The sequence below is a fragment of the Kogia breviceps genome, chromosome 5 (genome assembly GCF_026419965.1).
Source record: "Kogia breviceps isolate mKogBre1 chromosome 5, mKogBre1 haplotype 1, whole genome shotgun sequence".
Lineage (NCBI taxonomy): Eukaryota > Metazoa > Chordata > Mammalia > Artiodactyla > Physeteridae > Kogia > Kogia breviceps.
This window is the reverse complement of record NC_081314.1, coordinates 116868019-117012197: the sequence shown is the minus strand read 5'-3', so window position 1 is coordinate 117012197 and position 144179 is coordinate 116868019.

Genomic DNA, 144179 nt, shown 5'->3' with positions numbered 1-144179 from the left:
TTCTATGCTGCTCTAGTGTACTGTTTTTATTTGAATTTCAAGATATTTTATTTTAACTTAAGCAGTTATCTTTTCCTGGTCTACAGTAGTAATTACAGCCAGACATACATATAATCACAAAGGTCAGTTGTGTGGATCACACTGCATTGGAAGTATTGTAAAAAATCATTCCACACACAAAAATCTTCCCAACTCTGGGACTATACATTATTAGCAAAATTCTTTTAAAAAGTCCATTTCACATAATTGATGGGTTTTTTTGTTTTGTTTTTCTGTTAACCTGTGTTATTTTAAGCTTTATTTGCATTGATAGTGCATTGTGCCATTAATCTCTTAGCACTAAAAAGTCACTCTCTTTTAACTTTTGTCATTGTAAAACAGGGGTAGCAATTACATCTGTCCCCATAAAATTGTTTTAAAAATTAATTTACTTTCTAGAAAAATGCCTGATATAAAATGTGTTCAATACATGTTAGTATTACCTTCTCATATATTCTATTTATTGAAACCTCTACATTTCAGGAGTATTTCAGTTAATCCAGACAATAATCTCATTAGTAGGTAATATTGCTGTCCACATTTTACATAAATTATACATTTACAAGAGATAAACTAGGATTTAAAAGCTCAACCACAGGCAGAGCTGTTAAATGTTGTAATCATTCTGCGAATTGTCTTTTAGTTAGTCTTCAATGTCCATACATACTGCATCTCAAATTATCTATAATTTTCTCATCCAAGCTGAAAGATCTTATAGAAGGAGAACTCAGGATGTTCAAAGAAAAAATACTTTGAAGAAACTGAAAAGATTGTTTAATATGAGGATTGAGAAATTTTCACTGAGTTTGTTAAGAAGCATTTATAATTATTAATGTAAATTTTTAGTAGAATACTTGAACAGAAGACAAATTTTAGGAATATCAGAAAAAAAATTATATGCCCAGTGGGTGGAAATAATGGGTATGCAATACACTTTGCTAATTCCCACCTTTACAGAGCATTTACTCTGGATTAGGAACAAGTTTAAGGAGTTTATCAAGAACACACACACAAAAAAACCCAATTAGGCTGCATTTGGAGTTAATACATTTACAGAGGATGTAGGCATGCAAACATGAGAAAATGTATATAATTGATTCTTTTAATCGTAAAGTTTTCCAATAGCTCTTTATTCAATCAGTTTATTTTAACACAAAAAATCCAAATCTAGATATGAATATTTGGCTATGGTCTATCTTGACTTAGAAAGCAGACATACCAAAGCTTTTATTTCAACATCAAAAATCTAAAATACCATAATGATTGAGAAATAATTTAAAACTTACAAGTTTTACATACTGCCTATCAAATATTTCTTTATAAATTGGAAATTTCAAGTTAAATTTCAATTAATGCTCTTTATCCCATTAAAAGATAATTTAGTTCTTTCTAAGTTTGATTCCAAGTTAGGTTTATTAAAATTCGAATTTATTTTTACTTTTTTATTGATTTCAAGGGTCTGACTTGATAAGAGCTTAAGAAAAATTATTTATTGTGCAGCATATATTACTCTAAAGAGTGCAAAATACATTTGCATGCCTTAAGTGTTCAACTTTGTAATTAAATATTTTAACATAGTAATTACCTGTTCTAATTATGATACATAATTAGTATAAGTGCATATAATTATGTAGTTACATGAAACATCCATGTGATAATAAAAATCTTACAGTATTATTAAAGATGAAAATGGAGAATTAAATAATAAAGTGAATCAAACTTAGAGGAAATACCCACGGCTCTCACAATAGGCTCTTTAATTCTCTTCCTTATTGGTTATTGTTTGTTTAGTATAGCTAAGTTAAATCTTACTGTTGTTTTTAACAGTTACAAATGAAAGAAAGGAGAAAATAAGTTCAAAATATTGGATTAAGTAATTTAGGATTTAGGTGACTATCTGAATCACTCAGAATAATTAGTTCCATAATAGAAAGGTATGAAGTTTCCTAATGTCAACAGTTCCCAACAAGACTTGTGATTTAACTGATTTCAGAAAGACAAACTAAGATGAACCATGCTAAGTTTAAAAGAATTATCTTTGATAGATGATTAATAGAATGAAAATATCTAGAGTTAAGTCAATTCATTTATTTACCTAGAAGTCTCTTTACTAGACTATTACCCTGCTTACTGTTAGATTTTTATGGGCAATGTCTAGTGTTGTTTTTTTTTAATAACTGTGGTGAGAAATTTGTAAAAGCTGCTTTAAACTTTCATTGAGGTAAAATTAGGAAGGCTATTGCTTATAGTGCTAACCATATAATAATAATCAGTTAATGTAAACATACAACCTGAAATGAAGCTAACATGATATTGTAAATCAAGTATACTTCAATAAAATAAATAAATATATTTCAATAATTAAAAAAATATATAAACATACATATTTATATAATTATATATGTTGCATAATTAAGTAATTTAATTAATTAACTCATAAATAAGTGAAACCATGTAGAAATAACCCTCGGCCATATTCATGTGCTCACTCCTGTGTTAGAGCAGACTTAGAATTGTCTCTTAAGGAAAATGTAAGATGCCCTTATAGTAAGTTATTCTGAATGGCCTAGTCCATGTTTTTAAGAAGATATGAACCCCAGCTTCTGGAAGTTATACAATCTGACTCTGTCCTTAATTGACAACACAGGATGTTAATACACCAACTGCTTGTCAGAAAAGTATAACCCTTTGACAAATTACCCCAAGCTTATTTGAATATTTATTGAGAATCACCCAAAGGAGACCCATCCATTCTGTTCTCTAGGAAGCCTACCTCCCACATTTAATCAAATCCTGAGGAAGCAGCATATTTAAACCATATCAAGTTAACCTGTCATAGAATTGCCTGTATTGAACTGTACTTTTGTTTTATGCCCGTGACATTGACCTTCATGTTGAGCTGTAAAGACTCAAACTGGAAATGTCAGAGAAAGATCCATAGGAGAAATTACCTGTGTCAGCTTGCACAGGCTATCAATGCACAAACAGTTCTGGAGTGTATTACGTTCAGGGGTCTGAAGAGAATGTAAGCAACAGTTGTCAACATTAAAGTATTTCCTAGGTTTGGCAAAAGCTCATTGTGAATGTAATGTCTTCTGAACATTGCAGAAAGGGTCTGAGTAGAATGTAAATATAAACCAAATGGGATCACTGCTTAATAAGAGCTTGTTACATAAGCAAGGGGGCAAACACATATTAAACACATACACATGAAAAATTAATCCACACTGAATGATAGGGCCTTCAATTTTCCAACTGAATTTCTTCATAGCTAGCATGTTGCTTTTTGAAGTTCCTTAGAAATGTAGTTATCATCTTTCACATTTTCAGCCTAACACCATACTGAATTGCTCATGTGTTTCTTGTTCCTTCTCATATAGGTGATCTTTTATTTAATACCGAGATTTATAAGTGAAGCACAGAAAGCTGCCAAGAATATGTGTGTGGTATCTGGTATCTATTAACATGCAAACAGAAAGTTACTCTCATGTTTAAAAATATTCAATGTGTCCTGAAATGTGAAATATTTTGCTCTATATTTTGTCTTTGAGTATTTCAAAGTGTAGGTCACACTCTTGAAATATTGTTTGCCATGTCCTTCTCAAACAAAATATGTTGCAGAGGTTGTAGGATTCAGAAGGAGCCTTTGGATGTGCGAAAGCAGCAATAATATTTTGCGGCTGTTAGGACTTTGCAAATTTGCGGAGTTAATGTTGTCAGCATTCTTCTGACATACTGTCAGTTCACAGCACACTTATACAGTTTCTCCAAAGCAGTTCCTCATATGTCAGCTTTGTAAAATAGTAATCAATAGTAATCATGCTAGAGTTTATGATCATGGAAAGTACTTTTGCTAATGTAGTTATTAAAATAAGAGCAGGTAACCAGTTAGTGTAATTCATATTATATCACAAATCTTTTAACCACTTATTTCATCTTCAAGCATGACCCAAACAGTGAAATACATTGAACTCAGAACAGTGAATATTACCAATGCGTCTGTTTGTTGTAATCAAAGAATCTTGACTTCATCTCATGCAAAATTCCTAATCATGTTATTCAGAAATAATAAGTATCCAATAATCTTTTAAAAATCAACAAATAATGTATATTTACCACAGTCCAGGCAGTTATAAACACTTGGCATAGTAACTCATCTGAAAATGACAATAACACTGTAGATTCTATTCTTATCATCTACATTGTACAGATGAAGAAATGGAGGAAATGGGAGATGAAGTAATTGATTCAAAGACATACATTAGCCAGTGGAAGTGGTAGAATTATAACCTGGTATAAGGTATGAAACCTAGACTATCTGAATCTAGGGCACCTGTGTTTAATTACCATGATACTTGGTCATTGAACACTATTTCTAGAAGTGTACTTTATACATATAAATTTTTAAGTAAGGTAAATTTTTTTCTTTATTTCTGGATTATACCAATTTCTATTTCATATATTTTAGTTCAAGCCCACATGCAGAGGTATTGTGACTTTCTTTTCTGTGCATAGGGAATATAGGGAATTAGTTTTTGCCTTTGGTAATTAATCATCCAAAAATGAGGCATAAACACACATATTCAATGTTCTCTGTCAACTAGTTTATCTTTAACCCATAAATCATAATTTATCCAGGCTTCTGTATTAGTGACTCATTGAAATCATGGTATTTTTACATTTATTTTTATAAAAGAGCTGCCACCATCCATTATTTGTCAAGAGGCCAAATATCAGTTTTGCACAGAAGAGAAATTCTATTACTTGTTAATGAATGCCCATTGCTTATTTTTGAATAGAGTTTTGGCAGATGTTTTTACCTTTATTCTTAGCTGATCCTTTTAAAATTTTCCCTTAGAAAGCAAGTTTATGTAAAATAAGTCTTATCTTCAAATAGATGTTACTAATTAGAAGAGATTCTTGCCATTCAAAATACATACATTCTCAAATAGGAGAAAACACTGAACACAATACAGACAGGAGAGTCTTATCCCTTTTGATGATTTCATTACTCTTTCAGTTCTATCACTAACTTTTTTTAAGGGTATGATGAAGGGTGTGGGTTAATATAGAAATGTTTTATTACAGAAAATGAAAAGTATGCAAAAGTTACAAAGCAAAGAATAATAATCAATACAAAACAAAATTATGGGGCACCCGTATATGCCAACAGTGACTGAGAACAAAAATTGTGAGAAAATTTTGTGTCAATTTCTCATGTTTGCAAGAAAATAAAGACTGACCCACTTACACTGGGATATTTCCCCCAAAGCTTTTGCCAGTCTTTTGATGGCATTTATAGTTAGGTTGCTAAGGGGATATGATATTGTCCAGTGGGCTTTCTCCAGTAACTTAGGAGGAAATAATGGGTTTCTGTTGCCCCTGGAAATCGCTATTTTCTTAAGTTCATATAATCTTTATTAGACCCCTCTGAAGTTACAATTTAACTATCATAGCAGGACATAAATGTTTTTAGTATTTCAATGCCTAAAACTGAAGTCAGTGTACACAGAAACATGTTTTTTTTTTCTGTATGATAAAGAGTTTTGCTTGTTATTTTTAAAATCAATGAAAATATAGTATATTACTTATTTCAATCTCAAATGATACTAATAGGCATGTCATTTCTATTATTTTTATTTGATTGGGGTGCTTTAAAATGTAACTTTCTTTAATTTTCTCTTATAAATATTTAAAACTTGACTTGAAGATTAACCACATATCAGCTGAGACAAAAATATGCTATACTACTCTCTGCTGATGCTCTTATAAAATCATGATACTTTGTTACAAATATAAAATCAAACTATTTTAACTGAATTTACATGCTCTTTGTAACAATCAGAATAGTTCTGCCAAGTGGAACAGAAATCTACAGGAGACTTAATGGTTTTATTCATGACCCAAGATTTCATCAAGACTGATTTTTTTCTATCACTCTCTTCTGCCATCCACAGCATTGTGTGTTTCTTCCTCAGGCTAGCTCCCCTCATGGTTGCAAGAAAACTATAGCAGCTCCAGAGCACATCAGAGGGTTTAGACTAAAATTTTTCTACCTTTTTTAAAACTGAAAAATCCATTTCCCAAAAGACTTCTTATCAGACCTTCCCTAATATCTCATTGGCCAGAATTGCCTCACTTACTCATGCCTAAACCAATAACTAGAGAGGGAAACTGGTGATTTCAGCACATCTTCCTTGCTATGGACTGCTTGTTTGTGTCCCCACCAAACTCATATGTTGAACCCTAATCCTCAGTGTGATGTTATTTGTAGGTAGATCTTTCAGGAGGTCATTAAGTTGGAGCCCTCATGATGGGATTAGTGCCCTTATAAGAAGAGATGCAAGAGAGCTTGTTTCTTGCTCTGCTTTCTGCCATGTGAGGAAACAGCAAAAAGGTGACTGTCTATATGCCAGGAAGAGAGCTCTCACCAGACCTCCTTTCTACCAGCACTTTGATCTTGGACTTCTTAGCCTTAAGAACTATAAGAAATAAATGTTTGCTGTTTAAGCCACCCAGTACACAGTATTTTTGTCATAGCAATCTGAATTAAGACAGTTATGCACTCTTTGGTACTTGGGATTAGAACTGTCTTCTCAAGCCGTGGCTGTGCAGAAAAGTGCAGATTAATAAAACTGTGGATCTCTTAAGCAGGGAATCATCTCAAAAATAGAATTTCTGTACAGCTGAGCAGAAAAATAGACTAAGCCTGAGTTTTTACAATTTTGCAAACCTCCAAACCAGTCCTGGAGTGCTCACCAAAGAATTATGTTGTATGCCAGAATAAACTGCTGAGTGTTTAAACATTATAATAACTCACAGCCCTAATCAATGCGTAACTGATACAATAACATGAGAAATTTATAAGCATACCTTGTTTTATTGCACTTTGCAGATATTGTAGTTTTTACAAATTGAAGGTTTTTGGCAACCTTACATGAACAAAGTCTGTTGGCACCATTTTCCCAAAAGGATTTGCTCACTTTGTGTCTCTGTGTCATATTTTGATAATTTTTGCCATATTTCAAATGTTTTCATTATTATAATATTTTTATGGTGATCTGTGATCAGTGATCTTTGATATTACTATCACAGAAATGTTATAAGATATGTACATTTTTTAGACATAATGCTGTTGTACACTTAACAGTTTACGGTATAGTGTAAACATAGCTTTTATATGCACTAGGAAACCAAAAAATTCATGTGATTCACTTTATTGCAATTTTTGCTTTATTGCAGTGGTCTGGAACCAAACCTGCAATATCTTGAAGGTATGCCTGTATAAATGCCTATATAAATATTGTGTTACTTAACCTGAAAGGTCACATAGATTTCTTAATAAAGTTTTATTTAAAAATGCAATAATTGGCAACCTTAAATCATTATTAGAATGAAAATGCTTGAAAATGTAGAATACTTTTCTCAATTAAGAAGAATTTTTCACTGTTATAGAATTGGGAATTTTCCGTTTTAATAACCACTGAAATGGATATTAATTAAGATTTACTCTGGAGTAATATAGTTCTAAAATACACTGAACCATTTCAGCATACATATTTATAACTTACTTAAATACAATTAGGTTTTCTGTTTCTCCTGCAGCTGATTATTTCTGTTTCAGGTCAGTTTATCAAGTCATTTTTCATTATGTAAAACTCCCTATATTAAACCTCACTCCAAATAATTGAATAAACCGAAGTTATTCCCTGTACTTCTCTTCAATACAACATACTCTGATGACTACCAAAAATAAATCCTTACCATATCTAATACTATGAACAGCAGTTTTTGTCATTTTAATTTAATTATCATTGCTTTTTCTTATTTTGGTGAAAGAAAAATTAGTCAGTGAATTGGGTGTTATGAAACTTAAATTTCGTTATTTTAATTCTTCCCAAATGAATTCTATATTTAGATAGTAATATTGACCTCAACCTTTTAAAAATCATGACTAATATATTTTGTAATAAAAGTGTAGTAACATTTTCAGTGAGTATCCTATCCCAGTTAATGTCTTCTTTGCTTAAAAGCACCATTTTTCTACCAAAAATGTCCTGAGTATATGAAGAATAGTGTGTCACTGGATATCCACTATCCTGATTGTAACAGTGATAGAATGTGTGCTATTAACATTAGAAGGGACTTTGAAAAAATTAAGATATAATTCATAATTCATATTAGCATATTACCTGTAATAAATTAATGGGAAGTGGGAGGTTTATAAACCCAAGTCTCGTAATGGCTAAATCATCTTGGTTCATATTCCCTATGGCCTAAAATTCATGAAATTTGCAATTAACTCTTTAATAGGTAAAGAGTAACATAACAGGTTCAAAATAAAAATTCATTACAAAACATTCAGTGAAAAACCTGTTAATCAGATACAAATATATTACTCTTTACCTTTCACCAGTAAGAAAATGCTTTTCCTAACATTTCTACAAAATATATAAACAGTAGAGTAATGTTGTATGATGGACCAGATTCAATGAATTATTGAGTTGCAACAAATCAAAGACTCCAGAAGACAATAACAAAGTAAAAGTGAAAAAACCTTGTGTAGTAAGGTAGTCCTAAGTCAGTTTTCACCTTGAAGATATATTTCAAAACTTAATGAATTTGACCTTAATCTTAATGGTGCACAGGATTAGTGATGAAGGAAACAAAGCCTAGAGCTAACACAATATAGAAAGTATAGTATCATAACCTACATAAAGGTAAGATCCTCAAATATTATACCTCATTGCAAGACTGAATAATAAATCAACCTACAAAGCAGAAATAAGCAGTAAATAAACTTTCCTGTTTTGACCTAGACATTGGGTAAACAAAGAAAAAAGAAAAAGAAATATTGATTGAAAATGAAGATCTGTAAGTCAGTTGTTATGTGGTTTCATGATATAAATTTGTAAAATTTATATGGAAAACACATGGATAATTTAATTTAAAGTAGTCTCCAGTTGATATTGATGTTATACAATTAATAAAAGATTGTGAAATCTATTTCAGGAGGAAAACAACTTCACATTAACCTTAAACAATTATTTGGATAAAGTTCCAAGGGACTTTACAGCCAAAATTCATACAGCATTCAATTGAAAACAGGCAACAAAGAAAGTGAGTTCGAAGAAAGAACAGGCATTAGAAACAAAAATGTGAAGATTTCAGATATTGACAATATGAGACATAATTTTGTTAGATATAGTTAAAAGATTTTAAGTAAAAGATAATATTGAAAATATACTGCATAACCTAGAAAATATATAAGAACAATTTTTAAAATGTGAGTTTGAAAAAAGCTCAACAGACTTTCTATATATATAAATATATATATATATTTATATATATATGAAAAAATTATCACAACCAAATTAAAGATTTAGTGGATTGAATAAACAGTACATTAGATGCAACTGAAGAGAAAAATCAGTTACCAAAATTTAAATTGAATTAAATTATTCAAAATGTAATATACATAGCAAAATAACTTAAAAATATGAAAGAGATAAAGCAAAGTGTCGGATAGGGTAAGTTGATTTAACATATATCTGATCAGAGTTCCTGAAGGACCTCAAAAATGAGAAATAAAAAAAGAAAACAATATTCACAGAATAGATATTAAAAACTTTTTCAGAATTGTTAAGAAAAACCCCTATGAATTTCAGATTAAGAAAATCCAATGAATCTCAAGATGGATAATAAAATAAACACACACCTCAATACATTTTAAAACATAGACAAAACTCAAAGAAAAATCTTAAAACAAAAAGCTGGGGAGAGTGGCCATGGGGGGAGGTTGAGCACTGTAAGATCTGTTAAATTAGATGAACCCCACACAGTGAGCTGAACAAAATGTGTCTTTGGATCCTGCAGTTGGACATGTATATTAGCTCATCATATCTTGCATAATATTCTTGATCTGGGGGATTTCTTCTTTCTTAACTATCTCCTCAGTAAGGAAAAGAGAAATTTAATTGCCATTAACTACGAATAAACAAATATAGATGCTACCAATCAGATGTACTCAGGCAGGACTATCATTTAGAAGAGAGAAATATGTGAAAAAACATTGTGAGAAATCTCTTTTTTCTTTTTTTTTTTCTTTTTCTTTTACTGAGGGGAAAGTGAAGGTTTTTTCTGGCTCTCAGAGGCAGCAGTTGATGTCTTTCTAGGACCTGGTTCCCAGAACAGTTCAAGCTGTTATGAGTTTGCCCACTGCAGTTTGGGCTTTGTTCTGAGTTTCTATTCCTCCAAGCCAGATTCTAGTTCACTTGGAGAGTCTGTAAACCAGCAAGTACTATTTAGTAAATAAAATTTATGGTTAAAATTTCAAAAGTGGGTTTCAGTGTTTACTGCTAAGAATACTGCTTATTACAGAAATTAATATTCATTTTGATTTCAGCTTTCAGACTCTAAGGAAATGAGAATCCAGGATAGGTGAACTGGCTTCACTTAAAGCACATCAACTATCCCTCTAGTACAGGACTCTAGCAACCTATGGCATACATTGATGACATGATTAATAGATAATTCCATTTGATCATCTGTAATGAATTGTAAATTGAGAGAGAGAGTTCTTGGGAGATCTCATTGGCTTTTGCCAAAAAAAGAAAAATCATAAAGTTCAAGACAAAAAAGAACTGGCTAACTGACTCTTCTAGGTATACTGGAGAACATACAGAATAAGACTTTTGTCAGTTTTAATTTCAACCAAAGAATGTTATGAGAAATAGGTACTTTCTATGATTATGCTAAAAAAAAGAAAACCCTAATATTTCTTCTAGTTTTAGGGCTAAAATAGCTGCAAATCACAAATAAATCAAACTGGAAATGTTTAACCCCTAACCTCACTGTATTTCTGATGTAACAGTTAAGACACTGTTATGGAGAGAGTGAGACCTTGAGAATTAAGAAAGGAACACATGTCAGAATATACAACATTGAATTGATAAATATCTTAAACTTCTAAATCCCTTTGAGCGTCATTTCCTTCATAAGCCTTTTCTCCTCTGTCCCACAGGTTTTCTTCCTGCTGTACTAGGAAAGCTTGAGACAATCTTCCCAAGGAGAAATTGATGCCGAAAGCTCAGCTTCTCTGTACACCTATGCCAAATCAAATGTAGAGTTTTGGGTGAAGTAGAAAAGGATAACTTTATTACTTTGCCAGGCAAAGAGAATACAGCAGGCTCCTATGTGTCCCACCTTGGAGAGGATAGTGAGAAGTTTTATAGTACTGGTTCAAAGAGGGCATGATCAGCTTGTGGACACTCATCTGATGGGTTGGTGGTAAGGTGAGTAGGAATCAGCATCATCAACTTTCAAATTCCAACTGGTATGGGGTCCACATGCTTGTGGGAATCATACCATCATTAATTGTTAATTTCTCCCACCTGGAGGGGTTTTAGTATCTGCAAAACAGCTCAAAGATATTATTGTGTGTGTCAGTTGATGGGGAACCAGGACCTTGCCTCAAGGCTGCACTATTGTTTCTGTTGACAGTTTGTTTCTCCCTGGTCTTGCACCTGCTCTCTTCCCTAATTAACAACTGTTTGAATCTGCCCTTGGAGCTCGGGGAAGGTCATGGAGGCTGAATGAAGGCTATTTATTGTAATCAAGGAAATGGGGGACACAGAAAGTGTTAGTGCCCAGGAGCCTCACAGGGCCCTACTCGGTATCAAAATCAATTCTCTTCACGCTCCATCCACAGTGCCAGTCACTGTTCTTAAATATAAATAGATTCCAGCATTTCCTCCATGTGAAATACAAGGTTTCAGTTCTGAGAGAAGGAGGCCCTAAGTGCCAAATAATTGCTATTTTTATATAAACCAAAATTCTGAAAATATGTATGGCTACTGATGGTACTAGAACAAAAAGAGAGGAACACATTCAATATTTTAGATGAGTTTAAATTTATTATTCCAAATAAAATTATCAAAAGTTCTGGAAGTAATGTGCTAGATTTTAAAAATTGTGAATAGCTTCTAATGGTTTCCTGGTAGGTTGACTAGAAGCTGAATTTTACAGCAGCTTACTATAGATAAAATTGAGATGTCAAAATTTCCTTGGTCTAATATGGAGACAGTAACGTAAGGATTTAGGGTGATAGGAATGTTGAACGAGTAGAATTACCATAAATCATCTTCTCATTTACCTCTCAATAATGCCCTAGTGGGAGGCACAGAATTCACTTCCTTTATCATGATTTAGATCATACCTTGTTGAAGGGGAGTACCAGCAACATTGAAAAGGTGCTAGTGTTCTCCTCTATGATCTAAGATGCTGACAAAGATGCCATTGGAATAGATCATCAGATTTCAACTGGGATGGTATTATGGGCTGTGTCGTGTCCTCCTCAAATCCACATGTTGAAGTCCTGACTCCCCAGTACCTCAGAATGCAATTGTACTTGGAGATGGGGACGTTAGAAAGATAATTAAGGTAAAATGAGGTATATAAGTGGGCCGTATTGAATACAACTGGTGTACTTATAGAAAGAGGAGATGTGAATACAGACACACACAGACCAAGGAATGACCATTTAAGAACACAGTAATAAGATGTCCTTCTGCAAGACAAGGAGAGAAGCCTCAGAAGAAATCAACCTGCTAACACATTGATCTTGGACTTCTAGCCTCCAGAATTATAAGAAAATTAATTTTTGTTGTTTAAGCCATCCAGTCTGTGGTGTTTTGTTTTGCTAGATGTAGAAAACTAATACAGATGGGTGGATGAATACTGGGCTGACAGAAACCAAGTAACTTCACTTACCTACCAGAGACAAGGGGAATATTTATTGTAATATTCAGCAGGAAGAGAGTGCAACCTGATTCGTTCGGATTTTGATAGTAGCAAAAAATACACCAGAGTCAGTCCTTAAGACTAAAATATATCAGATCCCACTGAATTCTCACTGGATGTGTGTAATTTTAAAAAAATTACATCTGCAGAAAAAAGACTTGACTGAGTTTCAAAGAATACATTAAGAATCCTCATATAATTCTTAAACATATGCCATCACATCACAGAGCTAAGACCCCTTGATTAAAGATTAGGATGGGAGCTATGAACAGGAACTGCCGTTCATTAATTTTTTTTTTACCTTTTATTTTATATTGGAGTATAGTTGATTAACAATGTTGTCTCAGTTTCAGGTATACAGAAAAGTGATTCAGTTATACATATACATGTATCTATTTTTTTTCAAATTATTTTCCCATTTACTTTATTACATAATATTGAGCAGAGTTCCTTGTGTTATACAGTAGGTCCTTGTTGGTTATACATTTTAAATAACCATGTGTACATGTGAATCCTAATCTCCCTAACTATCCCTTACCCCCACCCTTCCCCCAGTAACCACACGTTTGGTCTCTAATAATAAAATTTGTACCTGCTTTTACAAAAAAAAAAAAAAAAAAAAAAAAAAAGAAAAAAAGAAAGAAAAAAAAAGATTAGGATGGGAAACTTAAAAAGATTGTGGTAAAAACCTAAGATTGTGTGGTAATGTTTTTCTTATATTTTTTTTCCAAAGGTATATGTGGTTATTTACTACAGAGACTGTACTAGGGAAAGGGTAATAACCGTACATTTCAATAATCATATGGATCATTTTAGTTCTTTATCCCCAGTTATCCCAAAGCACACTCAAAATTGTTCAAAAATAAAAGTGTGGTCATGTGTCATGGTGTCAGATTTGGTGATTACACCTCAGAACAATAATACACATTTCCCTTCACCAAGGTTGACTTTGCTTGTGCCAGTGCTAAGTACCTAATCTGCCAGAAATTTGTACATTCAGTCCCTATGCTTTATCATATTCATGGGAGACCAGCCAGCCACGTGGTGACAGGTTGAAAGGATTGTAACATCCTGAAATCTTTGAAGGGCAGCAATTTTATGTCATTTAAATTATATTCTAGGTTTTATTTGACTTTCTTGAGTAGATGTCCCTGCCAGTAAAACGATCTGTGGAATTACCAAATACTCTAATCACTGTTACACTTATAAAACATTGCTTCTGACCATGTGCAGCAAAAGGATTAAGGCAATTAACTACAGCAACTGAACCTAATGAAATCTTTGGTATTACTGTCGAACTTATCCATGAGAATAATTAAAACCTTTGCTTAGTTACCGTTCCAGATGCTAACTTGCAAAGTTGGATTCCTATCTTACTGGCTGTGTTACAGTCTTTGAACCAGAAAACGATGCATGGCCATGTCTCACTTATAGCCCAGATACACGGTTTAGGAACTAAGAACATGGAATTGAAGTGGCATTTTTCAATATAAAGTTTAATATCTCATTTTCACATTTATTTTTTCTTGTTTCCATGACTTCAGGTTTGGGTGGTTTAGAGAACGGGATCTGCAACCTTTGAGCCAAGCCTGGTCCACCACTTGTTTTTGTAAATTTTATGAGAACATAGCTAAGCCTATTTGTTTCTGTGTTGTCTATGGCTGATTTTGCATAATAGCAGTAGAACTGAGTTTTTGTAAAAGATACTATATGGTCTACCAAGCATACAATATTTACTCTCCGGCCATTAAAGAAACAGTTTGCTTATCATTTGTTTAGGTTTCATAGTATCTAAGGTGGAAATGTATTAAAAGCATTTGCTAGGGAACTCAACAGTGACTTCATTGAAATAAAAACTGAAATATCATCTTCCAATTTGGGGTACTTGATGCCACTGTTTGAACGGGTTAAAGTGAGTTGATAGTGTTGAATTAGATAAGTAGGAAGGCAAATATGTCTGCTGCTACATAATGAAGGAATAGAGTACACTTGGAAGTGTTTGGAAGACTAAGTAAATCCTATGCGAAGGACTAGCATGAATTTGCATTCCTCAGGAATGGAGGTTTGGATCACCCCATCAGATAACAATATAACAAACTTCAATCACCTTAAGTGCCAGCTGATAACAGAAGAGATGTAGACAAGATGGTGGAGGAAAAAGGCATAAAAACCAATTGCAGTCATGTGACCAGTTATAAAGCTAAGTAGTGAATTATGTGCTCTTATACTTCCTTTGAGGTATCACATATTTATATATAAATCTTAGATACTTTTTCTTATCACATATTTATATATAAATCTTAGATACTTTTTCTTACCCTCAGTCTACTTCTGCAGCTATTTTAGGTACTTATTTTTGTTATGTAAGTGTTAAAATTTATACATAGAGTAAATTGAAGATAGAATTAGGGTGGAATGAGAGAAAAAATGGATATCACTCAGAAACCCTGAGAAATCAAAACCAACACTTGATTTTGGAATGGAAAATGAGGCTTTAGTTTGCCCCACTTTTGTAAAGTGAGTGATCAAAACCACTGCACTGGATAAACCTAGATGATATCCTTTATAGTTTATTAGATACAAATGTTACCACATAGAATAAAATATGACTAGAGCATCCTGTTTAAGACATATTCAACATGGTGGCCTGAAAACCCAACATTATTTTATTTTCATATTTATGAGTGATATTTATAATATGCAAGGGAGAAACATCTTTTGTTGTTGCTCTAGTTATTATTGTTTGGAAGTTTAAGTATAGAAGAAGACCATGAGTAGGGATGTTGGACTTTAGTGGATATTTGTTACAACTGGAGTTCCCTCACATCCTTTGAACATTCTTCCTTATGAAGGATCTCTCTACTTTGAATACAAGCTGGTGTTATTCCTTTCCAAAATCCTTTGAAAACAGGACACAGAAAGATAATTGAGGCACTCAATCAGATATACCCATGTATAGTTTCAATTCAGAGCAGAGTACTGTGAGAAAGCAAGGGCCAGTTGGAACTTATGATTTGGTGAGAGGCAGGGGCAGCAAGAACTGAAGATCTGCTCTGAGCTCTGGTGGCGGTGGGTTATAGGCAGCCTGAACACAAGGTCGCACAATGTTATCAGGAGCATATCCTTCAAGCAGGACTCTCTGTCTTCATGGAGAGTCTTGTAGTAGGGATCTGAACAGCACAGTTATAGAGTAACAAATGACTTTACCCATGATTTCTATTATATGAGTAATTATATTGACATTATTTATAAATAATTTCTATTATATTTGAAAGACTTATAAAGATTTTGATCAGTCTCAGTAAAATATTATGTTTTATTCATCACTATACATCTTATCTACCTCCTATGTAATACAAACACCATCACTACTGGCACATTATTTCACTCACATTAGAAATATGGTTTCTAGTCATTGAAGCAGAAAATTGACAGAAATCAGTAAAATGTTATCAAACTCATCCCACTGGCCCCATTCACCCCAAGACACATATTCATTTTATTTTACTCTCTAACTATTTTCCTTCTTTTAATTAAATTCTACTATTTACACTGTTTAATGGGTGAATATCTGTAGACAATTAACAACCATCTTTTTCTTTAACAACCATCTTTTATATGGTATTTTATTTATGTTTTACTTCGTGTGCATAAATCTAGCATTCTGATTTTTTGTACTTAGTCCTAGTGGATTGTTATTTTAAAATATGGTTTGTAAACAACATTTCAAAAATTGTAAACATAGATACACAATATTTGTGGCAGTTTTCCAAATTAATTAACTAATTAACACACCATATGTAGCAGTCTACCAGTATATGTATCTATCAATGAAATAGCATCTGTGTGTGTGTGTGTGTGTGTGTGTGTGTGTGTGTGTGTGTGTGTGTGTGAGGGAGAGGGAATGATCAGGAAAATACAATATAAATACCAATCCTTTTCTTTACATTTAAAATTTCACAATATTTATGGCTATGTAATAAACGGATAACATGTATTAAAAGCTAATATATTATATATCAAGAGGGTATATATGTCCATCCCCAACATATATATATATATATATATATATATATATATACTATTGATACTATGTATAAAATAGATAACTAATGAGAACCTACTCTATAGCTAAGGGAACTCTATTCAGTGCTCTGTGGTGACTTGAATGGGAAGGAAATCCAAAAAAGAGGGGATATATATATATACATATAACTGATTCACTTTGCTGTACAGTAGATACTAATGCAACATCACAAAGCAACTATACTCCAATAAAAAGTAATTTTAAAAAAGCTTTGTTATGCCTTTGAAATATTTCATTTAATGCCTCTCTAGGTTCTTATTATCGAGAGCAAACATAGCTAATTTGCATTAGCATATTCTTTGTATTTTATACAACTGTAATGCTATTAATGGTCTTTTATAATTAAATATGTTGCAATAATAAGACATTAAGCCAAAGATATAATCCAATTAGCGTTTAGTAGAAAAAAAACTATTTTAGATTAGAAAAGTATAATTTCAATATATGCTTATTCAGAATTATGGAAATTCAATTTTGCTTAATATTTTAAAATATATCAGCTTAGTTACTTATAAATTTTAATGAAATTATTCTCTTATTAAGGACATTAGGATTTGCTGCTGTCAGCCTTAAACACTTCTGGGTAGAGTAGTTTTGAAATATATAAATTAAATGTAAGAAGTTGTCCTTTCATTCCATGAAATGTAGGCATTCTGATTGATAAAACACTTATTCTACTATCTATAATGTACTTTTCTGCAGGCATCTGATAGCCAGTATATTATGAAAATAGAAATTCATGATAAGAATAAAGACCATAAAACTGTAATGAAAAATAAATAACTCCTCACTGCTTTGCTAATGGAAACAGAAAATAAGCTTTAAATGCCATAAGATGGTATAAAAGTATTTCAATTCTACTGCCCAGCCTGCCAATAAAACAAGATTCAATAAAGTAAGGTAGGCAAAGTACTGTTTACCAAACATACACCTCTGCCATCAATATATCACAGTGTATGTCTGCAGTGTCAACACAGACAAACCACAAAACAGAAGTGCAATAAGAAGTGCTATACTGTACTTTCTAAAATGTGGTGCAAACTCAATCTTTCAGAAATGTAATTTTAAGATAAATTTACTGGAGTCACTGATAAATTAGTTTACCTTTTGTTCAAGAAAAGAAAAATTAGAGATTATTATATTAGTTTCCTCTGTAACACAGAGACATATGTATTTTATATTTCAGAGTTATTATACCATTGTATAAAACTACAACTTATAGACAATAAGCATATAAGGCTTTCAGAGTTTAAAAATGGCATTCCGGAAGAAAACATTAAGTTTCTGAACTTCAAAAAATCTCAAGATAGAATAGGGACATTTACACATAATTTCATAAAAACAATGGTTGTAAGATACAGAAAAAGATAACTGAATATTCTGACCTTTTGTTTTACATTGTGAAATAAAAATGTATTATTTATTAAAACAATTAAATTTGAATAATACAATAGAATGTAACAGTGACAAACTCAAGTTTTATTGAAATCCTACTCTATGCATGGACTTGAGTTTAGATAAACCCTGAAATTTAAAGATAAGCTAAATATTTTGGCTAATATTGAATGATGATGATCATTAAACAAGGAAGAATGTTGTAAATACTAATTCTGCACAGTAACAATGGTCATCACTGTTGAACATTTATTATGAATCAGGCAATATCTAACTGTTGTCTCTAATGCTTCCAATCAGTGATTGCTATAGTTCTTTTTTATTGATTGTTTCTATCTGTAAAATGTTTGTGAGCATGCATACCCTATATGTGCCAATCTGTAGAGTAAGTATATATTTGTACAACTGTGATAATACGTTATATTTATTATAAAATATATTCAAATGTTGAGATTAGAAATGATGAGAAAATATAAAGAAAAAGCATCCAGTACTTCATAGATCATCTTTAGCATTTCCTGGGAGAAAGCTCTCACACTGGAGAATACAGCTAACTATGCTGTGTGGCAGAAACCACTGGTAGTCCCCAAATATTCAATATCTTTTCCTTCCATAGTGATTGGATCCCCAATTTTTACCTGCGTCCAAGTCAGCTCAGAATAAAGATTACATGTTTCGTCTTCCATTGCAGGTAGGTGTGCTTTGTGCCTAAGTTCTAACCCTTGGGATACAATGGGAAATTGTGTTTACAACTTCGCAGACGTGCTTTGAAAGGGAGGAACTGTGCATACCTCTCTGTAATTCTTCTCACCTGCTTCTTGGTAGGTCATCATGGTGCCTATGTGCACAGAGGTGACGTGCAAGGGTGGTAGAGCAAGAAGATAAGGTGTTTTAGTCTACTTAAGACCCTGTAGAGCAGAATAGACATTTCAGTTCTGGACAACTCACTCATGGACTGTTATATGTGGGAGAAATACATTTCTGTCTTGCAAAAGCACTGTTATTTTGGTCTCTGTTGAATGTATGCCACTCTGACCATATGAACTATTCATCTTCCTTTCTCTTGGCTACCATATCATTATTTTTACATTGTCACAGCAAAAATACATTTTATAGGTGAAATTGAACCTTCATTGATTTGATCTTAGGCTGATTTTAAACTTTGGAATCAACAGTGTCTACTAAAAGATTTTGACTTTAAAATTATTAAAGGCAAAGCCATGTAATGTTTGAGTTGATAGAATGTCATTCACGAATATTGGAAGGAGAAATGTACTAAGAAAACTAAAGGCAGAGAGTAGGATGGTGGGTTATAAAAGTGAACAGAGGCATGTTCAGTTACTAATTCACTTACATAATACATATTTATTAATGCAATAATTACACCATTTAACTGCACCCATACAGTTTAATAATACTACATTACAGTTTAATAATACTACGTTACAAATAATACTACATTTATATTTGTTGGCATTTATCTCTGAACTCTATGAATTACAGCTATAATATGATTTGCTGATTTGCTTGCTTTCTTACCTTGCTGTATACTTATTGATACAATCCTGAGCATTTCTATAGTCTTTTTTTTTTTTTTTTTTTTGCGGTATGCGGGCCTCTCACTGCTGTGGCCTCTCCCGTTGCGGGACGCGCAGGCCCAGCGGCCATGGCTCACGGGCCCAGCTGCTCCGCGGCATGTGGGATCCTCCCGGACCAGGGCACGAACCCGCGTCTCCTGCGTCGGCAGGCGGACTCTCAACCACTGCGCCACCAGGGAAGCCCTCTATAGTCTTTTGAGCCTGACTCTTTTAATACTTTTGTTGTTGTTGCTGCTGTTTTTGTTGTTGTTATTTTGGCCAGAGTCCATTTTGGAATACTTCTATTCAGGAAGACCCTATCTACTTGCAACCTGAAAGATATTTTTATGTTTCTCTTCACAATTGAATGATAACTACATATAGAAATCGATAATCAAAATATTTTCTCCTCAGAACTTTGTAGGCATGGCTTTACTGGTAGATATATGGTGTTTGATACCAATCTGGTTCTGGTTTTTATAATAAGCCATGTTTTTTCTCCGTTTGGATACTTTAACATTTATTTGTTTAATATTGGACTTTTGAGATATCTCACAAGAATGTGTCTGTTCATAGATTTTGTTTTTGTTTTTTATCACTCAGTGTAGATATTTCATTAGATTGTTACCTAAGTGTATCATCTTCCTTGGAGCATTTGTAAATGACATAGTGTTTTTAACTTTGATTTCCACAGTTCATTGTTAGTATATAGACATGCAATTGATTTTTGTTTGTTGATGTTATATACTTTGGTCTAGCCAAACGTGCGTTTTTTAGGAGCTTCTTGGTAGATTTCTTGGGATTTTCAATGTAGACAATCCTGTCATCTGCAAATAGGGAATTTTCTATCTTCTATTCAGTATCTGTAAATAGGGAATTTCCTATCTTCCATTCAATTTTTAGCATTTTATTGTTTCTTTTATTTGCTTTATTACAGAGGTGAGAATTTGCTGAACTATGTTGAGTAAGAGTGATGCGAGCAGAAATCCTTGCCTTGTTCCTGAGCTTATAGAAGAAGTGTTCAGTTTTCCACTAGTAAGTATGATATTAGCAGCTTTTCACAGATTTTCTTTATTAAGTTAAGGGTGTTTCTAGTTTTTGAAAGATTTGATCATAAATATGTGTTGGATTTTATCAAATGCTTTTTCTGGGCTAATCAATATGATGATATAATTTTTCTTCTTTATTATACTGATACAGTGGGTTGGTTGAATTTTGAATGTTGAACCAGCCTTGCATACCTGAAATAAACCCAATTTGGTTATGGTATATAGTTCTTTTCATTCATTGCTGGATTTAATTTACTAAAATTTGTTAAGGACTGTTTATTCTAAGTTCAGAAGACATGTTTGTCTGTAGATTTTTTTTCTTTCTTTTTTTGTGCTACTTCTTTTTTTCAAGTAAGGTAGAATTTTAACCTGAAGACATTTGAGTCCTATCTCAGTTTATTGTTTTTCTTAGTCTGGACCCCTTGAAAGCAGAAACCTTGGATGTCACTTTCTTATTCATGAGGTAAGTTAAGGAAGCTAGAGTGAGAGAGCTGGCAAAATGAGACAAAAGGTGGAAAACCAATAAATGCTGTGTTATCACACCAGTGTAGGCAGCAGACTGTAGACAATGGGGCTGAATCCCCTGGGGATGCTGTGAGGAACTAAGTGAATACATCTTGTTATGGATTGAATCATGTTCCCTCCAAATATATATATATATATTAGATTCCTAACTCCTGATACTTTAGAATGTAACTTTATTTGGAAATAGTGTTGTTACAGATGTAATTTGTTAAGATAAAGTCATACTTGGATAAGATGGATCTTACCAAAAAGGGGAAATTTTGACACAGAAACATAATCAAGGAGAAAGTCTTCTGAAGATGAAGGCAGAGAGCAAGATTATGTTTCTACAAACCAAGGAATGCCAAAGATAGCCGGCAAACTACCTGAAACCATGAGAGTCATGGAGATGATTCTCCCTCACAGCTCTCAGATGTAAACAACTCCTTGATCTTGAAATTCTAGCCTCCAGAACTATGAGGCATTACGTTTCTGTTAAGTCACTCAGTTTGTGGTACTTTGTATTGGCAGCCCTAGCACACTAATATATCTATGGGTCCCAGAGAACAGGACACTGGGCCATTTTATCTACTGATTCCTGTCCCCTGTTGCTTGAGGTTTGACCACAATGCCATTAATTCTTTCACACTTTGGGGCTGTGCTGTCCATGAATTGATAAAAATCCTACAACTTTGGAGGAAGCTTCCAAGGAAAAAAGAAGTCTGAGATAGATGCAGGTGCTTCTGGGAAGACATGAATGTGCACAGAAAACTCCCCTAACAGCTTCAGTGAAGTCAGAGGTGGGCTAACATGATATGACACCAGGGACAATTGTGTCTGCTACAGTAATAGTCCCTGTTCTTCTAACATCATTATTTCCTTCTTTCTCTTTTCTACATTCATTTTTTAAAGTTAGACAAATAAAAGCTTTCTGGATTTAATTAGTGATGTTGAGCATCTTTTCATATGCTTCATTTTCTTTCATATTTCTGTATTTTTAAAATATTTGCATTATATTCTATGAATCACTTATTTTTTCTGACAACCTTACATTAAAGTTTCTTTATGATTAAGGTGACTTTGTCATTGCTGCATCTAAAATTATATATTTTTCTGTGAAGCTTGAAAATTCTACCAATGTATGGTTAAATATCATTTCTTTGCACTGCATTATGCCAGATCACTATGTTTTAGAGTGTCTTTGAAAATTCTGTCTGCACTCTATATTTTGACTTCTCTATTTTAAAATCTAAATAACCAATTCAAAATAGCCTGGAAATTTCTTCACTACTTTAAATTTGATTTTAGAAGTTAATTCTAAATCCATATGAATGCATTTTTTGTGAATGAAATATCTATATCTATAGTTTCATTTACATTTATGACTATTCTTTAACCACTTATCACACTCTTTCCATTTTTTAACATATATATACAGAAAAGCACATAAAACATCTAATACACTTTAACAAATAATTATATAGCAAATATCCGAGTAATCTATAGAAGAAATGAGGTCGTAATAAACACAAAATCCCCCTGGGGTCCTTCCTAAACATCCCCCTTTTTGAGGTTGCCATTGTCATTACTTTGTAGTAATTATTGTCTTATCCTCCTTCATAGTTTAAAAAGATATATATCTGAACCTCAAAAATTATATGATCTAACTTTCCTATTTTTGATCTTTATATAAAATCATATTATATTTGTTATTTTAAACGTCTTGTTGTTCAACTCTACAATGGCATTTTTCCTGTGTAGGGGTTATAGTTTCTTATTTCTTTGCATGTCTCATATTTTTGTTGCTTTTGAAAACTGAATATATTTAAAATAATAACAATATGTGGCAACTCCTGTAATCAGATCCGTTTCTTCCCAAGTTTGTTTTTATTGCTCTTTGTTGTAATTATTTTTGTTGTTGTTCAGTTACTTTCCTGGACCAATTCTGTAAGGTCTGTATTCTTCTTTGTGTGTTGTCACTGAAGTATCTACTTAGCAATCTTACTAGCCATCTAATGATTAGATAGAGATTGACTTAAATGTCTGGAAGCAGTAAGTACTTATCTTTTCTTAGCTCTGTGTGTGTTGAGGTATACCTTTAGTGCTCTAGTGGGTAGTTTACAGCTCTGCCTTAGACTCCATTATCTGTCTATACAGAACCTGAGTATCAGTAAGAGATGAGATTAAGGCTTTCTTATTTCCCTTCTGGTCATGTGCACAACCCTTCAAATGTGCATGTCCTTCTATTTTTTAAATTAATTTTTTTGGGGTATAGTTGATTTAGAATGTTGTGTTAGTTTCCGATATACAGCAAAGTGAATCAGTTATACATACACATATATCCACTCTTTTTAAAATTCTATTCCCATATAGGTTATTACATAGTATTGAGTAGAGTTCCCTGTGCTATGCAGTAGGTTCTTATTAGTTATCTATTTTATATAGTGGTGTGTATATGTCAATCCCAATCTCCCAATTTATCCTTCCCATGCCCTTTCCCCCTTAGTAATCATAAGTAAGTTTGTTTTCTACATCTATGACTCTATTTCTGTTTTGTAAATAGGTTCATTTGTACCATTTTTTTAGATTCCACATACAAGCGGTATCATATGATATTTGTCTTTCTCTGTCTGACTTACTTCAGTCAGTATGACAATCTCTAGGTCCACCCATGTTGCTACAAATGGCATTATTTCATTCTTTTTTATGTCTGAGTAATATTCCACTGTATATATGTACCACATCTTCTTTATCCATTCCTCCATTGATGGACCTTTAGGTTGCCTTCATGTCCTGGCTATTGTAAATAGTGCTGTAATGAACATTGCGGTACATATATCTTTTCGAATTATGGTTTTCTCCGGATATATGCCCAGAAGTTGGATTGCTGACCTTCTAGCTTCCCAGGAATGTTTTGGAGCTTTTCAAACCCTATATGGATATCTCATTCCTCAGTTTTTCCTTTTAAGTTTTTTTGTCTGCCTCTTGTTTGCCCCACATGGCTTTGCCACTTCAGGGAACTGAAATGTTAAATAATTGTTTGATTGTTTAGACAAATGCCCTGGGGAAAGGGCTGTTCTGTACTAAGCAAGCTCCAAGTCAGGACAAGTTTTGTGAATTGGGCTTTTCCAAGCAGGTCAAATAGAGACAGTGTTCTGAGGATGGGGCTTTTGAGGGCATTACAAACTTGTTCTGTCCACGTTGCTAGTTTTCAGAATTATCTTGGTTGCAAAGCTGCTAGTTTTCAAGATTAGGAAGAGAGGGAAGATACCTGGCAGGTTAAAATACCACAAAACTTACTGATCTTACCAAGATGAATAAATATTCATGGGATCATTCCAAGACTGGTTTATTTTCAGAATTCTGAAAAGGTTGATTTTAACAATTTTGACTTGTTCTCCTTGCTTTTGGGGGGACTGGATTTTGCCATTTTGGAAATGCTTTACTCTCAGTATAACCTTAATTTCCAGTTCTTTGATTATTAATAAGGTTGGAAATCTTTTCATAAGTGTATTGGCCATCAAGATTTTCTTTTTCTATTGAGAACTGTATAATCAAAAATCATGTTGTTGTTTTTTTTCCTATCAAGTTGTTGGTCTTATTCTAATTTACCATTGTGTGTTTCTGCTCTACACAGGATATGATTCCTTAATTGGTTATATGAGTTGCAAATAACTTCTATTACACTGCGATTTGCCTATTTTCCTTCTCTTATAAAACATTCTGATGAAGAGAATGCCCCATTTTTATCATAATACAATACATCAATCTTTATTTTTAGAGTTAGTGTATTTTCTTTTCTTGCTTAAAAAAATATATTCTATATTGAAATTGTAAAAATATTATTTTGTATAACACTATAAAATATTATAACTGCATTTCACATTTAGGTATGTAATACCTTGAAAATAATTTTCTCATGTAGTCTGAGGTATTAAAACAATCAATTTCCATATGTATACACTACTTTCCAACACCATTTATTTAGAAACATTTACTTTACCCACTTATATGCAGCACTATCTCTGTCCTATATCCAATCTCAGTATACGGAAACATATATCAGCACTATTACATTCTATTTGTTTATTCATCTATTGATGTAACAGTACTAGATTGTCTTAATATATATTTATATTTGTTTAGTATTTCATATTTGTTTATACTGAAGAAAATAGAGAATAGAAACCTATAAGGTCAGACCATAGAAGACCATGTTTCTGTGGGAGAACTTGGAGACACATTGGAGATAGTAAATATAAGGACAATACACTATTACATTATATTAAAGATACTTTCATATAGAGGTTAGTTTCATTGCACAATCTGATAATTTTGTCAAATGAGATAATCTCAGAGTCCTGTTATCTTCATTGCCCTCATTATTCAAATAATTAAAGAAAAAATAATTACTATCAATAACCATAATTTTCTATAACTTCTTCATAAAAAGGTTTGTCTAATTCACTGTTATAAAGTGTATAATAATATATTTAGAATAATATATAATTATACAATATTAATACTCCATAACAATTTGTTCAACAAATGAAATGAGGATTATAATTTTCATTCATGAATTTAGAAAATAACACAAAATTTTGTTACACTCTTGGCTTGGTATTAAAGTGAATGTGACCTTTCCTATTTTCTTCAATAATTTTGATTTTTAGAATTTTCTTGACATTTTTCTTAATATTCAAATGCTATGTTTAAACCTGGAAGCAAAAATTTTAATGTAGTTTACTATTATGCATATTTGTCATTGACATTACTTAATCTCTTCAAAGATTTTATGAAATTTGGCTTTATTTGAATGAAAAATGAAAACTAACTTGTTAAATACAAATAAGACAAATATTAATATTAGATAAAACAACTTTGTTGGATAGAAGTATCGGTCCTCACTTTTAAGAAAGTTGCCTATTACAAAATAAGTATGGTTTCTAAAGTGCCTTTATTTAACAATGACTTCAAAATCTGGCCTCAAATATAATTAACAATTATCAGTGTTTGATAGATAAGTCAGCCTGACTAATGGTTTTTGCTTTAAGCTCCTTTTTATATGTTTATTTTATGTAGTTGTGCTTAAGTCATGTAAATGCTAGAGGCAATGTATATGAAATGGTAGAAAGTCAATATAGTCTCTGAGGTTAAAACATAGTGGGTGCATTATTAGTAATCACAGCTACTGCATGAAAAAATGTAGAAAAATTTAAACTTAATTATGACAGTAAATTTTTAAGCATTTTCAAATGTTCATAAGAATGTCTCAAGCATAGTAGTGAAAAGTGTGGCCTCTAAAATCAGACTGAATTCAAATCAAGCTATATTGTTTATTAACTATACAACATAGACAAGTTATTTAAACACATTTTGCCTCAGATTTTTCTTATAAAATTGGAATAATAACAATTCTTATTACATAGAATTGTAGTGATGATTGAATGATATAATACATGCAAAACACTAAGGTAAGGATTAAATAAAATGGTATTTATTTTAGTAGTAGTATATTTATGTGATAACACAAGTTTCAATAAACCAGGCATAGTTTTTAACTATTTATGATAAATTCATCAAGTAAACAGAATTATCACACTCGAAACCAGAGAACATTCTATTTTTTCTGTTAGTACAAGCAACATCATTCCTCAGGTGGTGTTTATTTTTCTGACTCACTGATTCACACGGAAGTGGTAGATATATGTAACTCTTAACTTTGAAGCAAATAAGCAAATATTAATGTCAATATTTACAGAATTTATCAATTCATAGGATTTCAGTTAATGTGACCTTATTTTTTACAATTATTTAACTGAAAATTATACTTCATTTATGTTTTACATATAGGTTTATGCATATATCTCCATCTATGTATATATATCTTTAATAATATTAAAATGAAAAAATCTCATTTTATCAATATTTATACATATTACTCAAAATTATACTACAAAAGGACCTTTTTATTCTCCCAAGCTTATAAATAATTTGAAAAAAATTAGCATAAAGAATATGAGAAAATACAAGAAGTCAGGAACAATAGTTTGGAGACAATTATATATCCATTAGTTTTCACATAGCAAATATTTAACTGAGGCAAATTAGAGCACAACAATTATGGTGATTTTTCTGGGTCAACGTGAAGTCTCTGTTATACATCTGACTACAAAGGGGCACAGAAAAAAATTCTGATGGGTGATGTAAATTTACCTTGATTGTATTTACATGATGCTATGGCTTATTACAGCACACAGAACTGTATACTAAAACAGTAAAATTTACTGTATGTAAATATATTACACTCTTTTAAATGCTCTGGGATATTAAAGGACGAAGATGAGATGACTTCTTATTGTGGGATTTCACCGTAAGTAATTCCCCCAAATAACTGAAATATTAATGAAAATCAATGGTCAACAAATGCTAAAGCAATGATTCTAGCCAAGATCATCTTTGAGTCCTCTGTTTCTGCTAAATTTTATGTTTATTTTTCCTGTCACGTGCTGGCATCCACTATTTTGATTAATATTTTGTATTAAAATGTTACTTCTCAATAACTGCTTCAGTGTATACTTTTGTTTTGAATTTTAATTATTCAGCATTTATCAGTGACATGCTATTCTATTTTTACTCTTATTTTCCTTTATATATTGGTGATTTAGAGAAAATAGTTCCATGGAAATGAGCTCTGCTAATGCCTTCTGGAACATACTCCTTGTAAAACTACAACCTACTGATAAAACACAGTGGATTTGATAACTTCCGGTGCTTCGGGACAAGATAAAGTGTGAGCTGAATGTTTTGGGAATTTCTACTCTATTCTCTATTCTTTAGGTGTCATCTCTTCACTGGTTATTTCCTTCCTTTTTCTTAAAAATTACACACAAAATTATAAACGCTCTAATCAACGAAGGTAATAAGGCTCTTTGCTTACAATTATCTGGAGTGTTTCTATGCAAGGGTGTTAGCAAATAATTGTGCACTGATTAAGAACCTATGAGTAGGACAGTAGTGAATATAAGAATGGATAAAATGGAGCCATTAGCATTCACAATATATGTCTACTAAGCAGGAATTTATACGCACAGCTATGACACAAAGATGACCCATAGAAATTGCACATGTCACTGAATAGATATGAATGAGCAGAAATATGAGTTGATCTCTTTTTTATTTTTGTAATCCCATCTGAACAGTTTTAGGATTTTAACTCTCCTTAAGTAATATTTATGCTCCTGTATCTGATACACATTTGTACACAATGTGTATCATGATACATTTCTGATATACAAACATAATTGCTGCCATTTTAGTAATCAAAGACAGTTATGTGCTTCCCTTTCATTTTACTTCAAAACTATCAACATAGGAGAGAAGATTTAGAGTAAATAACAGAATGTATTTCTATCACCCTAGAACATTATTTAGAGAGGAGAAACAACAGGCATTTATTTATAGTGAAGTCTCTGTTTTTTCTTTCTTTTTGAGCAAGAGTCTTTTGTGGTCTCACTTAAGATACATAATTTTGGATTAGATGTTATGTACTATTGCCTCACTTTATGAAAACAAAATAGAAATATTCCCTTTTATAATCATATAATAACCTACAGAAAAGGATGTGATACTTAAGCCAGCTCTTCTCTGTACCCACACAATTAATATAACATATTCTCTAAATTCATGCTACTATATCATGCGATTTGTACATTTACAAATGTAAATATATAATATATAAATATATTTGTATGCAAATATATAGATATTTATTATGATAGTGGAATTTTAGCAAAAAAGAATATCCCAAACTTTTTCACTTATATTCTAAATAGCTTTTCCCAGTTAAATACATGCATTAATTTTAATTACTGTAATATACAGAATATTAAAATCATTTAGACTGAAATACAAAGTTACATGTATCAATTAAAAACTGAATTAAAAATCATAAGAATGTATCACTTGCTTTTTTCCATTCTGCCTTCACCAAAACATGCGAATTCAGATGAATAATTACTGCTTCAAATTAGACACCTTAAGACCCATAGGCTTATTACAAAGATGAGGACACTGTTTAAGTCACTTGCCTAAAATCTGAGGCTGCCATCTGGACCTTCGTGTGTTCTTTCATATTTGCTAAGTGGTGGATATTTTCTTTATCAAAAACTATCCTGACCAGATGCTGTCCCTAAAGATACCTTCTAAAACTAAAGAATTTGGAATTGCCTGAGGATATCCATAAGTAAAAATAAAGAAATAAAAATAAACACACACAACACAAATTTTTGAAAGAATGTTGTGTGACAAAAAGTCACTTCTGATACAATCTCATGATGTAATTGAAAAATCTTCCTTTTCTCTAAAGAAATTGGTCTTCATATAGTGAAATAATGAAGCTTTGGCATTGCAATCACCTTGGTAAGGTTCAAGGTGATCTTTTCTAATCAATTCCTGATGAATATAATAGTGCAGCAAAAGGAAACTAAAATGTATAAAATTATCAACATGTCTTCAGCAAACAGACAGTAAATCAAGGTTGTGTTTTAGTGTATGAAACACTAGAGTGCCACAATGAATATACAGAAATAATTAAACAAAATTGATTTAATTAGTATGCAATTGTATATCTTCACTAGAATTTTAGATAAGATTATCTTTTAATTTAAATGTAATCTGCTATAAAATTGTTGGACATAAGGAAAAGAATAAATAAATCTAATAAAATTAATAATATTTTGAAAAATTCTCCAGTGGAAAAATAATTTTTCCTGAAAATGTATCATTTCTGAAATATCACTAAATTAACATATTTTAAAGAAATATTTGTCATCATATTAAAACAAATATTCTCTAGTGTGACAAGACCATCTTCCTCCAAATTTTAAGAAGTTCTGGATATTTAGTTTATGATTTCCTTAATACTAACTGTTAGAAAGACAGACAGTTCCAGAAAATAGTTACTCTGGACTGGAAGCGTAGCTACAGGCAGTAGAGTTAATATACAGTTTAAATATTATTTTAATAATTTATAACTAAGGTAAATATGTTCCAACAGGTATCATAAAATAGATTTTTAAGCATTAAGTTGAAAATAAAAATATTCTCCAAAGCTATTAATTTTAGTGGTAAATTTAATAAAATCATGTTTATTTTAAAAATATTTAAATACTTTCCTTAGATTAAAATGATTTAAATGTATGTTTACTGTTCTTCAAAATTTTCAGTATGTTTAGGTTTATAGAAACTAAATAAAACAGAAAGTTATCTAAGGAAAATATAAAACCATTTGTCTACTTAAATTGAATAGTTCAGTATTTCAATGAATATTTTATGATATTTTGATTTATTGCTTTAATTTTCCACTCAACTTTATACTCACAAATGCAATCTATATGACTGTATGGTAAATTTTTGAAAGAGATATATAATAGTTCTCTTATCCTATAATTTATTCCATATTATCATTCAACATTTTGAAATATACTGTGATGTATTTTATGGCCTAGCATATAGTCTACATTTTTAAAATATTGATTAATACTCCAAATGTTTGGGTGCAGAGTTTTATTAATATCAATCAGGTCCTGTTGTTCAATAGAGTTGTCTGGGTATTCTGTATCCTCACTGATTTTGTCTGCTAGCTATAGCATTTATTGAGGGAGGGATGCTAAACTCTTCAATACAATAGTGTGTGTTTTTAAATATTAAATTCTTATGCATTTCAGAAAGATAGTGTTTATATATACATACTTTTGTGTGTGTATATACACATATGTTTGCATATGTGTGTATATAAACATATGCATATAAATACACACATATATCATATATATATATACTACTTTCAGAAAGTCATTAGTTTTGACAAAATCGAAAGTGACCATACATTTCACCAACTTTAAGTCTCTCATATTTCAGATGATGCTTGAACCTGGAGAGTTTAAATATTTTTTCCAAAAATTAAAGAGATAATTTAAAAATAAAATTATGGTTTTCTGAAAGTCATTCCTTCATGTCATTCTTTGGATAAGCCTTTCATATATTATGTACCATATATATGTATATGTTTATATATATACCAATATTTTTATTTATATGTAGTTCATATTTTATATTTAATATATCAACATTTTAATATATTTTACACATATTTATCTTTGTTTATATGTATATTATTCATTTTTACATTTTACTTATACTGGACATATAAGTATATAGGGGGGTGTGTTTGGGGTTGTGTGTATAACTTGCCCCAAAGGATACATGTCATATGTTTTAGAGCAGAATGCAAGAGTTGAAATCATAGAGCAAAGTCTATTTTTAAACCAGTATTTTTATATTTGTCAAATCTTAGACTCTTTGGACTTTTGAGCTTCATCTGCATGATGATAGGATTGAAGTATGTTATTGTGTCAATTCTAAAACTCATAGCTTAGGAACATCTACTATGGTTTAAGGCCTGTTCCAAGTACTTTATATGGATTAACTCATTAGTATAAATGATTTATATATCCTCACCTAATATTTTATAGGGATCACCGTTATCATTTTCATTTTATAAATGAGGAAAATGAGCTCAGAGAGTTTGTGTAGTTATAGCTTGTAGGAAAGTAAGACGGAATTGACTACAAGCAATGGTCTCCCCAGTCTAGGCCCTTAACCCTTATGTGGTATTGTGTATACATTATAAAAATTTCTGAGGTTTGGTTCTTTGTTTAATTTTCCAGTATTCTCCTTCTGTTTATATCCACATTAAGACTGAAACATATATCAGACTTCCCTGGTGACACAGTGGTTAAGAATCCGCCTGCCAATGCAGGGGACACAGGTTCGATCCCTGGTCTGGGAAGATCCCACTTTCTGTGGAGCAACTAAAGCCTGTGGGCCACAACTACTGAACCTGTCCTCTAGAACCCACGTGCCACAACTACTGAAGCCTGTGTGCCTAGAGCCTGTGCTCTGCAAAAAGAGAAGCCACTGCAATGAGAAGCCCACGCACTGCAATGACGAACAGCCCCTGCTCGCTGCAACTAGAGAAAGCCCGCAGGCAGAAAAGAAGACCCAACACAGCCAAAAATAAATAAATTAATTAAATTTATAAAAAAAAGACTGAAACATATAAAAACTTCTAACATTGCTTTATATTTCTAAAAAGTCAGCATAATCTCAATCTTTTAACTGCAATTCACTCTCAAAAAATTGTTAATATAACCAAATAACTTAGTTACTCATTTTAATATGGGTGGATTAATGAGGCTTCTAAACCTACCTCTTTATTTGTTCATTGACTTGCCTCAGTAAGTGTCTTAGTAAATACTGAAATAATCATATTTGGATTATATTTCAGATAAAGGTTTTACCACCAATTTTTGAAAGTGTGTAATGTTCTTATCAAACTTTTGAGATTTCAAAAAATTTTATGAGATTCCTCAAATGCCCCAGTAATGCAAGTGAGTGTGTCATTGTTTGTTGTTGCCAGAATACAAAGTGGTAGGTTATTAAAAGGTCTAAAAGTAGAGTGGTTAATAAAAATGTACATGGTTTTGTCAAAATGTAATACTTTAATCAGAGATAATAATAGATAATAAGCAATTAAAATCATTTATATAATTTATCTACTAAATAGAAGCCAAATTTCTATATACTGTGAAACATTTTTAGTTTTGTTTTTATATAATTCAGTTCAAATGAAGATTAAATTTAATTTAGTAAATATATATTAGCATATTTTTGTGTTTTTACAACTCAAGTACATCTTTGTGCCATTTTAATTCATTTTTATTTTGATTCAAGGCCAAAATTTAGCTATTCTGAGGCTTTATGAGAATTGTTAGCTTGTTTTTACGATATCCATCACTATGAATAGCTCTTCTCAATTAGTAAGCTCTTATCTAAGATAATTCAGAAGCAATTTCTAAATCAATATTGGGACTACTCTAGAAAAAAAAATCTACTTTTTCATAGCAACTTGGGCTGTCATATTGCTCTTTAGACTACTTCTGCCACTTGGGACATGTGAAAGTCCTTTGTGGATCTCCATTTATAATTGTGTATGTATGTGTGTACAAAATGTAGGCAAATATGTGTGTATATATACACATATATACAACTTGCAGGTTTATATATCTTGTGTTAGTGTGTATGTGTATTTTTACACACACTGTCATACTGGACTACTTTCAATTCACAGAGGAATAAACAGAAGGGAAATAAAGTATATTGGGGCTTGAGGGTATAGAATAGAACAGGGGATTGAAAATCAGTGGGCAAACAAAACAAAACAAAGTAAATTTAAAAATAGAAAAATAAATTAGAGAAAGGTGATGGTGTGTGTTGGGGGAAGGGGGATGGTAAATGCTAGAGGAAACAATTGCCACAAGCAAGATTTATGATAAACTTTCAAGGAAGGCTTGCACGAGGTTATTAAATCTGCTTGGGAGATCTGAGCTCAAAACTTCCTTGGGAGCTAGGGTAGCAGAGTGAGGATGATCTAGTAATAGAACTTGGATCCAATAAGATGTGATGAGATAACAAAAACAATGAAAAGTAAAACAAACAAACAAAAAGCCACCCTATTGTAATCAGAAAATATGCATTAAAATTTGTAGATAGAAAAATATAGCTCATGAAATTTACACAGTAAGTCTCTTTGGTCTTTAAGGGTAATTGCTAAATGTGTTTTATATCATATCAACAATATACAGGTATTAGAGATTTTAATAGGATTAGAATTCCCAACTCCAAAAAACTATATCAATTTTCAAATATTGCAAAGGGAAATTCATGGGTTTAACTTCCCCAAAGAAGTGGTGCAGGCAGAAAGATTTTCTTGTTTATCATCTTACCCAAGGTATGATTTATCAGGAGCCAGACAAGGGATGAGGGGTGCCGGAAAGTGTGATATCCTAGAAAATATGAGAAATGTGAACATTATGTCATCTTTGGATTAAAATAATTGCTTTAATTTGTATCAGGTTTTATAATTGACTTTATAAATTCTAAATTGTACCTTATTCCATTTAAATTTCTCCATCTGGTTTTTTTCCTAATTGTTGAATTATGACTTTAAAAAATATTATATCTTTATTGAAGTATAATTGTTTTACAATGTTGTGTTAGTTTCTGCTGTACAATAAAGTGAATCACTTATATGTATACATATATCCTCATATCCTCTCCCTCTTGAGCATCTCTTTCACCCTCCCTATCACACCCCTCCAGGTCGTCACAAAGCACCGAGCTGATCTCCCTGTGCTATACAGCAGCTTCTCACTAGCCCTCCATTTTACATTTTGTAGGGTATATATGTCAATGCTACTCTCTCATTTCACCCAGGCTTCCCCTTCCCCCTCTGGGTCCTCAAGTCCATTCTCTACGTCTGCGTCTTTATTCCTGCCCTGCCCCTAGGTTCAACAGTACCAATTTTTTTAGATTCCATATATGTGCGTTAGCATACAGTATTTGTTTTTCTCTTTCTGACTTACTTCACTCTGTATGACAGACTCTAGGTCCATCCACCTCACTACAAATAACTCAATTTAGTTTATTTCTATGGATGAATAATATTCCATTGTAGGTATGTGCCACATCTTCTTTATCCATTCATCTGTGGATGGACATTTAGGTTGCTTCCATGTCCTGGCTATTATAAATAGTGCTGCAATGAACATTGTGGTATATATGTCTTTTTGAATTATGGTTTTCTCACGGTATATGCACAGTAGTGGAATTGCTGGGTCATATGGTAGTTCTATTTTTACTTTTTAAGGAACCTCCATACTGTTCTCCATAGTGGCTATTTACATTCCCACCAACAGTGTAGGAGGGTTCCCTTTTCTCCACACCCTCTCCAGCATTTATTTTTTCTAGATATTTTGATGATGGCGATTCTGACTGGAGCGAAGTAATACATCATTGTGGTTTTGATTTGCATTCCTCTAATGATTAGTGATGTTGAACACCTTTTCATGTGTTTGTTAGCAATTTCTACGTCTTCTTTGGAGAAATGTCTATTTAGGTCTTCTGCCCATCTTTGGATTGGGTGTTTGTTTTTTTTTTTTTTTTTTTTTTTTTTTTTTTGCAGTATTTGGGCCTCTCACTGTTGTGGCCTCTCCCGTTGCGGAGCACAGGCTCTGAACGCACAGGCTCAGCGGCCATGGCTCACGGGCCCAGCCGCTCCGCGGCACGCGGGATCCTCCCGGACCGGGGCACGAACCCACGTCCCCTGCATCGGCAGGCGGACTCTCAACCACTGCGCCACCAGGGAAGCCCCAAGGGTGTTTGTTTTTTTGATATTGAGCTGCATGAGCTGCTTGTATATTTTGGAGAATAATCCTTTGTCAGTTGCTTCATTTGTAAAATATTTTCTCCCATTTTGAGGGTTATCTTTTTGTCTTCTTTATGATTTCCTTTGCTGTGCAAAAGCTTTTAAGTTTCATTATGTCCCATTTGTTTATTTTTGTTTTTATTTCCATTTCTCTAGGAGGTGGGTCAAAAAGGATCTTGCCGTGATTTATGTCATACTGTGTTCTGCCTATGTTTTCCTCTAAGAGTTTGATATTTTCTGGCCTTACATTTAGGTCTTTAATCCATTTTGAGTTTATTTTTCTGTGTGGTGTTAGGGAGTGTTCTAATTTCATTCTTTTACATGTAGCTGTCCAGTTTTCCAAGCACCACTTATTTAAGAGGCTGTCTTTCCTCCATTGCATATTTTTGCCTCCTTTGTGAAAGATAAGGTGATCATATGTGCATGGGTTAATCTTGGAGCTTTCTATTCTGTTCCATTGATCTATATTTCTATTTTTGTCCCAGTACCATATTGTCTTGATTACTATAGCTTCATAGTATAGTCTGAAGTCAGGGGGCCTGATTCCTCCAGCTCTGTTTTTCTTTCTCAAGATTGCTTTGGCTATTCAGGGTCTTTTGTGTTTCCATAGAAATTGTTAAATTTTTTGTTCTTGTTCTGTGAAGAATGTCATTGGTAATTTTATAGGGATTGCATTGAATCTGTAGATTGCTTTGGGTAGTATAGTAATTTTCACAATGTTGATTCCTCAAATTCAAGAACATGGTATATCTCTCCATCTGTTGGTATCATCTTTAGTTCCTTTCACCTGTGTCTTATAGTTTTCTGCATACAGGTCTTTTGCCTCCTTAGATAGGTTTATTCCTAGGTATTTTATTCTTTTTGTTGCAGTGGTAAATGGGAGTGTTTCCTTAATTTATCTTTCAGATTTTTCATCATTGGTGTATAGGAATGCAAGAGATTTTTGTGCATTAATTTTGTATCATGCTACTTTATCAAATTCATTGATTAGTTCTAGTAGTTTTCTGGTGGCATCTTTAGGATTTTCTATGTCATCTGCAAACAGTGAAGGTTTTACTTCTTCTTTTCCAATTTGGATCCCTTTTATTTTTCTTTCTTCTCTGATTGCCATGGCTAAAACTTCCAAAACTATGTTGAATAATTGTGGTGACAGTGGCACCCTTGTCTTGCTCCTGATCTTAGAGAAAATGATTTCAGTTTTTCTCCATTGAGAATGATATTGGCTGTGGGTTTCTCATATATGGTCTTTATTATGTTGAGGAAGGTTCCCTCTGTGCCTACTTTCTGGAGAGTTTTTATCATAAATGGGTTTTGAATTTTGTCAAAAGCTTTTTCCATGTCTATTGAGATGATCATATGGTTTTTATCCTTCAGTTTGTTAATATGATGTATCATGTTGATTGCTTTGCATATATTGAAGAATCCTTGCATTCCTGGGATAAACTACACTTGATCATGTTGTATGATCCTTTTAAAGTGTTGTTGGATTCTGTTTGCTAGTATTTTGTTGAGTATTTTTGCATGTATGTTCATCAGTGATATTTGCCTGTAGTTTTCTTTTTTTCTGACATCTTTGTCTGGTTGTTTTATCAGGGTTATGGTGGCTTCGTAGAATGAGTTTGGTAGTGTTCCTCCCTCTGCTATATTTTGGAAGATTTTGAGAAGAATTGGTGTTAGCTCTTCTATAAATGTTTGATAGAGTTCACCTGTGAAGCCACCTGGCCCTGGGGTTTTGTTTGTTGAAAGCTTTTATTTTTTTAATAAATTTATTTTTTAAATTTTTGACTGTGTTGGGTCTTTGGTAATGTGCAGAGGCTTCCTCTAGTTGCAGTGAGTGGGGTCTTCTCCTCATTGTGGTGGGTGGGCTTCTCACTGAGGTGACCTCTCCCGCTGTGGAGCATGGTCTCCAGACTCACAGACTTCAGTAGTTGTGGCACACAGGCCCAGCAGCTGTGACTCATAGGCTCCAGAGTGCAGGCTCAGTTGTAGTTCACAGGTCCAGCTGTTCCATGGCATGTGGGATCCACACAAACCAGGGCTCAAACCCACGTCCCCTGCTTTGGCAGGCAAACACTCAACCTCTGAGCCACCAGGAAAGCCCTGTTGTTGGAAGATTTTTAATCACAGTTTCAATTTCAGTGCTTGTGATTGGTCTGTTCATGTTTTCTATTTCTTCCTGGTTCAGTCTTGGAAAGTTGTACTTTACTAAGAAGTTATCCATTTCTTCCAGGTTGCCCATTTTATTGGCATATAGTTGCTTGTGGTAGTCTCTCATGATCTTTTGTATTTCTGTGGTGTCAGTTGTTACTTTTCCTTTTTCATTTCTAATTTTGTTGATATGAGTCTTCTTCTTTTCCTGATGAGTTTGGCTAATGGTTTATCAATTTTGTTTATATTCTCTAAGAACCAGCTTTTAGTTAATATTTATTAATCTTTGCTATTGTTTCCTTCATTTTTTTTCATTTTTTTATCTGATGTTTATGATTTCTTTCCTTCTGCTAACTTTGGTTTTTTGTTTGTTTGTTTTTTGTTTTGTTTTGTTTTGCTTTTCTTTCTCTAATTGCTTTAGGGTAAGGTTAGATTTTTTAATTGAGATTTTTCTTGTTTCTTGAGGTAGGAATTTATTGCTATAAACTTTCCTCTTAGAACTGCTTTTGCTGTATCCCACAGGTTTTCAGTTGTCATGTTTTCATTGTCATTTGTGTCTATGTATTTTTTTATTTCATCTTTGATTTCTTCAGTGATCCCTTGGTTGTTTAGTAGTGTACTGTTTAGCCTCCAAAATCACAAAATCAAGACTAATAGTTGCTGACCTTGTTCTTCTAATTTCTTGTTTATGTTCATTTTTACAAATTTCTTGACATGCTTAAGAGTCATGATTTACTTTGAATCTGGTGCAAGATGAATTTAAATTATGTTTACTATTTGAAAAATCAGAAAATGAGCTCTCACTTACAGATCCATTTCACTTAATAGTTAAATTGAGATAATCTTGATTATAATTGTTGATACAAATTATTCTTGGGGAGATTCAACTTTCCAGAAAATATAAGACTTATGAAAAACAAACACATATTCATTGCTAAAGTTTGTAATAAATTTAGAAGCTCTTATCTGAGTGATTATCCCTAGAAATTATTTTTTCCAAATTTAGGCAAATTATTTGAAAAAAAATTTCCTCCATTTTATTTAATGAGTAAAAGTGACACCACTAACAATTAATCTAGCTGAAAGTTAGCTAATTTACAACTTCCTTTACTAGCATGTGCATGTTTATCATTCTGATTTTTGTGAATGTTTTTATTTTGGAGTTCTTCCAATTCTTTAAGCAGGATTTAGTGCTAACTGATTTTTCTCAGACAACTAGGAGGATGTGAGATATGCTCTATCAATATTTCCTCTGTGTGTGTGTGTGTGCATTTTAGTATTTGAAATGGAAAGAAAATATAAAGAAATATTTTCTAATTGCTTGAAGATACCTGGAGTCACTTGGCAACAGACGACCACTTTAAACAGACTAAGACTCTGTAACAAGGAAGAAAAATTCTGACTCCATACTGGATTTGTTTCTTTTACGTTAACCTTTGTATTCTATTGCTTTTGCTATAAATTCATCACTAAAGGGATGTTGCCTATAGTTTAAGGTATAAGTAATGGCTTGTATCTGGGAACATTTCCTCCCATGCCTGAGTGTTAAGCTTTGTTTCACTCACAGGAAACAACTGACGAGGCACACCTCTGAGTGGCTACAAGAAAGAAGAAATTAATACATCCCCTCCAGAGTCTGGCTGGAATATTTGTAACAATTTATTGCCTTTTTTACTATGTCTCCACACCTCCCCCTAAACTAGCATCCAAACCCAGGAAATATAATTCTTTGGGACACTAGTCCACTATCTTCTCAGTCTGCTGGCTTTCTGAATAAAGTCACTGTTCCTTTTCCCAACAACTTGTCTCTCAGTTTATTGGCCTGTTCTGTGGTGAACAGTAGTATCTTGGACTCAGCAACAATTCTATATGCTCCTGAGATCCAAATCAGGCAATGCATCCTGTTATTGAGAGAATATGAAGATACTTCACTCTTCCTGGATTTATGGTGTTGTCATCCAGTCTTTTAATAACTCTGTGAATGTGACTTTTCTGACAATCTTTTCTGTTATGCTATTATCACTCTTGATTCGTTCATATATTTCTGACTTTATGTAAGAATAAAGGAAATGTTAGCATAATTTATGTGGTATTCATAATATTCCCACCTAAATTCAACACTGGTAATAAATTGTCTAAATGTTTTCTAAGCAGGTGATCTGGAGAAAATACATTAAAGTACATACTCTGTATGGAACAACCAGATCAACTAACCAGTGTGAACATTTCCAGAGAAAAAGGGGAAAATATTCTGAGAATCAGGGATATGTGGCTTTACTCAAACAAAAGTACTCATGTTTAGGTGACAAGTTACTGAACTTCTATGTGAGCCTCAATTTTTTCAGGTGAAATGTGAATATTATACATTAATAATCCTAGTTTTATGAATTTATAAGATGCATGAATATAAGATAATCATAGTGTAAATATTAGTTTCACCCTTTACTAAGTTCCCAGTAGTGTTGATTTCCTAATTCTACAGTTGTGACACAACATGATGACATAAAGATGATTTATTATTTCATAATAATAATATATTATATTATAATGATATAAAATAAACGTTAACACATTTTTTAAAGATTTTTAATGCTTTTTCCATGAGTATCTATAATTGTAATGGTAGACTAACACTTTTCATTTTATTGATGAGCATATTCATTACTTTTATAAAGCTGAAAATATGTTTACATTCTTTAGCAGTTAACTCATACATTAATTGGGAATTAGTATCTATTAGTATCTATTCTCTGGCAGCTGGAGTTACATTAAAAATTAGAGTGTAACTGTTCTTTACATGTTTTTTCCTGGAAAATTTGCTTTTATCTAAAACAACAGAAGAAAAGCATTTTCTCAATTGTTATTTAGTCAGTGTCACATTTGTTTATTTCAGTGTCAGTTTATGACTGTTTGCAGTATTTTCTTTACTTACTTATCCATGATATCAAAGTAAGTAGAATATAAATTATTTCTTCTGACAGAATCATAGTTTCCTCAAGAACTAGAGGAAGAAAATAGCTATTTAGGGAGCAGCAACTATAGAAATATTCCCTTTATCTCTGAAATACAAGGTTTACATAAGTTAATGTATATCCAGCTTCTCAATGCTTATGGTATCTTGATTCTTACTGTAATTCAGAATGTTGCTAAGTACTAATTGGAAGGGTTTTGAGTCACTCCATAAGATATTTTACAATTGGTTCAGTTTCAAATCTTGCTCCTCTGAATGATTATTCCATTGAGGCTTGTCACTAAATTAAAATTCTCTACTACTTTTTAATCATTTTGTCCTTCAGAATCATTACTGAGACCCCCAAGTCTAAGGCTAAAAATCGTAGATTTTTGTTGTCATTGTTATTACTGTTGGTTATAGATATTACTCTGTAACTACCATATACCTTTTTAAAACTTTATGCTTAAATTAAGCTTTTAAAAATACATTTCCCAAGCCCCAACAATAATTTTTTTTCCCAACAATAATTTTTAATATTTGTGTAAGATGTTATAACTGGAATTGGCATTTATGGGTATCTTTTTTTAAATGTAATAATTAAATTTTATGTATTTAGTGCAATACATATTCCAGATTGTCTGATGCTACCCAAATTAATTAATGTTGATACATATTAAGACAAATTTCAGATTGAGTTTAATCTAGTTATGAATAAAATAAAGTCTTAGTTTTTAAGAAATACATTTCGTAATGCTATAGCTACTATAGATAGTGACTGCTCTGATGGATCTGGGCAAAGTAAATGAAAACCGTCTGGAAATAATTCACCATTCTAGATGCGATTAAGAACATTCATGATTAATGGGAAGAGAACAAATTGTTAACATTAACAAGAGTTAGTTGATTCCAACCCTCATGGATGATTTGGAGAGGTTCAAAACTTCAGCAGAGGAAGCAATTGCAGGTGTACTGGAAATAACAAGAGATCTAGAATTAGAAGTGGAGCCTGAAGATATGACTGAATTGCTGTAAGCTGATGATAAAACTTGAACAGATGAGCAAAGAAAGAAGATTCTTGAGATGGAATCTACTCCTGGTGAGGATGCCATGAAGATTGTTGAAGTGACAACAAAGATTTAGAATATTACACCATTTTGTTGATAAAGCAGAGGCAAGGTTTGAGAGGACTGACTCCGGTTTTGAAAGAGGTTCTACTGTGGGTAAAATGCTATCAAATAGCATTGCATGCTGCAGAGAAATTTTTCATTAAAGGAAGAGTCAATCAATGTGGCAAACTTCATTGTAGTTTTATTTTAAGAAATTACTGGGCTTCCCTGGTGGCACAGTGGTTAAGAATCCGCCTGCCAATGCAAGGGACACGGGTTCGAGCCCTGGTCCGGGAAGATCCCACATGCCTCAGAACAACTAAGCCCGTAAGCCACAACTACTGAGCCCACGCGCCTAGAGCCCATGCTCCACAACAAGAGAAGCACAACAATGAGAAGTCAACACAGCACAACGAAGAGTAGCCCCTACTAGAGAAAGCCCGTACGCAGCAACAAAAACACAATGCAGCCAAAAATAAATTAATTAAATAAATACATTTTTTAAAAAAGAAAAGAAATTACCACAGCCATCCCAAACTTTAGGAACCACCACCCTGATCAGTCAGCAACCATCAACATAGCGGCAAGACCCTCCACCAGCCAAAAGGTTATGACTCACTGAAAGCTCAGATGATCGTTAGCATTTTTTAGCAATAAAGTATTTTAAAATTAGGGTTTGTACATTTTTTTTAAGATATAATGCTATGGCACACTTAATAGACTACAGTATAGTGTAAAGGTAACTTTTATATGCATTGGGAAACCAAAAATTTGTTTGACTTGCTCTATTATGATATTCACTTAACTGAGGTGGTCTAGAACCAAACCCGTGATATCTCCGAGGTACTCCTGCATTTAACTCTGTTATTTTAGGGCAAAAGCATCAAGTGTGGAGGCCAGAATACTCCTCCATAATCAGAGGGGGACCTGGGTAAGTCATGGGTTGTAGTTTCTTGCCTGTCAGATAAGAAAGATTAGGTCAAATTATCCCTTCATTTACAAAGAAGGGTCCATGTTGAATTGCCTCTCCCAATATGATGTAACAATTTCAAGCACACCAAATTCTGACTGAAACACTTTTCTAGTTGGAACTTTTGTGAACTTGACCCTTGATCAGCATTTATGCATATTCAGTCCAACTGTATGATGAAATGAATCATTCCTCACAGTTACAATATTAAGGAACACAATCCTGAGCTCCTTTCACAAATAGGGTTTTTCAAACTTGGGGAAACATTTTTTAAAACATATACTACTAGAGAGGGGAAAGGATACAAATATTTCACGTAAGATATAATTAATAAATATCTTCAAGCAACCAATTCCTTACACATTGATATTTCATTCTAGTATGGCACATTATATCCATGACACATCAATCAACAAAAATAATTTAATATGCATGTGTCCACATGAATAGGCAATATATGCATATTCGTGTGGACACATGCATATTATACATATATGTATGTATATACACACACACTTTACACATATATAAGTACATATGTATACTATATGTACACAGTTTTCTAAGTACATGCTGGTTAATTTGGTGCCAGTGATATATTTATACTTCTATATGCTGGTATGTTATTCTGAATTTAATTCTGTTTCTGCTGAATATCTGGGGACATCATCCATATGTGATATTTAAGTTTCTAGGATTGTTTTCCATTTGCTTGGCACTGAAAGTATAAGCAAGAAGTGTGAACTCCTTGCTGTAGCTATGTTTTTCAGGGGTATCCCTAAGTAGGTCTAGTACACTGACTCCAACACTATGAAGCTTATATTGGATTTCAATGTGGGGCTTTGAAATCCCAGGCATGGTGCAATTTTCTGAATTATTCACACATAATCACTCCATAGGATTACATTTAAACATGAAGGGAAAGCGCCTTAAAGCAGGCAACCATGAAGTCTTGTCCTGTAGTCGATATTCAGAATACATTAAGATTGATGATAACATAATGTTCATGATCTAAATGCATTAAATTTACCTATTCAGTGATTATGGTAAAGATAATGATTTCAGATGTCTCAGATAAGTATTTAATCATCATTTTCTCCACTTATTGTTATTAGATGGATATACATTCAAAAAGCAGAAGAAAAAGACTAATTCACTAAGTGGCATTGATTCTACATAATGCATAGTTAGAAATGCCCATCAAAGGTATGGTTATCAGAAATAATGCAGTAAGTAAATAAATTATGTCTCTTAAACTAATAATAGAAGAATACTATTACTACTGCTACTAATAATCATGGTTTTAAAATGAAAGTACATACTATTTTCAGAATCTAAAAGAGTTAAAAGAGATATAAGCAAAATTACATCTTAAATAATCTAAAATTTATAATTAAAATAGGTGACTATTACAAATGATTTGGCAAAATATAGTTTCATAAGTTTAAGAAATATAAAGCAACTTTTTAGATTTCTAAGAATAGTACACAAAGGAACAAATATAGTTCATTATAAGTAAAACTAGATGAATATTATAACATTTGTATAATTTTATAACCCTTGTTTTTAGTTTGTTCTCATTTGCAAATCCTGTCTTCTCAATCCACAATGTACCCAGTATATATTATCCAAGCATATGGCTGGATACAACTGCTTTTAATGATTGAGGCACATAAAAAAGACTTGATGCTAGAATGAGCTTGGAATGAATGGCACTTTTAAAAGAACTAGGACATAATTCATCGACCAAGAAGACAACTGGTAGACGATTAAGCTTACAGGGCCAGATCCTAGAAGAATCCATAAACCATGGTAAATTCCAGTTGCCACAGATGCCGATTAGAAGGTTTTAAGCGGCATGATGACACAATATTCAGTATTAAAAAAATGTCACCTGGGAACTCTCTGGTGATGAATTGTTAGGAAGCAAAATTGGAGGTTGATAATTGGAAAGACTCAAGATATATTGTGAGCGTAGGAAAAAAAACCTGATGGATTGATTTCAGAGTGTGATGCGGAAGTGGAAAGTAGAAATGAAACTGGGTAGAAAGAGACTGTAGGCAAGTGGAAGCAGAGAAGCAATTTCAGTTTAAAATACCAGTGAGATGTCCAACAATAAATTTCAAAGCAGTGGAAAGTACAAGTCTGGAGTTTAGAGTATATTTCCCAAGTCAGGAAATACATTTAAGGGTTATCAGCATAGAAATGACACTTAAAGCAAAAAAGGAAGATGGAAATCAGAGCTCTGTCTACCAACGAATATTCATATTGTACTAAGAAAGCTAACATTATCTCTCTATTTTGACAAATGTACTCCAGTTTCTTTATGTTAATCTCATGTTGCCTTTAATGAGAACTGAGAAGGTGAGAAAAAAAAGCAGTTTTATTTATGCAACGTTTTGGTTCATTTTTTACTTTACCATTTAATTAACACACTTAATCATAGCTAAAATATTTTTATGAATCAGTTTAAAAAAACAAAATTGTTCCTTATTGATTTTGGCAAATATTATTTACTACATATAAGAAAGTTGCTTCAGGTAAAATAAAAACTGTTATAAGAAGTATAATTTACAACTAAGTTTAGGTAATTACTCAGTTTCATTTCTACTGATTTTATTATATAAGCCCTGGATCATGTTTTCAACAAATAGAAAGAAATGAAACCAGGATTCAAAATAAATAAATAAACACATATATTTATAGATCTTTTTTTCTCTATCTTTAGAGTTAACAGCTGCTTTTCTCAAAGGCTATTTTCTTCCACAGAAAATATTATATTGGAGAAAATTTCTTTCATACTCCATGAGTGCAGAATTTATTAAATTTCTGGTTGGCTTTAGGCAGAAAGTTATGTTTGAGGTTAATGTGGGAAAATAATAAAATAAAATAAATGGAGGTGATTTAATCTGAAGGAAAAAATGCTTCCCAGAATTTCCAACATGAAACCATTTTTAAAGGAAAAAACACCTATGATACCTATAAGGTAGTTGTTTTTCTTCATGCTCTACAGCCTCAGTTCTCTGAAAGAAAGTTGTACTTAAAAAAATCTAGTGTCCCGCATTTATAAGATGTTAAAAAATACTTGTTTATTTGACAATGTTTGCCACTTGGTAATAAATTGTTATACTAATTTAAATGACTAGACAAGTATATCTCTTTGAAAGTATTTCTTAATTTGAAATTTTCATTTGACATGACTTACCAGTGATTTTAATATAAAGAGGATTTTATAATAGTCTTAAATGTGAGAGAAATCACACATGCAAAGGTGACAAAAATTATCTTCGATAATTGACGGGAAAATTTGCTAAGAGTAAAGATATTCTACTTATTAATACATCTAAATTCAAATTGGTAAATGTTAATAAAAAATACTAAGACTTCAGGTAACTGAGATAGCATATGTAAGGTGTGTAAAAGAGTACCTAGTACCCAGAATAGCCAATAAAAATAACCTTTAGAACTCAATAATAAGAAAACACACAAATCAATTAAAATATGGGCAAAAGATATGAACAGATACCTCATCAAGGAAGATATACAAATGGAAAATTAACATATGAAAATCTGCTCAACATCGTACATAATTAGTGGATTCAAAATCAAAACAACAATGAGATACCATTACACATCCTTTAGAATGGCCAAAATCTCAAACACTGAAAACACCAAATAGTGACAAGGATATGAAACCATAGGAACTCTCATTCATTCCTGATGGCAATGAAAAATGATACAGACACTTTGGAAGACAGTCTGGCAAAGTTAACATATTCTTACCATACAATCCAACAAATAAGCTACTTGTTATTTACTCGAAAGAGTATAAAACTCACATCTACACAAAAACCTGCACATTATGAATGTTTATAGCAGCTTTACTCATAACTGTCAAAACTCGGAAGCAACCAAGATGTCCTTCAATGGATGAATGGATAAACAAACTGTGGTACTTTTATACATTGGTATATTATTCAACACTAAAAAGAAATGAGCTATCAAGCCATGAAAGTACATGGAGGAAACTTAAATGCCCATTGTTAAGTGAAACAAGGCAATTTGAAAATGCTATGTACTGCGTGATTCTCATTATATGACATTCTGAAAAAAGCAAAACTATGGAGATAGTAAAAAGATAAATGGTGGCCAGAGGCTCAAGAGGAGAGAAGGATGGATAGGTAGGTGGAGCACAGGGGATTTTTTAGGGCAGTGAAACTATTCTGTATGCTACTATAATAGTGTATATATGTCACTATACATTTTTCAAAAACCATAAAATTTTCACCATGAAAAGTAAACAATGCAAACTATGAACTTATTTAATGATATTGATTCAATATTGGTTCTTTGACTGTAACAAATGTACTACACAAATGCAAGATGTTAATAATAGGGGAGACTGGGGAAAGAGGAGAGGAGCTTATGGGAGTTCTCTGTACTTTCTTCTCAATTTTCCTCTGAACCTAAAATTGTGCTAAAAAAATAAGTATCAATTAAAAAAACAAACAAACCCAACAAAAAAGAAAAACAAGAAATGAGAAATCATCTCTATATCTTATAACTGCACATCTCTTGGACATTTACATAACATATTGAAGTAGTTCCAATCTCCTAAATATTAGAGAAGATAATGCTAAATATATACCTGGAATCTAACAACCATCAATAAAAAAGTTGGTTTTGTTGATGATTGTACTCCTCTGAGGGTTGTTATCTGAAAATCCACCATCAGCATTCAAATTCTATGAGATCATAATTTAAATAACTTGAGAAAAATTAGAAAGATTAAAATATTAATAGGACATTTCTAAACTAGTCATGGAAGAAATGGCTGGTGTTAATAAGGCAAAAATAAATTTTAAAATGGAATAGATTTTAGAGTAAGCAAATGGACATCACTGAGTAAACAAATAATGAAGTATAAATTGCTGACAAAGGGCATGCTCCTGCTTCTCTCTAATTTCTTTCATCACATTCCAGAAAAATTGTAATCAAATTGTAAGCAATGGTAAAGTATATTTAAAAACTAATCAAAAATATTGATGCAGAAGTTGGGGGGAAATACGTGAAAAAAAATGTAATATTTACAAGAGAATTTGTGTCTACAAATCAGAAGTACAGAAGACTCTTCCACGTGTACTTTCAGAACAATAGTCAATGAGAGAAATCACAGCAAAGAGAGGACGTGCCAAAAGAATGAGGACAAATATTATTGCAATTTTCTAAAATGGGAAATAAGGGGATTCTAAAACTACATATCAGTTAGCCAAAACGTTTGACATGTGTCTTTGGCAAAATTCTGAAACAGCTTATGTAGCAGATGGTTTGTGAACATTTCACAATTATATTGTTTGATCACTGGGCTCCAACATGAATTCACATGGTGCAAATCATACTAAAGTAATTGTCTTTCCATTTTCATTGTGGCATAAATTAGGCCAGTGGACTAGAGAGATACAGATTCATAACAACTTGAATTCAGTGAAGAGTTTTGCAAAGATTGTTAACAAAATGTTTTGTGTGAGTTTCTAAAATGTTGCTGGCATGAAAGTGCTATTACATGGAATATTTTGTTGTGAATAACTAATTCTTGTTATAAATTTGTGGATACAGTTCTGAATAAGTATCATGTATCAGAAACACCTGTGGAGCATTTTCTAAAAACATGTGCTTAGCTCCAAAGCCTACCCCAGATATCCTAATTCAGTAAGCCTGGTTATATCTAGGTTATTTTAAACAATAATTTATAAAATAATATAATGCAACTGATTTTTCAATTTTTTCTGAGAAAATTACTACTATTTATAATTTGTCTTTTAGTTTTGGGGCTGCACTATTTATTTTTCATAAATGACTTTATTGTATCCTCCTACTATAGCTATTCCATTTATAATTCAAGTCATGATAATGGTATTATTTTCAGTTTTTACTTAAGCTTGATTTCCTAGCATTGTCTACTTTCAAAACGATATGCAGAGTAATGCTTTAAAAGATATTACCATATTATAAGCCCTCTCAAAACCCTTCAAGGACTTTACCTCTCATATGGAATAAAAAAACCTTATCCACAAACTTCAGTATAACTGAGCACCCTCTCACCTCTCAGATCTCACCTTCTAATGACTTTCTTTCTCATTCACTCCACTTTAGCCAGAGTGCCCTTTTTTACTATGCTTCAAACAGGACTGTCACTGTATTGGTACCCTGGTATTTGCATTCCCTCTACCCTAGATATCCACATGGATTGTTCCATCTCTTATGTATTTTATTTATTGTCTGTCTCCCATGCAAGGATTTTTGTCTGTTTTATTCAATGTTGTATCCAGAAATACTTCTTGGTATCTAGCATATATATATGAGGTGGAACATACATTAATGAGTGAATAAATAAATAAATAAGTTATCTTTGCTCCTATGCATCCTAAAAATAGAATAACTGTTTTTATCCTGAAATTATTCAAGATATTGATTTTATAAATTATTGATTATAGGATTATATGAGACACCACCATTTTATTTAACATTGCCATATTCATAAAAACATATTTAATAGGAGAGTTAACATTAAAAATACAAATACTTCCAAAGACTATATATCTTAGTCATTTGACTGCTTTATTTAAAATGCTGCCATTTTTCTTTCTAATTTACCTGTGTCTTTACTATATTTGAGAGAATACTGACACAAATTGAATTAATACTTTCTGAAAAAATTGTAAAATCATTTATAATGTCTGTTTCATGTCATAATGTTGTCAGTTATATTTAACATACATACATACAACTCAACAAGAGAAAGAAATATAACCCAATTTAAAATTTAGCAAAGGACATTAGATATTTATTCAAGGAAGATATATGAATGGCCAGTAAGCATATGAAATGATGCTCAAAATCATTAGTCATTAGGGAAATGCAAATCAAGACAACAATGAGATACCACTTCACATGAACTAGAAGGAATAAAAAAGAAAAATACAATGAATATTGGCAGGAAATAGAGAAAATGGAACACTTATACTTTGCTGATGTAATTGTAAGATGGTATAGTTGCTTTGGAAAACATTTTAGCCATTCTTCAAAATGGTAAACATAAGACAAAGCAATTCCATTTGTAGATGTATACCTCAAATTGATAGAAACATACTTTTACTTAATAACTTGAACATAAATATTTATAGCAGCATTATTAATGCTAATAAAAATGAAAACAATCCAAATATCTATTAACTAATGAATAAAAAGTAAGATATATACATATGATGATATTAGCAGGACACGGAAGCAACCTAAATGTCCATTGACAGATGAATGGATAAAGATGTAGTACATATACACAATGGAATATTACTTAGCCATTAAAAGGAATGAAATTGGGTCATTTATAGAGACATGGATGGACCTAGAGACTGTCATACAGAGTGAAGTAAGTCAGAAATATAAAAACAAATATCATTTATTAATGCATACATGTAGAATCTAGAAGAATGGTATGGATGCAAAGCATTATATTTGCAAAGCAGAAACAGAGACACAGATGTACAGAATAAAAGTATAGACACCATGGCAGAAAAGAGGGGGTGGGATGAACTGGGAGACTGGGTTTGACATATACACATTACTATGTAGAAAATAGATAACTAACCAGAACCAGCTGTATAGCACTGGGAACTCAACTCAGTGCTCTATGGTTACCTAAATGGGAAGGAAATACAAAAAGTGTGGATATATGTATACATATAGCTGATTCACTTTGCTGTGCAGCAGAAACTAACACAACATTGTAAAGCAACATAACCCAATTAAAAAAAAAAAATCCACCAGAGGGCAGAAAGCAGAAGCAAGAGGAATTACAATTCTGTAGCCTGTGGAACAAAAAGCACATTCACAAAAAGATAGACAACATGAAAAGGCAGAGGGCTATGTATCAGATAAAGGAACAAGATAAAAACCCAGAAAAACAAATAACTGAAGTGGAGATAGGAAACTTTTCAGAAAAAGAATTCAGAAGAATGATAGTGAAGATGATCCAGGACCTCAGAAAAAGAAAGGAGGCAAAAATAGAGAAGATGTGAGAAATGTTTAACAAAGACCTAAAAGAATTAAAGAACAAACAGAGATGAACAATACAGTAACTGAAATGAAAATTACACTAGAAGGAATCAATAGCAGAATAACTGAGGCAGAAGAATGGATAAGTGACCTGGAAGACAGAATGATGGAATTCACTGCTACAGAACAGAATAAAGAAAAAAGAATGAAAAGAAATGAAGACAGCCTAATAGACCTCTGGTACAACATTAAATGCAACAGCATTCACATTACAGCGGTCCCAGAAGGAGAAGAGAGAGAGAAAGTACCCAAGAAAATATTTGAAGAGATTATAGTCGAAAACTTCCCTAACATGAGAAAGGAAAGAACCACCCAAGTCCAGGAAGCACAGAGAGTCCCAGGCAGGATAAACACAAGGAGAAATACGCTGAGACACATAGTAATCAAATTGGCAAAAATTAAAGACAAAGAAAAATTATTGAAAGTAGCAAGGGAAAAATGACAAATAACATACAAGGGAACTCCCATAGGGTTAACAGCTGATTTCTCAGCAGAAACTATACAAGCCAGCAGGGAGTGGCATGATACACTTAAAGTGATGAAAGGGAAAAACCTACAAACAAGATTATTCTACCCGGCAAGGTTCTCATTCAAATTCGATGGAGAAATCAAAAGCTTTACAGACAAGCAAAAACTAAGGGAATTCAGCACCACCAAATCAGCTATACAACAAATGCTAAAGGAACTTCTCCAAGTGGGAAACACAAGAGAAGAAAAGGACCTACAAAAACAAACCCAAAACAACTAAGAAAATGATCATAGGAACGTACATATTGATAATTACCTTAAATGTGAAAGGATTAAATGCTCCAACCAAAAGACACATGCTGAATGGATACAAAAACAAGACGTATATATACACTGTCTACAGCAGACCCATTTCAGACCTAGGGACACATACAGACTGAAAATGAGGAGATGGAAAAATATATTCAATACAAATGGAAATCAAAAGAAAGCTGGAGCATCAAAACCCATATCAGATAAAATAGACTTTAAAATAAAGAATGTTATAGAGACAAGGAAGGACACTACATAATGATCAAGGGATCAATCCAAGAAAAAGATATAACAATTATAAATATATATGCACCTGACACAGGAGCACCTCAATACATAAAGCAACTGCTAACAGCTATAAGAGGAAATTGACAATAACACAATACTAGTGGCAGACTTTAACACCTCACTTACACTAATGGACAGATATCCAAACAGAAAATTAATAAGGAAACAGAAGTTTTAAATGACACAGTAGACTAGATAGATTTAATTGATATTTATAGGAAAATCCATCCAAAAATAGCAAAATACACTTTCTTCTCAAGTGCATATGGAACATTCTCCAGGATAATTCACATCTTGGGCCACAAATCAAGCCTCAGTAAATTTAAGAAAATTGAAATCATATCAAGCATCTTTTCTGACCACAACGTTATGGTATTAGAAATCAATTAGATGGAAAAAAACATAAAAAACACAAACACATGGAGGCTAAACAATATGTTACTAAATAACCAAGAGATCACTGAAGAAATCAAAGAGGAAATCAAAAAACACCTAGAGACAAATGGCAATGAAAACACAATGATCCAAAACCTATGGGATGCAGCAAAAGCAGTTCTAACAGGGAAGATTATAGCTATACAAGCCTACCTCAAGAAACAAGAAAAATCTCAAATAAACAATCTAAACTTACACCTATAGGAACTAGAGAAAGAAGAATAAACAAAAGCCAATGTCAGAAGCAGGAAAGAAATCATAAAGATCAGAGCAGAAATAAATGAAATAGAAACAAATAAAACAATAGCAAAGATCAATAAAACTAAAAGCTGGTTCTTTGAGAAGATAAACAAAGTTGATAAACTATTAGTCAGATTCATCAAGAAAAAGAGAGAGGGAACTCAAATCAATAAAATTAAAAATTAAACAGGAGAACTTACAACAGACACCGCAGAAATACAAAGCATCCCAAGAGACTACTACAGGCAACTCTATGCCAATAAATGGACAATCTGGAAGAAATGGACAAATTCTTAGAAAGGTATAATCTTCCAAGACTGAATCAAGAAGAAATAGAAAATATGAACAGACCAATCACAAGTAATGAAATTGAAAGTGTAATTAAAACTCTTCCAACAAACAAAAGTACATCACCAGATGGCTTCACAGGCGAATTCAATCAAATATTTAGAGAAGAGCTAACACCCATTCTTCTCAAACTCTTCCAAAAAATTGCAGAGGAGGGAACACTCCCAAACTCATTCTATGAGGCCACCATCACCCTGATACCAAAACTAGAAAAAAGATACTACAAAAAAAGAAAATTACAGACCAATATCACTGATGAAAATAGGCGCACAAATGCTCAACAAAATACTAGCAAACAGAATCCAACAACACAGAAAAAGGATCATACACCATGATCAAGTGAGATTTATCCCAGGGATGCAAGGAATCTTCAATATATGCAAATCAATCAATGTGACACACTGTATTAACATATTGAAGAATAAAAACCATATGATCATCTCAATAGATGCAGGAAAAGGTTTTGACACAATTCAACACCCATTTATGACAAAACCTCTCCAGAAAGTGGGCATAGAGGGAACCTACGTCAACATAATAAAAGCCATATATGACAGACCCACAACAAACATCATTCTCAATGGTGAAAAACTGAAAGCATTTCCTCTAAAATCAGAACAAGACAAGGATGTCTACTCTCAGCATTATCATTCAACATAGTTTTGGAACTCCTAGCCATGCCAATCAGAGATGAAAAAGAAATAAAAGGAATACATATTGGAAAAGAAAAAGGAAAACTGTAACTGTTTGCAGATGACATGATACTATACATCGAGAATTCTAAAGATGCCACCAGAAAACTACTAGAGCTAATCAATCAATTTGGTGAAGTACCAGGATACAAAATTAATGCACAGAAATCTCTTACATTCCTATACACTAATGATGAAAAATCTGAAAGAGAAATTAAGGGAACACTCCCTCTACCATTGCAACAAAGAATAAAATATCTAGGAATAAACCTCACTAGGGAGACAAAAGACCTGTATGCAGAAAACTGTAAGACATTAAAGACAAAGAAATTAAAGATGATACCAACAGATAGAGAGATATACCGTGTTCTTGGATTGGAAGAGGCAATATTGTGAAAATGAATATACTACCCAAATCAATCTACAGATTCAATGTAATCCCTATCAAATTACCAATGGCATGTTTTACAGAACTAGAACCAAAAAATCTTAAAATTTGTATGGAGACACAAAAGACCCCTAATAGCCAAAGCAATCTTGAGGGGTAAAAAAGGAGCTGGAGGAATTACGCTTCCTGACTTCAGTCTGTACTACAAAGCTACAGTAATCAAGATAATATGGTACTGGCACAAAAACAGAAATACAGATCAATGGAACAGGATAGAAAGCCCAGAGACAAACCAACACACCTATGGTCAACTAATCTATGATAAAGGAGTCAAGGATATACAATGGAGAAAAGACAGTCTCTTTGATAAGTGGTGCTGGGAAAACTGGACAGCTACATGTAAAAGAATGAAATTAGAACACTCCCTAACACCATACACAAAATTAAACTCAAAATGGATTAGAGATCTATATATAAGACTGGACACTGTAAAACTCTTAGAGGAAAACATAGAAAGAACACTCATTGACATAAAGCACAGCAAGATCTTTTTTGACCCACCTCCCAGAGAAATGGAAATAAAACTAAAATAAACAAATTGGACATAATGAAACTTAAAAGCTTTTGCACAGCAAAGGAAACCATAAACAAGAGGAAAAGACAGCCCTCAGAATGGGAGAAAATATTTGCAAATGAATCAACATACAAAGGATTAATCTCCAAAATATAGAAACAGGTTATGCAGCTCAATATTAAAAAAACAAACAACCCAATCCAAAAATGGGCAGAAGATTTAAATAGACTTTTCTCCAAAGAAGACATACAGATGGCCAAGAAGCACATGAAAAACTGCTCAACATCACTAATTATTAGAGAAATTCAAATCATAACTACAATGAGGTATCACCTCACACCAGTTAGAATGGGCATCATCAGAAAATCTACAAACAATAAATGCTGGAGAGAGAGTGGAGGAAAGGGAACCCTCTTGCACTGTTGGTGGGAATATAAATTCATACAGCCACTATGGAGAACAGTATGGAGGTTCCTTAAAAAAACTAAAAATAGAATTAGCATATGACCCAGCAATCCCACTACTGGGCATATACCCAGAGAAAACCATAATTCAAAAAGACACATACACCCCTCCCAATATTCATTGCAGCACTATTAACAATAGCCATGTTATGGAAACAACCTAAATGCCCATCGACAGATGAATGGATAAAGAAGATGTGGTACATATGTACAATGGAGTATTACTCAGCCATAAAAAGGAACGAAATTGGGTCATTTGTAGAGATGTGGATGTATCTAGAGACTGTCCTATAGGGTGAAGTAAGTCAGAAAGAGAAAAACAAATATTGTGTATTAACGCATATATGTGGAACCTAGAAAAATGTATAGATGAACCGGTTTGCATTGCAGAAATTGAGACAAAGATGTAGAGGACAACCTATGGACACCAAGGGGGGAAAGGGACAGGAGTGGTGGTGGTGGGATGAAATGGGAGATTGGCATTGACATGTATACACTGATGTGTATAAAATTGATGACTAATAAGAACATGCTGTATAAAAAAATAAATAAAAATTTTAAAAAAAGTGCTGATATATGCTACAACATGGATGAATCTTGAAAACATTATGCTAAATGAAAGAAACCAGTCACCATTCTATTTCATGCTGCCATCCTCATAAAAACATATTTAATAAGAAATTTCACAGTCACAAAAGTCCACGCCATCTGTTTCAACTTATATTTCCAAAATAAGCAAATTCATAGTGATGAAAAGTGGATTGGTAGTTCTAGGAAATGAAGGGGAAAGGGAGAGTGGAAGGTAGTTGCTAATGTGTAACCTCTAACATGAAAAAGGAAAAAAGGATTTCTTTTTCAAGTGAAGAAAATCTGAAATTAAATAATGGTGAAGGTTGCACAGCTCTGTGAATACACCAAAAATGAAAAAAGAAAAAAATCACTGAATTATACACTTTAGAAAATGAATTGTATGATATGTGAATTGTATCTCAACAAAGCTCTTTAAAAATGCAACATATGGGGCTTCCCTGGTGGCGCAGTGGTTGAGAATCCGCCTGCCGATGCAGGGGATACGGGTTCGTGCCCCGGTCCGGGAAGATCCCACATGCCGCGGAGCGGCTGGGCCCGTGAGCCATGGCCGCTGAGCCTGCGCGTCCGGAGCCTGTGCCCCGCAACGGGAGAGGCCACAACAGTGAGAAGCCCGCGTACCACAAAAAAAATAAAAAAATAAAAAAAAAAAAATAAATAAAAATGCAACATATGACATTGTGACTAATTACCTAATTTTTTTTTTTTTTTTTTTGCGGTACACGGGCCTCTCACTGTTGCGGCCTCTCCCATTGCAGAGCACAGTGTCCGGACGTGCAGGCTCAGCGGCCATGGCTCACAGGCCTAGCCACTCCACGGCATGTGGGATCTTCCCGGACCGGGGCACAAACCCGTGTCCCCTGCATCCGCAGGCAGACTCTCAACCACTGCGCCACCAGGGAAGCCCCATTACCTAATATTCTTGTTCCAGATGGGAATAATTCAAACCTCTGGAGTAGCTTCCATTTATTTTTATTTTGAGTAGGATTTCCTTATAAGGATGATAATGAGAGATCATCTTTTTCTTTCTTTTTCTTGCTAATAGAATTTAGTGGACTAATGGGTGGGACTAAAGGCTTCCACTTTCTTCACCTTCTTCTGAGAAGTCTGAGTATTACCACATGGTTCTAGTGAAAATTATATGCATGAACCATACTTTGCCCATGTGAAACTGCACACTAAACACACCTTAATCAATCTAGGGTGCTTGCCCACTCTCAAGGCTGAAAAGTTTTTTGTATGACTGGGTAGCTCTGCTGTTCACCAGAGTCGCTTGATAAAACCCACTGTATATATAATTTTTCTGAGCAATTCAACCTAATAGTTTTTGTGAAGACACAAAGACTAAAATAAGCACAATACATGAAGCAATAGAAATATAGAAAATCAAAAGCTGTGATGTGGAGAATACAATGTTGTGTGTAATAGTATATTTTGAAGAACCTAGAGAAGCATAGATGGGCGATCTGAATCATGGGCATGGCAAATTCTAGAACTGCTAATATGTTGCTAAGATACTAGCAACTGAGCTATATAGCATCCAAAAAGGCAGTAAACAATGTCCTTTTCACCATGAGGCTCCTAGTTCCTCTTATTTCCAATGAATCCATAAATTAAACCCTATAATCTGTGATAATGTAGCATATAGTTCTGTTAACAGGAGGTGTATCCTAATAAGTCTTTATTTTTGTTCCTTTATTTTGGCTATACATGAATATCACAATTCATTTTTTTCATATTTTAATAAAATCTATTCTCCTAAAGTAACATTGAAAATACACTCTGTACTTCTCCCCTGCCCCCAAAGCCATACACACTGTTTTAAAATTTCTTATCCTTTGAATTTTTTTGAGCTTAATCAAATCCTGAGATAGCATTTTAAATTTCACTATATATTTCTTTTTTTATTTAAGCCTCTCTCATAGGTAATTTCTTTCATTATTTTCAAAATCTCTAGCTTCTCTTAAAAATCTCATCTGACTAAGACCATTTTCTATTTCAATTTATGATCCGTTTTTTGGTCAAATGTAATTTCTGTTATAATGATACTAGAAATATAACTATCATTATCTTTTCACATTTATGCTCAAAGCAGAAAAGTTTGCATTTCTTCTTTGATTATGGTTTTCCACCCACAGACTGACATAACATCTGAAATACATGGAACTAAAAAGAGTTAATTCTTGCTTTTACTAGATAAGATAAATATCGGAAGTTTAGTTTGTATTTGTGTTTTCCCCCTTAAATTCTATTTTTTCTTTTGTTTTTTGTTTTGTGGACACAAATAAATTGGATGATTTATATGTGATTTTTGGCCTTATATGATTTCTCACAGTTTTTTTTTGTTTTTTTCTTTTAATGCTTTAGCTGTGTGTGAAACATTTTCTTGAAATAAAATCCTACCTGGAAGAATAACATGTGAAATAAATTAATACTTAATTGTTCTACCTTAAAATTCTGCCCACCCAGTCAGTGTTTCCTTCCTTCTCAAAGCAGTTCCTCAGCATTTTAGAATCCCTTTTAACACAAATTGAAAACCACAGTTTTATAATAACCTATAAATGATCCCATCCTTACTGTAGATCAGCAGCTGTCAGACAGGATGATCTTGCCTTTACCCTAAGGGCATTTGATAATGTCTGGAGATAATTTTGATTGTCAACAACTGGGGTGAAAGGTTCTTCTGGCATCTAGAAAGCAGAGGTCAGAGATGCTGCTAAATATCCAACAAAGCATAGGACAGTCCCCCACAACCATATTTATCCAGTCCCAAGCTTCAAAAGTGCTATTGTTGCAAAAACCAGTTATGGAAATTGATTATGAATGAACATTTATGCAACCAACAATATTAATAATCTTGTTGTTAAAAATAGTGTTTCCTATGTCCATGTCCTGAATGTAAAAATATAAACCAGTATGAGACATTATTTAGATAAATTTGCATAAACTACTCTTTAATTCTCAGTTATGATAAGCAAGTACATTTGTAACGCATGTTTCCTAAGTAACACCAACCTGGAGGTGAAAATTAAGAAGTGAGTCAAAACTCAAATAAATCATGTTGATTTTCACTCTTAAACCTGCTCCTACAACATTGTTTTACAACACAGCAAATAGCACCAACAATGACCCAGTTGTTTAGACCAAAATCTTAGTCATCCATTATCTTTGACTGCTTTCTTTCTCTCACCTGACACATCTTATCCAATAGAAAATTCTAGTGTGCATTTGTGTGTGTGTGTGTGTGTGAAATGGTTAGAAGCAATCATCTTTTATATGAAAAATACATATTTGTATTTGTACACAAGGGGAACACTTCTCCTCATTTCCAATCCTATTATTTTAAGCAAGACATCTGAACTGCAGAAATAGCCTCCAAATTGGCAAACTAGTTTCTGTACCATTGCTTGTGTCCTCTCTCCCTTCACAGGTTATTTTGCCATACATTAGTCAAAATTATATCTTTAAGGTAGAAATAAGATCATGTTTCTCCTTTCTAAAACCTCTCCAATATATTTCCATCATATATAGCATAAAAAATACAAAAAGGTAACACCTCACCAAGGAAAATATACAAATACTAAATAAATATATGAAAAGATCCTCAACATTATATATCATTAGAGGATTGCAAATCAAAACAGTGAAGTACCACTACATTTCTATGACAATGACTGAAATCCAAAACACTGACAGCACCAATTCCTGGTGAGGATATGGAGCAACAAGAATTCTCATTCATTACTGGTGGGAAAGCAAAATGGCATCACCACTTTGGAAGACAGCAGCAATTTTTTATAAACCTAAACATACTCTTACCATAAGACCCAGCAATTGTGCTCTTTGGTATTGACCCAAATGACTTGAAACTTATGTTCACACCAAAAGTCTGCACATGAATCTTTGTAGCAGCTTTATTCATAATTGTCAAAATTTGGAAGTAACTAAGATGCCCTTCAAAAGAGGAACAGATAAACAAACTGTGGCACATGCAGACAATGGAATATTATTCAGCACTAAAATACATGAGCTATCAAGCCACAAAAAGACATAGAAGAACCTTAAATGCAGACTGCCAAGTGAAAGAAGCCAATCTGAAAATGCTACATTATATTTGCCTGCCAGGGCTGCTGTAATGAAATGCCACAGACTTGGTGGCTTAAACATAAATCTTTTTCACCTTTCTAGAGACTGAAAGTCCAAGATCAAGGTGTCAGAGGTTTGGTTTCTCCTGAGGCCTCTCTTTTTGGCTTGGAGAGGGCTACTTTCTTGCTGTGTACTCCCTGTCCTTTCCTCTGTGCACACACATCCCTGGTGCAGCTTTCTCTTCTCATAAGGACACCAATTATCTTGTATTATGCCCCAGTGCTATGACCTCATTTCATCTAAATTACTTCCTTAAAGGCTTCATATTCAAATATTGTGAAAATAGGGGTGAGGATTTTGGATTCGCTTCAAAACGTGAATTCTGGAAGAACACACTTCAATCTATAAAAGCTATATTCTTTGTGATGCCAACTATCTGACATTCTGAAAAAGGCAAAACTATGGAAACAGTAGAAAGAACAGTGGTCTACAGGGCTGCTGGAGGAGAAAAGGATGAAGAGGCAGATGACAGAAGATTTTAGGTTAGTGAAACTACTCACCACTCCGTGTGATACTGCAATGGTGGATACATGTCATTATACATTTGTCAAAATCCATAGAATGTACAATATCAAGAGTGAACCCTGGGGTAAACTATGGACTTTAGATAATAGTGATGTGTCAATGTAGGTTCGTCAGTTGTAACACATGTGCCTCTTTGGTGGGCACAAAATGAGAGAGAAACTTGGTCAGCAACGAAGGAAGATACAGAGAATGCACAAGAACTGCATACTGGCAAAGAGTATGAGAGTTTTTAGGTTTGATGGGGTAGGAGGCTATGGGTGTGTGGAGCAGAGGACATATGGATACTGTGTACTTTCCCACCTGATTTTGCTTTGAAACAAAAACTTCTCTAAAATGTAAAGTCTATTAAAAAACAAAAGCAAAATTAAACCCCCCCCCCCCCAAACAGCAAAGTTACTGCATTCGTTTCCTAGGGCTGCTGTAACAAAGTTCCACAAACCGGGTAAATTAAAACAACAGAGGTTACAGGGGTCTGCAGGCTAGAAGTCAGAAATCAATGTGCTGGCAGGGCCAGGCAATCTTCCTCTGAAACCTGTAGGTGAATCCTTCCTTTCCTCTTTTTAGCTTCAGATTGGTTGTGGCAATCTTTGGTGTTTCTTGGTTTACAGCTGCGTGACTCCTGTCTCTGCCTTTGCCATCACTGATATTCACTTGTGTGTCTCTGCATCTTCACACGGATGTCTCCTTATAAAGGCACCTATCATAATGGATTATTGACCCACCTTACTCAATTTTGACTTCATCTTAACCAATTACACTGGCAGTGCCCCTATTTCCAAATAAGGCACATTCTGTGATACTGGAGATTTGGTCTCCAACATATCTCTTTTTTGGTGGAGGGGACTCAATTTGACCCATACTACATGGTTGCTGACTTTATGGCCTCTGACTCCCCCTAAACTCAGTTTCTGCCCATCTGCTCGTTACCCATTGTATGAAGGCCACATGGGCCTTCCTTGTCATTCTGTAAACCTACAGAAAATGTTTCCACGCCAGGGTTTTTGCACTTGTGAATCTTTTGCTTGGAATACCCTTCCCTGGAGATAGTTAAGTGCCTCTTTTCTTCACTTTATTCAGATCTCAGCTCAGATATGATCTTCTGAGAACGTCTTCTCTGGCCAACCATCCTGCCACACTGTATCTCCAATATGGAAACATCATTCTTTTGTTGTTTTTGTTGGCTGCAACATGTGGCTTGCAGGATCTTAGTTCCCAGAAAAGGAATCAAAACCATGCCCCCTGAGGTGGAAGCACAGAGTCCTAACCACAGGACTGCCAGGGAATTCCCTGTATCTCCTTTATTTCTCATCATAGTACTTCGTGTTGTTTGATCTTTCTTTTTATTTAATATATGTCTCCATTCAAGAATGCAGGGGAATATTGTATCTCCAGCCGCCAGAGTGGCTTGGCACATGATACGTACTTAAGGATATACATGAATGAGTGAAAGATAAAAGTCTGAGGAGATAACCAATATATAGGTCACTCATCAGCCTCAGTCCATGAGACCCCAGGATAAACCTAAAAACTCTCATACTCTTTGCCAGTGTGCAGTTCTTGTGCATTCTCTGTATCTTCCTAAATTGCTGAATGAGCTTCTCTCTCATTAGACTGAAGTTCTCTCTTTTGCAAGGGTTGGTTCCTAAAGTTAGAGATTGAAGGAAAAAATCCCTTATATCATCAAAGTTTTTTTCTAAAATTTTCTTAACCCCCGTAAAAGAATATAATGATTCAATCCTGATTCTAGAGGAGAAAACTCTGGTTAGTAAAATGTGTATAAAAGTAAAATATGTACTGTAATTCATGACATAGAAAGAGTTCATATTCAAAATATGGTTTTGCAGCATCTACAATTGAATAAATTAAAGAGAGAGAGATTTTGTACAGTTGAACTTGTGTAAGTTAAATATGAAAACGATATGACTACAATCTGCTCTTGACAAGGCTTCATGGCATAACCATCAAGTTAACATCCATTGTGATAGTTATGTCTGTTTAACTTATTTCGTCTCTTCACAATGAGGCACTGTGTTGAACTGAGAGCAACATGTTTCATTCACCAAGGTTAACCTTATTTTATTAGACTACACATAAATTTGTGCTCCTCGTTTATCATAATATCCATAGTCAAATATCTAATTCATTTGACCAAACTTTTAATTTAATTGGCCCTTTGAGCATGGCCTTTGCCTTGGGGTACACTATGAGATTTTTGGCCAGACCAACTTGGCAGCAAACACAATATCACTCTCAAGTTATCTCTGCTGATAACCCACTGATGTTGTTGAACAGAGCAGTGAACTCACACAAATTCAATTGTACAAAATCTCTCTTTTATTTATGCAATTGTAGATGCTGCACACTGCCTGTTGCCCCTCAGGACATGTTGCTTTTCCATCAGATTTACTAGCTCATAAGGTAAAGGAGAACTTTTGTTCCCTTCCTCCTTACTGTACGGCTATAAAGCTTGTCCACAAAATTGCTTCATGTGTCTCTCCTATTAGACTCATAGGATTATGTTAACATTGTCCAAAAACATACAACTTCTTTGAGTAACCACATCTTCCTGAACAAACTGCAATACTTTATATAAAAGGAGAAGTGTATTATACATTCCCTACTTATTATCATAGTTCTGAATCACTTTCTCAAGTCTTTCATGTACTTCCTTACTCCTTCTTTCTGATCCTCCAAGACATGTGACTTAATTGTTGTCTATAACTTATCCTTTGATACTGAGCATCTTTCCTGTTCCTCTTGATGTGATCTTGGTCCTTTCAGTGATGAGCCTGGATAACGTCCTGGCTATATCACCTGCAGCTGCCTGGTACAAATACCCATCTTGTTTCTGCAACTCCTAGGATACATCTCCCCAGCATTCCCATGTGCGGGGGAGATACCACTGGCTTCAAGAGTTAGAACTGGGCAGAACTCATAGTACTGTGATTCACATATTTTTCATTTTAAAAAAAAAAGCTTTTCTCTCCCCTTCTTTCTGTTTAATCCACATACAACACCATCCAGACCACTTGCTATTCATAAATATTCTTGTGATGCTCTGCACAAACATTTCCATCTACAGGTCATGCACAGCTACTTGTTTTTTCAACAGTGAAGGGACTTAGCTTATCTGTCCATATGGTCACAGCATCCTCCTGTGACTAGGGAGAGGCATTCATGAAACAGCTGTCCAGCTTTAAGAGCTCCTGTTCTGAAACAGAACAAACTGCACAATCTGGAAACAAACCCCAAGACTACGTCTGTTGTAGGAGTTCTGTAATAAACAGAAAGAGATATGCTGAAAGAAGCCAACTGTGCTTAAAGCTATGCTGTTTTTCCTTATACATGCTTTTGAGTTTCATAAAAATGGCTCAGGTTTGACAATTTCCTGTGTCACCATTTTAAGTCTGAAAAAGAGAATAATATAATGATTTCAGTAACAGTCCCTAAAGAACCAAAGCAATGATATTAGGAATTAATTGAACTTGACCTGTTTGTTTTTAATCCTGTATATAAGTAATGGCAAAGAAAATTCACATTTTGTATCATTCTATGTCTGATGAATTATTTTTCTCTAAAAAGAGCTACCAAAAATGAATTTTTGTTTATGGGGAAAAATAGCCATGGGTAATATCAAACAACACAAAATCATGCTCTTTTAAAATAAAGTGTCTTAAGTTTGGGCATATCTTAATGTTTTACCAGACAATAATAAAATATACATGCATGTCTATGAAAATTTAGAAACCCTAAATCTACCACTGAACCAGCTAGAGTGTTTTTTTTTAACACAATGACTATCCCCCATGTTTCAACTGTTAGAAAATGAGCTCAATTAGTTCCTTCTACAGTCTGTTTTATATGTGTCTGATCAATAGCTAGCAGAGACCAGAGAAATTGCTCAATGAATTTTTATGAATTACTATTATTAACAATAACTTTAATTTATTGATGTATATTATATGCAAATCCCCTGCTTATAAACTCCACACTTTTAAATAATCAACTGTTGAGGTATAATTTACACAGAATAAAATGTTGAATATGTAGTTCAAATGAGTTCATCAAATGTATAACCGCTACCTGAATCAAGGCATGGAATGCTTCCATCTCCCCCCAAAAGTTACTTTTTCCTTTTCACAGCATATCTCCAACCTTTTCTCAATTCATGGTTTCAAGTATCCACTTACCCACTTCCTATTACTATATATTTGTATTTTCTAGGGCTTAATATACATAGAATTATTCAGTAGCCATTTTATATATGTCTGGCTTTCTCTGTTCAGTACTAATTTTTTTTGAAATTAATCCATGTTGCTGCACCTACCAGTAGTTTGTTCACTGTTGCTGGGTACAGTGTTTGAATATTCCACCATTTGTTTAACCATCCACATGTTGCTGGGCATTTAGGTTGTTTCCAGTTTAGGAATACTCTTGATAAAACTGATAAGGATTCCTGTACAAGTTGTTGTATAGACATCTGTTTGTATTTCCCTTGGGTAAATATCTAGGAATAGGTTTGCTAAGTAGTATGGTAAACATATGATTAATTTGAGATATACTGTTTTACAATCTTACCACAGTGTATGAGCGTTCAAGTTGTTCCAAATCATGATAAACACTTGTCACAGTCAATCTTTTAAACTGTATTCATTCCAGTGGGTTTGTGGAATCTGGTTTTAGTTTTAATTTGCATTTACTTAATGACCAATGAGAGTAAATATCTTTTCATGTGCTTATTGGTCATATTTAAATTTTGTTATGTGAAGTGTCTGTACAAATATTTTGTAATTTTTATTTGGTCATTTGTTTTTCTATTATTATTTGTAAGGATTCTTTATATATCAGGATTTAAGGCCTTCATTAGATACATGTACTGAAAATACTGTCTTCCAGTGTTTGTCTTTTCTTTTTTCTTTCTTTCACAGTATCTTTTAAAAAGGAGACATTTAAAAATTTTTGATAAATTGTAATTTATCATTTTTTCCTTTTAAGTTAATCATTTTGATTCTTCAGACATTGTTTTACAGTACATCTTGAAATTACATAGGGTAAATCTTCAAACTTTTTTTTAATCAAAAATTGTTTTGACTTTCCTAGGTACTTTGAGTTTTCATAAAGGAATATGTAATTCAATTATATTTAGGATTAATGTGTCTCTTTCTACAAATGGACTTTTGGGACCTGGATATGAATCAGATGTTCTTTTAACTCCTTGAACATCTTTATAATATACCTCTTTTAAAGTTATTGTCTGCTACTTTTATCATCCATCATTTATGGATACGTTTCTATGGTACTGATTGACTTTTTCTGATTACTTATATGTCTGTTAGATTTTACTGAATGTTGTGCATTGTAGATGTTATGTTTTTGAGTGTCTAGGGTTTTCTTTCTTTTTTAAAAAACATTCTTTAAAGAGTGTTGTTCTGACAGATAGTTTATATATATATTTAATTATATATATTATAATTATAATTTTTATAAATTTTTAAATATAATTATAATATATATATATTTAATAATAATTCAACTTGATCCTTTCAAGACTTGTTTCTAAGCTTTCTTAGTATGGGTATAGAGTAACCTTTGTTCTGGTAATAGCTTAGCTTCAAGGTAGGGCCTTTCTGGAGTCTTTACTGAACGTCCAGGTTTCAATGAGGTCACTTTACTCTTGCTGTATAGTTTATGTAGGGTAGCAGAAAAATACCTTCTCCAAATATGCCTCTTTGACATATGGATTATTTTGAGAAACTGCAGACAGAGGAGAAGCTCTAAAAAGAGAGTGGAAGTTATCTTTTTGTAAAGGAAATTTACATTGGAAAGGGGACGATTATAAGGAAGAGAGCTATTACCAGAGATAACTTTTTTACCTGAGAGACTTATCTGCAAAGCAGGGGAACCTTTATTTACCAAACATTTCCTTTTCTCATTTTCCCATGAATTTCCTTCCTCCTTTTGAAGCCTCAGGTCCCTATCCCTTTCCTTAGCCTCAATGGCTTATAAGCCATTTTGTAACCAAGCAGGATCCTATGGGTTTTTCCCATGACAGACCCCTCCCCCATGTCCTCTGCTGTAGCTCCTCTCTGAAGTACCCAGATAATAGTATTTCATGCATATTTCCTGAGTTTTTCAGATGCTAAAAACCTCTACCAAATGAAAGAAATTTACTACTTGATGATCATGATCATGTAGCCCCCAGACCTCCTGGCACATAGGGATAATCACCATCAACCAACCAGAGAACTGCGCACCAGCCAATCACATACCCTGGGGTACCCCTCCCTCACCTTGCCTTTAAAAACGCTTTGCTGAAACCCTTCAGAGAGTTTGGTTTTTTAAGCACGAACCATCTGTTCTCCTTGCATGGCCCTGCAATAAATCTTCCTCTGTTCCAAACTCCGACGCTTCTATATCTTTTGGCTTTACTGAGCCTCAGGCACATGAACTTGCATTCAGTAATATTTTGATCTCATATCTTTGTGGGGATGCCATAAGTACATACATACATAATTAATTTTTTCTCGCTTGTTAATCTGTCTTTTACTGCAGGGAGGCCTCAGCCAAGAAACTAAAAGGGCAGAGGGGAAATTATTTTCCTCCTCTACACTTGGTATGTGATAAAAACTTAAGGGACCCTTATGCAAATTTCTGGAATTTTCCTCTGGGTCTCTTTCTCTATTCTGTTCTGCAAATTTCATCTTCCTCCATGTCCCTGAATTCTGATATGTCTTATCTGATATCTGTTTGTGAGGTGCTTATTTTCTGTTGCATTCTGTTCTGTCTCTAAGCTGGAGCGGTAATGTACCTCCAGACAAACAAGCAGCTCAGAAAATTGTAAGCTTCACTTAGTTTGCTTTTCTTTTCACTGTGATTTCTCAGAGACCATCAACTACTGTTATCCACTAAGCTGTGCAGTCATATGTTGAGACTTCATGAGGCCAAGCAAAGAACAGGCTTCTGGGGAAACAACAATAACATGGAAAGAACAGCTACAGGGAGCTCTTAGAGTTTTGAGACAGCTGAGTTCCAAACAAGACTAAAGTAACCTCATTGAGCCCCTGGAACATTTAACAGAGACTTCAGGAAGGCCCTACCTTGACAGCAGGGCTAAACATCTCCCAGAATAAAGATTATCTCTATCTACACGAAAAAAGCTTAGAAACAAGTCCCAGTAAAAACAACTGGAAGCTGGAAGCAAAAGATTATAGGCACTATGGTAAAATCAGAATAAATGCTTTGTTTTCTGTTTCTGAGGTCTACTATCTATGAAATAGTCCACTCAAACTATATGAAATATGTTTCTAATAAATAAATTCTTTTAAAAAATCATTCCTTCTGCCAGTTTGTGGATGAAATATTTCTTCTCTCCTTCCTTAATTTTGAGAATATATCTTCTTGTCATTTTCTTTCCATTAAGTCAATTCTCTTTTGATGAGTTTAGCTTTCCTTTTAAAAGCTTGTTTTTATATTCATTTGATTTTAACTTTAATTTAATGGCTCTAAAGTGTTTAAAAATATTTATCTTTTTTTTTTTTTTTTTTTTGCGGTACACGGGCTTCTCACTGTTGTGGCCTCTCCCACTGCAGAGCACAGGCTCTGGACGCGCAGGGCCAGCAGCCATGGCCCACAGGCCCAGCTGCTCCGCGGCACGTGGGATCCTCCCGGACTGGGGCACGAACCCGTGTCCCCTGCATCGGCAGGCGGACTCTCAACCACTGCGCCACCAGGGAAGCCCTATCATATTTTAACTCATCATTTTAAATAACATTTATTTTAGCCATATGAATTTTTACATACTTCTACCTTATTTTAGCTCTATTTCCATTTTTTAAATTTTAATTTTCTCTAGATAGTTGGGTTATTTAATATTAACTACCTTAATTATTTTAGAAATTTATTTATGTATTTCAAATTTCTGTCTCTAATTTATTCTTCTAATTTTTAAGCTAATATGCTACAAAGCGCTTATAATTTCATATTAATTATCCTTTCCTTTTTTTCCAGTGTTATGTTATATTCAATAAAGTCATTTTTTTTTTTCAATAATTCTGACAGAGCAAATAGGAGATGAAAGATTCAGGAAAAACTTCAAATCCATTATCCATTACTTTAAAGATTTAGTCCCCCAAATTCTTACCTCAGCTTACAAAGGAGACCTAAAAAATAATGATTCTTTCCCCAGTCATTCAAAAAATTACCGAGACACAGAAAACTGCCTCAATTAGGCCTTCCCTAAACATTTATGTGATTCCCAAGGGTGAGCAGGATACTGTTATTAGCAGGTTTAGTTCCTTCAGGAGTGATCAGTCACTTCAGAAAACAAAGCATTTGCAAAATGATACAGTATGTCTTCTTGTATGCAGGGTTCAGGTACACATTTGAACACTGAAGAATAAAGAGCTCTCTTGGAATGCAGTTCAGCTCAAAAGAGCTTACTGGTTGGAGGAAGGAACAAAATCCATCCTTTGGCAAATTCAGCATTACGGTAATGCTCCAGCATCTCATCACCAGTCCTGAGGGACTCAACTGCCTCCGTAGTAAATACAAGTCATCCTGATGATGATATATGCATTTGTCCTATGATGCCCACTGATTTGCCTGGGGTCAAATATCTGGAAAGATTTGAAAGGTAGAGCAGCTCTTTCCTGTATACCACTGAAAGATCTCCAAATTTAAGAGGTACTATTACTAATAATTTGCTTGTCAGCTCAAAGGTCCAGCACCTGTCCAGAGCCCAAGGATGATTTGAGGGAAAGTGTAAGCCATATTTCTGCTCAGCTCCAGTATGAAGTTAGAGGTCTGAGAAAGAATAATATGCATATAAATGGAATCCAAGTCTTAGAGGACATCAAAAAGGGAATTTTCAAGTTAATTCTTGTACAACCTAGATGTTCAAATTAGCACACAATCACTTCAGCTTCTCTAAATAAAGCTGCTTAAAAAATAGGAATCAGAGATCAAGACAGATTTTTGGAGTTTTCCAAAATGAGATGTTCTGTTGATTTCTCCTGTAGGATTTATCGGCAGGAAAATGAAAGAGAGCTCTGGGGTCTTTTCCTGTAAGGATACCAGTCCTATTGCATTAAGTCCTTTATGAGTCCCTTATGACCTCATTTAACCTTATTCATGCCCTTAAAGGCTTTATCTCCAAATACAGTCACATTGAGTATTAGTGCTGTACATGTGAGCTTTGAGGAAACACAATTCATTGCATAGCAACTACTATTATAGGCATTCACATAGATGAAATTCAGGACCAGAGTATTAAGTGAAAAAGGTGCAGAAATTATGAAAACAAAAGACCATATATTGGGGATATATATATATATATATATATACATAATGCAAAACATCTATTAAAACTATAATAAAAGAAGGAAAATTATAAAACCCATAATTGGCTTATTTGTCAACGTTTGCTATAGTAAGAGAGGGAGACACTGCAGCTGAATGCAAAGGAGATCCACAGTAAGGATAATATTCTATTGCTTAACTTGGCTGGTAGATATATGACAATTTATCTTATTTCTAGTAACTCACGTTTCAAATTTCATACTCTTTATCCTATTATGTTAAGATATATTCTTAATTCAGATACGTTAAAATTGAAAAAGAGTGCATGCTATTATTAATGAAATATAATATACCTTTTTATACTAGTGACATTTTAATATTCAAATTATGAAACAACCTATCAAATTGATTCAGTATCATTAAACACATTTTCTATGAATTTATTGTAGTTAAAAATGAGTGATTTAGGGCTTCCTTGGTGGTGCGGTGGTTAAGAATCCGCCTACTAATGCAGGGGACATGGGTTTGAGGCCTGGTCAAGAAAGATCCCACATGTCTCGGAGCAACTAAGCCTGTGCGCCACAACTACTGGGCCTGTGGTCTAGAGCCTGCAAGCCACAACTACTGAGGCCCACGCACCTAGAGCCCGTGCTCCACAACAAGAGAAGCCACTGCAATGAAAAGCCCGAGCACCGCAACCAAGAGCAGCCCCCGCTCACTGCAACTAGAGAAAGCCCGCGAGCAGCAACGAAGACCCAACGTAGGCAAAAAAAAAAAAGGGATTTATCTCCCTGTTGTTCAAAACAATAAAGTATATTTTTTCTCAAAGCCCAGTTTTGGTTTTCGATTATTCTTAAACCTGAACCTAAAGTATCTTAGTATAATTTCACATTTAATATTTTATTGTTCTGTGTTCCCTATAGTGTACTTTTTAACAAAAGAACATTTTAATATGTCTTAGATTTCTAAGGTCGTATGTGAATTTTCTTTTTGCTACTTTTAATTGGAGATTTGATTGTTTCCATTTCTGTTGATCACCCCCACCTCATTACCCTCGATTTTTATATTCCACGGGGAAATAGAGTGATGACCTTTCAGTTTTTGTAATTGGACATTGTATCACTTAGCTGTGTCAGGGTCTCTGATTGATTGCAAAAAGCATTACACTTATTTTGTTAGTTAACTTTAATCCCTATACAGTCAGTTAAAAATATAACTTTTTGTAATCTACTTAAATGTAAGAAATTTAAATGCCTGTCTCTATCCCAAACTCTGTTAAAATCATTTCAGTGGAAAAGGTTGTCAAATTTCCAAGTAAACATATCATTATCTAGCATTCATGCATTATGGATTTTTTTCTTTTTTCTTTTTTTTTTTTAGTTTTACATCTCATGCATTTCATTATCATTATCTGTTATCCAACTACAGAGCACGCCCACTCTACAAGTTCTACATAGTGTGTTCGTGTGAGAGCACATAGTTGAATTAAAAGTGCAATGCCAGAGCTACGCATTTGTGGTTAGGTATTTTACAATTAATTTAGTGTAACAATGATAATTTAGGTCCGCATTAAGATTCTTTTTTCAAACAGGCTGAAAATGTAATTGCAGTGTACACAGGACAAATAATAGGAATGGCTTGCCCAATTTATTACTCTAAAAGAGAATTAGTGTGATAGCCAATTAAAGGATGCTTTTAAATATAGTTATTATATTGTTTATCATGCAGAATTAACTCACAGGTTAAAGGTGTTATTAAAAACATTAATTTAATTCCTTTTATAAATGACACAAAATTATTATAAAACATGATATATGGTCGTGAAAGATCACTTTAATGAAGTCTTGGAATAATTAGAGGAGTTATAATGATAATTTCCTTCTAATAAAATGAGAAGTCTAATAGCACATTTTCTTTTTCTTATTTTCAAAGGAATAAGTGATAAATTTAATAAAATTGGCTCTCTATATTATATTCCATACAATGTGTATTATATATACATTTATATTCTACTGCCAGTAATAACACTTGTTTCCTTTGTTAAAGATGGCTGCTTTCATTTCAAAACTATGAAGTAAAAAATGCCAATCAGTTCTAACATTAATAATTACTGCTTTTTGTTGCCTTTCCACACAAAGTGGAATTAAAACAAACAGAAGCAAGGAAGGATATTGAAAATAAGAATGAATGAAGAAAAAAATACAGTTTCTGCTTTCCTCCAAAATATGCTTCAATTCAGTTTACAATCTTCTGTTGGAATCCCAGCGAACAAAAAAACTCTCCTTACGTGCTTCTATCAGTGTTCCTCAGAACCTTTTTGTTTCTTGAGATATTAATTGACATTCTGTAGGAAAATAAAAGTTTAATTTTGCTGTTATTGTTAAATATTTGCTATCCTAAACAAATACAATTAAATTTAAGAGAAAGACTGGAGATTTCTTAAGTAGGTGCTAATAATGTTTATGTATCTCTAAGAATGGGAAATAGGGCTTCCCTGGTGGCACAGTGGTTAAGAGTCCGCCTGCCGATGCAGGGGACACGGGTTTGTGCCCCGGTCCGGGAGGATCCCACATGCCACGGAGTGGCTAAGCCCGTGAGCCATGGCCGCTGAGCCTGCGCGTCCGGAGCTTGTGCTCCACAACCGGAGAGACCAGAACGGTGGGAGGCCCGCGTACCGCAAAAAAAAAAAAAAAAAAAAAAAAAAAAAAAAGAATGGGAAATAGATTTAATTATTTCCCCAAACAATTATTAAGAGGGAGGGGATATATGTATACATATAGCTGATTCACTTCCTTATACAGCAGAAACTAACACATTGTAAAGCAATTATACCCTAATTAAAAAAAAAAGAATAAGTCACCAATTAACATTTCTAAGAATGTTGTACATCATAAAAGATCTACACAATTTAGTTAATTTGGAGAGAAAGAAAAATTCTGGTTCTCAAATACCTAACAATTTCCACCCTCATGCAGGCTCTAACATATATTTTTTAAACATCTCAAAATGTCATTCAGAAAATCTCCAGTCACTAAAATAGCAACTGAAGTATGAGAGGTGATAGTGATAAATATAAATAGTGATAAAACATGTATTTGAATTATATCATTATCTCTTCGCTCTTGAGAACTAGAAATTTTCCAATTATTGCATCTAAGGATTTCCAAGTATTTATTTCATCTTTAATTTTGTAGAAAATTCACAAATCTATTGGCTCAGGAAAACAAGATGAATACTGGAAGGGCACATATTTTATATTTTGGTGTGATGAGCCAACTACTGTAGGCTTCATATTCATATTTATAACCAACTAAGAAGTCATGAATCCTGAGTGATTATTATTAGCAATTGCTTAAGCAAAATCAGAATTAATAATGGGTAAGGTATATTTTCATCTTTAATGTACAGTGAGAAATACTGTAAAATTAATATATCACTCTGCCACCAAGTGCCAACCTGTTAAAATTCAAGATGGGGGTGATATTTATCACAAGATGCTACAAAGGAGAGGAAGAAAGGATTCCCTGTTGAAACTCCAAAGAGATGTATCAAAACTTACCCTTTCCCCTTCCTTTATTCTAACCTCTAATGTTATAAAATGTGGGCTGTTTTAGCAATTGTGGACTAGAACAGGGTTATAATAGCTGTTTTAATTTAGATATGCACTAATCCTATTCAAATTTTAAAAGCTTGCATTACTTTGAGACATATCTTGGCCTCCAGTTGCTTATTTATAGCACGGGATCAATAATATCTAACATTCTATAAAACAAAATGTTGAAAATCGTTACCACTATACACAATGAACTCTAGGGAGACCTAAAGTAATGTGGGTAAGAAAGGCCATTTTCAGTTCCCCATAACTACTGTCTGACAATATCGCTCCACCATTGGTTATTGAGATATGAGTAATCATTATTAATATTATATATATAATTTTCCAGTAAATAACTTTGAAATATTATCTTCTAAATCTATTTTGTGAACTTGTACTACAAAATATATACTCACCGGAATATTTTATTTTACCCCTGGCAAAATTATAAAAAAGTTGATCTCACACCAAATTTACAGTCTGATTTTTTTCTTTCCTACCTCTTGGCTACCCTTAATCTGTATTTCTTCATTATTACTACTTCAGTGACATTAAAGCATCTTTTACCTATTGTATCACATCATAGCCTTTACCTGCAATATGTTATTTTTATTTATTTTCAGCTTACTTCAAAAATCTATGAATCTGTCTAAATGCTAAATACCAAATCATATGTTATTTGGAGAAAAGATACCATAGAAATTTAAGAGGTAGTAAGAAAACATGCCTACTTTTTTTTTTTTTTTTTTTTCAGTTAGCGGGACTCTCACTGTTGTGGCCTCTACCGTTGTGGAACACAGGCTCTGGACGCGCAGGCTCAGCGGCCATGGCTCATGGGCCCAGCTGCTCCGCGGCATGTGGGATCCTCCCGGACCGGGGCATGAACCTGCGTATCCTGCATCGGCAGGCGGACTCAACCACTGCACCACCAGGGAAGCCCCTGCCTGCTTTTTTTGAAAACTACTCTTGTTTTAGTATAATGCCATTCTGGAGTTAATTATGGTAAATTATTTTATATTTACCACTACCATTAATTTGAATGTACTTTTATTTTTATTTTATTTTTATTTATTTATTTTTTTGTGGTACACGGGCCGCTCACTGTTGTGGCCTCTCCCGTTGCGGACCACAGGCTCCGGACGCGCAGGCCCAGCGGCCACGGCTCACGGGCCCAGCCGCTCCGCGGCATGTGGGATCTTCCCGGACCGGGGCACGAACCCATGTCCCCTGCATCGGCAGGCGGACTCCCAACCACTGCGCCACCAGGGAAGCCCTGAATGTACTTTTAGATGTGATTGATAACTTAAAGTATAAGCCTTTATTGATAGGATTTTAGTAATTGTTGAATCACTCATTAATCAATAACCAGTTATAGAGTAACTACTATTGAGGAAATTGTTCTAAACACTATGTAGGATTTAAAATATATTCAATAGGCCCCCACCCTCAAAGAGCTCAGAGTTTTAGAGGTATTTTGCATGGTGGTATTTGTTCCCATATGTTTAGTTTGCAACTAATTTATTCTTGAATTTATTGTTCATAAAATTCTTCACTTCTAAAGATATTAACAACTCCAATTCAGATTTTGTCATTATAGACGATGTTCAATTGTTCTGTGAAGGATTCCTACTGATTTCTGATATTCAGACATTGAAATGGGTAGTTATTTTTTGTCTGCTTCATTTTTTTCTTGGGAGAAAAAAATACTTAATCACAAATGTGAAGCTTGAAATAAAAGATGATATTAAATTCAAATTCCATCATTAACATCAGTCACCATTTCAAAAGATAAACTGTACTTTTCTTCAAGATGATGACAAAAAAAATCCATTCTACTTACCAAAAAAGCATGAGCACGTCCTTTAGGAAATAAAATACCTCTGTCAGTCAAGATAGTTGTACTCCTATGCGTGTGTTTTCAAATCGAGTTACATTGTCTCTGCTTATGGTGAGGAATGTGAGGGTTGGAAGGTATAATTTTAAAAAAAACAAAAACACCTAAGTAATATTTGTGTGCATTTTCATTTATCTTTAGGTAAGTACTTAATGATAAAAAATGGTCAGATTTACATTTTTTTTTTTTTGTGTGGTATGCGGGCCTCACTGTTGTGGCCTCTCCCGTTGCGGAGCACAGGCTCCGGACACGCAGGCTCAGCTGCCATGGCTCACGGGCCCAGCCGCTCCGCGGCATGTGGGATCTTCCTAGACCGGGGCACGAACCCGTGTCCCCTGCATCGGCAGGCGGATTCTCAACCACTGCGCCACCAGGGAAGCCCAAATTTACATTTTAAAATGCAGCATACTCCTTTCACATCAGTGGAGAATCCTGGAATACCATCTAGTCAAAAGTTGGATACATTATACTTCTAATAAAAGGAATGTGCCTTGACACTGAGAATAACCGCCTTCAAGATAGATCACTTAATTTCATATTAACATCGTTTAAAATTTTCCTATAGTGCTATACATACATTTGAAAGATTATATAGTTTTTTAAATAGCTAGATGGATGCCATCTATGAGAGGCCACCCAGTTTAAGAAATAGAGCATAATCTCTGTTTTAGTTTTAATGCATACAGTGTGCTTTTCACCATTCTAACCCTCCCTGATCACCCCAAGAAAATTATAAAGCTGTTAGTGTATTTTCCTTAATTTTATTTATAAAAAATAAACGATGTGTGGTTCCTTTTTGCCAGCTTCTGAACAGTTAAACTCATTAAGTAGGATTTATACTACATTTATTTATCTGTGACAATTATTATTCCATTTTGCAGATTATGTCTATAATTTTCATTCAAGTAGATTCATCATCTGAACTTCGTTCATTTTTACCTCTTCACAGTACTTTATAGCATGAATATACAACAATTACTTTATCCATGCTACTGTGTATGGATTCCTGTGCTGTTTTCAGTCATTGCTGTTATTGAACAAGTTTGCTCAGATGTACCTGTGCAAATATTTCTATGCCATACACACTGGAATTGAAATTCTGTTATAAGTGTATTGAACTTTATTTAGTAACAGCACCAAGGGAACTCAGCTGCTCAAAATTTGGACACTGAAATCAGAACAGTGCTGTGTCAGCCAAGCACAGGGAACCTGGCTTTCCTGGCAAGTATAGTGGCAGAGGAATTTACATACTCTGAAGCAGTGGTGCCATTTATTATGCCCAGTCTTGTATCATGCTTCTGGCAGGCAGGTAGCACTGAAACTGTGTTTCTACTAGAAAAGCCTCATAGCATATGGAAGTCTTTCTATAGGCTTTGTGCTTGCTGACTACAGTGAGTCCCCTACATATGAATTAATTCTGTTCCAAGAGTGCGTTCGAAAGTCCAATTTGTTCCTAAATCCAACAAGGTTAGCCTAGGTACCCAACTAATACAATCGGCTATATACCGCTGCTTTTACGCTTGCTTCCAGACATCCTGGGCTTGAATTAAAGACACTGTACTACTGTACTCTATACTGTATTGTACAGTAAAGTACACAAATGCACAACCACTGTAGAGGATGCATGCACGTGACACTATACACCAGACACATGAACTAACTTACGTGATTGGACATGTGAACACACGTTTGCATCTTTGAAAGTTCACAGCTTGTAGGTTCACATGTAGGGGACTTACTGTATTTAGAATCCAAGTCACATTTCTACTAGGAACAGGATTGCTGTATCATAAGATATATGTGGTTTCAATTTTAGTAGCTACTGCCTAAATATTTTTTCCAAAGCAGTGTACCAATTTACGTTCCTAGCAACACTTTATCCCTAGCAACTCTTCTATAACTTTGGTGCGCTGGGAATTTTTAGACATTTTAAGTTTAGCCAAGTTAAGAAGAACAAAGTTAAGGTATGACAAGAAATGGTACCCTATCGTAGTTTTGCATTTCCTGATTACTAAAATTACTGAAATTGACCCTGTAAAGTGCTTATTCTTGACTTGAGGCCACTTTTTCCTTGGGTTGTTTTTTATTATACATTTTATGAATAATTTGTATATTCTGTATATTACAGTTACAATATTGCATCTCCTGATGTGTGTGGCTTATCTGTCCACTCCCTTTATGATGTTTCTTAAAATTAAGAATGTTTTAAATTGTCAAATTTATCAAATTTGTTTCTTCAACTTTGCATTTTTGCATCTCATTGTAAGAAATATTTACTATCAAGATCTGAAGATAAACTTCAGTATTTTCTTCCAAAATATTTTAAATTTTGCCTTATACAGTAATTTCCTTAATTCATATGTAACTGATTTTTATTTCCCCCCTTTGGGTATGTGTGCTAATGATCTTTAAAAGATCTAAGGAGAGATCTAAAGGAAGTTGGAATTTATTAGAATAAGGGCCAAGGTGACAATATTAATAATACATTATTATATAGTATTTTTAAAGCTATTAGCTTGATGCTACAAAGCCTAGGGAGGAGGGAGGATGGAAACTTGTTTTCTGTATCTCCATATGTATAAACAACTTTTCTCACCACCTGCCCCTTATTGAATTTTCTATCCTCCACTTATTAGCAATACCATCTCTAGCAGGTATCAGGATTTGTAGGTCTCTTTCTAGGCTTCCTATTCATTTTCTTGTTATATTTTTCAATCCTGCTGTTAATACCAAAAAGTGGTACAACACAAAGCATTTATTGTTCTAGAGCCCTGTTCCCTTGGTTGAAACTATTCTAATTTCCAATGTTTTCCAATGAATTCCAATGTTGGTCATGTGATTCTCTTGAAAGCCCGCCACTGTATTTGGAAAAGGTAAAAGTCTTAAGGGGGAAAAGCATATCATATGATAGGTTCTGCTATGAGCTTCATGTTTGTGTCCTCTCCAAATTCGTATGTGAAATCCTAACTCCCAAAGATTGTAGTATTAGGAGATAGGGTTTTCTGGTTTTTTTTAAACACCTTTATTAGAGTATAATTGCTTTACAATGGTGTGTTAGTTTCTGCTTTATAACAAAGTGAATCAGTTATACATATACATATGTTGCCATTATCTCTTCCCTCTTGTGTCTCCCTCCCTCCCACCCTCCCTATCCCACCCCTCTAGGTGGTCACAAAGCACGGAGCTGATTTCCCTGTGCTATGCGGCTGCTTATGGACCTAGAGTCTGTCATACAGAGTGAAGTAAGTCAGAAAGAGAAAAACAAATACCGTATGCTAACACATATATATGGAATCTAAGAAAAAAAGGTCATGAATAACCTAGGGGTAAGATGGGAATAAAGACACAGACCTACTAGATAATGGACTTGAGAATATGAGGAGGTGGAAGGGTAAGCTGTGACAAAGTGAGAGAGTGGCATGGACATATATACACTACCAAATGTAAAATAGGTAGCTAGTAGGAGATAGGGTTTTAGGGAGGTGATTAGGTCATGAGGGCTCCACCCACCTGAACAGGACAATCACCTTTATAAAAGAGGCTCTAGAGAGATCACTAGCCCTTCCACCACTTAAAAACACAGAAAAAGTTGGCGGTCTGCAACCTGGAAGAGAGCCTTCACCAGAATACGACCAGGTTGGCACTCTGACGTGAGATATCCAGTCTCCAGAACTGTGAGAATTAAATTTCTATTGTTTATAAAAGCCACCCAGTCTGTAGCATTTTGTTATAACAGTTTGAATGGAGTTAGGGAAGCTAACTTATCTTGGATTTCTGTCCCTCGAGGGTCATGGCCTCACATACATTTGTTGCTTGGGTAGCTCTCCAATGTCTAGAGCCAGTTATTCATTATTTGTTCCTGTTCATCTTTTGTATTTGTTCTCAGCAAGAGGAATGGTCCAAAATGAATTAGTCCTCCATTACAACAGAAAGGACCAAACTGCTTATTGATTTTTTCTAAATTTTTAATTTTTTTCTCAAATTCACCTTATGAATTTTATAGCCTGTTTTTCTTTTCTTTCTGTATTTCTGTAACCAAGCAGGACCCTATGGGGCCCTTGTGGGACAGACCCCTCCTCCATACCCTCTGCTTTAGCTCCTCTCTGAAGTACCAAAATAATATAGTATCTGATGCACAATTCCTGAGTTGTTTTACAGCTGCTAAAACCCCCAGCAAATAGAAGATATTAACTGCTTGTTGAGCAAAAGCAGTAGCCCCCAGACCTAGTAGCACCTAAGGATTTTCAATGTTAACCCCTGCGACACCACCCTGTTACCTCACCATCAACCAGAGAACAGTACACGAACTGAGCACATACCTTCCCTCACCTTGCCTTTAAAAATGCTTTGTTGAAACCCATGGGGGAGTTCAGGCTTTTTGATCACTAGCTGTTCAGGACTCCTTGCTTGGCACCTTATAATAAACGCTGAACTGTCCTTCACCACAACCTGGTGTCTGTAGATAGGCTTTACTGTGTGCAGGTGAGCGAACCCAAGTTTGATTTGGTAACATTTAAAAAAATCTATTCTTAATTACTTTACATATATTATATTTTTTAGATTCTACATGTCATAATTCTGCATTATTTATAGGTCTGATTCTGTACTTTGCTTTTGTTCTGCTTCAACTCATTGTGGCTTTCTTTCTCAAATGTTCAGAATTTTTTTATTGTTATAAAGTCATGTTCCTTGAAATTTTCTCTATAGATATTCTTGGTGGTTTAAATTAAAATGCTTCAGAGGAGTTTTTTTTGCTTTTAGCATGCACCTGGAGACACCATCAATAAAGAACTGCTTTACACTATTTGCTTGGGTATTTTCAGACCATAAAATTATTGTGAATGCCGGGCTCTCTCATAACTAATTATTTGCCTGAGGGTAAGAGTTACCATGAAACACTTTTAAAAAAATTACTTTCTCCTCACCCTCCTCCATAGTGAATACCAAGCCCAGAAAGTTTCCTCACTGTCTTTCTCTATTGGGTGACTTCTCCCCCCTCTGCAACTCATACTTAATATGTCACACTTTAAGGGTTCTGGCTTTCTTTAGGACTTTCAATTCCCATTTCTCACCCTTCAAGGGCATCACGAACTGCCTCCTGTTTCTGACATGTGGCCCATTAAAATCCAGGCGATAAGCCAGCAAGACTGGCAGTTAACCCAGGGCAAATTCCAACATCAGTATCCTTTCATTATGTAGATTCACACTCAGATGTTATTTTTTTCTGTTTCTACTGAATTTTCATACTTTTCTTGTCAGTTAGGCTGTGATCTTTTATATGATTTAAAGCATATTTTAACCAGCATTTTTTGATGTGCTAAATACAGAGAGTGTTCTCAGAACCTTAAGAAACAATTACAAAGGTTTCCATCTTGCCTTAGTTAAATAAAACTCCATCTTAATAGCAATGTGTACATTATTCTTAAACATTTAATTAAAGGAACTTTCTTTAGTAGAGTATTTATAAGCCTTTAAAAATATGTTATAAAAATTCCAGATATTATTATAACCTGTTTTTACATAGGAATATAATCAAATAACTCTCTAGGAAAGTCTACAAATTGTACTTATGTCCTCATTTTTTTAGTTCTAAAACAAAAATACAAAAAAAAAAAAAAAACAAGCACACTGAATAGAATAATATAAAGACAGAATGTTTTATTATTGGAGCATAATTATCATAATCATTATTGTATTTCAGAGTATCAACAATGTTTCCTATATTAGCATTAGGATACTTAAATTGAATTTCTAAATGGAAGTTTAGGGTTATAAGCTAATTTTGAGGACTTTTCTATAGCCTCATGTAGGTCAGATGCTTTGAGCCTTGTTTGAATCTTTCTTGCAACATTAACTCAAGCAATTGCTAAGAAGATGCATATACCAGATCAAAATTAAATAGAATTCAGGTAAGGACTATTGCTGGACCAATCGCTTGTGTCTAATTACCAAGTTTGCATGTTCAGTAACATGTAACTGGCACTGATGAGAATTAGCTGCATTTGCGAATGGGAACACATCCTTTTCCCAGGGGAGAGGGTACATGGTTAGCTATATCTAAAAAGATGAAGGGATCCAAGAGCCAATGGCTTTCCTGAAATTACACGCATGTGCCAACTCAGCCCCATATTTTTGACAGTACATGACCCAAATGTGGAGGGATTTGACATCAGAATTTTCATCTGGTAGCCATGAGATTACTGCTATGTTCTTGCTTTATATGGTGCATTGTTTCTTGCTGTGTGTCATGCCTTAGAGCTAAGTAAATTCAGTGCTAACTGAAGGCTATCGTGTCTCATATGTATGACATCCATCTAAAACCAAGACCACTGTTCCTACCAAAACAGAGTGGACAATTGACTAAATATCTCAGAGCCAGAGTTAAACTTTTTTAAAAAACAGAGAATTTCGTAAATTGAAGATTTTCCTATAAACTTCCTGAAACAATCTATAGATGAAAGCTATGTGTAATACACAATAATTTTTTAAAGTGTGTTATTAGAATGTTGTTTAATATTTCCAGCTTATATGAGATTTATTGCATAAAAACATCTTTTTAGGATATGAAAGAAATGAGAATACATTGTATTGCTCTCTAGAGCTTAAATATTTATATGTTCTCAGCAAATAAAATGGATTTGATAGCCTTTTCTTCCACAGAGTTTCAGTTGTCTAAAATTATTTTATAAAGACTATCGTTCTAAAGGTTTATACGTAGGTAATTTATCTAAAACAAGACAATTCTTACTTAAGCATTACATGCAGGAAGATGTTTGTATATGCAATAGAAATCCTTTAAAAATATACTATAATCAAAAGTATCATGCTTATTCTTTCACTGTCAGTTATCTCACTACATTGTTAAAGAAAATCATTTTCTTGTTTCTTCTGTTTCTAGTTTAGCTTAAATATCCCCATAGTCTGCCATTTGATTGATAGGGAACTGAGTTTGAAAAGTTACGTTAACATCAAGCTAACAGAAGAAGAGAAAAGAAATGCAAAAAAAGCTTCTGAAGGTAATAAAAATCAATAATTAAAATACATAATATTTGTTTAAAACTTCAAGTATTTAAGGCAAGTGAGAGAAGGGAGATAGTTATGAAATCTATATGCAAGTAAAATTATGGTGGTATATATATTCATTCATTTCAATTCTATACCATATACTTAGGGAAAATAACTCTGTGTCATGTACTTATAATATCTATGATCTTGTTATGGCCTGCAGACAATTTATACACACATATGGTGATCAGCTTAAAAAACAGTATATACAGGTTCCTGCATTATCTGTACCTATTTGAGAGTGTGTGTGTGTATTTTATATACATCATATTAGATATAATTGGTCCCAGAGAAATGCAGATCTTACTATAATGGATTCTTCCCTGTTCAAAATGTGTATAACCTTTTGAATAAGATATTATTAACTTAGAAGTATCTTGGCCATATTTTTAAAAATTCAAGGCAATCTTCTGAAATAGTTTGATGGGAAAACACATATTGATCAGTACTAAGTAGTAAAAATTTATTGCAATGTTGTCAGTTGCTTTATTCCAGGTCAATACAAATCTCACCAAAAGCTTCTTAAATGCAATAAGAACCTGACAAGACCTTTTTGTCACAGATTAGTGTTAAAGCAATGAAAGAGCCCCCAAGGAAAATTGTCTTTCTGGCTGAAATGCCAGCTGTATTCTGTTTCTGAAGTGTTCTATGTGTGTTCAACATCTTTACTGATATTTTGGATGTCTAAAAAGAAAAAAAAAGAGCCTAAACGTTTTGTGTGCCGAGTAATGCAAATGAGTAAAAGCTGAGAATTTAAAGTTAGGTTCACTGTTTCTATCAGAAATCCATGACATGATGCATATTATACTGCTGAGCAGAATTAGATTACAGCAGCCCAAGCCCAATTAAATTCTGTAACATTTTTAGACTATTCCATCAGGTTGATTTTTAAATTAATAAAAAAGGTAATGTAACAGTTTAACAAGATTTAAGAATAGGTTAGCAAAACATTTATTTTTCTTAAAAAGAAAAAACTGTTAGAAATTGGATACAATTTAAATTTAGATTTTGCCCAACAAAGCATCTACATAGAATAGTAGAATCTGATTTGGAACTGTAGAAGGAGTTCTCCGGAACTTGAGACAAGCTGCATTTCATGAATTCTGATAACACTAGAATGTTGTCATCTTGGGAGTCTTATAATGTCAGGTTGCATAAGTAAATCCACTGAGGCTTGCTTATTTTGGTATATGCTACTCTTGGCACATACAATTATTTGGACAGAGGGAAAGCACATGCATCTTTCATGATATTTATGTGAATTTAATTTTATGATAGCTATCATAAAATTTTAACTGTGTAGAAATTTATCTTTTTCAAATGAAAGAAAAATCTGATTTTGGAACTGTAGCTCTTACTTAAATCCATTACTTTAGCACCCTTTCCCTAGGCAGAGAATATCAGGCATGCTTTGCATGCCAGTCTTGCATTTTATCTGTGTCTCTTATTTAGATTCTTCCCTTTGTAATCTCAATGAATATTCTTTGTTAGTGCACATGTGTAGCTCTATTTATTACAATTTCTATTAATTGTTAGAATTAGTCTGATTTTAAGTATTATATTAATATACATAAAATAGTAGGCTCTTATATGATATTGTTTTACAAACAATATATATGATGTAAACCAAGAATTATTAAAATGGTAATCACAAATACATATGTATATAATAAGTGCATATCATATATATGCATGTAAATTGTATTATATTACATTATATATTATATTACATTATATTATATAACAGTGCACCCACGATATTTTTCTGAAAACTACTACCATGATTTGAAGTTAATTTTTCCCGGTCAACTTATGGATGCTGCTACCTTGCAAGAAATTCTAGAATTAAAATTGACAAGGTACAGGATGGAAATATACTTTCAAAGAACTTAAAATAGTTATTTATTTAGCCTCGCAGTTCTTAGCTGCAAGGAAAAATGTCCAAAGGGCTACCTTGAATATTATTTATTGGGAGGTAGGACAACACAGTAAGGAGCAGTGGGGTGGTTTAGATTATTAGCAGTATCAATGTGGACATATCTGTATAATCTAATGGAGTTTAATGTGCCCCATTACACATTAGTAGGCTCTAACATAAAGATAAAGAAACATATGGTTAATTACACAATGGAGCCTGTCCCTATATGGTGCTGTCACCTGTATTACAGTTTTGGAACCCACTTGTATTTAAAGGTTTGAGAAATGCTAGAGGACAATAAATCATATATAAAGAGTATGACCTTGAGAGAAAAGTACATCTGGCTTCAAACACAGGCTCTGTATCTCACTAGCTCTGTGACCTTGTGAAATTTACTTCAGCTCTTTGGCCTCAGGTCCCTGGTTGTTAAAAACAGGAATAGTTATGATATACCTTTCTGAGGAAGTTTCTATTTCTGCTTCAGAGCCTTCGTACTCTCTGAAACAAGAGAAATATAGTCTTTATGTATAGAGTCCTTCTTTATCCACTATCATAATAAACTCACTACCTTCTGTCATGTTTTAATTTCTTGTTCCTCCCCTGAGATTTTATTTTTCTCGTCTTTCTTAGCTACTAATTCCTAATCATTAGGCTTTGTAATCAGATCTTCTTGAGTTGGTCTCCTGGATATAGGATGAGTTCTACAGTGAAATGTGATAGCCTTTTCAGACCAGAGATGAAACTGTAGCCTCTGTTGGAACAGAGCCATGCCCATTAGTTTACATCTGTTTGTTTATGGCTGCTCTTACTACAAAGACAGAAAGTTGTGACAGAGAATTTATGACCCTCAAAGCCAATCTGATCAGTTAAAGGAATAGTTTGTGAACCTCTGTTCTAGACAATGGGGTGACAGTCTGGTTTTATGGTGAGTTATTCCAAGTGGAACATATCTTTATGGTGTAAAAAGGAAGGAACTGAACACCCCATTGTATCCTGCAATTACAGTGCCTCTGCTTGCATAACAGTCATTAAAAATCATTAGATAGACATAGGTCAAAGGAACAGATTTTTTTAAAAAATAAAAGCTTTCAATTGATCAAATTAAGCACCAAACTCACGTATCCCTTCTTTATTCTAAAATAGTCTTTAACTGGTAATTATTATTATAACAAAGACATGTAGAGCAAAGACTGGACCACAGTTTAATTCCCATGGGGAATTTTGTCTACTTCTCAAATCATTCACAGATGATCTCTACCTTCAATCTCCAATTCCCAAAGACCTAAATTCCCACTTGGGTGGAGAAATCTTTAACTAATAGCCCTAGCTCCTTAAAATTTTTGTTTCTTGTACTTAACATGTACTTAATTCTGGAAAAGAAAAAAAAAAAGAACTGCGGTTTCTATTCTTGTAAATATAGCACCTTTTGTGACTACTAAAACTAGTGTAAGAGTCACTAAATAGGTGTATTTATTCGTTGAGATATTATGCTCCTGCGGCTGTGCATGTGGAATAAACCAGGCTGAGCAGCCCTGCTCTCCCTAAGGGCCTCCGATTGGGTTGAAATACCTTTCTACCTGAAGTCATATGGTTTAGAACCTAATCAAAATGTGTGGATTAGGATTCCTGAACATTTTTGACAGTCTAGGGAACAAATAGGAGTGAAAAAGGGAGTCTCTGGGTAATTTTTATGTCAGTGTTTTTCTTTCCAGATACTGACAATAGTGAAAAAGGGATATAGTTCATTTTAATTTCCACTAAATCAAGTATGGCTTCTATATATCATGTCTATGTCTCAGTATGTATATTTTGTAACTGCTTACAAAAGATAACCTGAGAGATGGAGATGACAAGAGAGCAAATTGATTTTTATATTAAAAAAATTTAAAACATCATTTGCTTGGAGGTGACTTCTGTGACTTCCTCTCCTAAAAGTGTTTAAAATTTTTTCCATCCTCCTTCTCCTTAGATACACACTACTTCTTTATTCCTTCTTGAACATACAAGGCTTTTCAAAAAATGAAACTAACAAACTTTTATGAATAGTATTAAAAAGGGCTTCCATTACTAGATATAAGAAAGATTTAGGGAATTTGTGGATGACAAATATGGCCCCTTGAATAGTAAGCATTCTTTCTCAAACACCATGATTTTGGTTATTGATTGCTATGTATAAAAAAACAACAAAAGCTTAGTAGTTAAAACCTCAAAATCTTTACCATATATACAATTTTATGGGTCAGGAATGCAAGCAGAGTGTATCAGGGATGATTTTCATGCCTCCAAAATGCCCTCTATTTGTCCTTACCTTAGATGGATCATATGGTTGTACATGGGCTTGACTGTATCCCTGAGTCTAGGGCTTCAGTTTTCTCTGTCATCTGGGACCCTTGACTTTCCTCCACAGGCTGTCTGCTAAGGCGGGAATGTTTGAGATGGATTCTTCATTCATATTATGGGGCCTGGACTGGAATATGTGGAAGAGCTAGTGGCTCTTGATCATCTCGCTTACTGTTCAGGCCTCTCCACATGGCTGACGTGGGCTTCATTACAGCATGCCATTCAAGATAAATTTTTCCCATGAGAGCTGACCTCTCTCTGGGTCCAAGAGGCACAAGTGAACATTGTAAAGGTTTTTTCATCCAGTCTCTGAAGGTACTCTCACCACATGCTACTGATCAAGCAATGTGACAAGACCAGTTGGAATTCAAGGAGGGAGAGTATAAAATGGCATAAACATAACACTCTTGCCTAGTAGAAAGGAAGTGATGATGGCTGATAGTGGCCATACTTCACTATTTATTAGAGGAGTGAGAAACTCCTCTAGTGACAACAGTATGAATCCAATAATATGAAGGAGGGAAAAGAACGTGGGATTTAAGCAGTAGAGAGTCATAGACTGTGTTTACTAGCTGAGTGGCTTGACATACTTTACCTGTCCCTATGATTCTTACTTCCTTAGTTGGGTATGTAAACCATGTAGCACATGGTTGTTACTAACTAAATTAGAGAAGCTATTATTTCTTTCTTAGGTTGAATGATTTTGTTCTCTTTTCACAAAACAGAATTAAGCCATGTTGTTATTGCCTTTTTCATGTGATAGTATTTTGTCTTTCTGCTCTTGTTCAAGCCCGAGTAGTAATGCTCTGAGAAGGTGGTTGGAAGTATGGGTTCTTTTCTCTTAAAACAAATGTTGCAAATATGCTGTTCCTTATGTATTTGTAACCAAAGGAAGTTTTTCTATGTATGTCTTAGAGGTGCTAAAGCCAGATTATGGAAGAGTCCTTATGTTACTTGATGAATTAAAGGAAGGTTTGCAGCCTTGGTCAATGGAAAGGCATGGAGCACAAGGCTGAGGAACATCTGCTACGTGCTGCTCTGCCATGGGTACAGCATAAAACACATAGTGGGGATCAGTCACACTGCAAAGGGAGCTCTCGGAATCCAGAACAAAACAGGTAGCAGATGCTTCCGTCAGATGGTCGAACTAAAATATGTATTATAACTGGCATCCGAAGCAGAAAATAAACAAGATTTATACCCTACATAATGTTTTAATTACTCTGAATTCAGAAAAGTTTTACTGTTCAATTTAGTATTCTTATTCAAACACAGTGGTATCATTCCTGAGGACATCAGGGTTAGATGGTAAATCACATTGTGACGTTACTGTTTACCACTACTGGTTTGAATATATTTGACATAGAAAAAACCCTTGCAGGAATTAATAGAGAAGTTTATATTTTATACCTAATTTATAGATTATTTAATATATTACAGAGTGAATGATTTTTAAAATTAACATTTTTATTTTTTGTCATTTAACTTTTTTTTTTTTTTTTTGCAGTATGCGGGCCTCTCACTGTCATGGCCTCTCCCATTGCGGAGCACAGGCTCCAGACGCGCAGGCTCAGTGGCCATGGCTCACGGGCCCAGCCGCTCCGCGGCATGTGGGATCTTCCCGGGCCGGGGCACGAACCCGTGTCCCCTGCATTGGCAGGTGGACTCTCAACCAATGCACCACCAGGGAAGCCCCTAGTTTATATACTGTTTTTATTGAGATATAACTGACATATAACATTGCATTTGTTTCTGGCATAAAACAATAATTTGAAAGATGTATATATTGAGAAATGATCACAACAACAGGTCTTTTTGATATCCATCATCATACATTTTACAATTTTTTTTCTTGTAATGAAAACTTTTAAGATCTACTATCAGCAATTTTCAAATGTATAATACAGTGTTGCAGACTATAGTCACCATGCAGTGCATTACATTCCTAAGACTTATTTATTTTATGACTGGAAGTTTGTACATTTTGACCACTTTCACTAATTTTGCCTAACCCCCTCCATTCCCCACCTTTGACAACCACCAACCTGTTCTCTATATCTACGAGTTTGGTTTTGCTTTAGATTCCACATATTAAATGTTGCATATTTATACATAACATATTGGTACCTTATCAGGTGCAAAGATTTCACTTAGTAGTGGATCACATTTGATTGTTACTGGCTGTATTTTAAAAGGCTTATCTCTCTCCTTTACTTGTATAAACATGCACATGCCAACTTCATAAAGAACCGGAGAGAATTTGGAAAAGGAATAATAACAATCAAAAACAGTGAGTATATTTGATCTTTCAGCTCTGAACCACACCATAAAATACAGGATTCCTTAGACATTGCAGGACTTAACAGTACAACTAAGCATTATTATTCAAGCATGAGAAAAGGACAATGAAAATTGGTTTTTACAAGACATGAAACAGTCCAGAAATTCTATTTATTTGTCCGACCTGAAGAATAGAAAAATTAAGAGGCTTAGGAGACCTTCTAAGATGGCAGAGGAATAAGACGTGGAGTTCACCTTCCTCCCCACAAATACATCAAAAATACATCTACATGTGGAACAACTCCTACAGAATACCTACTGAATGCTGGCAGAAGATCTCAGACTTCCCAAAAGGCAAGAAACTCCCCATGTACCTGGGCAGGCAAAAGAAAAAAGAAAAAACAGAGACAAAAGAATAGGGACAGGACCTGCACCTCTGGGAGAGAGCTGTGAAGGAGGAAAAGTTTCCCCACACTAGGAAGGCCCTTAACTGGCAGAGACAGGGGGTGGAGGGGGATGAGGGGCAGCTTCGGAGCCACGGAGGAGAGCACAGCAACAGGGGTGCGGAGTGCAAGGCAGAGAGATTCCCGCACAGAGGATCCATGCTGACCAGCACTCACCAGCCTGAGAGGCTTGTCTGCTCACCAGCTGGGGCAGGCGGGGCCTGGACTTCAGGGATCAGATCCCACGGAGAAGACTGGGGTTGGCTGGGTGAACACAGCCTGAAGGGGACTAGTGCACCACAGCTAGCTGGGAGGGAGTCCAGGAAAAAGTCTGGAATTGCCTAAGAGGCAAGAGACCATTGTTTCGGGGTGCATGAGGAGAGGAGATTCAGAGCACCTCCTAAAGGAGCTCCAGAGATGGGCATGAAATGCTAAGGCTGCTGCTGCAGCCACCAAGAAGCCTGTGTGCAAGCATAGGTCACTATCCACACCTCCCCTCCAGGGAACCTGTGCAGCCCGCCACTTCCAGGGTCCCGTGATCCTGGGACAACTTCCCTGGAAGAACACATGGTGTGCCTCAGGCTAGTGCAACGTCACGCCGGCCTCTGCCACCACAGGCTCGCCCTGCATTCTGTACCCCTCCCTCCCCGCAGCCTGAGTGAGCCAGAGCCCCCGAATCAGATGCTCCTTTAACCCATCCTGTCTGAGTGAAGAACAGATGCCGTCAGGTGACCTACATGCAGAGGCGGGTCCAAATCCAAAGCTGAACCCCGGGAGCTGTGCGAACAAAGAAGAGAAAGGGAAATTTCTCCCAGCAGCCTCAGGAGCAGCGAATTAAATCTCCACAATCAATTTGATATACCCTGCATCACTGGAATTCCTGAATAGACAAAGAATCATCCCAGAATTGAGGCGGTGGACTTTGGGAGCAACTGTAGACATACGATTAGCTTTCTGTATCTAACTTGTTTCTGGATTTATGTTTATCTTAGTTCAGTATTTAGAGTTTATTATCACTGGTAGATTTGTTTACTGAGTTGGTTGCTCTCTTCCTCCTTTTTCTTTTTGTTTTTTTAAAAAATATATAGATATATATTTTCTCTTCCTTTTTCTCTTTTTGTAAGTGTGTATGTTTCTTTGTGTGATTTTGTCTGTATAGTTTGCTTTTACCATTTGTCCTAGGGTTCTGTTTTTTTTTTTTTTTTTTAAGTATAATTTTTAGCACTTCTTATCATTGGTGGATTTGTTTTTTGGTTTAGTTGCTCTCTTCTTTCTTTCATTCTTTTTTTCTTACTTAATTTCTTTTTTATTTTTAATAATTATTTTTTATTTTAACTATTTTATTTTATTTTATTTACTTATTATTTCTTTCTTTCTTTTTTTTTTTTCCTTTTTCTTCTGAGCCATGTGCCTGACAGGGTCTTGGTGCTCTGGCCGGGTTTCAGGCCTGTGCCTCTGAGGGGGGAGAGCCAAGTTTAGAACATTGGTCCACCAGATACCTCTCAGCTCCATGTAATATCAAACAGTGAAAGCTCTCCCGGAGATCTCCATCTCAACGCTAAGACCCAGCACCACTCAATGAGCAGCAAGCTATAATGCTGGACACACTATGCCAAAAAACTAGCAAGAGAGGAACACAAACCCACTCATTAGCAGAGAGGCTGCCTAAAATCATAATAAGGTCACAGACAACCCAAAACACCACTGGCCGCAGTCCTGCCCACCAGAAAGACAAGATCCAGCCTCATCCACCAGAGCACAGGCACTAGTCCCCTCCACCAGGAAACCTACACAACCCACTGAAACAGCCTTAGCCACTGGGGGCAGACACCCAAAACAATGGGAACTACAAACCTGCAGCCTGAGAAAAGGAGACCCCTAAAACAGTAAGTGAAGAAAAATGAGAAGACAACAAAACACACAGCAGATGAAGGAGCAAGGTAAAAACCCACCAGACCAAACAAAGGAAGAGGAAATAGGCAGTCTACCTGAAAAAGAATTCAGAGTAATGATAGTAAAGATGATCCAAACTCTTGGATAGAATGGAGAAAATACAAGAAAGCCTTAACAAGGACCTAGAAGAACTAAAGAGCAAACAAACAATGATGAACAACACAATAAATGAAATTTAAAATTCTCTAGAATGAATCTATAGCAGAATAACTGAGGTAAAAGAACAGATAAGTGATCTGGAAGATAAAAGACTGGAAATAACTACTGCAGAGCAGAATAAACAATGAAAAGAAATGAGGAGAGTCTTATAGACTTCTGAGATAACATTAAACACACAAACATTCGAATTATAGGGATCCCAGAAGAAGAATAGAGAAAGAAAGGGACTGAGAAAATATTTCAAGAGATGATAGCTGAAAACTTCCCTTAAATGGAAAAGGAAATAGTCAATCAAGTCCAGGAAGCACAGAGTCCAATACAATATAAATCCAAGGAGAAACATGCCAAGACACATATCAATGAAACTATCAAAAAATAAAAACAAAGAAAAAATATTAAAAGCAGCAATGGAAAAAAAACAAATAACACACAAGGGAATCCCCATAAGTTTAACAGCTGATATTTCAGCAGAAACTCTGCAAGCCAGAAGGGAGTGGCAGGACATATTTAAAGTGATGAAAGAGAAAAACCTACAACCAACATTACTCTACCCAGCAAGGATCTCATTCAGATTTAATGGAGAAATTAAAACATTTACAGACAAGCAAAAGTTAAGAGAATTCAGCACCACTAAACCATTTTTAAAACAAATTCAAAGGGAAATTCTCTCAGCAGGAAAAACAAGAAAAGGAAAAGACCTACAATAACAAGTCCAAAACAATTAAGAAAATGGTAATAGAAACATACATATCGATAATTACCTTAAATGTAAATGGATCAAATGCTCAAACCAAAAGACATAGACTGGCTGAATGGATACAAAAACAGGACTCATATATATGCTGTCTACAAGAAACACACTTCAGACCTAGGGACACAAACAGACTGAAAGTGAGGGGAAGGAAAAAGATATTCCATGCAAAAGGAAATCAAAAGAAAGCTGGAGTAGCAATTCTCATATCAGACAAAATAGACTTTAAAATAAAGACTATTACAAGAGACAAAGAAGGACACTACATAATGATCAAGGGATCAATCCAAGAAGAAGATAGAACAATTGTCAATATTTATGCACCTAACATAGGAGCATCTGAATACATAAGGCACATGCTAACAGCCATAAAAGGGGAAATCAACAGTAACACAATCATACTAGGGGACTTTAACACCCCACTTTCACCAATGGACAGATCATCCAAAATGAAAATAAATAAGGAAATACAAGCTTTAAATGATACATTAAACAGGATGGACTTAATTGATATTTATAGGACATTCCATCCAAAAACAACAGAATACACTTTCTTCTCAAGTGCTTATGGAACTTTCTCCAGGATAGATGATATCTTGGGTCACAAATCAAGCCTTGGTACATTTAAGAAAATTAAAATTCTATCAAGTATCTTTTCTGACCACAATGCTATGAGACTAGATATCAATTACAGGAAAAAATTTGTAAAAATTACAAACACATGGAGGCTAAACAATATACTACTTAATAACCAAGACATAACTGAAGAAATCAAAGAGGAAATCAAAAGATACCTAGAGAAAAATGACAATGAAAACAGGATGACCCAAAACCTATGGGATGCAGCAAAAGCAATTCTAAGACAGAATTTTATAGCAATAAAATCCTACCTCAAGAAACAAGAGTCACCTCAAATAAACAACCTAAACTTACACCTAATGCAATTAGAGAAAGAAGAACAAAAAAACTCCAAAGTTAGCAGAAGGAAGGAAATCATAAAGATCACATCAGAAATAAATGAAAAAGAAACGAAGGAAACAATAGCAAAGGTCAATAAAACTAAAAGCTGATTCTTTGAGAAGATAAAGAAAATTGATAAACTATTAGCCAGACTTATCAAGAAAAAAAGGAAGAAGACTCAAATCAATAGAATTAGAAATGAAAAAGGAGAAGTAACAACTGACACTGCAGAAATACAAAGGATCGTGAGAGATTACTACAAGCAAATATATGCCAATAAAATGGACAACCTGGAAGAAATGGACAAATTCTTAGAAAAGCACTCCCTTCCGAGCCTGTACCAGGAAGAAATAGAAAATATAAATAGACCAATCACAAGTACTGAAATTGAGACTGTGATTAAAAATGTTTCAACAAACAAAAGTCCAGGACCAGATGGTTTCACAGGTGAATTCTATCAAACATTTAGAGAAGAGCTAACAACTATCCTTCTCAAACTCTTCCAAAAGATAGCAAAGGGAGGAACACTCCCAACCTATTCTACAAGGCCACCATCACCCTGATACCAAAACCAGACAAAGATGTCACAAAGAAAGAAAAATACAGGCCAATATCATTGATGAACATAGATGAAAAAATCCTCAACAAAATACTAGCAAACAGACTCCAACAGCACATTAAAAGGATAATACACCATGATCAAGTGGGGTTTATCCCAAGAATGCAAGGATTCTTCAATACACACAAATCAATCAATGTGATAAACCATATTAACAAACTGAAGGAGAAAAAAACTTATGATCATCTCAACAGATGCAGAAAATGCTTTCGACAAAATTCAACACCCATTTATGATAAAAGCCCTCCAGAAAGCAGGCATAGAGGGAACTTATCTCAACATAATAAAGGAAATATATGACAAGCCTACAGCCAACATCATTCTCAATGGTGAAAAACTGAAACCATTTCCATTAAGATAAGGAAAAAGACAAGGTTGCCCACTCTCACCACTATTATTCAACATAGTTTTGGAATTTTTAGCCACAGCAATCAGAGAAGAAAAAGAAATAAAAGGAATTCAAATCGGAAAAGAAGAAATAAAGCTGTCACTGTTTGCAGATGACATGATACTATACATAGAGAATCTTAAAGATGCTATCAGAAAACTACTAGAGCTAATCAACGAATTTGATAAAGTAGCAGGATACAAAATTAATGCACAGAAATCTCTTGCATTCCTATACACTAAGGATGACAAATCTGAAAGAGAAATTAAGGAAACTCTCCCATTTACAATTGCAACAAAAAGAATAAAATACCTAGGAATAAACCTACCTAAGGAGACTAAAGACCTGTATGCAGAAAACTATGACACTGATGAAAGAAATTAAAGATGATATAAACAGATGGAGAGTTATACCATTTTCTTGTATTGGAAGATTCAACATTGTGAAAATGACTATACTACTCAAAGCAATCTACAGATTCAATGCAATTCCTATCAAACTACCACTGGCATGTTTTCACAGAACTAGAACAAAAAATTTCACAACTTGTATGGAAACACAAAAGACCCTGAATAGGCAAAATAATCTTAAGAAAAAAATGGAGCTGGAAGGAATCAGCCTCCCTCACTTCAGACTATACTACAAAACTACAGTAATCAAGACAGTATGTTACTGGCATAAAAACAGAAATATAGATCAATGAAACAGGATAGAAAGCCCAGAGATAAACCCACACACATATGGTCACCTTATCTTTGATAAAGGAGGCAAAAATATACAATGGAGAAAAGACAGCCTCTTCAATAAGTGGTGCTGGGAAAACTGGACAGCTACATGTAAAAGAATGAAATTCGAACATTTCCCAACACCATACACAAAAATAAACTCAAAATGGATTGAAGACCTAAATATTAGGCCAGACACTATGAAACTCTTAGAGGAAAACATAGGCAGGACACTCTATGACATAAATCACAGCAAGATCCTTTTTAACCCACCTCATAGAGAAATGGAAATAAAAATAAATAAATAAATAGGACCTAATAAAACTTAAAAGCTTTTGTACAGCAAAGGAAACCATAAACAAGATGAAAAGACAACTCTCAGAATGGGAGAAAATATTTGTAAATGAAGCAACTGACAAAGAATTAACGTCCAAAATTTACAAGCAGTTCATGCAATTCAATATCAAAAAAACAAACAACCCAATCCACTGATGGGCAGAAGACCTAAACAGACATTTCTTCAAAGAAGATATACAGATTGCCAACAAACACATGCAAGGATGCTCAACATAACTAATCATTAGAGAAATGCAAATAAAACTACAGTGAGGTATCACCTCACACCAGCCATCATCAAAATATCTACAAACAATAAATGCTGGAGATGATGTTGAGAAAACTGAATCCTCTTGCACTGTTGGTGGGAATGTAAATTGATACAGTCACTATGGAGAACAGTATGGTGGTTCCTTTAAAAACTAAAAATAGAACTACCATATGACTCAGCAATCCAGTCCTGGGCATATACCCTGCAAAAACCATAATTCAAAAAGATATACATACCACAATGTTCATTGCAGATCTATTTACAATAGCCAGGACATGGAAGCAACCTTAGTGTGCATCAACAGATTAATGGATAAAGAAGATATGGCACATATATAAAATTGAATATTGCTCAGCCATAAAAAGAAAAAAAATTGAGTTATTTGTAGTGCGGATGGACCTAGAGTGTCTCATACAGAATGAAGTAAGTCAGAAAGAGAAAAACAAATACTGTATGGTAACACATATATATGGAATTAAAAAAAAATGGTTCTGAAAAACCTAGGGGCAGGACAGGAATAAAGATGCAGATACAGAGAATGGACTTGAGGACACGGGGAGGGGAAAGGTTAAGCTGGGACAAAGTGAGAGAGTGACATGGACATATATACACTACCAAATGTAAAATATATAGCTAGTGGGAAGCAGCCACATAGCATAGGGAGATCAGCTCAATGCTTTTTACCACTCAGAGGGGTGGGATAGGTAGGGTGGGAGGGAGACGCAAGAGGGAGGGGATATGGGGATATATGTATACGTATAGCTGATTTACTTTGTTATACAGCAGAAACTAACACACCATTGTAAAACAATTATACTCCAATGAAGATGGTAAAAAAAAAATTAGAGGCTTGCTTAATCTCCATGGTAAAAGTGCCATATCCAAGCTGCTTCTCGTTAGGTATCCTAGAGGCATGCTCTGTAAATCTGGTTAACCTCCAGGATTACTTTTACCCCTACTTACTTGGGAACTCATTTTGAATACTACTGCTGTGGCTGTAGCTGTCTTTTCCTATCTAAAAACTAGCATTGATGATAATTGCCTAGTCTTTACACTGCTTAGCTTTTCAAGGAGTCTTTGACATGCCACCTCTGTTATGTTTTCACCAGCCATCATTTACTGGGACTACTTCACAACTCACAAATAATTGGACCTAATTGCAGGTGCACTCACACCTTTACCATATCAAAACAAGAGGCCAGAAACCAGTTGTGGCACAATTATTACAGAATGTTGTAGCTACACTACTGTATCAAGAAAAATAATGAATCAACAAAGGGAATGTGCTTTTACAATATGTTCATCTCATTGAGTTCATCATAAGTTCCTCCCCTTTATTCCCAGTAATGAAGCCTTGTCTTTTTAAAGTAGCTGCTTACTAACTGCTACTCTGTGTCCTTTATTATAAAAACATTGCATCGAATCTCTCACAATTGGATAAAATATTTCATTCTTTATTAGCTTCTCTCCTCCAGAGACAAAGTACAGCGGTAAAGATGTCATTCTTGTTCTTTGAAACAAGTAGATTAGTGTATTTTCTCAGGGGGTTTGGCAAAGTCCTTCAACAGACGTGACTGGCAGAGGAAGAGGCTGAAGATGTTGACCCCAGGGAATAGATTGCTGACTTGATAAATCTTTGGGTCATAAAAGGTCATCTCGATGTCTGAAAGAAAGATTGACTTAACTAATACCAGCAAGAGATCTTTCTGTAGTGTAAAATAGAAAGAAAACAAACTAATATTGAAAGAGTATTTGCATGCTGGCAAACACCAATAGGCAAACAGAAATATGTAAGATATTTTCAGTTTTAAATGTATTGTGAGTGATTTTTCAAATTTTAAATTATTAGTGCAGGAAGGCTCATGCTTTTCCTATTTGTTCAGATTTTCAGTGGGCTGTATAGAGAAAACATGGTGGACCCCTAAAACAGTCAGTTTTAAGCAGAATTGTGGCCACATGCTAAAAATGCTACTTTGAAATCTAGGGGTAACAAGGATTTGAAACTACACAGTGCTTCATAAAAGCTGCTAGAAATTAAAAATCACATGGACAGCTGAGGTTGAACTACTTATCACCAATGAATTCATAAATCTCACTGTAATATTTGGCTACAATATTTTCAGCTTGAAAGAGAACAGTAAAAAGTGAGATTAGAAAACAAAAACAACATCAGGGAGATCCAGTTAATCCAATTAGAACTACTCCACCACATCCACTATTTCTAAATTTAGGAAACAAATCTTGTCTCTTCCTTCAATATTTTTCTTTATTTTGGTAAAATTAAGAAATTGAAATATTCTAAGTATATGCTTACAATGCTTTGGTCATTAGGAAAAATGCCAATTATGTTGCCAGTGAGTCATTTCTTTTTTTGTTTATATGCCTACCCGCTTTTTTAACCGTAGGCTATCTCCCCCCCACCTTAATGCTAGGGCCCTTTCCTTTATCCTTAGTAAATTAATCTCACATGCTAAGTCTTTAGTTTGGAAGTTGTGCTTCCAAACTAGGAAATTTCTTCAGTACTCCACATTGTGATAATTCTTTGTCTGAAAGAACAAAAGAGGAACATGAGTTAACCCTAAAAGACGAGCTTTACTGTGAAATGGAAGCAAACCAAGCCTGTTGAGCAAGGCAAGCCTCTATCACAATGCTCCAAACTCTATTTCACCTTTCCCAGAGTTTCAGGTTTAATTTTAATATTATATATCTATACATACACACACAAACACACACATAGATCGCTAGATTGTGGTGTTTAAATTTAGTGTATTTGTTTGCTAATTTATTATAGTATTAAGTAATATACTTATATGACTATATAAATCCCATTCTACTGTATGAAATACATTGATTTTCTATTTGGCCTGTTGAAATGGAGCATATACCATTTTTATCTGCAATCAAATTTGCTATTTATTTTAAAGCCTTACTGAGTATCCAGTAGAAAATTAGAGTATCTTTATTTGTTGATGTAGAGAATAAATTTCATTTAGACCCATATAAATTGTCCCTTATATCATTCTAAGACGTATTAGCTTACCTCTTACTGAAGATAAGGACCTTCTGAAGGTCTTACTAAATTAGTAAACAAATACACTAAATTTATTTCCCAACAAATTATAATTAGAAATGTAAATATCCCAATTAATAACAGAAGGCACAGGGATTTTGTTACTTCCTAAGTAGGAACTAATTTAAATATATTCATGCACTGTAAACTGTTGCTTGGTTTCTGCTCAGAGTAATTAGGCAACCATGAAATTAAAGGGAATAATTTGATTACATTTCCCATCACATTATAAATTTTTTAGGGTTGGAGAAGGAGGAGAAACAGATAATAGAGTAATATATTTTGTCTTTCCACTGATTTAGTATGATTTCTCAAAATGCATTTTATTTTATAGTTAAACATGCATGCCTAATTCCATCTATTACATTTTATTTTGAATACAACTTTCTTTTTTTTGAATTTTATTTTATTTATTTTATTATACAGCAGGTTCTTATTAGTCAGCCATTTTTTACATATTAGTGTGAATATGTCAATCCCAATCTCCCAATTAATCACACCAGCACTACACCCACCCACTGCTTTCCCCCCTTGGTGTCCATACATTTGTTCTCTACATCTGTCTCTCTATTTCTGCCCTGCAAACTGGTTCATCTGTAAGATTTTTCTAGGTTCCACATATATGTGTTAATATATGATATTTATTTTTCTCTTTCTGACTTCACTCTGTATTGCAGTCTCTAGATCCATCCACGTCTCTACAAATGACCCAATTTTGTTCCTTTTTATGGTTTAGTAATATTCCAGTGTATATATGTACCGCATCTTCTTTATCCATTTGTCTGTCAATGGGCATTTAGGTTGCTTCCACGACCTTACTATTGTAAACAGTGCTGCAGGGCTTCCCTGGGTGCGCAGTGGTTGAGAGTCTGCCTGCCGATGCAGGGGACACGGGTTCATGCCCCAGTCTGGGAGGATCCCACATGCCACTGAGTGGATGGGCCTGTGGGCCATGGCCACTGAGCCTGCACTTCCAGAGCCTATGCTCCACAATGGGAGAGGCCACGAGAGTGAGAGGCCCGTGTACCTCACTAAAACAAACAAACAAACAAAAAAACCAATGCTGCAATGAACATTGGGGTGCATGTGTCTTTTTGAATTATGGTTTTCTCTGGGTATATGCCCAGTAGCAGGATTGCTGGGTCATATGGTAATTCTATTTTTAGTTTTTTAAGGAAACTCCATACTGTTCTCCATAGTGGCTGTAACAATTTACATTCCCACCAACAGTGCAAGAGGGTTCCCTTTTCTTCACATGCTCTGCAGCATTTATTGTTTATAGATTTTGTGATGATGGCCATTCTGAATGGCGTGAAGTGATACCTCATTGTAGTTTTGATTTGCATATCTCTAATGATTAATGATGTTGAGCATCCTTTCATGTGTTTGTTGGCAATCTGTATATCTTCCTTGGAGAAATGTCTACTTAGGTCTTCTGCCCATTTTTTGATTGGGCTGTTTGTTTTTTAATATTGAGCTCCATGAGCTGTTTATATATTTTAGAGATTAATCCTTTCTCCATTGATTCATTTGCAAATATTTTCTCCCATTCTGAGGGTTGTCTTTCGCCTTGTTTATGGTTTCTGTTGCTGTGCAAAAGCTTTTAAGTTTCATTAGGTCCCATTTGTTTATTTTTGTTTTCATTTCCATTACTCTAGGAGGTGGATCAAAAAAGATCTTGCTGTGACTTATGTCAAAGAGTGTTCTTATGTTTTCCTCTAAGAGTTTTATTGTCCAGTCTTACATTTAGGTCTTTAATCCATTTTGAGTTTATTTTTGTGTATGGTGTTAGGGAGTGTTCTAATTTCATTCTTTTACATGTAGCTGTCCAGTTTTCCCAGCACCACTTATCGAAGAGACTGTCTTTTCTCCATTGTATATCCTTTCCTCCTTTGTCATAGATTAGGTGACCATAGGTGTGTGGTTTTATCTCTGGGCCTTCTATCCTGTTCCATTGATCTGTATTTCTCTTTTTGTGCCAGTACCATACTGTCTTGATTACTGTAGATTTGTAGTATAGTCTGAAGTCAGGGACCTTGTTTCCTCCAGCTCCATTTTTCTTTCTTAAGATTTTTTTGGCTATTCAGGGTCTTTTGTGTTTCCATAAATATTGTGAATTTTTTGTTCTAGTTCTGTGAAAAATGCCATTGGTAGTTTGATAGGGATTACACTGAGTCTGTAGATTGCTTTGGGTCATATAGTCATTTTCACAATGTTGATTCTTCCAACCTAAGAACATGATATATCTCTCCATCTGTTTGTATTGTCTTTAACTTCTTTCATCAGTGCCTTACAGTTTTCTGCACACAGGTCTGTTGTCTCCCTAGGGAGGTTTATTCCTAGGTATTTTATTCTTTATGTTGCAGTGGTAAATGGGAGTGTTTCTTAATTTCTCTTTCAGATTTTCCATCATTAGTGTATAGGAATGCAAGAGATTTCTGTGCATTAATTTTGTATCCTGAAACTTTACCAAATTCATTGATTAGCTCTAGTAGTTTCCTGGGGGCATTTTTAGGATACTCTGTGTATAGTATCATGTCATCTGCAAACAGTTACAGTTTTCCTTCTTCTTTACCAATATGTATTCCTTTTATTTCTTTTTCATCTCTGATTGGCATGGCTAGGACTTCCAAAACTATGTTGAATGATAGTGATGAGAATAGACATCCTTGTCTTGTTCTGATTTTAGAGGAAATGCTTTCAGTTTTTCACCATTGAGAATGATGTTTGCTGTGGGTTTGTCATATACGGCTTTTATTATGTTGACGTAGGTTCCCTCTATGTCCACTTTCTGGAGAGGTTTTTTCATAAATGGGTGTTGAATTGTGTCAAAACCTTTTCCTGCATCTATTGAGATGATCATATGGTTTTTATTCTTCAATATGTTAATACAGTGTGTCACATTGATTGATGTGCATATATTGAAGATTCCTTGCATCCCTGGGATAAATCTCACTTGATCATGGTGTATGATCCTTTTGCTGTGTTGTTGGATTCTGTTTGCTAGTATTTTGTGAGGATTTTTGCATCTATGTTCATCAGTGATATTGGTCTGTAATTTTCTTTCTTTGTAGTGTCTTGGTCTGGTTTTGGTATCAGGGTGATTGTGGCCTCATAGAATGAATTTAGGAGTGTTTCTTCCTCTGCAATTTTTTGGAAGAGTTTGAGAAGGATGGGTGTTAGCTCTTCTCTAAATGTTTGAGAGAATTCACCTGTGAAGCCATTTGGTCCTGGACTTTTGTTCATTGGAAGATTTTTAATCACATTTTCAATTTCATTATTTGTGATTGGTCAGTTCATATTTTCTATTTCTTCCTGATTCAGTCTTGGAAGGTTATACCTTTCTAAGGATTTGTCCATTTCTTCCAGGTTGTCCATTTTATTGACATAGAGTTGCTTGTAGTAGTCTCTTAGGGTGCTTTGTATTGCTATGGTATCTGTTGTAACTTCTCCTTTTTCATTTCTAATTTTATTGATTTGAGTCCTCTCCCTCTTTTTCTTCATGAGTCTGGCTAATGGTTTATCAATTTTGTTTATCTTCTCAAAGAACCAGCTTTTAGTTGTATTGATCTTTGTTATTGCTTTTTTGTTTGTTTTTTATTTATTTCTGCTCTGCTCTTTATGATTTCTTTCCTTCTGCTAACTTTAGGTTTTGTTTGTTCTTCTTTCTCTAGTTCCTTTAGGTGTAAGGTTAGATTGTTTATTTGAGACTCTTCTTGTTTCTTGAGGTAGGCATGTATTGCTATAAACTTCCATCTTAGAACTGCTTTTGCTGCATCCTATAGGTTTTGGATCATTGTGTTTTCATTGTCATTTTTCTCTAGGTATTTTTTGATTTTCTCTTTGATTTCTTCAGTGATCTCTTGGTTATTTAGTAACGTATTGTTTAGCCTTCATGTGTCTGGGGTTTTTATATTTTTTTCCAACTAACTGATTTCTAATGTCATAGCATTATGGTCAGAAAAGATGCTTGACATGATTTCAATTTTCTTAAATTACTGAGGCTTGATTTGTTACCCAAGATGTGATCTATCCTTGAGAATGTTCCATGTGCACTTGAGAAGAAAGTGTAATCTGTTGTCTTTGGATTGAATGTCCTATAAACATCAATCAAATCTATCTGGTCTATTGTGCCATTCAAAGCTTGTGTTTCCTTATTAATTTTCTGTTTGGATGATCTGTCCATTGGTGTAAGTGAGGTATTAAAGTCCCCCCCCCTATTTCTGTGTTACTGTCAATTTCCTCTTTTTAGCTGTTAGCAGTTACCTTAGGTATTGAGTTGCTCCTCTGTTGGGTGCATATATATTCATAATTGTTATATCTTCTTCTAGGATTGATCCCTTGATCATTATGTAGTGCTCTTCTTTGTCTCTTATAAGCTTCTTTATTTTAAAGTCTATTTTTTCTGATATGAGTATTGCTATTCCAGCTTTCTTTTGATTTCCATTTGCATGGAATATCTTTTTCCATCCCCTCACTTTCAGTCTGTATGTGTCCCTAAGTCTAAAGTGGGGCTCTTGTAGATAGCATATGTATAGGTCTTCTCTTTGTATTTATTCAGTGAGCCTGTGTCTTTTGGTTGGAGCATTTAATCCATTCACGTTTAAGGTAATTATCTATATGTATATTTCCTATTACCATTTTATTCATTTTTATGGGTTTGTTTTTATAGGTCCTTTTCTTCTCTTGTGTTTCCCACTTAGAGAAGTTCCTTTAGCATTTGTTGTAGAGCTGGTTTGGTGGTGCTGAATTCTCTTAGCTTTTGTTTGTCTGTAAAGCTTTTGATTTCTCCATTGAATCTAACTGAGATCCTTGCCAGGTAGAGTAATCTTGGTTGTATGTTCTTCCCTTTCATTACTTTAAATATATCATGGCACTCCCTTCTGACTTGTACAGTATCTGCTGAGAAATCAGCTGGCTGTTAACCTTATGGGAGTTCCCTTGTATGTTATTTGTCATTTTTTCCTTGTTGCTTTCAAAATTTTTCTTTGCAGTTGAGTTTTGTCAATTTGATTAGTATATGTCTCAGCGTGTTTCTCCTTGTGTTTATCCTGCCTGGGACTCTCTGCACTTCCTGGACATGGGTGTCTATTTCCTTTCCCATGTTAAGGAAGTTGTCCACTATAATCTCTTCAAATGTTCTCTCTGGTCCTTTCCCTCTCTCTCTTCTCCTTCTGTGACCCCTATAATTCGAATGTTGTTGCGTTTAATGTTGTCCCAAAGTTCTCTTAGGCTGTCGTCATTTCTTTTCATTCTTTTTTCTTTATTCTGTTCTGTGGCAGTGAATTCCATCATTCTGTCTTCCAGGTCCCTTATCCATTCTTCTGCCTCAGTTATTCTGCTATTGATTCCTTCTAGTGTATTTTTCATTTCAGTTACTGTATTGTTCATCTCTGTTTGTTTGTTCTTTAATTCTTCTGGGTCTTTGTTAAACATTTCTTGCATCTTCTCGATCTTTACCTCCATTCTTTTTCCAAGGTCCTGGATCATCTTCACTATCATTATTCTGAATTATTTTTCTGGAAGGTTGCCTATCTTCACTTCATTCAGTTGTTTTTCTGGGGTTTTATCTTGTTCCTTCATCTGGTACATAGCCCTCTGTCTTTTCACCTTGTCTATCTTTCTGTGAATGTGGTTTTTGTTTCACAGGCTTCAGGATTGTAGTTCTTCTTGCTTCTGCTGTCTGCCCTCTGGTGGATGAGGCTATCTAAGAAGCTTGTGTAAGTGCCATGATGAGAGGGACTGTGGGTAGATCTGACTGTTGCTCTGGTGGACAGAGATCAGTAAAACTTTAATCCGCTTGTCTGCTGATGGGTGGGGCTGTGTTGCCTCCCTGTTGGTTGTTTGGCCTGAGGCATCCCAACACTGGAACCTACCCAGGTCTTTGGAGGGCCTAATAGCCTACTCTGGGAGGGCTCACACCAAGGAGTACTTCCCAGAACTTCTGCTGTTGGTGTCCTTGTTCTCACAGTGAGCCACAGCCAACCCCCACCTCTGCAGAAGACCATTCAACACTAGTAGGTAGGTCTGTTTCAGTCTCCTATTGGGTCACTGCTCCTTCCCGTCCACACACAACTTTGTGTGTGTCCTCCAAGAGTGGAGTCTCTGTTTCCCCCAGTTCTGTGGAGGTTCTGCAATGAAATCCCACTAGTCTTCAAAGTCTAATTCTCTAGGAATTCCTCCTCCCGTTGTTGGACCCCACAGGTTGGGAAGCCTGATGTGGGGCTCAGGACCTTCACTCCAGTGGGTGGACCTCTGTGGTATAAGTGTTCTCCAGTTTGTGAATCACCCTCCCAGCAGTTATGGGTTTTTATTTTATTGTGATTGTGCCCCTTCTACTGTCTCATTGTGGCTTCTCCTTTGTTTTAGGATGTGGGGTATCATTTTTTGTGAGTTCCAGTGTCTTCCTGTCAATGACTCTTTAGCAGTTAGTTGTGTAAATACAACTTTTGAAATAAATAATAAATGTATTTTTCTCTTTTCTCTAGATTTCTGTTAATTATATGTTTGAAGCATAATTTTTAAAGACTGAAAAAATAGTTTGGCTAACCACTTCACCTTTTTTATGTCTGTGCTCAGTCCTCACCTTTCCAATGATACCTACCAAGGGCAAAATAGTGAATCCTGCATCCTGGCATGCAAGTCCCACCAGTAACAGTAACTTGGTTTCCTTTCTATAGCATTTATCATCTTAAAATATACTATATAACTTACTCACTGTTTATTATCTGTCTCCTTCATGGTAAACTCCTCAACAGCAAAGATCTTTGTCTTTTTGTGAATATGTCCCAGTCTCATTTAACAATGTTTATCTCGTGAAGAGACCTATTTGATAATACTGTTACACTGAAACACATTTTTGTTTATTTATTATGTTAGGGCAATCAAATATAAAGTATTCAGGACACTATTTTAAACATAGTATGCATTTTAAGATTGTCTAGAAAATTGACAGTTTAGTAATGTTACAATCTGTCAGTCAATCCTGGCCAAATTGAGAAGGAAAAGTAATCAAGAAGGTCAGTTTAGAAGCAGCACATTTTCAATTGGATCTGTTTATTAATGTTGCAAATTTGAGATATGTTTCAATAAGGAAAAAGTAAAATAGAATGTTAAGGAAATGCAGGCTCATTCATTGGTCGATACTTTTAATTGACAGATAGCTATCAATAATAAAAAATATTCCATGATAGGAAGTCCAGGGAATAGCTGTGTGTTTTCAAAACTATGTCTTCAGATGCTGCTGACTTAAATGGTGAATTTGGAAAGCCAAATAATAGTTTTTCCGTATACTTGCTCATGCTAGCTGGATGTAGAATTACATCCCATCGATAAGAGAAAAATTTACATTAAAATGAACTGTATTTGATTATTGTACAGAAATAATAAGAGAAAGTTTGCCCCTGTGTGGGCAGGGGAGGGAGGATGGTGGCTGCGTGTGCACATGCGCACATGCATGTAGTATCTTAGAACTTGGTAAGGAGATTATAATCTGCCTGTGACTCAATCTGAAACCTTGAGAGGGAAAAATTGCCAATTTCCACTCTACTCAATACTCTGTAATGGTCTTTATGGGAAAAGAATCTAAAAAAAAAGAGTGGATATATGTACATGTATAACTGATTCACTGCTCTACACCTGAAACTAACATAACATTGTAAATCAACTATACGCCAATAAAAATTAAAATAAAAGAATCACAATCACAAAATGGAAAAAAACAAGTATCATGGCAAAATATATCTTTGCATATAAATTCTATTAACATTTTGAATTATTAGAAAAAAATTCATAAAAGTGGGATTTTCAGGTCAATATGAAGAAATATCTTTTAGGGTCTGGATATACATTGCCAGGTTTTTAAAAATAATGTATATTTAAGATTTTACCACCAATATATGAATGCTTGTGTCATTCCACCTTGTCTTAATTTACTGTCTTTAATTAAATTTAACTTGATAATTCAAAAAAAAAAAAGTGCCAGTATTAGCTGAGGAAAAGTCTCTGTTTGAATTGTGAGCCTGGTCATACGACAAGAAGGGATGGGGTCAAAAGGGAGTTGCTGACTTGTACACTCATGTGGGTGTTTGCAATGAGATCTATTGTAATCTGAGAATAAATTGAGAAAGTGCCCTACAACACTCATGACTTTTAAATATTTGCAAATTGCATGGCTTCCCCATTTTTGTAATTTATTTTTTAAATATTCTGTCATGTTTCCCATAATTATAGGTAGCAGCAGCCTTAAATTGAAATGTCCTGTGTGTTTGTCTTCAATAGCTCTAAGGAAGAAATACATTATAGAATAATCTTTCTACTTTCCAGTCAGACTTGGGAGTAAAAAAAGCTTTTAAATGGTAAATTAGATGAGGGCAGCTGCCAAAAGCAGAGATAATTGGTTGTAGTCCCTATGGCCAGTAGTAGTAAAAGAAAAACTGGATAAGGCCTGAGAAAGGACCCTGCACTTAAATATTTTAAATATCCACTTGTAGTTGCCACAATCTCTATCACTCCATATTACTCACAACAGTCTAATTCATACATTTCCTACAATTGCCTGAAATTTATGTTTATGGGCTCTGTTTTCAGTAGTGTGAACCCACTGTGGGATGTACATATGTACAAAACCCATAGTGTTCCTGCTTTCTTCCTAAAATATTAAGGAAGCAGGAAAACTAAGATTCAGATGTGATTTGGGGACTGCAACGGAATCAATGATTGCTTGTACTTCTCTAGAATTATTACCAATCATCTGTTGCCAGAACCTCATCACTCTATTTGCCATCATCCATTTAAGAGGAGAAAAATCAAACTGGTCTTGCACAGAAAGCCACACAGAAGTTCTAAATTCTTCAAAGCAATGCAAAATATTGTATCTGGTCAAGTGAGGACTTTATCAAATTTGCAAATTTATTTCATCCCAGTATAATTATTCTTCTGGAACTTTGGGCACAGCAGAGTGGTTAAACAAAGATGGGGAACAATCTTATGGATAAAAAAAACAAGCTTTTGCCCTGAGCCTTTCTGAATGTCAATTGCCATTCAAGCCCCATAACTACCCCCATTTTCCTATGAATGCTCCGAATGGCAGACCTGTTTTCCTTGAGAGCCACTTAGAATTTTCTGTTGTGACCTTCTGGGATTACTCTTTATTCCACCACCTGGAACTCTTTAGTACACCTGCTTTTGCCTCTCTGACCCTGAGTTGCCTCTGAAGTTTCACCTTTTGGTCTCTACCAATCTGGATCTCACTTTGTTCCTGCAGCTACCAGGGCTGGTGGCTTTTGCAGAGAGGAAAGAAGATTTTCCCTAGTGTTACAGTTCCTTAATTAACCAGATTGGAGAATTTGCCCTCTCAGTTCCTCTCTCTCGAAAACCATGAAACAAGTCACAATAGGTTGGATCAGCCCTGTGTGGTATCAGAACATCCCACCATTCACAACTACCCAGCAGTCAAGAAGCATGCTGCATCAGATAGTATATGCTTAGCTGAGTCTCTTCTGATGGAAATTTCTTTTTCTGCATGGCATGGGATGTGATCCATGGGGTTAGACAGTAATATTGTGAGAGCAGAACATTTTAAAACATACATTAGTTTTATCCTAAGAGCCATCATGTGTATTGGTTTTAATTTGTATTTTAAATAACCTCAGTTAAGGAGATATTTTAGACGCTTATAAAGGCAAAGATTTAAAAAAACACACTGTAGGATTGGCTTTAGGGTCAAACCTGTTTTAACCTGCTTCTAGAGTTTTCTAGTAAACAAAATTAGTATCGCACAAGTACAATGCAGCAGAACCCTGGGTTCTGCAGGATTCATAACGCAATTGGAAGATTTCACTGAAGACAAACTTAAGAGATGGTTGCCTTTGATGTCTGTGTTCACCTCTGCTCCTGGACAAGTCAGAGCTGCCAGCTGGTGCCCATGTGATGGAGCAGACTGATATTTTCCCACCTGTTCTAATATTGTACATGCCTCAATAGCATCTACCTACTATGATTTTGTCTGTATTCTTGGCTTCTCTCTTCTCCCAAGGTATGAAATTTTAATTGTTCAATAGAAGACTTTTAGCTTGGCTAATTATCTAACACACTCAAATAAATTTGGAAAGCTTGCGTTCTAAATGATAGTCATATACATACTTACCTATGACAGGAAACTATAGAGGACATTGTTTTAAGTTAAGGAGTTATTCTGGATGTAGAGAGGGAGCAAACTTCTTAAATTCAACTGACTGATTGTTCAAAGTCACATATATAAAATGCAAGAAGAAATTATGGACTGCACTTTAATTGTTAATTATCCAATTGGTACAATTCAAATTTTCATTTGTATGACCTCAGTATTGTTAGAATATCAAGGCTACCTCTTCAATGTTGCTAGAGGTTCATGGAATGTCTTTCCTCAATTTTGCTTTCTTTTCCCCCCTCTAATATTTTTGCATCTTATCAGGTAGAAAATGAAAGGATTTATTTAAATTACTGCTAGCAATTTTGAATAGTTTATTACCTATTGCTTTACATTTTTATTTCTGTATCTATCTCCACTTTACAACTCCATTGTCATTATAAAGTTTTCTCTTTGCTGTTTGTTATTCTCCATTTTATTAGATGGTGCAGGATTGGCTGCAATTTCTTAACTTTAAAGTTTGTTTTAATGTTTTTGTTTTGCAATTAGAAAATAAGTAAACATTCTTGAATTTTTTAAATGAATTCTTTCTTTTGAAATAAAAATACTAACTAGGGACTTCCCTCGTGGTCCAGTGGTTAAGAATCCGCCTTCCAATGCAGAGGATGCAGGTTCGATCCCTGGTTGGGGAACTAAGATCCGACATACCACAGGGAAGCTAAGCCCACGCACTGCAACTACTGAACCCATGCACTCTGCAGCCCACGTGCCACAACAAAAGACCCCGTGTGCCACAACTAAGACCCAATGCAGCCAAAATAATAATAATAATAATAATAATTAAGGTTTAATGGCTTAGCATATTACATTGGTCATGGACTGTCTTGGTTAGGTGTGAACAACATGGTGCAAATTGACTTTTGTTCTAAACTCAACCATTAAGGAAAGGTTAGTTTCTTGGATTTTCTAACTGCCATCACCCTAATTCATAAAAGAAAACTGCGAATAACAACTACACTAGGATATTATGTTACACCTATCAATTTCGCAAAAATTCCCCAATTTGATAATACATTCTGTTGGCAAGGCTGGGGAGAAAGAAGTATATTTATGTATTTCTGGTGGCACTATAAGTTGGCTCATACCTTGAGGAGAAATATTTGGCAATATCTATCAATGTAACAAATTAATATACACTATGACTAGCAATTCCACTTCTGGGAATTTATCCTTCAGATACTCTTGACACACATGCAGAAGACAAATGCTCAAGGTCAGTTAGCGGGGCACTGTTTGTAAGAGCAAAGAATTGGAAACAAACCAAACGTCTATCAGCAGAAGACTGTTTACTTTTAGTAAGTCAGTGTGAAATAACATTGGGCAGCCCTAAAGAAGAATGAGGAAGGTTTCTATTCACTTATAGGAAAACAATTGTAATTTGCCTTATAAAATGAAAAAAGCAGGTCATAGAAAAGCATATTTAATATATTCATTTTACCTAAAAAGGTAAAAAATAAGTATATATATTTGCCTGTATTTGCATAAAATAACTATAAACTCACATACAGAAGCTGTTATTTAATGATGGTTGAATAGGATCTTGGAATATGAGTGACAAAATAAGGAGTGAGATTTCTACTCTATTCCATTTTGTTTAAACATATTAAGTATATTACTTATTACTCACACAAACACACACACAGAAACACAACAGGCCTGAACAGAATGAAGAAGAAAATTTATCAGAAAACTTGTGATAACTAATGTTACTAAAACTGAGGAAAGAGCGTGGTTCCAAGGAAATTTCTGGCATGATGGAAATATTTGTATGTTGATTGTGGTGGTGGTTTCACAGGGGTATATATTTGTCAAAATTAATTGATTGGTACACTTTAAATTGATGCAGGTTATTAAATGCCAATTACACCTCAATAAAATCAGTAGAAATAGCTTCAGTTTAAATCTCCAAAACTACTACAATTACTACTACTACTTATTATTATTATATTTTATTACTATATAATATGTACATTATTACTACTACTAATCATGATGATGATGATGAATTATATAGAGACCACTCTATTATATAGACATTGTCTTTAGTAGCTATTTACATAAAATGGAAGGTATTTTTCCACATGCATAATGTTAGGTCATATATAAAAGCATTTCTAAAGAGTGTTAAGGCAGGGTGATTTGATCTATGCTCATCAGCTCTTAGAAAGAAGGTCCACATGAGCATTCTATCCCTCTTAACCTGGTTCATTTTCTTCAAATGATTTATCATGACTTATACTACACATCATTAAGTTTCTATCCTCTCCTTTTCGAATAGAAGCCTTCTGAGGACAAGGACTTTGTTTAATCTGCTGCTCTGTCCTTGGCACCTGATGTCCCTAGCATGTAGTAGCTACTTTATGAATAGTTATTTAATTACTTCCTAAAAAATGGATTAAAATATGTTATAATTATAACTCTTACAAGGTTGCCATGTTGGAGAGTCAATTAACAATACAAATTAGCTCTAAACAGCCAGGATTTCCTCCAGCATTGGGATGAATCATCTTGTCTTTGACTGAGTTCCAGAGGAAGTGGTTGGCAACTATATACAGGGAGAAAAAAGTACAGATAATCCTTTGGAATTACACTTTTAACAAAATGAGATGCTCCCTGTATGATACATGGAAGCTGAGGCTGGCAGAGATAAGAGCAGATTCACCTATTCCTTTTCAGCTCACTTCTGGGCATCGACTTATTAAATACCAGTTTTGCTGGAAACCAGCAACCATTTAGCTTGCTCTGTCTCTCTTGCATGTAGTCTCTGTTTATTTAGTTTGGTGTGTGTGTGTGTGTCTCTGTGTGTGGTGTTTGGTGTGTTGCTTGTTTTCTTTTTTTTTTTTTTAGCTATTTCTGAGATATACATTTTAAAGTAATAACTAGAATTATGACTTATAACATTATACCAGAATATATAAGATTTTTAGAAATTTCATGTAATGTTTGAAACATTTATATTAACATATTTCCATACAAATAACCCAAAGAAAGTTTAGTATTAGTTGTTTTTTTGTTTGCTTTTTTGTTTGTTTGTACTGCAGGTTCTTATCAGTCATCAATTTTATACACATCAGTGTATACATGTCAATCCCCATCACCCAATTCATTGCTTGTTTTATGCCCATCCTAAAAGTTGAATTCACTTGTGTTAAATATGTATTATAAAGGATCTTAACTACTAATTATTTCATGATCATTTTATTTTTTGACTAGTCATTTGTTCAATTATGTGTTTATTCAACATATTTTTATCAAGACCTACCAAAAGCCAGGCACTCTTATAGGCACAGGATAATCAATAGGGAATTAAAAAGCCTGGAGTTTTCATCCAGAGTTCACATACTTTTCAGGAAGACAGTAAATATATTTATAATACATATAATCAAGAAATATTAAGTGCTTAGAAGATACACAAAGTGTATTATCTAGTAATTATGTGGAACATAGACTTTAAAAGGGAATAGTGAAAGCCACAGAGCCCTGTTAGATTCCTGGAGTACTCAAGAGAGAAATGGATTGGTCTGTATAAGTTAGGGGACAAGAAATGGTGAGAAGTAGTTGAACTCAGCATGTACCTTGAAGCTGGAGTGAATATTCTAATGAATTGGATATGGGGTATGAGGAGATAATAGGAATCAAGAATGCCCCTTTATTTTGCCCAATGCAAGTAGTTTAATGATGGGGAAGACAGTTGTTGAGTCTGCTTTGGTTATAAGTTTGATATGACAATTGGGCACCAAAGCAGGAATGTTGAATGGAAATTTGGGAAAAAAATGAAGTTTGAAATTAGGAGAAAGTCAGTGCTAGAGACAATAATGTGAAATTTATCAGCAAATTAATAGTAATTATTCTATTAATATAGGACTTCTAGATGGCATAGAAAAGCATAAGATTGTAAGAGATTATCTAGAAAACAAGTGAAGCTGAGGAAGTAGGTGGTGAGATGTTTGAGCCTTTGGTATTCTATCATTTAGAGGTATAAAAAAGAAAAAGAACAACCAGAAAAGGGCTCTGAGGAAGAATAGCACCAAGACAGAGAGCGGTTATTTGAAGTCACTTAGGTATCTGCACCCCCATGTTCATTGCAACCTTATTAACAATAGTCAAGAGACATTAAAACAGTCTAAGTGTCCATCAATGGATGAATGAATTTTTTAAAAATGGTAATACACACAATGGAATATTAATCAGCTATAAAAAATAAGAAAACCCTTCCATGTATTGCAACATGGACCTTGAAGGTAGTAAGCTATGTAAAATATGTCAGACAGAAAAAGACAATTACTGTATGATCTCATTTATATGTGGAATCTAAAAAAACTGAACTATGCAGATAGTACCTGGGTGATAGGAGAAATGAGAGATGTTGGTCAAAGTATATAAGCTTCCAGTTATGCGATGAATCAGGTCTGGGGATCTAATGTACAACATGGTGATTATAGTTAACAGTACTGCATTAAATACTTGAAAGTTGCTAAAAAAGTAAAGCTTCAATGTTCTCACCAGAAAAGAATAAAGAAATGTAATTATGTGAGGTGATGGATGTGTTAACTAACCTTAATGTGGTAATCATTCCACAATATATATGTGAATGAAATCATCACATTATACACCCTAAACTTAGTGTTAAATGTTAATTAAATCTCAATAAAGCTGGAAAAAAAACCCAAAAGACAGGCAGAGAAAAACAAAACGAAATGAAAAAACACCAGTGAATATGTTGTCCTGGAAGCAAAATGAAGAAAATGCTTTAAAAAAGGAGGAAGTAAAAATCTGTATTATATTCTGCAGGAATTTGAATAAGCTGAGATTAAGAAATAACCATTGAATTAAACAAGAGATTAGTGTCTGTCAATCTTTATAAAAGGGATCTCTGTGGACTGCAAGGGATTTATGCCTAATGAGAATGTACTGATGAAAAAAAGAAAACTAGAGACAGATTTTTATCAATTCTTCAAATAGTTTTGTCTTAAAGGGGATATAGTGATGTCTGTATTCCAGTTATCTATTGCCTTGTGAAAAACACTTCAAAATTTGGTGACCTAATCAAATAACCATTGTATTCTACCTCCAGGTTCAACAGTTAGGAGGTGGGCTGCTCTGGTTGGTTCAGCATAGCTGCACTCACATCCCTGGCAACTTAGAATGTACTTTAGGAAAGCTGAGCTCAGCTGGGTCCCTTTCCTTTTCCATGTGGTCTCAGGACCTGTCTCTGAAGCAGGATAGTCAAGCTCAGGGCTCCAAGAGTGGGTATTCCAAGGGACAATAAGAGGAACCAACCCATCGTTTAAGGTCTGAGCCCTGAAACTTATGCAGTGTTGTTTCTGTGATATTTGATTGGTCAAAGCAGGTACAAATACTGTCCAGGTTAAAGACAAAGGGCCATAGTCCCCACCTCTCCAAAGGAGAGTAGTTTAATCACCAATAGGCTGTATTTGGACACTGTAAGGGAGGTATTTTTCAAGATGGGAAATATTATATGGGAACAATTGTCTCAGCTTGATTTATCCCTAGGCCTATTTTTAAAGCTCTCTTCCAGATATTCAGCAATGCAGATCCTGTGTTCTAGCATAAGCATGTCCACATCTACAGCTTCAAGTCTTGCAGTTCCACATCCTGCTCTTTATATTCCAACATTATTGAGCTATGTTAGTGTATGATTTTTCTGCTGGATACCATGTATATTTCATTCCATGCCTTCACATACTTTCCCTATTCCTACATGTTTTCTTGCAAATCTTACTAATTAGTCATTTTATAGCTTTAAATTTACTTTCTTTGAAAACATTTCTTGATGATTCTTGGTACACTTGAACAACCACTGCTCTTTCATAGACCATTACTTATTCACAGTTACACTGCTTCACATTTTATACAAAATTATAATTGTACCTTTATACCTCTTCCATCATTGTCACTTTCTTGAGGGCAGGGAGTATATCTTTTGAGTCTAGTAAATTGCCTAACAGATAAAAATGTTTGTGTACTTAGTGATTTTTATTGCTTGATCCCTTTCTACATATCTATCTTGACTTAATTCAAAGAGTACAAAGATGTCAAAGTCAATTATAGAAAAATGACATCCTAGAAGGTTACTCCAGATTAATGCTATATGCTATTATCATTGTTTAGTTATTATTTTTGTCATTGTTATTAGATTACTTTCTTCATAGGTTTCACAGAGTCATTTTTATGTTTAATATTAATAAACCAATAATTTCAATGCTGAATCCTTTGGATACATATTTTTTACAAATATGATAGTATGAAATAATATGAAATCCATTTCAGATATGAGAACAAATATTGAAAATAATAGTTGAGCAGTATATCCTCATATAACAATACTAATAAATAATTGTTCTATATCCTCTCATCACTCAGTGAAAATAAATTTTTTCATATATGTCTATGTGGATAAAATTGATTCTCAATTATCTTTAATTTGTTTTCTTAGGTTAAACAGTTTTCAAAAAGACAATGTAATATGTTAATTAATCCTTAAGGTGAGGATACAACGATGGAATCCACTGGTCCTACAACATACTGTATCAGTCAATGGCTGCTGGCCTTGATAGAGTGTTGGAATTACCTCTTATGGTGGCAGATGTGGAGTCAGTATGGACCAAAGAGCAACCAAGTTTGGGTTGCTGTTCATCAGGGTTTTGTGTATACCTTAAATCAATGTCCATTATGTGACCTGCCATAGGTAAATTATATAGGTGTGAATGCCAACAAGTGGGCTAGGAGTGGCCTATTTGTCATCACTTCTACTAACTCACTAAGGGAATTCTGGTTCCTACTCTTATAACTTTTGGCTCTGTGGGTCCAGATATCCTGGTTCACAGGGGAGTGATTCTCTCTCTAATGGACAGAGTTAAAGTCCTGCTTCATTTAAACATTTGGATATCACCTAGTCCCTTTAGGCTCCCCATGAGAGAAGACTAGTAGGCAAAGAAAGTTACAGTACTGGCAGAGTAATTGAAACTGATTATTAAGAGGAGATGGAATTGCTAGATCTTAATGAGGGAAAAGAAGAAATCTGCTTGACATTCATAGGATTTGGTGTGGCATCAGGTGGTATTCCCAAACCCAGTTTTAACTGCGAATGAGCAATTGTATCAACCTGAGTTTACGAAGACATGCTATCCAAAGACACAGACTCCTTATAAATGAAATTTTGATTCATCCCATTAGGCAAACCATTTAAACCAGCATCCCATTAGGCAAACCATTTAAACCAGCAGATGTAAGAGCCAAGGGCAAAGTCGCCACTATGAATGACAAAGGAAGAAGATGAGTATAAATAATGATCTTAGAAACAATTGCTGCAAAAGAGGCTAGGGTGTCATCCAAATAATTCTCCTCTTTTGTTTGCCCCCAGAAATTGTAACCAACATGAAGAAGTTGCTGCAGGATTGAATAAACTTAATGTGAAAAGCAAGAGGATCTGAGCAAGTGTTGAAACTGCATGGGAGACTAGTTCCTTCATCCACATTTCCTTGTTTGTGTGCCCCTCCCAGACCACCTTCCATTTGTCTTGCTATTAAAAATTTGCATCTATCACTTCAGAGTTGCTCATGGTCCCTGGAACCACCTGGCCCACATGAGGGGACTTAGAGGTTTACATACTCCCTACTCCAGCCCTGGGGTGACATGTAACTGATGACCGACTGGCATAAGAGTGCAAAAAGCCAGTTCTTTTCATAGGAGGCAGCACAAAGTCTGAGGGATGATTTACCTCTCAGAGCTTTCTGGTGCAGCTGGGTTCAGAGTTCAGGACTTTCTTGGTTTCTTCCCCTTTCCTTTCCTGCCTCTGCCCAGCTTCTCCAGGAGCACTTGCTAAACGTATCACTTGCAGCTGAATTCATGGCACAGGTTATTCTTGGAGAACCAAATGCAAATGCCAATGTTTGATTTCAGTAATATTTAATATCCTAGAATAGAAACTCAGTATATAGAAATGAATAAATCCTGTAATGAAATACTATTATGTTTTTCATGAAATGTAACAGAAAAGTATTTTCTATAAGGATTATTCATCTTGACCATGTTCTAAGTATAATCCATATCACTTGTCTGTGTTAGAAATACAGCTCCATTACAAGTCATAAGTAAGATAAGGAAGGAATACTTTATATGCTAGGGAATTAATGAAAACTTGATTCTTTTTACTAGCTTTTTCCAAAGCCAACCCAAAGGACCTCATAAACAAGAAACATTATAAAAAATAATACAATAGCTAAATCATTGATCTACATAATACTAAAATATAATGTGTTTCTCTTTCTCAATATTTTCCCCTGTGGTATTAATTATGAAACTTATTAATGTCACACACACACAAATATGTCAATGTTCTGAGAAGAATAATAAAAACAAGGAATTATAAACGTACATATAGTTAACTAACTTTTATAATGTTTTAAATTTCATTGCTACGAAGACTGATTTTAGTTTACCAGGATTGAGATCTGTTAACATTGAAATTCCATAATATTGTTTTACAATTTCTCAGAATTATAAGACTCTGCAGAAAAATTTTGTGACTGGGAAATTGTTTACAAATTGCCTTGCAAAATGATTTCATGTATTTCCCTTTTCCTGAAATTCATTATTTGTTATACAAATTTACCTGCACCCCTACCCTTGGCTTATATCTTTCTTGATTATCAAAAAAATAAACCCACTTTTCTTGTGTTCTATGAATTTTCTTTCTCATATTCATGTCCATAAAGAAATTATCTTCTATCTGGAAACTTTATTCTCTAAATGAGAACAAATATTTGTATACGGCACATATCAAGTCTTAGAGGAGCAATGAGAAATCTTCCTCTGTATGTATTATATGAATTGATCCTCAGAGACAGACAGTGATTGATGTCACAACCAGGTTATACTTGGACTGAACCACATTTTGTATATTGAAAAGTATACAAATATATCGAATAATACTATAGAGATAGCATAATATATTTAAAAATACTACACTGCCTAAAGTTACCACTAAAGTTATTTTTAAATTTCCTTTCATTTTTAAAATAACAAAATACCTGCATATACTATGAATAGAGTCATGTTTAATATATATTTGTTAAATGAACAAATGACTAGATAAATAACATCTCTGTAAATAAAACATAAATTTCTTATTCTTTGCCAACTGTAGTAAAAGATACCATTTCGCAGTAAGCTCTCAGATTTTATATTAGTCTTTTATGATGAAGGGGAAACACTGATAATTGAGGCCAGATAAGGGCCAACTGATAAAATCAGTTTAAGGTAATAATTAAAGAGGTGAAAATTGGGTTATTGTAAGGTGACTTCTACTGGGAATATGTATTTAACTAGTGTGAAATATATCCATATGTAAAAGTATGATTATTGGGTGATTTAAAAGATCATATCCTAAAATCCAATCCATTTAAAATGTGAGAATTGTGTTGAATTCATAATTTTTACCATTGTGTCTGCTCAGTTACTGTTGGCGACCATGGAAAAAAAAATGTGCATGAACCAAATGCCCAAGTCTCTTAGAAAAGATTCTCATTACAGAGTAATCTTGTTGCTGACTTAAGGGAAAGAAAAGTATGAAAGACCCATTTCCTATACCACACATCAAAGACAAAATATACCATAACTTACATATTATGACACTATTTCATTTCTTGTTTGTTTGATTGTGTGCTTTGTTGATGTGGGGGCAGGGATCCCTATGAGAACCTGAGTGGTTTAAGGATTATTGTCAGTAAAACTCAAAGTGTAATAGGAGTGATAATGGAAAAATAATATTCTTTTGGAAATCTCTGGAGGTTTTGCTACATGAGGTATAATTGGAACAGTCTAGCAAACCAGTGTACCAATTTTCAAATCAAGGTTATTAGTCATAAAAAACATGGATACTACAAAGCCATCTTGGGAGTCTAATCAACAACAGGAGGTAGGAAAGGAATTCAGAAAATTGTCTTAATTTTGAAAGTTCCACTAGTAATAAACGCTTCTGAGGGAGAAAGAATGCCCCTTAGTATTCATTACTTAACTACTTTGTTTTATAGATTTGACTTCTTAAGAACAAAGCCTAGCATTCTGTTGACATGAAGAATTTCTTGAATTTCTCTTATTGTTAGACCCCTTCAACTTCCAGATATAAAACTATTACAGATGATCTGATACTTTAATTATGAAAAGATACAATTCAAAAGTTCTGAGGCAGAGATATTCTCTGCAAATATATATTTACATATAGCAAATAAATATATAGCATAATTATATTCTAAATACTAAAGAATAATTTTGGCCCAAAAGACATTAAGATTCATTTTTAATTTATATTTACATCAAATTAATATTATAAAGTCTTCTTAAAAATATTTTCTCATAAGCTATACAAAAATTTCTTTTGCCAAATAAATAATTTCATAAAATATATTTCATCTCAATTTATATATACCCATGAATTATTTGCTTCATAATTTAAAATTACACCTAATTTTTTTTTTTTTTTTTTTTTTTTTTTTGCGGTATGTGGGCCTCTCACTGTTGTGGCCTCTCCCATTGCGGAGCACAGGCTCCGGATGCCCAGGCCCACTGGCCATGGCTCACGGACTTAGTTGCTCCGCGGCATGTGGGATCTTCCCGGACCGTGGCACGAACCCATGTCTCCTGCATCGGCAGGTGGATTCTCAACCACTGCGCCACCAGGGAAGCCCTACACTTAATTTTTAAATATGTGTCTCTAGCTAATATGAAATAAATAGAAACATAACAATGCATAAACAAAATTAGAATTTCTACAAAAGGATGCAAGTATTAACAAGAGTGGCATTTGCTATTTTGAGAAGGGAAGCCCAAGATCTAACAGTCCTAATTTAAAATAAACCTTTACATTCAGTGAATTTCTCTCTATAAGGTCTGACTTTTCTCTATATCGCCCCTCCCCCATGGTAGAGTGTGAAGTGGTTAGAAAAGAAATACCAATTCACAACTCTGGAACCCAACTGGGATCAGCTGCTAAAGATATATCTTATCAAAAATAAAGAAATAACCTGTGTCTGTGGGGCTTTTCAGCTTTGACAGCAGGAAATCTCTTCAATTCCGAAATCTGAGATATCCACAAAAATAATTGTCCTGCAATACTCTGACTCAAAATGTGGCTTTAGTGGTAAAATATGGCATCATCAGATTTTTTTTTAGAATACAGATTCAGCCTGTATATTTATTTCCATGTATGTTTATTGAGTTTCAAGAATTAAAAAATGGGAAACATGGTAGTGTTCCCTTTAACAGTGTTACTTGTCTAAGAAATTTAGTTGTGTATACTACCCAACATAACTTATCATTTTTTCTCATTTTTAAATTTAAAATTTTCCTTGTTTTCTGCAACATTCATTTTTTTATATGATTTTTTTCTGGAGAAGCAAATAAGAGGATGCATTTATGTTAATCTCCAAATTTTCATAACTATGCATTGTTTCTTAGCTAGAAAATGGCCTGGGGATTCTAAGAAATTATTTGGCAACATCAAACTGATTGGATTAGGGTGTTAGTGCAAATATTATTATAATTGTATACAAGTTTTTGTCATCAATGTGAATTCTCAGAGAAAAACTTCTCTAAAGAACTTACCAGAGCTACCAGCTCCCCTCCAAAGCAGCTCCTGTCCTGCTGTACCCAGGGGTGACACTGACACTGGCTGACACAGGCACCCCTCTAAAGTGGTTCCTGCTTCAGGAGACCAGCTCCACATACCAGCATGCCTGCAACAGTCACAACTGGGCCTCGCAGCCAGTTACACTGGGGACCAGCACCACACATCAGCACACCTGCCCCAGTTGTGACCAAACCTTTCAGTTAGCCAGGCCCAGGGCCAGGCCCAGTGCACTGCAGCAGTCCCAAGCAGGACTCATAGACAACCAGGCCAAAGGCCCACCCCTCCACCATGGTGTCTGCCGCACTCTCAACCAGTCTGCACAATTTGTGAGCTGAAGACCAGCCCCACTCACCAGAATGCCCACAGCAATCATGGCTGGACCTCATAGCCAGCTGCCAGGGAGATAACCCCACCCACCAGGGTGCCCACAGCAACTGTGGCCAAACCACCCTATGTTCATTGCAGCATTATTGACAATATCCAAGATATGGAAGCACCCTGTGTCTATTGATAGATGAATGGGTAAAGAAGATGTTGTGTATACACACACTGAAATACTACTCAGCCATAAAAACAAATGGAATTGTGCCATATGCTACACGATGGGTGGCCCTAGAGTATATTATTCTAAGTGAAATAAGTCAGACAGAGAAAGGCAAATACTGTATGATTTCACTTACATGTGGAATCTGAAAAACAAATGAACAAACAAAACCAGACAGAGACAGACTCACAGATACAGAGAACAAACTGGTGGTAGCCAGAGGGGAGGGGAACGGGGGATTGGGTGAAATATGTGAAGGGGATTAAGAGGAACAAATTTCCAATTGTAAAATAAGTCATAAGGAAGTAATGCAGCATATAGAGAATATAGTTAATAATATTGTAATAATTTTTTGGTGACAGATGGTTAGTAGACTTATTGTGATATAATTCATTGTATATAAGGTAAAATCTCTATGTTATACACCTGAAACGAGTATAATATTGTATGCTAACGACAGTCAATTTAAAAAGAATCTACCAAATGCTAGATTTAAACAAATTTTATTACCCAATTGTCCTGTTCAGTGTAATGTTTGCAACTTTAGGAAAAAAAAAATTCTCACTCTTGTCCCATTTTGCTCTGTCTTTCCCCTTCTTTTTTCACTTCCTATTATGAACAAACAAAATACATCTATACAACAACAAATAAACTGAGAAAAGATTCCTTTTAGGCCTGTTTATGATCTTCCTCTTCACTACATCCTGAATGGGCCCTGGCAGTAGTAATTATATTCAGAAACTAAAGTTTTCCTGTCACAGCCAATGGAGTAATAAGTAAGTTGATCCAAACTGTGCTTATCAAATTCTCTCATAGAATGGAGCAATCTCCTGGAAGCAAGATATCTTTGATCTGAGCTGTAGTGAGATGAAATTCTTCTACCTTGTGGACAGAGCAGAGTAAGCTGAACTTTACAGGGAAAAAATTGGAGCAGACATCAGAGAAAAGCAGTGAGAAAGAGCAACATAAAACAAGCACAAAAAATAATAAAGTAGAGAATATTCCCTGGTCCTTTCTCAGCATTCCATTCCCAAGCTCTCGTTTTTTCTCCAGGCTATAATCCTGCTGTCAGCTTCATGAAATATTCCTGTAGCAGGATAAATGTTTTTTTTATTTTCAGTTTGAAATGTCTTCTATATGCACCCCAAATCCTCACCATTACAGTGTCTTTCCATCCATGGAGATGAGGAGGAAGAGGAGGACTGAATTAATTCTTGACTCCCCAAATTACAAGATTATGACCGTACAAAATGATCTACTTTCCTGAAGGTTAGTTGCCTCTAATGGAACAGGAGTCTCATAGTACAGATCACACAGAATTGCCATGGGGGATAAATTCTATGGTTTAGGTAAAGCACCTTGCACAGCACCTAGTATGATTAATAAGTGTACTATTTTAGCACATTCATTAAAATCCCCTTCCCCCTCCTTCACTTAGCACAGTCATTAAAATCTCAGGGCCCTCAGTGCAAAAGAACAATTTTCTCCCCATTGTATCCTATGCTTTCATGGAGTTTTTCATTTTAGACCTGAGATAAGAGAGACAGATCATGTATCATTTCAAAAATCTGAAATATGATTTTTTTTTGGAAGAAGAAAACTGAAAAGAAGGGGCCAGATGGCAGAGTAGATGGATGTGGACTCACTCCCTCTTGCAAGAGCACAGGGATCACAAAAATCATTGGAAGGAAGACACTGGAACTCACCAAAAAAGTTACCCCACCTCCAAAGACAAAGGAGAATACACAATGAGATGGTAGGGGGGGCGCAATCACAATTAAATCAAATCCCATAACAGCTGGGTGGGTGACTCACAAACTGGAGAACACTTACACAACAGAAGTCCACCTACTGGAGTGAAGGTTCTGAGCCCAACATCAGGCTTCCCAACCTGGGTGTCAGCAACAGGAGGAGGAATTCCTAAAGAAACAGACTTTGAAGGCTAGCGAGATTTGATTTCAGGACTTCAACAGGACTGGGGTAAACAGAGACTCTACTATTGGAGGGCACACACAAAGTAGTGTGCGCATCAGGACTGAGGGAAAAAAGCAGTGACGCCAGAGAAGACTGAACCAGACTTACCTGCTAGTGTTGGAGGGTCTCCTGCAGAGGTGGGGGCCAGCTATGGCTCACTGTGAAGACAAGGACACTGGCAGCAGAAGTTCTAGGAAGCACTCCTTGACGTGAGCCATCCCAGAGTCCACCAATAGCCCCACTAAAGAGCATGGTAGGCTCCAGTGTTGGGTTGTCTCAGGCCAAACAACCAACAGGGAGGCAACACAGCCCCACCCATCAGGAGACAAGCGGATTAAAGTTTTACTGAGCTCTGCCCACCAGGGAAACACCCAACTCGACCCATCACCAGTCCCTCCCATCAGGAAACTTGCACCAGATAGCCTCATCCACCAGAGGGCAGACAGCAGAAGCAAGAAGAACTACAATTGTGCAGCTTGGGGAACAAAAATCACATTCACAGAAAGATAGAAAAGATGAAAAGGCAGAGGGCTATCTACCAGATGAAGGACCAAGATAAAACCCCAGAAAAACAACTAAAAGAAGCAGAAATAGGCAATCTTCCAGAAAAAGAATTCAGAATAATGGTAGTGAAGATGATCCAGGACCTTGGGAAAAGAATGGAGGCAAAGATCGAGAAGATGCAAGATATGTTTAACAAAGACCTAGAAGAATTAAAGAACAAACACATGGAAGAATTAATGAAGAAACAAACAGAGATGAACAATACAATAACTGTAAGGAGAAATACACAAGAAGGAATCAATAGCAGAATAACTGAGGCAGAAGAACAGATAAGTGACCTGGAAGACAGAATGGTGGAATTCACTGTGACAGAAGAAAATAAAGAAAAAAGAATGAAAAGAAATGAAGACAGCCTAAGAGACTGAGACTTTTGGGACAACATTAAACACAACAACATTCGCATTATAGGGATCCCAGAAGGAGAAGAGAGAAAGGACCCAAGAAAATATTTGAAGAGATTATAGTCGAAAATTTCCCTAACATGGGAAAGGAAAGAGGCACCCAAGTCCAGCAAATGCAGAAAGTCCCAGGGAGGATAAACCCAATGAGAAATATGCCGAGACACATAGTAATCAAATGGACAAATATTAAATACAAAGAAAAATTGTTGAAAGCAACAAGGGAAAAAATGACAAATAATATACAAGGGAACTCCCATAAGGGTAACAGCTGATATCTCAGCAGAAACTCTACAAACCAGAAGGGAGTGGCATGATATATTTAAAGTGAGGAAAGGTAAGAACCTACAACCAAGATTACTCTACCTGGCAAGGATTTCATTCAGATTTGACAGGGAAATCAAAAGCTTTACAGACAAGCAAAAGCTAAGAGAATTCAGCACCACCAAACCAGCTCAGCAATATATGCTAAAGGAACTTCTCTAAGTGGGAAACACTAGGGAAGAAAATGACCTACAAAAACAAATGCCTAACAATTTAGAAAATGGTAATAGAAACATACATATCAATAATTACCTTAAATGTGAATGGATTAAATGCTCCAACCAAAAGAAACAGGTTTGCTGAATGGATACAAAAACAAGACCCATATATATGCTGTCTACAATAAACCCACTTCAGACATAGGGACACATACAGACTGAAAGTGAGGGGATGGAAAAAGATATTCCATGTAAAAGGAAATGAAAAGAAACCTGGAGTAGTAATACTCATATCAGAAAAAAATAGACTTTAAAATAAAGAATGTTATAAGAGACAAGGAAGGTCACTACATAATGATCAAGGGATCAATCCAAGAAGAAGATATAACAATTGTAAATATGTATGCACCCAACATAGGAGCACCTCAATACATAGGGCAATAGCTAACAGCTATAAAAGAGAAAATTGACAATAACACAATAATAGTGGCACACTTTAACACTTCATTTACACCAATGGACAGATCATCCAAACAGAAAATTAAAAAGGAAACACAAACTTTAAATGACACAATAGACCAGATAGATTTAATTGATGTTTATAGGACATTCCATCCAAAAACAACAGATTACACTTTCTTTGCAAATGCACACGGAAAGTTCTCCAGGATAGATCAAACCTTGGGTCACAAATCAAGCCTCACTAAACTTAAGAAAATTGAAATCATACCAAGCATCTTTTCTTACCACAATGCTATGACAGTAGAAATCAATTACAGGGAAAAAAACTTTAAAAAAACCAAACACATGAAGGCTAAAGAATATGTTACTAAATAACCAACAGATCACTGAAGAAATCAAAAAATACCTAGAGACAAATGACAATGAAAACATGATGATCCAAAACCTATGGGATGCAGCAAAACAATTCTAAGAGGGAAGTTAATAGCAATACAAGCTTACCTCAAGAAACAAAATCTCATACAATCTAACCTTACATCTAAAGGAACTAGAGAAAGAAGAACAAACAAAACCTAAAGTTAGCAGAAGGAAAGAAATCATAAAGATCAGAACAGAAATCAATGAAATAGAAACAAAGAAAACAATAGCAAAGATCAATAAAACTAAAAGTTGGTTCTTTGAGAAGATAAACAAAATTGATAAACCATTAGCTAGACTCATCAAGAAAAAGCAAGAGGACTCAAATCAATAAAATTAGAAATGAAAAAGGAGAAGTTACAACAGACACCACAGAAATACAAAGCAGCCTAAGAGACTACTACAAGCAACACTACACCAATAAAATGGACAACCTGGAAGAAATGGACCAATCCTTAGGAAGGTGTAACCTTCCAAGACTGAACCAGGAAGAAACAGAAAATATGAATAGACCAATCAAAAGTAATGAAATTGAAAATGTGATTAAAAATATTCCAACAAACAAAAGTCCAGGATCAGATGGCTTCACAGGTTTATTCTCTCAAACATTTAGAGAAGGCCTAACACCCATCCTTTGCGAACTATTCCAAAAAATTGCAGAGGAAGGAACACTCCCAAACTCATTCTATGAGGCCACCATCACCCTGATACCAAAACCAGACAAAGATACTACAAAAAAAGAAAATTACAGACCAGTATCACTGATGAATATAGATGTAAACATCCTCAACAAAATGCTAGCAAACAGAATCCAACAGCACATTAAAAGGAACATACACCATGATCAAGTGGGATTTATCCTAGGGATGCAAGGATTCTTCAATATATGCAAATCAATCGATGTGATACACCATATTAACAAATTGAAGAAAAAAAATCATATGATCATCTCAATATATGCAGAAAAAGGTTTTGACAAACTTCAACACCAATTTATGTAAAAACTCCCCAGAAAGTGGGCATAGAGGGAACCTACCTCATAATAATAAAGGCATTTACAACTAACCCACAGCAAACATCATTCTCAAGGTGAAAAACAGAAAGCATTTCCTCTAAGATCAGGGACAAGAATAGGAAGTCCACTCTCATCACTATCATTCAAGATAGTTTTCGGAGTCCTAGCCATGGCAACCTGAGAAGAAAAAGAAATAAAAGGAATATAAATAGGAAAAGAAGAAGGAAAACTGTAACTGTTTGCAGATGACATGATACTATACATAGAGTTTCCTAAAAATGCCACCAGAAAACTACCAAAGTTAATCAATGAATTTGGTAAAGTTTCAGGACACAAAATTAATGCACACTAATGATGAAAAATCTGAAAGAGAAATTCAGGAAACACTCCCATTTACCATTGCAACAAAAAGAATAAAATACCTAGGAATAAACCTACCTAAGGAGACAAAAGACCTGTATGCAGAAAACTATAAGACACTGATGAAAGAAATTAGAGATGATACAAATAGATGGAGAGATATACCATGTTCTTGGATTGGAAGAATCAACATTGTGAAAATGACTCCCAAAGCAATGTACAGATTCATTGCAATTCTTATCAAATTACCAATGGCATTTTTTACAGAACTAGAACAAAAAATCTTAAAATTTGTATGGAGACACAAAAGACTCCAAAGAGCCAAAGGAGGCTTGAGGGAAAAAAAAAAAAAAAACGGAGCTGGAGGAATCAGACTCCCTGACTTCAAACTACACTACAAATCTACAGTAATCAAGACAATATGGTACTGGCACAAAAACAGAAACATAGATCAATGGAACAGGATAGAAAGCCCAGAGATAAACCCACACACTTATGGTCAACTAATCTATGACAACGGAGGCAAAGATATACAATGGAGAAAAGACAGTCTCTTCGATAAGTGGTGCTGGGAAAACTAGACAGCTACATGTAAAAGAATGAAATTAGAACACTCCTTAACACCATACACAAAAGTAAACTCAAAATGGATTAGAGACATAAATGTGAGACCAGACACTATAAAACTCTTAGAGAAAAACATAGGAAGAACACTCTTTGACATAAATCACAGCAAGATCTTTTTTGATCCACCTCCCAGGTAATGGAAATAAAACCAAAAATAAACAAATGGGACCTAATGAAACTTAAAAGCTTTTGCAAAACAAAGGAAACCAAAACAAGAGGAAAAGACAACCCTCAAAATGGGAGAAAATATTTGCAAACCAATCAACGGAAAAAGGATTACTCTCCAAAATATAGAAACAGCTCATGCAGTTCAATAGTAAAAACACAAGCAACCCAATCAAAAAATGGGCAGAAGACCTAGGTAGACATTTCTCCAAAGAAGACATACAGATGGCCAATAAGCACATGAAAAACTGCTCAACATCACTAATAATTAGAGAAATGCAAATCAAAACCACAATGAGGTATCACCTCACACCAGTTAGAATGGGCATCATCAGAAAATCCGAAAACAACAAATGCTGGAGCGGGTGTGAAGAAAATGGAACTCTTTTGCACTGTTGGTGGGAATGTAAATTCATACAGCCACTATGGAGAACAGTATGGAGATTCCTTAGAAAACTAAAAATAGAATTACCTTATGACCCAGCAATCCCACTTTTGGGCATATACCCAGAGGAAACCATATTTCCAAAAGACATATGCACCCCAATGTTCATTGCAGCACTATTTACAATAGCCAGGTCATGGAAGAAAACTAAATGCCCACTGACAGATGAATGGATAAAGAAGATGTGGTACATATATACAATGGAATATTACTTAGCCATAAAATGGTACCAAATCGGTTCATTTGTAGAGATGTGGATGGATCTAGAGACTGTCATACAGAGTGAAGTAAGTCAGATAGAGAAATACAATTATCATATATTAACACATATATGTATAACATAGAAAAATGGTACAGATGAACCCATTTACAGGGCAGAAAATGAGACACATATGTAGAGAACAAACTTATGGACACCAAGGGGAGAAAACGGTGGGGGGAGGGGTGGTGGTGGGATGAATTGGAGATTGGGGTTGACATATATACACTAATATGTATAAAATGGATAACTAATAAGAACTTGCTGTATAAAAAGATAAAACAAAATTCAAAAATTCAAAGAAAAAATAAATAAATCTAAAATATGAAGTTGGCAAGTGCTAGCAACATTTTGAAAGTTGTCTGTGGTCTTTAATGAAGTTGATTTCCCTTTGATGTCCCTGTTACTCACTGTTTCCCTTTCTTGGGAGTTCTAGAGGACCCTCTCTGCTATTTCTTCATGTCTACTGTAGAATAAGAAATGCTATCCATTTCTTTCTTACAGAAAACATAGGAACAATGTTCCTGCTTATATATTCCTATTTAGTAGCTAAATTTTCATGAGATTTAGCTCTTCAGAAACAATGGAAGGGGCTTACAAAAATGTATCCAAAGAAAGGCAGATTACCAATGAAAAATATAAACTTAGAATTGGGAAAATATAAATCAGAATGAAATAAAAGGTCTGGAAAATATATATACGAGATATATACATGACATTTAGATTGGTTGAGATTAGTCAGATTGAGTTGAGACCCAAATTCAATGGTGTGTCTTACTTAAAAAAAAAAAAAGACCAATCATTAAAAATCATTAAAAGAAACCAATCATTATAAAACATGTAATTCACACTGGAGTGTTGGAAGATGCCAGTCAAATTTACATATTAGGGCTACCCTGGTGGGGCAGTGGTTAAGAGTCTGCCTGCCGATGCGGGGGACACAGGTTCGTGCCCCGGTCTGGGAGGGTCCCACATGCTGTGGAGCGGCTGAGCCCATGGGCTGTGGCTGCTGGACCTGCACGTCCGGAGCCTGTGCTCCACAACAGGAGAGGCCATAAAGGTGAGAGGCTCGCATAATGCAAAAAAAAAAAAAAAAAGAAAAAGAAAAAGAAAAAAAAATTACATATTAATTTATTGTTTTAGTTTTTAGAGTAGGTGAAATTGAATCACTTTTGTAACTGATTATATTGAAAGATCAACTTCCTGGTAATGACCCTCTTAGTTTATGACATTTCAGCATATGGAATATCAATATCTTCAAGAGTACCTTTACATTTTTATATCATCCATGACAGTGGAAGGTGCAATTGAAAATATCGCCCATATTTATCACTTTCAGGATATTTTTTTACTTTCCACAGAGTTGTTATTGAGGTCAGTCTAGGAGGAGGTAATCCAGAAGGCAGGTGGACAGTTGACCTGAGAACTGGACCTGAGCAATGAGAGGTTCCTCATCCCCTCCCCTGTCCTTGGAATGTGCGTTGTGCTTGCCCTTCACGAGACAGAGGCTTCCCAAAGGACGCAGCCTTGAGGTAGTAATGAAGTGTTGAGACTGGATGGTATACATGACTGAACTCAGTTACAGCCTCTATGTAAACTTTTAAGATTTGGAGGGCAGGTGTGGAGATCTACTTGTCTTGCAGCTGCCTAATATAAGTAGTTCCCTTGTTTATTAAAATTGCCACCTACCAGTCTGAAGTGGTCTGCTCTTTCTTCCGTCTCTCTCTGCCCTCTGTGTTTGGGGTCTGGTTTCAGAATATACCCATGCAGCTTTTGAGGAGGTTGCAAACTAACAGCCAGATCTTGTCATTCCGTTTATCTGATTCAATCTTATCTGTTCTATTCTCTTCCTTTTATTACAGCAATACCTCTTAAATGGTCTCCTTCTTCCAGTTTCTTTCCACAATTTCCAAAAGAATTACATCTTTAAAAATCTGGTAATTTCACTGCTTCAAATTCTCTGTATGTTGTGGATAGCACATACAAAGTCTAAAATCATGCAAATGTTCTCAATACTTGCCTTCAGTTGTCCTTCTGGGTAACACAATGCATTATTTTGGGCATATAACATAACAAGAGCTGATACATTTATCAGCATTTTGGGTTCTGGTTTGTTTACTGTCCATCTCTAGTTCCCCCTCTCCCACCAGCACAAACCCAGAGGAGAGTGAGTAACAATCAGACATCATCCAGGCAGCTCTTTAAATATACTTTCTGGTACTTAGTCTGCAACAATCTCCTCATTAACAAGCAGAATAGAGGAGAATTTATTGCCTGATAGACGATGCAGTCCAGTCCATAAATTTACTACATATTCTCGAGGAGCTCCTTCAAATCCCATTAATCAACTCAAAGGGAGGTCTTTGTCTTCCTTTTCCAGAAAGACATGTCTTTGTCACTATCACATCCTTATAATCAGAACTGCCAAGAACTTGCAGCCTAACAAGTTGGCCTGCCACAATCCCATTGATATTGGTAGAAAAACAAACTTATTGGCTCAAAGACAAAGGGAAGTTTGTTACAAGCAATAACATTAGCCAGAGTAACATTATTTGCTTTGATTCCCCAAGGCTCAATTCCCACAGTGTGTAGTATGAGGGCTGCATGATGCCTGAACACACAGTGGGGTAACTTGAAGGAGTGGAAACCAAGGAGGGATTAAAGGAGACACTTATCTTTTATAAGGGTCCACTGGCAAACTTGTTCAACACTTTTCCCAAAAGGAGACATTATCTGAATTGTCTTGGACAGCAATCAAATTTACCCTCTGCTTCACAGAAACACTATTTCTATCTTTCAAGGATATTGCTATGTGAGCATCCTTAGAAAAGACAGTAAAAACAAAAGCCATTAATGATTTTTCAGAAGATGTGAGAGAATATCTCTCAACATAATGCACACATTATTATGAGAGAGCAAAGAGAAGTAAGACTGGAATGGGAGTTGAGCTTCAGGAAAGGCTCACTAACAATAATAAAATTTAATATTTTCTAGAGCTTACTATATGGCAGGGTGATTAACATAAATTAAGATGTTACTGGCATGAACCTCAATGTACATATGGGAAAAAGGAAAAAAAGAGGTAGAGTTGGAGTTACTTGTTCAAAGCATCACATTTAGTGAGTAGAACTTCAATTGAACCTATGTCTATCTTAAGAATCAGTCACTCCTATCAGAATGGCCATTATCAAAAAGTCTACAAATAATAAATGCTGAAGAGGGTGTGGAGAGAAGGAACCCTCCTATACTCCTGGTGGGAATGTAAATTGATACAGCCACTATGGAGAACAGTATCGAGGTTCCTTAAAAAACTAACAATAGAGTTACCATATGATTCTGCAATCCTACTCCTGGGCATATATGTGGAGAAAACTATAATTCAAAAATATACATGCACCTCAATGTTCATTGCAGAACTATTTACAATAGCCAAGACATGGAAGTAACCTAAATGTCCATCAACAGATGAATGGATAAAGAAGATGTGATATTTTTTATAGTGAAATATTACTCAGCCATAAAAAATAATGAAATGTTGCCATTTACAACAACATAGATGGACCTAGAGATTATCATACTAAGTGAAGTGAGATAGAGAAAGACAAATATCATATGATTTGCTTATATGTGGAATCTGAAAAAAAGATACAAATGAACTTATTACAAAACAGATCCACAGATATCAAAAATAAATTTATGCTTACCAAAGGGGAAGGGGGGGCATAAATTAGGATGATGGGATTAACATATACACACTACTGTATATAAAATAGATAATAAAAAAGAGATACTGTATAGCACAGGGAACTTATTCAATATTTTGTAATATGTAAAGGAAAAGAATCTGAAAAAGAATCTACAAAAGAATATGTATGTATAACTGAGTCACTGCTGTACACCTGAAACTAAGACATTGTAAATCAACAATCCTTCAGTAAAAAAAAGGAAAAAAGTTTGATATGACAAAATAATAGTTGCAACACATATGTGAGTTACAAAGCATAACACCAGGGGTTATCTAGGAATTCACCATTCAACTTATGAACTTTGTCATTAGCAATAATATCTTACCTGTGGTTTTGTGCACTCCTTCATTATCTTATCACTCTATTTTTTCCCCCAGTTAAATGCTATCCTCTATTTGGGTTTATCATTTTATTGACTTTAATTTTTAACATATAGTTTTACTATATATATAAAACAATATAAGCTAACTTTGAAAATAAAATCTTTTAATTTTTATAATTAATTTTTATACAGTATCATGCCCTAATAATCTTCTGCAATTTGCTTTTATTCCACTCATATGTTTGTAACATCCAGTTTACTACATATAGTTGATAGGTCAGTCATTTTCATGGCTTCATACTGGTATATTTTATGCTTGAACAAAAGGTTCTTATTTTTCATTCCAGTACAGCATCAGCTCAAAGTCCAAAATTTCATCTTGACCTGAAACCCATCATCTCTGTTAAAATTATACTAAGTATCTTTTAAATATTTTATGATATATATTTAATTTCCCTTTGCTTTAAAACTTTTACTTCTTGGGGCTTCCCTCGTGGTGCAGTGGTAGGGAGTCCGCCTGCCGATGCGGGGGACACGGGTTCGTGTCCCGGTCTGGGAGGATCCCACATGCCGTGGAGCTGCTGGGCCCATGAGCCATGGCCGCTGAGCCTGCGCGTCCGGAGCCTGTGCTCCGCAACGGGAAAGGTCACAAGAGTGAGAGGCCCGCACACCGCAAAACAAACAAACAAAACTTTTACTTCTTATATTTAAGATGTCTTTTTTATTTCCTAGACAATAAATCCATAACACATCTTCCCCTTCATGATATCAGTGCCAAGGTTGTTATGTAATTTAATTCTATAATTTTAAACCTCAGAAAACATTATGATTATTGTTTAACAGTCAACATTCATTTAAATTTATTCACATACTTAGCTGTATTGATCTTGGTTTTTCCTGTATTTCTGTCCTTTTGTCTGGCATCATTTTCTTTGATCTTTACAAATCCCCTTTCATAGTTTTCTAGTTCCTGTTTCCTGATGGCAAATGTTCTCATTTTTTTGTTTGTTAGAAAATATATCCTTTTGGGATTTCCCTGGTGGCGCAGTGGTTAAGAATCCACCTGCCAACACAGGGGACACAGGTTCGATCCCTGCTCCAGGAAGATCCCACATGCCGAGGAGCAACTAAGCACGTGTGCCAGAACTACTGAGCCTATGCTGTAGAGCCTGTGAGCCACAACTACTGAATCCACGTGCTGCAACTACTGAAGCCCGCGAACCTAGAGCCCATGCTCTGCCACCGCAATGAGAAGCCTGTGCATCGCAATGAAGAGTAGCTCCCTGCTTGCCACAACTAGAGAAAGCCCATGCATAGCAAAGAAGACCCAACACAGCCAAAATAAATAAATTAATAAATTTATTTTTTAAAAAACAAAGAAAATATATCCTTTTGCCTGTACCATTGAAGGCCATTACTGCAGGATTTAGTTTGGAGTCAGTAGCTTTGAACATAACCATCTTCTTTTGGCTTCCAATGTTTCTTTTGAGAAGTTATCTCTCTCCTTATTGCTCTTTTGAACTTAATATAACTTGTTTATCTGGCTTCTCTATGACTTTTTTTTTTTTTTTGGTACGTGGACCTCTCACCTTTGTGGCCTCTCCCGTTGCAGAGCACAGGCTCCGGATGCACACGCTCAGCGGCCATGGCTCACGGGCCCAGCCACTCTGCGGCATGTGGGATCCTCCTGGACCGGGCCACGAACCTGCGTCCCCTTCATCGGCAGGCAGACTCTCAACCACTGCGCCACCAGGGAAGCCCTCTATGACTTTTATCTTTTTTTCCCCTGAGTTTTATCAATGTATGACTATGTTGTTTGGATGTTTTTATACTGTTTGTCATTTACAACCCTCCTTGACTTTCTGAGTTCATGATATTGACAGTGTTAAAAAAATATTTGCCAATATCTTTAAATAATACTTCTGCCCAATTATTTTTCTCTCCTCATTGTTTATATTAATTTGCACATATATTATGGTTTTTACAATCCCATATTTCTATTATATTTTTGTCTGTGTGTTTGTTTTCTTCCTTTTCTGTCTTTCCACGTTTGTATCTTAATAATTCTCCTTAATCTATTTTCCAGATTATGTTCTCTTCAATTTAAAATTTCATTTTTTTTCTTTTTTTTTTTTTTTTTTTGCGGTATGCGGGCCTCTCACTGTTGTGGCCTCTCCCGTTGCGGAGCACAGGCTCCGGACGCGCAGGCCTAGCGGCCATGGCTCACGCGCTTAGTTGCTCCGCGGCATGTGGGATCTTCCCGGACCAGGGCACGAACCCGTGTCTCCTGCATCGGCAGGCGGATTCTCAACCACTGCGCCACCAGGGAAGCCCTTTTTTCTTTATTTTGAAATTTATATTTGATATTTGATTCTTCTTTACACTTACCACATTGTTCTAAATATATACATCTTTACTTTTTATGAACACATTAAATAGCTATTGCTCAAGTGCATGTTTGAAAATTCCAAAATCAGGATTTCTTGTGGGTCTTCTACCTGTTTTCTCCTTTACATGTAAATTTCATAGATAACATTTGAGACTATGGATGATGTTATTTTCCTTCAGGATGGATTTAATTTTGCTTCTGTAAAATAGTTAAATTAAGAGTAGATTGCATCAAGTTGAGTCAAATCTGCACTTCCTATTTTTTATGGATTGTTCTGATTAACCTCCTTTTCTAAAGTATACTTAATTGGGAGACCCTGTTGAATTCTTAGATATGGTTGTAAGGTTTCATTCATCTTGGCAGTTTTCAAACTCTAATTTTTTACTCTCAGCTCCATGAAACCCCATAACGGTATGATAAGTGGTCACTCTTCACTCAGCAAACTATATAGAAGATTATATATAGTCTTCCCACATCAAAAGTATATAGTTAGGTAAGTTTTTACAAGTATAGATAACCCTATAATCATTACCACAAATAAGGAACAGAATATAAAACTAATCTCAAATTGTTATTTATCTCTTCTAGAGTTTCATATATTCAGAATCAAGTTTTACATATTTCATTGTAGAGTAAAGTCCCTTGGGAAGTAATTTTAATTATAAATTTACTATTTTTAGTAAAAACAGGGCTATCAAATTTTCTAATTTTTATTGAATCAATTTTCATATTTTCTGTCTTTTATAGAATTTATTCATTTATCTAAGTTTTTATATTTATTGGCATAAAATTCTTTAATTATTTTCTGTTATATATAGTATCTTAGATTTATTCCTATATTAATAAATTTTATCAATTTTTGCTTTGGTCTCAATCAATTATCTAAATCTTTTGAAAGAATCTGTAGTTTGCTTTATTGATTTCTGTTGCCCTTCTCTTTCCTATTTGTGTTTGATTTATGTCCTTGTCTTTGTTTTTTCTTTCCTTTCACTTGCTTTTGGTCTAATTTCCTCTTCTTTGTGTAACCTACTTGTGTATGCATCCATAAGAGAGTTTCAAAATAAGCAGTGTAAAAATTAATAGGCTGAAAGGAAAATAGGCAAATATATAATTTGGAGATTACAATACCACTGTCACATTAATATGTGGACAAGTGAACAGAAACTCAGTAAAGGCACAACAATTTTGAGTAGTATTATCAACCAACCTGGCCTAATTGATTTACACTGTATACTCTAGACTACACCACCAAAACATGCATTTTGTTGTGTTCAAGCAACATTCACCAAAAGAGAATATATACTGGACACAAAAGATATCCCAACACATTTAGAACAACTGCATTCACAAAGAGTATATCTCCTTATCAGAGGCAATTAAATTAGAGATCAGCAACATGTAGAAACTTGGAAAATCTTCAAATATTCTGCATGCAAACAACATCCTTCTACTCATTTGTGTTGGTCTGATAAGGCTACCGTAAAAAAATACCCAGACTGCGTGGTTTAAACAACATGAATTTATTTTCTCACAGTTCTCAAGGCTAGAATCTCAAAATCAAGATGCCAGCAGGGTTGGTTTCTGGTGAGGATTCTCTCCCTGGCTTGCAGACTGCTGTCTTCTTGCTGTGTACACACAGGGCCTTTCCTCTGTGCTCTGCACTCCTGATGTCTCCTCCTCTTCTTATAAGGACACCAGTCCTATTCACTTCACCTTTATTACCCCATCCTTCTGACCTTTAACTTTACTTCCTTAAAGGCTCTCTCTCCAACTACAGTAATATTTGGATTTTAGAGCTCAAGCCCAGTTTTGAGGAAACACAATTCAGTCCATATATCATTTTACTTTTAAACATTGAAAATTTTGAGTACATTAATAATAGTTTAAAATGCTGTTATCTCTTAATTCATTAATCTATATATATATAACTTCTTCTTCTATTTTCTTTTAACTGACCTTCCTCTGGACTTTGGGTCATACTTTCTTCCTTCTTGGCATGCCAAATAATTTTTGATTGGAGGCTGGGTATTTTTATGTTGAGAATCTGGATTTTATTTTCTACCTTTAAAAGATCACTGTGCTTTGTTTTAACAGTTAACTTACTTGGGTATCAACTTTATCTCTTTTTTTAAACTACTAACCAGTGCTGTAATTTGGTCTATAGTAGCCTTAAATCTAGGGAAGGTTTAGATGTATTACAAAGGTGAGGTCTTTTTGAAGTTTCTACTGAATTACCCATATCACTAAAGATGACTCTATTCTTGCTAATTGGAGCTCAAAAATCTCCTGTCTTATCTGATATCACAGAATTGTTTAGCTTGGAAGTAATGTTGGTCATTTGTTGTCTAGCCTCATGGAGTTTCTCCCTACACATGGGGATCTTCAGCAAGCTGCATTTAGCAAAGAATGAAGATAAACCCACTGTAAGTTTGGGGGGCTCTTCTTCTCTATAGATCTCTTCTCTCAGGAACCCTGTCCTGCAATTCCCAGTTGCCTAACTTTCTCAAACTCTGATCTTTATGTCCTTAATTCAGAAAGACCCTACAGGAGCTTTTTCTTGGTGGTCTGGAATATTCTCCTAGGTAGAAAACTAGGATAATTTTGTCGAGCTCACCCTGTATGTTTCTTTTTGCACAGAAATCACAGATCTTCACTGATTCTTGTTAACATCTGAAAACAATTAATTTTTATAATTTCTCCAGTATTATAGTTGATTGTTGTTTGAGGGTAATTCAGGTCCCTGTCTCTCCAGCATGACCAGAAGCAAAAGTTTAAGACAACTGTGTTAAAATTAAAAGTAAATACAAAAATAATAATAATAAATAAAAAGTAAATACAAAATTCTCATAAAGAAGGAAATTATACAGTCTGAATATAACAAACTGTCCAACTTGATCCTTTGTCAACTACAGAACTAGGTCTTCAGCAGTCTTGCTTTTGTTTAAGCATTCACTTTGAAATCTTCCCCTTTCAATCTGTCATTCCCTTTGATATTATCCATTTTGATTCACTCTGTTATTCACTTTAAGAACCCTGGAGATGTTCATTCTCTTTGACTCTCACTCTTATTCCAATCATCCTTAAAATCTAACCTCAAGTTTACATTTTAAAAATGTTAAATAAGTCTAGCAATAAAATATTTTTCAAAACATTTTTCATATTTAAAATTTGACCTATGAAACATTGACAAATGAAGTTCACTAACAAAACTTGATGCTACATTATTGAAATAATCCTACATTTAACTTTCTGTGTAATTTGTATTTGTAAATTCCCACTTTTGACTACAGATAAGTCATAAAGTGAAATGTCATATCAAAGCTCTTCCACCACTGCCTCTAAGAATTTCTCACATGCTTATATTATTTAGCAAAAAAATAATTTTTATAAAATAAATAATATTTATTTCACTCTGGCAATTTCTCTTTCATTACAACTGGGTTTTTAAATACTAATGTAATAAGGAAGAACCTTTGTATTCTATTGAATATACTAAAGAGATATTGCCTATAAGCTTAAATTATACATAAAGGCCCATTTCTGGAAACCCTGCCTCCTAGGTAATGAAAGTTAAACTAGAATATCTTCAATAAAGCTAATTAATATTTAATTTTATAAATAGTATATATTTTTATTTTTTCATTCTTAAATTCTCATTTTTACTTCTGTGATTTTAACTTTTATGTCTTCCCTTTAGTAATAAATAATAATGGTATATATGAGGTTTTAGAGATTAAATATTAGATTTTTTTTCCCTTTTGCTATTTAATAACATAAGCTGTAAATTCTTTGTTAAATCGTGAAGAAATTCAGTTTAGCTGCTCAGGTCTGTTTACCTTTCTTTGTATGTGCTGGGGAATATCAATTATAACCTTGATAATGAACTGGGAGCAATTCTGTATGAATTCATTGTGTCTTTTTGCCTAATAAGTATGTGTATTAGTTTGCTAGAACTGCCATAAGAAAATACTACAAACTAGGTGGCTTAAACAAAATATTTATTTTTTTTTCAAAATTCTGAATCCATAAAAGTCCAAGATCAAAGTGTATGCAGCTTTGGTTTCTCCTGAGTCCTTGATCCTTGGCTTTTAGATGGCCATCTTCTCACTGTGAACTCAATGATCTTTCCTTTGTGCACTTGGATCCTTGGTGTCTCTTTGTATATTCAAATTTCCTCTTCTTAAAAAGACACAATTGAATGGACTAAGGTCTACCCTAATGGCCTAAATTTAAATTAATCACCTCTTTAAAGGCTCTGTCTCCAAATACAGTCATATTATGAGGTGTTGGGAGCTCAATATATGAATTGGGAGGGGGCATGATTCAGCTATAACATTATTATGTAACATTTACTTAATAATGTCTGTGTATGTACTTGTGTGTATTTACTTGGGAAATGTTACATAAGCTTTTTAAATTGAATTATAATTGATTTGCAGGGCTTCCCTGGTGGCGCAGTGGTTGAGAATCCGCCTGCCAATGCAGGGGACACGGGTTCGTGCCCCCTTCCGCGAAGATCTCACATGCCGCGGAGCAGCTGGGCCCGTAAGCCACGGCCGCTGAGCCTGCGTGTCCGGAGCCTGTGCTCCGCAATGGGAGAGGCCACAACAGTGAGAGGCCCACATACCGCAAAAAAAAAAAAAAAAAAAAAAAAAAAAATTGATTTGCAATATTATATTACTTTCAGGTGTACAACACAGTAATTCAATATTTTATAGATTATAATCCATTTAAAGTTATTGTAAAATATTGATTGTATTCTCTGCATTGTACAATATATCCTTGCAGGTTTTTAACTTTATTTATACATAGTAGTTTGTACCTCTTAATCATCTACACTTAATTTGCCCTTTCCCCCTTTCCTCTCCCCACTGGTGACCATTATATTTGTGTTCTTGTTCTCTATATCTGTGAATCTGTTTCTGTTCTGTTATAGTTTTATATACATTTATTTGTTTTATGGGCAGAAGACCTAAATAGACATTTTTCCAAAGAAGACACACAGGTGGCCAACAGACACATGAAAAGATGCTCAACATCACTACTCGTCAAAGAAATGCAAATTAAAACCACAATGAGATATCACCTCACACCGGTCAGAATGGGTATCATCAAAAAGAACACAAATAACAAATGTTGGTGAGGATGTGGAGAAAAGGGAACCCTTGTACACTGTTGGTGGGAATGAATATTTGTGCAACCACTACAGAAAACAGAATGGAGGTTTCTCAAAAAACTAAAAATAGAACTACCATATGACCCAGCAATTCCACTCCTGGGTATTTATCTGAAGAAAACAAAAACACTAATTTGAAAAGAGACATGCATCCCAATGTTTATAGCAATACTATTTACAATAGCCAAGATATGGAGACAACCTAAGTGTCCATCAACAGATGAATAGATAAGGATGTGGTATACATACACAATGGAAGGTTACTCGGCCATAAAATAAAATAAAATTTTGCCATTTGCAACAACATGAATGGATCTAGGGGGCATTATGCTTACTGAAATAAGTCAGACAGAGAAAGACAAATATTGTATGTTATCACTTATATGTGGAATCTAAAAATTGAAACAAATGAATTCAACAAAGTTTTTTTACTGTATTTTAAAAATATATATTTGCCAAAGCTTGATTCATATTTTTGAAATGATAGTTTTATTAATTTTATTTGTAGCTATTCCTTAATCCTTTGTGCTTTTATCACTCATAAAGTTTCATAACATTCAAATTTATACATTCTAATTATTCTTGTTTTTTAAAAAAATGTTTTATTGTAACTGAATGCTACAGAATTTCCTTAGAATAATATTTTTTGTCTCTTGCTTTATACACACAAATATGTATATATATATGAATAATATATATATAATAAGTATACATGTATTTAAATCTTAAACACCATTACACTACCTCATAAAAATAGAAATTCTAATAAATGTTGTATAATATTCTACTAATATATGTATATTCTTAAAAAAGACTGCTTCAGAGGAACTCACTGTATACGACAGGGAAACGTTGAAAAATTTTAACTCAACTTATTTCAAAAAGATATGCAGCAGGGCTTCTCTGGTGGCGCAGTGGTTGAGAGTCTGCCTGCCGATGCAGGGGACACGGGTTCGTACCGTGATCTGGGAAGATCCCACATGCTATGGAGCAGCTAGGTCCGTGAGCCATGGCCATTGAGCCTGCACGTCCGGAGACTGTGCTCCACAACGGGAGAGGCCACAACAGTGAGAGGCCCACGTATTGCAAAAAAAAAAAAAAAAGATATGCAGTTATGACCAATTTAGAATTGCAATTCATTTCTCTTTTACCTTGTGGTTTTTCTAATAGTTCTGATTGACTCTGCTATTTAAGTACTTATTCATTTATGCTCTTATGCAATAAATTGATGGGCACAGTGCCAAAGCCTCTGTTATTCCTCCTTATATTATGATAAACCTGGCAAAAGTGCATCTGTTCTTGAAGGAGCTCATTGCTTAGCATCAGAAGTGGATTAAAAAAAAAAAAGAAGCTTGAAGCTGTAGAAACAATGTGACAAGGCATGAGATAGGAGACATTAGTGTAGAGGAGTGAATACCTAATTCTTTTTGGAGATTAGGGAAGAAGTTACTGAATGATAATACTTGAGATATGGCTTGAAAGAGTAGGAGATTGACAGGTAGACAATGATAATCTGCGTGGGTGGGGATAAAGAGAGGAGTCTTCAGGAAAAAGGAATCCCATGTATGGAGGCCAAGGCTAAACTGTCCTGCTAAATTTTGAGATTGCAAATTGTTTAAAATCATCAGGGGCTGAGAGGGGACTGGCAGAGGTGAGCCCAGCTGGTAGGCAGAAACCAGATGACTAAGGAGTGCTAAAGCTATGCTTAGGAGCTGGGGCAGCATGCCATCTGTAACAGAAAACCATATGTGATTTTAAAGAAATGGTTGTCAATATCATGTTCATACTTTAGAAAGATCAATCAGATGGCAAAATGGAAGATGGGCAGGAAGGGAGTGAAACTGGGGAACAATTAGTAGGTGATTTAGTAAGCCAAGGAAAAATGATAACATGTAGAGATAAGGAGGTGACAAGAGAAATGGAAATTTTCTCTTATTTTTATTATTCTTTTATTTGAAAAATATTTTTACTGTTTCAGATAATTAGCCTTTAACTAGATATTTAGTAGTCCTAAGTGTCCTAATAGCATCATGCAAATTTATTAACAATTTATGATGAATTTATTTATAATTTACTGATTTAAAAAAAACAATATTTTAGGTGGTTTACATTAAAATCCAACACCCTTAACACAGAAACAAAATTAAAAATTAATAAGAAAAATAATATATATGTAACCAACATAAAAAATGTCCTTTGAGGGCTTCCCTGGTGGCGCAGTGGTTGAGAGTCCGCCTGCCGATTCAGGGGACACGAGTTCGTGCCCCGGTCTGGGAAGATCCCACATGCCGCGGAGCGGCTGGGCCCGTGAGCCATGGCCGCTGAGCCTGCGCGTCCGGAGCCTGTGCTCCGCAAAGGGATAGGCCACAACAGTGAGAGGCCCGTGTACCGCAAAAAAAAAAAAAGTCCTTTGAGGCACACGCTATACTTTTTTTTATAAACATTTTATTTAACTTCTTGACATCCCTAAGTTATGTACCATCATGCCATTTTCCAGATGAGGATATTTTGAAAGTGGTTTTGGAATCTTAATCTTGGAGTTGGCTGATAGAATGAGTGTCCTAAGAAAAGGCCCATCTTTTATTTATCTTTACACCACAAACATCTAGCTAAAAAGAGCTGACTGAAGAATAATAGCAAATCAGCTCAAAATTCCCTAGTATTCGATTAAAGAAAGAATATTATGGAATTTATACCTCTTTGCCCGTTTTTGTTCTTTTCTTATATAAGGAACATGGCAAAACTAGTATGAAATGGCTTTTAATAAGGAGAAAGATATATACATAATTATATATAGAACACTTTACAAGGGTTTTAGACCTGCACTATATAAGGTCATGTCTCATATCAGCCTTTGGCAAAACACAAAGTCAAAATTTTAATTAATTTTGTCAGTTCATTGACTAATTCATTTATTTAATTACCAGTCTTTCAGAACCTCTACTCAAAATTGAGAAAAGAAAATTTTCCTCAGGAAAGTGTAATGGGGAACATTTTTTCTATTAAAATGAAATCTGATATGTATGTGCTAAAAACTATAAAAGCAAAGGGGACCTTGAGTATACAGAGGGGAACCCAGGAATGACTTTCCAGTAATGGTAACAATTAGGCTATATATATATATATATATATATATATATATATATATATATATATATATATATTTTTTTTTTTTTTTTTTTTTTTTTTTTTTTTAATGAGAATATGTACGTTAAGAGAAAGGACAGGTTAATTTGGTGGGCCGAAAAAACAGATTTCTTCAAATGCAGAGAGGGTCAGGAAAACCTTGTTCCCTTTGGAGACTTTTAAGTAGTTGATATGATTAGATTTCAAGGGGCACAGATTTAGAGCTTCTCTGGGTTTATTGAGTCCAAAGAGAGATGAAAAACAAAAGCAAAACCAAGATTACAAGTATTCTTGTATGCCACGCAAGGAGTCGGGATTTAATTTAGGATGTATGGGGTTTTATAATATCATAGATTTAGATTTTAGAAAGGTCACTGTAGTGACAGAGGGAATCTAGGGTCATGCTATTGAAACAAAGCAGAAAGAGACAAGTTTTACAATACAGGAGAGAAATGATGAACTAACAAAATGGTAATAAGATGGAAAGGACAGAACTTGAACTGAGGTAGAGGGAAAGGGAAGCAAGCAGAGGAGCACTTTATAAGCTGTCCTTCCTTAGAAGATGTTTAAATGAATACATTTAGATAAAGAAAGATCAGAATAAGACAAAAAGGTGTTGGAGAACTCAGAGGGGAAATCAATGTCTTTGACATCAAAGAAAGTAGTTAAAGGATGAAATGTTATTAAGCTAATTCCGTGGAAACTCAACTGGGTTCCTGCTACAACTTGACCTGTTTCCATTCCTATGATCACGTCCATGACATTAGAATCTAGCTATGATTCTGGAAGGTACAGGACAGTTTAGCTGCTTTATGTCACCCAGTGTTATAAAGAAAAACAAATAGAAATGAGAAATGTTCTAACTAATCTGAAAAAATATATAAGTTGGAACAAATCTGTGTATTTGACCTTTTGTGCATCATTGAATCCCTAATCTAAAACAAACCACATTTGAATAATTTTCTGTCAAAAACTGATTTACACTAAAAGGGAAAAATGAATTTCAGCCCCTGTGGTACCTAGAAATTGCTATGGTTTTCATTCACTTGATTCATTAGATCATTTCTTGTAACCCATTCTCAAATCACCTTAGAATAGTTAGAAACATTAATATCAAAAGAGGCAGAGTGCTGTCTAGAAGAATTGTCTTCAAGAAAATCACTGAACACTTAAGAAAGAAGTAGGAATCTTTTCAAAGATTTCACTGGTTTTACATAATAATTATAAATATTTTGGTTTTGAAATTTAAATATGTATCTTTATT